This window comes from Vipera ursinii (assembly GCF_947247035.1).
Source record: "Vipera ursinii genome assembly, chromosome: 2".
Taxonomy (NCBI): domain Eukaryota; kingdom Metazoa; phylum Chordata; class Lepidosauria; order Squamata; family Viperidae; genus Vipera; species Vipera ursinii.
In genome coordinates, this window is record NC_139513.1 from 179817844 (window position 1) to 179962022 (window position 144179).

At 42.7% G+C, this 144179-nt stretch overlaps 1 protein-coding gene across 6 annotated transcripts; it reads left to right on the forward strand.

Annotated features, from left to right (window-relative positions):
• Window positions 1–49405: 49405 nt before the first annotated feature.
• On the forward strand, window positions 49406–104531 carry ILVBL (ilvB acetolactate synthase like). Of its 6 annotated transcripts, XM_083354681.1 has the most exons (17): window positions 49406–49493; window positions 49771–49859; window positions 52203–52362; window positions 52635–52836; window positions 52913–53040; window positions 53289–53427; window positions 55260–55371; window positions 66270–66369; window positions 66735–66832; window positions 67048–67184; window positions 67347–67481; window positions 72548–72662; window positions 72786–72955; window positions 73872–73942; window positions 74215–74286; window positions 102963–103068; window positions 103688–104531. In XM_083354681.1, exons 3-17 carry the CDS (start codon window positions 52237–52239, stop codon window positions 103864–103866), a joined length of 1890 nt encoding a protein of 629 aa, XP_083210807.1. In that variant the 5' UTR covers window positions 49406–49493; window positions 49771–49859; window positions 52203–52236; the 3' UTR covers window positions 103867–104531. The 6 variants fall into 6 exon arrangements, 5 of the variants coding, with proteins under 5 accessions (XP_083210807.1, XP_083210808.1, XP_083210810.1 ...); XM_083354682.1 differs by lacking the exon at window positions 49771–49859 and having other exon boundaries at window positions 49408–49493; XR_014491459.1 differs by lacking the exon at window positions 49406–49493 and having other exon boundaries at window positions 49534–49859; window positions 102632–103068; window positions 103688–103770.
• The last annotated feature ends 39648 nt before the right edge of the window (window positions 104532–144179 follow it).

Genomic DNA, 144179 nt, shown 5'->3' on the forward strand with positions numbered 1-144179 from the left:
ATCACCGGGAATAGCTGTCAGCGAAAGTGATCATGGAGATTGTGCTGAGAACTTTGAGATAAGAAAAGGCACAACGTAAGTATGTCCACTATCCCCATTGTTATTCATTTTCACTCTGGAAGTTTTCAATAGAAATATTAGACAACATACAGAAATTAAAGGCGAAACATACAGATTACAAGTATTTGCTGATGATTTAGTATTTATCTTAGAAGAACCTTTGGAGAGGATTCCTAAATTACTGGGAAAGATACAACAGTATGGAGAAATGCCAGGATTAACAATAAATAGAGAAAAAACCAAAGTAATAGTCAAGAATCTCACAGATAAACAAAAAAAAAAACAAATGTCAGGAAAAACAGAATTACAGATAGTGAAAAGGATTAAATATTTTATCAGCAAAATGTTCAACAATAAAAGAAGATAACTACACAAAATTATTGAATCAAATAAAATTGGACTTGGAAAGATGGAAAAATCTGCAATTGTCAATACTAGGAGGAATTGCCACAGTGAAAATGAATATATTGCTGAAAATTCTATTTCTATTCCAAAAAAATCCAATAAAACTTGAGAATTTTTTTTCCAAGATTTAAATTCACTAATTTTGAAATTTGTTTGGCAAGGAAAGAAAGCTAGAATTAAGATGAAAACGTTACAAGATGCTAAGGAAAATGGAGGATTTGGGCTACCGGAGTGGGCTTTGTACTATCAAGCATCTGTTGTTGTTTTTTATTATTATAAGTTTTATTAATTTTATACTATTTACATTCAAATATTTGTGAAGCAATACGGTGGTTGGGTTATCAAAAATTGTTGTTGTTGTTGTTAGTTGCAAAGTCGTGTCCGACCCATTGTGACCCCATGGACAACGTTCCTCCAGGCCTTCCTGTCCTCTACCATCTTCTGGAGTCAGTTTAGGCTCACGCCTACTGCTTCAGTGACTCCATCCAGCGACCTCATTCTCTGTCGTCCCCTTCTTCTATTGCCCTCAACCTTTCCCAGCATTAGGCTCTTCTCCAGTGAGTCCTTCCTTCTCATTAGGTGGCCAAAGTATTTGAGTTTCAACTTCAGGATCTGGGCTTCTAAAGAGCAGTCAGGGTTGATCTCCTCTAGGACTGACCGGTTTGATCACCTTGCAGTCCAAGGGACTCGCAGGAGTCTTCTCCAGCACCATAGTTCAAAGGCTTCAATTCTTTGGCGCTCAGCCTTTTTTATGGTCCAACTTTCACAGCCATACATTGCAACTGGGAAGACCATCGCCTTGACTATACGCACTTTTGTTGACAGGGTGATGTCTCTGCTTTTTAGTGTGCTGTCTAGATTTGCCATGGCTTTCCTCTCCAGGAGCAAGCATCTTTTAATTTCTTGGCTGCAGTCCCCGTCTGCAGTGATCTTGGAGCCCAGGAAAATAAAATCTGTCACTACCTTCATTTCTTCCCCATCTATTTGCCAGGAATTGAGAGGGCCGGATGCCATGATCTTGGTTTTCTTAATGTTTAGTTTCAACCCAACTTTTGCACTCTCCTTCTTCACTCACAACAAGAGGCTTTTTAGTTCCTCTTCACTTTCTGCCATTAGAGTGGTATCATCTGCATATTTTAGGTTGTTGATATTTCTCCCAGATATCTTAATTCCAATTTTTGATTCATCTAGCCCTGCCTTTCTCATGATGTGCTCTGCATATAACTTAAACAGGCAGGGTGACAGTATACAGCCTTGCCGGACTCCTTTCCCAATTTTGAACCAATCAGTGGTTCCGTGTCCAGTTCTCACTGTTGCTTCTTGACCCGCATATAGGTTTCTCAAGAGACAAATAAGATGGTCTGGTACTCCCATCTCTTTAAGAACTTGCCACAGTTTGTTGTGATCCACACAATCAAATGCTTTAGCATAATCGATGAAGCAGAAGTAGATGTTTTTCTGGAACTCCCAGCTTTCTCCATGATCCAACGTATGTTGGCAATTTGATCTCTAGTTCCTCTGCCTCTTTGAAATCCTGCCTGTAATTCTGGTAGTTGTCGATCCACATACTGCTGGAGTCTAGCTTGTAGGATTTTAAGCATAACTTTACTAGCATGTGAAATGAGTGCAATGGTGTGATAGTTTGAACATTCTTTGGCACTGCCTTTCTTTGGAATTGGCATGTAAACTGATCTTTTCCAATCCTGTGGCCACCATTGACTTTTCCAAATTTGCTGGCAAATTGAGTGTAGCACTTTTACTGCATCATCTTTTAAGATTTTGAATAGCTCAGCTGAAATACTGTCACCTCCACTAGCTTTGTTGTTGCTCAAATTTCCTAAGGCCCACTTCACTTCACATTCTAGGATGTCTGGCTCGAGATCAGTGACCACCTCATTGTGGTTATCAGGGACGTTAAGCTCATTCTTGTATAGTTCTTCTGTGTAATTTTGCCACCTCTTCTTAATCTCTTCTGCCTCTGTTAGGTACCTGCCATTTTGGTCCTTTATCATGCCCATTTTTGCATGAAACGTTCCCTTCATCTCTCCAATTTTCTTGAAGAGATCTCTAGTCCTCCCTATTCTATTGTTTTCTTATATTTCTTTGCACTGTTAATTTAAGAAGGTATTCTTATCTCTTCTAGCTATTCTCTGGAATTCTGCATTCATTTGGGTGTATCTTTCTTTTTCTCCGTTGCCTTTCGCTTCCCTCCTGTCCTCAGCTATTTGCAAAGCTTCCTCAGACAGCCATTTTGCTTTCTTGTATTTCGTTTTCTTTGAGATGGTTTTAGTTGCTACTTCTTGTACAATGTTGCGAACCTCCGTCCATAGTTCTTCAGGCACTCTGTCTATCAGATCTAATTCCTTAAATCTATTTGTCACCTCTACTGTATATTCAACAGGGATATGATTTAGTTCATACCTGAGTGGCCTAGTACCTACTTTCTTCAGTTTAAGCCTAAATTTTTCAATGAGAAGCTCATGATCTGAGCCACAGTCAGCTCCTGGTCTTGTTTTTACTGACTGTATAGAGCTTCTCCATCTTTGGCTGCAGAGCACATAGTCAATCTGATTTCTGTGTTGACCGTCTGGTGATGTCCATGTGTAGAGCCGTCTCTTGGGTTGTTGGAAAAGAGTGTTTGCTATGACCATCGTATTCTCTTGACAAAATTCTATCAGCCTGTGCCCTGCTTCATTTTGTACTCCAAGGCCAAACTTGCCTGTTATTCCGGCTATCTTTTAGCTTCCTACTTTAGCATTCCAATCCCCCATGATGATAAGGACATCATTTTTTGGTGTTAGTTCTATAAGGTGCTGTAGGGCTTCATAGAACTGGTCAATTTCATCCTCTTCAGCACCGGTGGTTGGGGCATAGACTTTGACTACTGTGATATTGAATGGTTTGCCTTGGATTCGAACTGAGATCATTCTGTCATTTTGGGGATTGTATCCCAGTATTGCTTTTCCTACTCTTATTGACTATGAAGGCTACTCCATTTCTTCTTAGGGATTCTTGCCCGCAGTAGTATACCTGATGGTCATCTGAATTAAATTCACCCATTCCTGTCCATTTTAGTTCACTGATTCCTAAGATGTCAATGTTCAGCCTTGTCATCTCTTGTTTGACCACGTCCAGCTTTCCTTGATTCATGGATCTTACATTCCAGGTTCCTATGGAGAAAAAAATCTTTACAGCATCAGACTTTCCTTTCACCACCAGATACATCCAAAGCTGAGTGTCCTTTCGGCTTTGGCCCAGTCACTTCATTCTTTCTGGCGCTACTAGTACTAGCCCTCTGCTCTTCCCCAGTAGCATATTGGATGCCTTCCAACCTGAGGGGCTCATCTTCCAGCATCATATCTTTTTTCCTTTTGGTACTGTCCATGGGCTTTTCATGCAAAGATACTGGAGTGGGTTGCCATTTCCTTCTCCAGTGGATCATGTTTTGTCAGAAGTCTCTGCTATGATCTGTCCATCTTGGGTGGCCCTGCATGGCATAGCTCATAGCTTCATTGAATTACACAAGCCCCTTTACCATGACAAGGCAGTAATCCATGAAGGGGAATCAAAAGTAAACAATATCAAATAACAAGTTATTTTTACATAGCTCAGGTTATGTCAATAAAGATTCCCTCTCTGTTTCCCTTAGTTATAACATAGTCAAATTAATCAAATTAATACATTTCTAATTGAGTCCTAATCAATTAAAAGAATTTTCAATATATTTTCACTAATACATAACAATATCCTGCTTTTAGGTTTTACCTAATTACAATGAAATAATCTAAAATAGCCTATACTAAATGGAAGAAACCTTACTTTTTGGGTAACCCACATTTCCCTATTTCAATAAAGAGTAATTATCCTGTCTACAAAACTTACATTATTCATTTCAAAACATTCTTATTTTTTACCAATATCTTCTATTTATTATCTTAACAATTTACCACATAGCAAAATATCTTATACCTTTCCAAATTCTATAATATATATTGATTCTAATAACCAACTTTCTTTTAAATATTAATTACAAGATGAGTTTCTATCTATATCATTACAACTACTATATTCTATATGTCGTCTTAACCGTACATCAATTGTTAAAATACTATCTTTTGTTATATCATTCCGAATTCTATAATATAGTCCAAAATTATATTCTAAAAGCTTAATTTTGTTTTCCCTTACAAATCTAAAACCTAAATGTAAAATCAGTTATGTTTTCAGAGATTCTCCTTAATCCATTAAAGGATATTTTTAAACTCTGTCTTTAGGAATCTCAAAAAATAAACAAATTCATTTTTTTAACTCTAACTCTTGCCTTCCTTTTGTGCCAATCAGGCTTCCCTTTTGGTGTCTTTAAATTTTCAAATGTATCTCCCTTTCTTCCTATAGCCCTTATTTGAATCCAGGGAGTGTCCAAATGTCAGTTTTGCAAAGAAAGTGACCCCTTTGTAACCATTGAAGTTTTGCTTTAATAGTTCAGTTTTTGATGATTGATGTAATATAGTTGTCATTAGCTCAGTCAGGTCTTTCTTCTTCCAATTCCATCTGGATTAGGTAGAAAGTAGTAGCTGGTGTTATGGTTGTCGTTTGATTAGCTGAATTCTCAATATAGTGTATTTGAAGGCCTTTAATGTCTTCACTCTTAATATTGTTTTCTTTAGGTGCTATTGCTTTTTGAGTTGTAAGTTTTGTAGTTGACATTGAAATTTGGACTTTAAGGTTCTCTGTAGGTTGCATTTGTTGTTCTTTGAAGTCTCCTATTTTAGTGTTAGTTTCTACTTCTTCTATTTGCTTTTGGATTGACATTTCCTCATTTAAGGTCAGAGTTTGATTTGGTGGCTTTAAGTTGACAGATTTTTCTTGCAGTTTGGCTTTAATTTGCTCTGTCATTGCCAAAATTGTGTCCAGTATCAGTTTATAATTAAGTGGTAGGATATATTCATCCATTTCGTTGTTGTTTGCAGCTAAATCTTCCACGAAGGCTATTTTAATAAGAGTCAAAGATTATCCACATCCAAAAGAGTTGTTAGCAGTGCCAGGTGTTCTCACACTTATCTTTAAAAGTAATGTCAAGGACAGCTCTGTTATTCAGTCAGCTCTCACAACAGGAAAAAGATTTACTTGCTGTACCAGGTTTCGCCACAAGATGTCATCAATAGCATATAGAATGTGATGTAAAAAATATTTTTCCCAAATTAATATAAAACTTTTGTAGCATTAGTCCAATTTTTTTCTTTAATTCACAGCTTAGAGAGAAAATAGGGTAGTAGATCCCCACCAAAAAAGCTTTTTAGTAAATACAGATAAAATTGCTTAATTTCTTTGCTGAATTAGTTGGTTTTCTTTTAAGGCTTTAAGGCTTTAAGCTTTGTTCCCAAGTGAGTAATCGCCGTTCTTTCAAAAAATGGGGAAGGAAATTTTGAGAAAAGTCCCACAGGAAAATGTTTAGGGGAATAAGAAAGGTAAAATCTCACCCAGATCCTCCAGACTGCTTCTTAGTGCTAGGTAGTGCTTTTGACTTTCGGCAGGGAGCGGCTTAATGATCTTTATGGCCAGTCTCTTCTTCTTCGGGCCAAAGGAGCTGCTCCGGATTCAAGCGGAGGGCTGCCGCCCTTTTGCAATCACAGGGAGGGCCTCCTCGCAGTAGTCACCCCTCCAGGGTGATTTTTGGCCCTTTTCAGGGTCCTCCAAAAAAGAAAGATCAGATGGTAGGGAGCGGACTCTTCCTGCAGGTCTGGAAGCACCCTGCATGCAAACCAGAAGCCCTAGTAAGCATCTGTTTTAACATGGGTAAAAGAATGGATAACTCTTAGAAATAAAAGGTTGTTATATTTGGAGGGGCATGATTTACAATTGGGGTGGCACACTTTTTTATGGTATGGGAAAAACAGAATTCACAATTATTTCCAAAATCACCATATAAGAAATGCATTGTTAATAGTATGGGAAAAAATTAAAAGTAAAATATACTTGAAAATTCCAGGGTGGTTGTCAACCATGGAAGCATTTGTACACCCAAACTTGGTGGACTTTGAAAAAATCTGGACATATAGAGATATTCTAAATGCTGAAGGGAATTTAAAATCTAAACAAGAACTGGAAAATCAGGGTATCAACCTGTCATGGTGGGCACATTTACAAATGCAAACTAGATATGAAAAAGATGTTAAACTGAACAGATTTTATAAAGAACAAATAGCATTTGATAAGACTTTGTTAACTTCAGATGAGAAACTAATTAAGAAAATGTTTAATTTTTTATTAATTCTGGAAATGGAAAACAAACAAGTTAAGGAAACAATGATAAAATGGGCAAAATTTTTTGGATATAATATAGAATTAGAAAAATGGCAAAATCTATGGGAAAGAAATTATAAATTGACAATGTCAACTTCTTATAAAGAAAATTTATATTAAATGTTTGATAGATGGCACTTGCCACCAATAAGATTAGCAAAAATGTTTAAAAATATGTCAGATAGATGTTGGAAATGTAAACATAACTCAGGCACTTATTATCATGTTTGGAACTATTGGAAAAAGACACATACTTAGTTAGAAAAGATGTTGGGAGAATATGTAGCCTTTAAACCTGAACTTTTTTTACTAGGTATAATGCCAGAAAAGATTAACAAACAAAGCCTATATTTGATTTTAAATGTCACTACAGCATGCAAGAAAAATATTTGTGCAAAATTTGAAACATGAAGGAATACCACCAGATGAAATAATTAAAAAAAATACTGAAATGCACAGAGATGGACAGATTGACTATGAGATTGAAATAAAAAGAAGAAACAGAATATTATCAAACTTGGGACTTACTTTACCAATGGTTAGAAGGAAAGAATAAAGGATTAGGAATTAAATATGTATTAGCATTCTTAAATTCAGAGCGTGTTGATTTAAAAATTATTATTGTATGTAAGGAAAAATTAATAAAATCTTATTTTTAAAAAGCACTAATTAGCAGATTGTAAACAGCGTGTTTGGAAGTGGGTGAGAATATTGATCTTTTCTTTACTATTTTACAACTGGATTTCCTGGAAAAGGCTCCCAAGAAGTTAAAAACCTCTGAACCTGAGAAGGAAGGGGATTGTAGTCCCACCCTTCCAGAGAAATGGAAGCAGTGTTTTAAATTTTTTTATGGGGGACAGAAATATTTAACACTCAAGTGGAGTGGGGAAACAGACAGATTATAAAATTAGTTTGGAAACAATATAAAGAAGTAATGCTGAAAAATTTTGGGGAGTTAAAATACTTTGAAAATCCTACTTTGTTTGGAAAATACTGGATTGAACTTTTGAGAAATAAATCCTGGTTGGAAGTTTGAAAGATAGACATTCAATGACATCTAGTGGTAGAAAAAAGGAACAGCACTAAAACTTTGTTTATATTTTGACTGGAAGGAGTGACCTTGTCTTGGAGCCCAGACAGAGATAATAATAATAATAATAATAATAATAATAATAATAATAATAATAATAATAATAATAATAATAATAATAATAATAATAATAATAATAATAATAATAATAATAATAATAATAATTTTATTTATATACCACCCTTCTCCCGAAGGACTCAGGGCGGTGAACAGGGCAAATATAAGCTAGGCTCTTTGATGTTCCTGAATTTCTCAGTCTTGCGGATTACAGCTGGGGAATAAAACCTCTTTGGGCTGTTTTTCTGTGTGATGGATTACAACTATAAACTACTTTGAAGCCAGCTGGCTTTCCTGGATTATAAATATCATTTGATTTTCAGCTTTAAGAACTACTTTAGAGAAGACTTTCGGGTGGCAAGGCGTCGCCGAAGACAGCCATTCCCAGGCTGTCCGCTCCGCGGCTTTGTAGAATTGCCGAAAACAGCGCTGATCAGCTGTTTCGGTGGTTCGGAAGCCCCCTCCTCGGGAGAAGAGGAGGGGGTGAGTACCCAGGTAGGGGTAGAGCTCTCCGGGGCTGCCAGAACTTAAAGTTTTGGTGGCTGAAGGATTGAGCCCCCCCGAAGCCTGAGTTTGCTTCGGGCTGCGTGGCGTTTCTGCTCCGTGCTTTTAGGAGCAGAACAAGGCGTTCACAACCATCCCTGCCAGCAGGAAAGGATTTCGGAGAACGAGGATGCAGGCAGAGCGATACAGGAGATTAAGGTGAAAGTGGACTTTTGATCTTTAGCTCAATGGACTTTGCAGACTTTGAAAGTGAAAGTGCGTAGCAAGCAAAAGTGGGGGAAAATGGCGGCTAAATCTTCCAAAGTTCTTAGAAGCGCGGGGGCTTCCCCGGTGCAGCAGTCTTCGTTGCAAGCTTTATTGCCCCCTGCACCTGCACCTATGCCAGCCCTGACAGTTAAAGATTTGCAAGAAGCTTTGGAAAAGCATTCGCAGCAAATAGCTGACATTATAGATGAAAAGCTGGATGAGAAGCTAACAGAAAAACTAGCTGAAGTTATGGATGAAAAGCTGGATGAGAAGTTAACAGAAATAAGGGCGGACATTTTGCTTGCATTTCAAGGCATGGCTATATGTATCGAGCGCTTGGATGAAAGAGTGGAAGATCTCAGCCAAAATAATATCAAATTAGATGCAAAAATGTTAGAGACTGACAATGTGGTGGATAAAATTGACAGTGACTTGACCTTGGTGCAGTACCACGAGATGGAGTTTGCTGTTAGAATCAGAGGCTTAAAAGAGAATCCTAAAGAAAATCTGAAGGAAATAGTCTCTGAGGCTCTGGAAGGGGTGCTGGGATGGCCAGCAGATGGAATTGTGGGAGACATAGATAAAAAAATTTGTGTCAATTCGTGGATTGCAAGACAAAGGAAATTACCCAGAGATGTGGTTGTTTATTTTACAAAGAGAGCAATCAGGAATGAAGTTATCCAAGCCTCTTACAACACTAAGCTTGTAATTGCTGAGCAAGAAGTCCTGGTTTTAAAAGAGATCCCTCCAAGAATTTTAAGGAGAAGAAAGGAGCTTGCTTTTTTAGTACAAGAGCTCAGGCGACGTGATATCAAGTTTAGATGGGAGATACCAGTGGGTATGGTGGTGATGTATGAAGGCACGAGACATCGTCTTATTACAGTGATGCAGGCACGTGATTTTTATAATAATGTTTTAAAAGCAACCCCCATACCACTTTTGGAATCTACAAAGAAGAATGGCGAGGGAGAGCCTCAAGGTGCTGAAGGAACAACGCAGACAGATGAGAAAGCTACAGGAGTGGATCAAATTTCAGTATCATTGGAAGAAGCTAGAGACCAGAGGATGACGCGTGCTGCTTTGAGACGAATGAGACGAGAGCAAGAACAAGACCAGCAGAAAGTTATGGAACCTCCAAAGTGTACCTATAGCGAAGCTGTGGGAGGGGCGCAACCTAAGAATGTTAAGGGGATTCTGGAAGACGCGATCCAAAAGCTTCGGGTCGCTAAGGATGGTGACTAAGTTTCTAACTTGGAATGTCAATGGCTTAAATTCACCTCATAAGAGAAAGAAAATCTTTCAATATTTAAAACAATTTAAGACTGATGTTATTTGCTTACAAGAAACACATATTAGAGTTATGGACCAAAAGTACTTATTAAATTAAAGACTGGGCACACAATTTATTGCTTCTGCAATGAATAAGAAGAATGGAGTGGTTGTTTATATCAAGAATACTATGACAGTGGAGTTAATTGAAGCAGATAAACAAGGAAGAAATGTTATAATAGATTTGTTAATAGAAGGCAAAAAAACGCTTTTGGTTGGATTATATGCTCCTAATCAACAACAGACTTTTATAGTTTATTACACAGCAAGATCACTCAGTTGGATTACAAATCTTTTATTTTTATGGGAGACTGGAATGGGGTCTTGGATGTACAAATGGACAAGAGTGGTTCTTTTAGAAGTACTCCAAGTCATGCTAAATTGCCTAAATCCTTTTTTGAGATGAAGGATGATTTGGAGCTGCGAGATATTTGGAGAGAAAGAAATTTACAAGAAAAGGATTATACTTTTTTTTCTGATAGACATCAATCTTTTTCTAGGATTGACTTTATATTAATCACTAACGATTTCTTTTCTAGAATTAAGAAGATAAAGATTTGTCCAAGAACTATGTCTGACCATAGTCCAGTCTGGCTAGAGATTGATAAGGATAACAGAGATAGGCGCTCCTGGCGTCTAAATGAGAACCTGTTTAGAAATCAGGAAAATGTGGAAGAATGTAAAAAACAAATGAAGGGGTTTTTTGAAACTAATATGAATAAGGGTACTTCTATGGAAATGGTTTGGGATGCTAGTAAGGCTTATATGAGAGGTGTGTTAATATATATGAATAATAAATACAGATGTAATTTGGAATTTAGGAGGAAAGAATTAGAGAATGAAATTAGGGAAAAAGAAAAGGCTTTAATTTTGAATCCATCGGATGTGAAGATTAAAGAGGTTATTAATTTATTAAGGGGACAGTTTGATAAGTTAATGGCTGATCAGGTGGCAACTAGTTTACGGTTTGCTAGACATACTACTTTTTGTAATGCCAATAAACCAGGTAGATGGTTAGCTTATATGTTAAGGAAGAAGCAAAGGGCTTCTAATATAGACAAAATAGAACGTATGGGTATGGTAGTGTATCAACAGAATCTTATTAAGGAAACTTTTGTTGATTTTTATTCTAAATTATATGCTAGAGATAAGATTAATGAAGCAGATATTGATGTATATTTGAGGAATGCTAGTATTCCGGTTCTTACACAAGAACAAAAGGAAGAGATGAATCAATTGATAACTGAGGAAGAAATTCTTTTAGCAATTAAACAATTGAAAGTGGGCAAAGCGCCAGGCACGGATGGATTGACTGCTGTGTATTATAAAAATTTACAGTCTGAGATGACAAAGCCATTAAGGGAATTGTTTCACACAATTCAAATGGGAGGAGGGGTGCCTCCGTCTTGGAAAACTGCTTTCATTTCTTCGATTCCGAAGGAGGATCAGGATGTCACTCAAGCAATAAACTATAGACCAATATCACTTTTGAATATGGACTACAAGATATTTGCTAAGGTTTTAGCTAACAGATTAATGAGGGTACTGCAACAGGTAATTCATGGTGACCAAACTGGGTTTATAAGTGGTAGACAAATGAAAAATAACGTGAGGCATATAGTTGATTTGTTGGAATTTCTGGAAAGAAACAACCAGATCTCTGCAGCGCTGATTTTTTTGGATGCTGAAAAAGCCTTTGATCAATTCTTTTTTTTATTAAAGAGTTTTACAAAAACAAAATTTTACAATATATCCCCAAATCCCTCCCACCCCAAACCCACCCACTTCCCCCCCCACTTCCCAGAGCTAAGTACAGGATTATAGTTATAATAATCATATTCTAAATAAAAATTATGCATAATATACAATTAACCAAATTCATAATGTGCTTTAACTCCCCTTTAACATAACTACAAACAAAGTACCAATAACAATATCCCACTAAAATCTACTCATAAGCTAAATGGAACTTTTTAGTCCCATATTTGTTCTGAATATGATTTATCCATCTCCTCCAAACTGAAATATATCTTTCCTGTGAATGATCTTTCAAATAAACAGAAATCTTAGACATTTCTGCAAGATTCGAAACTTTAAACACCCATTCTTCTATAGTGGGTAAACTATCCTTCTTCCAATATTGTCCCACCAGTAACCGTGCTGCTGTTATCATGTTCAACATCAAGTTAGATTCTTTAACATCACAATCTACGACAATACCCAATAAAAACAATTGCGGAGAAAACTTTATCTTTCTCTTAAAAATCTTTTGAATGTTCCACCAAATTTTGATCCAAAAAGCTTTTATATTTCTACAAGTCCACCACATGTGAAAATAGCTAGCTTCTAAACTACCACATCTCCAACATTTAGACTGTAAATTAGGATACATGTTGGACAACTTCTTGGGATCCAGATGCCATCTATAAAACATTTTATAAAAATTTTCTCTTAAATTTTGAGCCTGAGTAAATTTAACATTTCTGACCCAAATTATCTCCCAGGTGTCCAACGAAATTGGTTCCTGAATATTTTGTGACCACTTTATCATGCAGTCTTTAACCAGTTCCGTTTCCGAATCCAATTCAATTAAAGCATTATATATCCTCTTTATATGTGCACAATTTAAATCTCTAATTTGTTTTACTAAATTTTGATCTGTAATTGTGATGCCAACCTTTTGATCTGACTTCCACCTAACTTTCAATTGGGTATATTGAAACCAAGAGTAACTTATGTTTTCTTGTCTTAACTCCCCTAATGATTTAAGTTGCCAATCAGTCCCTTGCAATCTAAGTAGTTCCTTATAAGAAACCATGTCCATACTCACTCCCATAGATATGCCCTCTATCGCGTGTCCAGGAATTCCCCAAATTGGTATTTTATAATTTAACTTATAATAATACTTTTTCCAGACACGCAATAAAGCACTTCTAAGAATATGGGATTTAAAAGCCCTGTCCACCTTCCTATCGTAAAGCAAATATGCATGCCATCCATATACCAAATCCCATCCCTCAGGATGAAGTATCCTCTTGTTAGTTAAGAGGCTGCAATATATACTCCTAAATATTTAACCTTCTTCACTATTTCAAAACCTGTTAATTTAGATAACATATCCCTTTCACTCATAGATAAGTTCTTAGATACAAAAGCTGTCCTCCATGATGGAGGAACTACACCTCCAATCTGAATTTCATTAAACAAAATCTTTAAGGGTTCAATCATTTCAGGCAACAACTTTTTATAGTAAATTGCTGTTAATCCATCCGTTCCCAGAGCCTTGCCCAATTTCAACTGTCTAATAGCTAAAGAAATTTCTTCTGATGTAATTGGGCAGTTCATCTCAAGTTGTTGTTCTTGTGAAAGTCTTGGAAAATGAGCTCCCTGTAAATACTTGTCTATATCTAAAGCTTGTATATTTTCTTTAGAATATAATTTTGAGTAAAAATCTAAAAAACTCCTCTTAATCAAATTTTGTTGATAGACTTCTTTGCCTTTGTATTCTATTTTATCTATAGTACGTGATTTCTGTTTTTTCCTTAATTGATAAGCCAACCATCTACCAGGCTTATTGGCGTTGCAAAAAGTATTGTGTTTGGCATAGCGCAAATTAGTTGCTACTTGATCAGCCAGCAGCATATTAAATTGTTCTTTCAATAAATGTATTGAGATCCTTAAGTTATTATCCAATGGATTCAAAATGAGCTTTTTCTCCTTAATTTTAATCTCTTCCTCAATATCTAAACGTTTTTGCATTTGCTTACGCCTATAAGCATTATTCATATAAATCAAAACCCCTCTCATATAGGCTTTACTAGCATCCCAAACCCTTTCCATCGAGGTACCTTTTTGCATATTTGTGACAAAAAATTCTTTCATATGTTCTCTACATTTCTGCAAAAACAAGTCATTTATAAATAAATTCTCATTCAGCCTCCAGGATCTCCTACTAGCGTCTTCAGCGAAGAACTCCAACCAAACAGGACTGTGGTCAGACATTGTCCTAGGAAAAATCTTAACGTTCTTAACCAAAGAGGAAAGATCAGTAGTAATCAAAATAAAGTCAATCCTGGAGAAAGATTTATGTCTATCCGAAAAAAAAGTAAAATCTCTGTCTCTCATATTCCTTTCCCGCCATACATCTGTTAATTCCAGATCTTCCTTCAAATCAAAAAAAGCTTTAGGCAATTTTGAATTAAAAAAGTTTTTAGAAGATCCCTTCTTGTCTTCGGAAGGCACCAAAACCCCATTCCAGTCCCCCATCATAATAACAGATTTGTAATCCAGTTCAATTAGTCTCTGATGTAAAAATTTAAAAATTGTTTGCTATTGTTGATTTGGAGCATATAATCTCCAAATTGGAAATTCTTGATGAAAGTATTAGATAAAATGAATTTTGGGGATAAATTTTTACAACCAATTAGGGCATTATATCAAAAGCAAACAGCCCGTATAATAGTAAATAACAGTCTGACCGAAGTATGTAATATTGAAAAGGGCACAAGGCAGGGATGTCCGTTATCACCTTTATTATTTGTTTTAACATTGGAGATATTATTGATTAAAATACGGGATTCGGAAAAAATCAAGGGAATTCAAATAAGAGATCAGGATTATAGATTGAGGGCGTTTGCAGACGATCTGGTTGTTACGGTGACCCAGCCAGAAAATTCTGTTGTAGAATTGATGGAGATAATAATGCAATATGGGAAAGTTTCTGGATTCAAGGTTAATATACAAAAAACTAAAATGCTGTCTAAGAATATGACAGTACCACAAAAGGCTGTTTTAGAAGGGTTAACTGGATTTGAAATTGTTAAAAGGGTTAAATATTTGGGGGTATATTTGTCACCCTCAAATGCAAAGTTATATAAAATAATTATGAAAAGCTATGGGGAAAAGTTCAAAAAGAATTGGATAGCTGGAAAAAATTACAATTGTCTTTATTGGGAAGAATTGCAGCAGTGAAAATGAATGTCTTGCCGAAATTTCTATTTTTATTTCAAATGATACCTATTCTTAAGAAGGATTCAAACTTGGAGGAATGGCAAAAGGGTATTAATAAATTTGTTTGGGCAGGGAAAAGGCCATGAGTTAAATTTAAGATTATGCAGGACACGCGTGAGAGAGGTGGTCTCAAAATGCCCAACTTTAAATTATACTATGAAGCTGCTGCTTTGTCAGCGATAAGTGATTTGATTAATTTAACACAAGGAAGATTATTAAATCTTGAAGGTCATGATTTGTTATTTGGTTGGCATGCATATTTATTGTATGATAAGAAGGTAGATAATGTGTTTAAGGTGCATATTTTAAGACATGCTCGGTTGTGAGTTTGGAAAAAGTATAGATATAAGTTAAACTATAAGATACCTTTATGGGCAATACCAAAACACGCAATAGAAAACATAAATGTTGGGTTTAAGCATGATGTGACTACATATAAGGAAATTTTAAGTTTGGAGAGGAATGTATGGCATTTGAAGCCGTATAACTTTTTACGAGGAGAAAAGATTGTCCAAACCTGGTTTCAGTATGGGCAACTACAGGCCAGGTGGAAAGAAGATCAGAAAATTGGTTTTTCAATGACTGATGAAAATTTGGTAAAGCAAATTAGAAATCAGGGTCAAGCACATATCAAGCGGATATATCTTGCATTGATAGAAATTGATTCAGAAACAGAACTTGTTAAAGATTGCATGATAAAGTGGGCTCAGAATATTCAAGAAGTTATTACAATGGACACTTGGGAAAAGATTTGGGTGAGAAATGTAAAATTTACACAAGCTCAAAATTTAAGAGAGAATTTTTATAAAATGTTTATAGATGGCATTTAGATCCCAAAAAGTTAGCAAGTATGTATCCAAGCTACCAGCCTAAATGTTGGAGGTGTGGTGGTGAAAACGCAACGTATTTTCATATATGGTGGACCTGTAAAAAGGTTAAAGCTTTTTGGATCAAAATTTGGTGGAATATGCAGAAGGATTTAAGAGAAGGATAAAGTTTTGTCTGCAATTGTTCTTACTGGGTATTATTACTGACACTACTGTTGTGGACACTAAGTTGATGTTGAATTTAATTACGGCAGCAAGACTTTTAGTAGGGCAATATTGGAAGAAGGAAGAACTGCCGACTATAGAAGAATGGACTCTAAAAGTTTCTAACCTGGCAGAAATGGCAAAGATTTCGGCGTATTTGAAGGATCATTCGCAACAGAGATATATTGTGGAGTGGAAAAAATGGATTGATTATATCCAGAATAAACATGGGACTAAAAATTTTCATTTAGCATTTGAATAAGTAATGATGTGATATTTATATTGCTTGTAGTCATTTTATAAGAGCTAAAGTGTGGTAGACCTAATAGTTTATTGTTGTTAGCATATGGTAGTTTATGATTGTTTCTACTTTTATACCTTGTATTTAGCTCTGGGAAGTCAGGGAGGGGGGGAAGGGGAGGGGGGAGGGTTGAGTTGGGTTGGGAACGGGTGGGGTGGGGAGGGGTTGTTTTGTTAAAGATAAAATGTATTGAAAAACTTTTCAATAAAAAAAGAACTACTTTAGAGACAGAGGAAATCTGACTCTTGGTTGTTCCCTTTGGGAGAGGTCCTATGGATTATTAACTTTGAATAGTAGGACCTTCAGAATTACAAATTTTGGCTGACTGTTGACTCTGGATTTCTGGATAATCATTTGGTGTTGAAAGACAAAACTGGCCTTAATAGTCCACACAGAGACATAGAGACCCATCTTTTTTCACTTTGAACACAGGGGCTCCCACAGTAGACTTGGCCCATTCGATGAATCCCCTCACTAGGTTTGTATCCACATATCACTGCATCTCTTCCATTTCAAGGGGGGACATAACATACATTCTTGGTCGGGGGAGTTTGGCCCCTGGTAACAGTTCAACGGAACAATCATTGGGATGGTGAGGAGGCAAGGTATCACATTCTTTCTCACTAAACGCCTCCGCTAAGTCCTGGTACCCACTGGGGATGAGCAGCTCACCAGGTGACCGTAAGGAAGCCATGTGCGCTTGCTCATTGGGTAGGCTAAAATCCTCTGTAACATCTGTTGAATCAATGGGGGGATCGGGCCCTATGGGTAATCTCACAGTTCTCATTCCTTTTTCCCACCAGATAAATGGCTTCCATTTGTCTAGCCAGACTAGTCCTAGGATCACAGTCTCAGACATCTTTGGAGCTACCAGGAAGCGAATAAACTCCCAGTGCTCGCCTATTTCCAGGAGTAAGGGCTCCGTTAATTCCGTGAGTAAAGTCCCTCCCATTAGGGAACCATTGGCTTGCTCGAACCTCACAGGTTTGGAGAGCGGCTTGGCCCATATGCCCAGTCTCAAGGCACATGACAGGCTAATGATACAGCAGCTGGTGTCGAGTAGCACTTTCAGGTCTACTTGTGCCCCTGACTCAGGGATTATGAATTTAGCAGGCAATAAAAAAGGTAGGATGCGTCGACTCACCATTGGGTCGTTCTCCCCTTCATCGTCGCTGTCAAAACAGGGTAAAGTGGGGGTGGGTCTGGTCGGTGGGCCAGCGTCCTCCTGGGTGGGAGACGTAACCTGGGCAATGGGCTCCTGGGTGGCCCAGTTGGACTTTTCTCTAGATGGCAGCTGTGCGGGTTTCTTCCTCATTGTTGGATCTGGTCTACTCTGCTGTTGCAGGTAAGAAACTGGGCAGTTCACTGCTCGATGTCCCTGCTGTCCACATCGAAAGCATTTGATTGGCGGACCTGTAGGTGGTCTAGGTCTTTCGGCAGTAGCAGTCGTTGGGGGTTTTCGGGGGTGGTGGTAGCCATCTGGATTCTGGTTTTGGCACAGCTTCAGGTGGGGGAGGCTTTTTATAGCGGACAAGCTGGACATCTAATTTCACCACTGCCTGGTACCATTCATGCAGCTGGTCGGGTACAGCTCGGTAGATACATGCCTGAGAAAGGTGGTCGTCTAACCCTTCTCTAAAAAAACGAATTATTGATTGCTCAGACCATCTCTCTATCCGACCAGCCATCTTTCGAAACTCCCGCACATACTCTAGGGCAGGCTGGCCAGCTTGCTTTATCTTATGGATTTGTTCTTCCGCTTTGAGGGCAATGGATGGGTCCTCAAATCATTCCCTCAGCCCCAGGAGGAAAAGGTGGGGGTCCTCACATTCAGGGATCTGCTCGTTATATAAATTGTTCAACCATTCAGATGCTTCTCCCTCTAGGTTGAATGCAATCACATCGACCATTGCACCCGGGTCCGGGTAAGAGTGACCCCAGCAATTCAAGTGAGAGCGTACTTGGTTGAGGAAAAAAATTAGTTTCTCTGGGTCCCCATCAAAGGTTGCTCTGAAGGGTGGGCTCATTGTTGCTTGCTGGGGCCCCCATTGCTGCTGGCCCCACCCTAGTTGTTGGTTCAATGGCTCCTGGGGCCCCCATTGCTGCTGTCCCCCCCTTGGTTGTTGGATCACCGGCTGCCAGGGCCCCCACTGCTGTTGTGTATCCAGTTGCTGCTGGCCCCACTCTGGTTGCTGATTTAATGGCTGCCAGGGCCCCCCCTGTTGCTGGCCCCACTGGTGCTACTGTACATTCAGGGGTTGCATGTTTGGGTCCTGCTGCTGCCACTCTTGCTGTTGTCCTCCCACCAGCTCCTGATATCCAGGCTTCTGCACCACCTCCAGCTGTTGCAAGGCTTCTATTAGCTGGGGCAAGCTCAGAGGTTGTTGGCCTTTCACTTGGGGCTTCCCAACCTCCCATTGCTGCAGAGGCCCCAGGGTAGGGTCCTCTGTCTCTATGGTTGGGAGAGCTTGGGAGGGGACTCCTAGGTCTGGCAGGCAGTCTGATCTGCAGACAGGATTTTCCACTCACCTGAGTATTCAATCTCAGCTGGCCTGCCTGGAGTCTCCGCTGGGCTTAATCCACTTTGACGACCAGACCAATTCTCTTGGTTGTTTGGGTCTAGCTCCCAGCTGGGAGGATTGCTGAAACTCTTTCCCTGCCAGTTTCTTCGCTGGCCCTTCCCCCACTGGGGTGGCTGCTGGGGTGGCAATTTTACTCCCTCCATTATGGGATCTTCCCCAACTCTTTGCCAGACTGCCTCCCAAACTTGGAGACAGCGACGGGAGTCAGGACTCCCTAATTAGTTTAAAAAGTAGTGTGGATTCCAGCTTGATGTCAAGTTTCTGACGTATGGGTTATTCAAGTGACTCTGAGGCATTGTTTACCTTAAAAGTCCTTTATTATCCTAATACACCGGCAAATGCTTGTTTGAAGGAAGCTGGAATCTGAAATCTCCACCCCTTGCACAATATATTAAAACACAATTCTCCACCTTTCTAATTTTGTCATTAATCATATTCTCCAATTAATTTAAAGAATCAGTTTCCCTTCCATTAGAAAACACGCAAAGGTCTTATCTTCTTTAGTTAGGTAAAGGTAAAGGTTCCCCCGCACATGCGTGCTAGTCATTTCCAACTCTAGGGGCCGGTGCTCATCTCCGTTTCAAAGCCAAAGAGCCAGCGTTTGTCCGAGGACATCTCCGTGGTCATGTGGCCGGCATGACTAGATGCCAAAGGCGCACGGAATGCTGTTACCTTCCCACCATAGTGGTCCCTATTTTTCTACTTGCATTTTTGCGTGCTTTCGAACTGCTAGGTTGGCAGAAGCTGGGACGAGTAACAGGTGATGGCATTGAAAGTACAATCCTACTCTTCCCCCCTCCCAACCTTAAACTCAAACTTTTAAAGCAATACACAAGTTTAACATATGAAATGGCTACTACTTCATCTCTTGTCAAGCAATAACATTCAATGTTAGCAGCGCTGACATCGAGAATTTAATGGGGAGGAAGGGTAATTAGCTAAAGGAGCCCTAAGAAGAACTGGAAGAATATAGTTGCTCTTCTTCCCCATTGGAAAACAGCAAACCAGCTGCTAATAAAGACCTACTAAATAGAAGTTACAATTAACCACTGAAATGATCCCTTTGTAAAACTTGCATAATTCCACAATCTTGTCAGTTTTCTGCACCCACATCTATCGAAATTGAGAGTACATAGCATCCTAGAAAACAGAATGGAACGACTCAGTGCTGCTAGCTCGAGACAGTCTTCTCGCCATCGCTAAGTTCCCTCTGCCAACTTGCTGCCACCATCTCATTGCAGGACATCTCAAAACTGGAAATTCGCAGTGTAGACAATTTGCTGTGGGCACTGGATGGAGAGTCAGGCAGGCGAGTGAGTGGGATGTCAGAGGGGCACAGTGATGGGCTGCTCTGCAAGGTTTTTTTTTAAAAAGTCACATTGCTTAATGTTTGCTCTGAAAATAAGGCCAGCTTTGGGAAGCAATAGGGTGCGATGTCGGCAGAAGTAGCCTACAACAATATAGTGCACAGTAGCACTGGACTCACCCCATTTAAAATAGTAATGGGTCGAGATTTTGTGCCCATGCCTGAGTATCCACAGGAGCCTCTTATTTCCCAGACTCTGGACCAATGGGTGACATCCTTCCAGGGGATTTGGGTGAATGTTCTAGGGGATTTGGGTGAATGTGAAAAAGGCATTGACCAAAACTACCAAGGTTTACAAAGAGCAATCAGACAAACAACGCTCCCCTCAGGCAGTGGCGTAGCGTGGGGGGTGCAGGGGGGGACGGCCGCACCGGGTGCAACATCTGGGGGGGGCGCTCACACTGAGCTGCTCAGGGAGCCCCAAGGGCTGTACAGAGTCGGCTTGGCTCCGCTCTCGAGCTGCTCTTTCTTGCAAAGCGAAACGAGTCCGGCAGGTGAGATGGGCGGCCACATAAACTGAATAAAATAAATAGAAGCAGCCAACTCTCCGCCCAGGCTCAGGCCAACCGCAAGCGCCCCGCAGGCGCCCCGGCAGGCTTGGCCGAGCGAAGATGGACCCGCCGGCCGGCTGGCCTAGCTTCATGCGCATGCGTGGCTTTATTTAGCGGGGCTCACGTGCGAGCTTGAATGCAGTGGCTCTTGCAGGTCGGAGCCCCGCCCAGCTGCCCTCGAGAGGGACCCGGAAGCATCCCGCATGCGCGCGACTCTTCTTGGAAAGTCTACGCCGCTGCGGGGCGCGTCTTTTCGGCGGTGCCGTGACATCACCGGGTTAGGGGGCGCAAATTACTTGCCTTGCCCCGGGTGCTGACAACCCACGCTACGCCACTGCCCTCAGGAACCTTTTCATGTTAGACAATTAGTTTATCTTTCAACAAAAGGTTAAAATTACTGAGTAGAAAATTGGGCCCAAAATTCCTTGGTTCTTTTCTTATCACTAAAATAATTAACCCTGTTACAGTGGAATTGAACTGTGAGACTGCAGGCTGGGCATTTCATGAAAAGCCCTCCAAGAACATGTATTGGGGAATGTAGTTGCTTGCTTAGCCTTAGGGGTGGGATTTCTTAACTTTGTATTAGGGAAATTTTACATGTGACTTCAGACTTGGTTTCACTTTTGACGTGCCGATACTTTGTAACTAATAAACATGTTCTTTGAGGAATTTCCAAGCCTCGGAGTTCTGCTTTATTTGTCTCTCTGTCAGAACCTTGACATATGGATTAACAAGCTACATTTGGCCTTCCTCTCTGAGGATATGGAGAAAGAAGTCATCTATCATGAGGATCCAGGTGCTCATGAAGGGCTGCTGCCAGTAACTAGGTGGTTAGTATACTATCAGCAACCCCAGCTGTCAAAGTGGCCCAATCCCATACACAGACATTAGTAATTAGTCACTTCCAAGGTAACATTCTCTATCAATGTAAGTATCTTACAAAGGATTATGGCTACTCCTCCCCATTGATTCTGGTGCTACAGCTCTTGAAGACCTTAAAACCAAACCAACCAGATTTCTTGCAGAACTACTGCCATTCCTGCCTAATCAGATCTCCATAACTGGTTATTATATAATGCAGTGGTGAAATCTTAATTTAGAAACACATAAATTAAGATTTAGCTGTTTCTAAATTTACTAGCAGCAGCTGATAGAGGTATCCAACAATTCAACCTCCTGGGCTCAGAACAGGAGGAACTGTCTTAACAGAGGGGATCTACATTAATGCAAGGCACTCCCTTCTGCTTATCAAAGTCCCAATTTGGACCCCTAATATATCATCCAACAAGCCTATTCTTAGTTCTATCATCATTAGCTCTAGGCTACAACATATCCTACCAGCACAGACTGTCAAGGTTGATTTAGAGTTGCCTGCAAATGCCCCTAGCCATCGTTGCATAGCTACACTATGAAGGGCTTGATGGGTAAGCGTGGGTTCACATGGCGGCAGACAGACTGATGCAAATACCTCCCAAATCTCAATTGCGCATTGTGCTAAGGTGCATGTCCTACGTGCTGATTGATTGATCCTATTTCCTCTTCTGTGCTTTGCTGTTTGAGTGCCCCCTAGCCAGAATATTACATTTGCAAATATAATGTATGCAACGATCCCTAAACAACAGACACATACGTTCCCTGACATGGAATACCAGAGAAGTCTGCTCAACCCTTCAATTGCACAACACTTCTGGGGGCCCAACTCCATAGGCTTAATCAGGCATGAGCACATGCACACACAACATAAGATTCATTTATTTTATGTCATTTTCCCAACAAGTATTCACAATTCCAATCTTCATATACTACTATATCTTTTGAAATAAGGCTACCTGTCTCATAAATTTCTCCAACTAACCCCTCTACCCCTTTTCTTTCTCTCGGGGGATGGTAACTATCACTTGCATATAGTAGTTCTTTTTTAATTGAAAAGTTTTACAGTACATTTTATCTTTAACAATCCCCCCCTCCCTCCACCCACCCCTACCTAACCCTCACTATCCCTCCCCCCATTCCCCCCTCCCCCCCGACTTCCCAGAGCTAAGTACAAGGTATAAAAACAAAGAGCAATCATAAATATCCATATGCTAACAACAATAAACTATTAATTCTATCGCACTCTAGCTCATATGAAATGACTACAAGCAATACTAATATTACATATAAAAAGAAAAAGAAAAGAAAAGAAAAGAAAACTTATTCAAATGCTAAATGAAACTTTTTAGTCCCATATTTGTTCTGGATATAATCAATCCACTTTTTCCACTCCATAATATAACGTTCTTGCGAATGATCTTTCAAATAAGTTGAAATCTTTGCCATTTCCGCCAGGTCAGAAACTTTTAGAGTCCATTCTTCTATAGTCGGCAGTTCCTCCTTTTTCCAATATTGACCTATTAAGAGTCTTGCTGCTGTAATTAAGTTCAACATCAACTTAATGTCCACAACAGTAGCATCAGTAATTATGCCCAATAAAAACAATTGCGGACAAAACTTTATCCTTTGCTTAAAGATCTTCTGCATATTCCACCAAATTTTTATCCAAAAAGCCTTAACCTTTTTGCAGGTCCACCATATATGAAAATACGTTGCATCTTCGCCACCACACCTCCAAAATTTAGGTTGGTAATTCAGATACATACTTGCAAGCTTTTTAGGATCTAAATGCCATCTATAAAACATTTTATAAAAGTTCTCTCTTAGGTTTTGGGCTTGCGTAAATTTTACGTTCCTCACCCAGATCTTTTCCCACGTGTCCATTGTAATAACTTCTTGAATATTCTGGGCCCATTTTATCATACAGTCTTTAACAAGTTCTGTTTCTGAGTCAATATCTATCAATGCAAGATAAATCCGTTTGATATGTGCTGGACCCTGGTTTCTAATTTGCTTTATCAAATTTTCATCAGTCATTGAGAAACCAATTTTCTGATCTTCTTTCCACCTGGCCTGTAACTGAGTATATTGAAACCAAGTTTGAACGATCTCCTCATCTCGCAAGAGATTGTACGGCTTCAGACACCAGACGTTCCTTTCCAAGCTTAAGATCTCCTTATACGTAGTCACGTCATGTTTGAAGCCAACATTTATGTTTTCTATTGCATGTTTCGGGATTGCCCACAACGGCATCTTGTAGTCTAACTTATGTCTATACTTCTTCCAAACTCTCAACAATGCCTGTCTTAAAATATGCACTTTAAACACATTATCTACCTTCTTATCATACAACAAATATGCATGCCAGCCAAATAACAAGTCGTGGCCCTCAAGATTTAATAATCTCCCTTGTGTCAAATTAATCCAATCACTTATTCCTGACAACGCAGCAGCTTCATAATATAATTTAAGATTAGGCATTTTAAGACCACCTCTTTCACAAGTATCCTGCATAATCTTAAGTTTAACTCGTGGCCTTTTCCCTGCCCACACAAATTTATTGATACCCCGTTGCCATTCTTCCAAATTAGAGTCTTTTTTAAGGACCGGTATCATTTGGAATAAAAATAAAAATTTAGGCAGGACATTCATTTTCACTGCTGCAATTCTTCCCAGCAAAGACAATTGCAGTTTTTCCCAGCTCTCCAATTCTTTTTGAATTTTTCCCCATAACTTTTCATAATTATTATATAACTTTGCATTGGAGGGTGACAAATACACCCCCAAATATTTAACCCTTTTAACAATCTCAAATCCAGTTAATCCTTCTAGAAGGGCCTTTTGCGATGCTGTCATATTTTTGGCTAAAATTTTTGTTTTTTGTACATTAACCTTAAATCCAGAAACCTTCCCATATTGCATTATTATCTCCATCAGGTCCACAACAGAGTTTTCTGGCTGGGTCACCGTAACAACCAGATCGTCCGCAAACGCCCTCAATCTATAATCCTGATCTCTAATTTGAATACCCTTAATTTTTTCCGAGTTCCGTATTTTTATCAATAATATCTCCAATGTTAAAACAAATAACAAAGGTGATAGCGGACACCCTTGTCTTGTGCCCTTCTCAATATTGTATACTTCAGTCAGGCTATTGTTAACTATTATTCGGGCAGTTTGTTTTTGATATAATGCCCTAATTGGTTGTAAAAATTTATCCCCAAAATTCATTTTATCTAAAACTTTCATCAGAAATTGCCAATTCAATTGATCAAAAGCTTTTTCAGCATCTAAAAAAATTAGCGCCGCAGGGATCTGGTTGTTCCTTTCCAAAAACTCCACCACATCAACTATATGCCTCACATTATTTTTCATTTGTCTACCACTAATAAACCCAGTTTGATCCCCATGAATCATCTGTTGCAAAACCCTCATCAATCTGTTAGCTAACACCTTAGCAAATATCTTGTAATCTGTATTTAAAAGTGACATTGGTCTGTAGTTTCTTACTTGAGTAGCATCCTGATCTTCCTTCGGAATCAAAGAAATAAAAGCAGTTCTCCAAGACGGAGGCACCTTTCCCCCCCTCTGAATTGTCTGGAACAGTTCCCTTAATGGCTTTATCAGCTCCAATTGTAAATTTTTGTAGTAGACCGCAGTCAGTCCATCCGTACCTGGCGCTTTGTCCACCTTCAATTCCTTAATTGCTAAAAAAATTTCTTCTTCTGTTATCAATTGATTAATCTCTTCCTTTTGTTCTTGTGTGAGAACCGGGATGCTAGCATTCTTCAAATATACATCAATATCTGTTTCATTAATCTTCTCCTTAACATATAATTTGGAATAAAAATCCACAAAGGCTTCCTTGATAAGATCCTGTTGAAACAAAACCTTTCCTTTGTATTCAATTTTATCTATATTAGAAGCCCTTTGTTTTTTCCTTAACCTGTAGGCTAACCACCTACCTGGTTTATTGGCATTGCAAAAAGTATTATGCCTAGCAAACCGTAGGTTAGTTGCCACCTGATCAGCCATCAACTTATCAAATTGTCCTCTTAACAGGTTGATGACCTCCTTAATCTTCGCATCCGATGGATTCAAAACTAGGGCCTTTTCTTTTTCCCTAATTTCATTCTCCAGTTCTTTCCTTCTAACTTCCAAATTACGTCTGTATTTATTATTCATATATATTAACACCCCTCTCATATAGGCTTTGCTAGCATCCCAAACCATGTCCATAGAGGTATCCTTGTTCATATTAATTTCAAAAAAATCCTTCATCTGCTTTTTACATTCTTCCACATTTCTCTGATTTCTAAACAAATTCTCATTTACGCGCCAGGAGCGCCTATCTCTATTGTCCTTGTTGATCTCTAACCAGACTGGACTATGGTCAGATATAGTTCATGCACAAATCTTAATCTTCTTAGTCCTAGAAAAAAAATCATTAGTCAGTAATATAAAATCAATCCTAGAAAAAGATTGATGTCTATCATGAAAAAAAGTATAATCCTTTTCATGTAAGTGTGTATCTCGCCAAATGTCTCGCAATTCCAGATCATCCTTCATTTCAAAAAAAGATTTAGGTAATCTAGCATGACTCGGGGCACGCTTAAAGAAACCAGATTTATCCAGCTATACATCTAGGACACCATTCCAATCTCCCATAAAAATAAAAGATTTATAATCCAACTGGGTAATCCTTGTATGTAATAAACTAAAAAAATCAGTTTGTTGTTGATTAGGAGCATACAGTCCAACTAAAAGCGTTTTTTTGCCTTCTAGAAGCAAATCTATCATAACATATCTTCCTTGTTTATCTACTTCAATTAGTTCCGCTGTCAGAGTACTCTTGACATAGATAACCACTCCATTTTTCTTATTAATTGCAGAAGCAATAAATTGCATGCCCAGCCTTGAGTTCAACAAATACTTTTGGTCCATAACCCTAATATGCGTTTCTTGCAAACATATAACATCAGTCTTAAATTGTTTTAAATATTGAAAAACTTTCTTTCTCTTCTGTGGTGAATTTAATCCATTAACATTCCAGGTTAGGAACTTAGTCGCCATTCTTGGCATCCCGAAGCTTCTGGAGCACGTCTGCCAGGACCCCTTTAACTTCCTTAGGCCGCGCTCCTCCCACAGCTTTGCTGTAAGTACGCTTTGGAGGTTCCATAACTTTCTGCTGATCTTGCTCTTGCTCTTGTCTCACTCGTCTTAAGGCGGCACACGTTATCCTCTGCTCTCCAACAGCTGCCGATGAAACTGTAATTTGATCCCCTCCAGCACCATTCTCCTCTATCTGTATTCCTTCAGCATCTTGAGGCTTTCCCTCGCCATTTCCCTTTACAGGTTCCAGAAGTGGTAGAGGGGTTACTTTTAAAACTTTACTGTAAAAATCACGTGCCTGAGTCACTGTAACCAGACGATGTCTTTTACCTTCATGCATCACCACCATGCCCACTGGAATCTCCCATCTAAACTTGATGCCGCATTTCTTAAGTTCCTGTGCTAGAAAGGCAAAATCTTTCCTTCTCCTTAAAATCTTTGGAGGAATCTCTTTTAAGACCAAAACTTCTTGCTTGGCAACCACAAACTTAGTATCATAAGCAACTTGAATAACTTCATCCCTAATTGCTCTCTTTGTAAAGTAAACCACCACATCTCTAGGTAGCTTCCTCTGCCTTGCAATCCATGAGTTCACACGAAAGATTTTATCTACACTTCCCTCAATTTCAGCTGCTGATTGACCCAGTACCATTTCCAAAGCCTCGGAGACCAGCTGCTTTAAATCTTCTTTAGGATTCTCTTTTAAGCCCCTGATTCTGATAGCAAACTCCATCTGATGGTACTGGACGAGGCTCAAGTCACCATCCATTTTATCCCTTATATTTTCATTCTCTAGTACTTTTGCTTCTAATATAGAATTCTTTTGACTAAGATCCTCCACTTTTTCATCCAAGCGTTGCACACATACAACCACAGCTTCAATTGTAGGCAAGATGTCTGCCCACATTGCTCTAAACTTCTCTTCCATCTTCTCCTCCAGTTTCTCCTCCAGCTTTTCCATCATATCTGACATTAATTGTGAATGCTTTTCGAAGGCATCCTGTAAATCCTTAAGCGTCAATGCCGGAGCAGGTGCAGTAGGGAGCAAAGCTTGCAACGAAGTCTGTTGCACCGGGGAAGCCCCCGCATTCCGGAGAACTTTGGAGGCTTTCGTCACCATCTTCCCCCACTTTCACTTGCTGCGCACTTTCACTTTAAAGCCATAAATTCCATTGAGCTAGAGAGTAAAGATAAAAGTCCACTTTGCCTTGACCTCCTGTACCGCTCTGCCTGCGTCTTCATACTCAAGAGTCTTTCCTTCTGGCAGGGGTGGTTGCTAACGCTTGGCTCTGCTCCAAAAATCACGGAGCACAGACGCTGCGCAGCGCGGAGCAAACCCAGGCTTCGGGGGGGTTCGATCCTTCAGCCGCCCAAACTTGAAGCTCAGGCGGCCCCGGAGAGCTCAACCCCTACCTGGGGCCTCACCCCCTCCTCTTCCGGAAGCCCGGGGAGGGGGCTTCCGAATCACCAAAACAGCTGATCGGTGCTGTTTTCAATGATTCAACAAAGCTGCGGAGCGGACAGCCCGGAGATGGCTGTCTTCAGCGTCGCGTCACCACCGGAAAGCCACATATAGTAGACATGAGTAGCCTTTCAGCTTTTGGTTTAAGCACACAAGGAACAATGCAGCATCTCCTGTGTAAAACATAATTGAAGGAGGTATATACCCTCTTCCAATGATCCTCTTCCTCTGATTACCAGTATTAACAAGGCATGCCATTAAGTATCATCTTTTTATTATCCTCTTTTCTCACTACACCAAATCCCTAGGAAATGTTCCTCACATCTTGCTTATTGTTGCCTTGAACAAACTCTTCACTTTTTATAGCTATATTTGGTGTCCAGTGAAAATCTGCATTTTTAAACAGTTGCTCCGGATTCCTGTTAACAGCAATGATTTTGCTGTACTTGCTCAAGCACACCCATATAACAGGCGAAAATCACAGACTGTGCCTGAAAAGGAAAATAGAGGCTATAAACAGAAGACAATTGTTGGACAATCATTATATAATAACAGAAATATCTGCTAACCTCCCAATTCCCCAAAACTGGCCCAATGTTTTTCTGAAAGTCCTCTTCAGCAAAAAACCAATATAAAACTCTCAGTTGAGCTACCTGCAAGAATAACCAGATCTGCCTCCTTGAGAGCCTCACCCAGTTTTGATGAATATGCAATGTACTGTTCTTTCCCAGCATGCCACGGGCCATGCCTTCCAGGAAACGTGGAATCCCCAGTTCTTCTAAAGCTTCTCTGTAAGGAGAAGGAGGAAAAGTTCAGATATCGTTGCTATCTCTTCTCCTCACTTCTGTCATCACATACTTGTCACATCCTGTAGTTCCTCTTTCCCAGTGCTTTTTTTCTAAAAAAAAAAAAGGTGCCGAAACTCTGATCTTGGCGGATGCAGGAGGTGGTGGGGTGGGGGGCAGCGCTGCTGCGGTCACAGGTGCGAGGGGTGTTATCAGCAGGCTCCCCCCCGGGGCCAGAGCCAGCGCGGCTGGTGCTGTGGGAGCAGCAGAGCCCACTCTATATGGTGGGGCTGTGCGGGGTGGGCAGTGGAGGCAGTGCGGGCCAGACGATGCAGGGCAGCCACTTAGGCATGCAGGGCAAGGCGACAGTGGTGCAGGTCCAGCACCAGGTAGGCCACCAGCCTGGCTGATGCGGGTGAGCACAAGGAAGGAGTGCACATAGACTCCACAGAACCTACCTCCCACTCCTTGTCCTCTCTTACTTACCTAGTTGAGATGGTGTAGTTGTTGTGATTCAGGGTCAGCCTGTGGGTTCGGCAGTTGGGTCGGACGACTCAGAGGAGGAGGAGGGGGGTGTTGAAGAGCTTGCTGATGATGGCCTTGAGGCTCCACAGAGCCCTCAGCCAGGCCCCTCCCACCTGGTCACAAAGGAGACCCAGCTGTGTGAGCCTGACAGCGTGGATGAAGATGACCCACAGCTGGCCCTGTTCAAGGACGCCCGACGCAGGAGGCAGTCAATCAGGAGTAAACAGAGGAAGGCAATGGGGCACCTCGGAAGGAGGCAGAGAGAGGCCACGCCCTGAACTGTATATAAGGGGAATGTGTGGGAGGGCTGGTTTGCTGAAGGAAACCGCTTGAATAGTTCCTGTTTCATAGCTCCTGTTTCATGGTTGGTGTCTTGATTTGCTCTGTTTTATGTTAATAAATTTGGCAGGCTTTATTCCAGCCTCTTGCCGTTTGTAAAGGGGTTGTCCCTGCTTTTGCTGCAGGGCCGGTAGCAGGCTGGTACAGAACAGTAGTTGGGCAGCAGGGAGGGATGCAAAGTTCCTGCCTACCCGCTTTCACTGCAGACAACTAGCCGGTGCAACGTTTGCCAGCCAGGTCTTTTGGCATGCTCAGCAGCAATTCCTATTGGATTTCAAAAGCCAATAGGCTTTTGAAAGCCAATAGAAAGAGTAGCATAGCTTGTGCAAAAGTTTTTTTTTATGCAAAAAAAGGTGCTGGAACGCCATTCTGAGTGTTGTATGAGAAAAAAAGCCCTGCTTTTATGTTTTAATCTTATGATTTTAAATATATATTTTTTCTATTGTAAGTTGCCCCAAACCTCGCCATGTGGATTGCATACAAATATTATATAATTAGTAAATAAAGGTTTGAACATATGTTAAATATACATCAAATGATAATATGCTTCCCTACAAAGTCAATTCTTGCTCAATGACAGACCAAGGAGTTAACTTGGAAAGGCAAGAGGAAAATCTAGAAGAGATCTGTGCAACTTGTAGAAGGGAAAAGCCCACACTGATAAATTAAAAATCTTTGTGGTCTTGCAAAGGAATGCTGGTGGGCTAATCAATGATTTGGTGACTAGAGGAGCATCTACAGTGTTGGAGCTCGTGGTCATGGTAAGACATGGAGGCACTAGGCAACATGACTTTCAGGGCAGTGGTGGTGATTTTATTATTTTTTAAAAAAAGTCTATGCTCTGTCCAAGGATGCTTGGTAGGCTGCATGTACAGGCCTGGTCTAGAATTTATTTTGGAGCATTCAACTATCTAGAGCAGGCATGTCAAACTCATTTTGTTTGAGGCAACGTCTTATAAAAGAATTGCCATTAATGTGTTTTAATAAAATAATTTAAATCAATTTTTCACTTGATTTCAAATTAAATGAATTAAATTGGTTGACAATGAGATTTTTTTTTTAGTAAAATTGCCAAATGCAATAAGCTGGTTTTAGGTATATGTTACTGGAAGGAAAAAGCAATTCCTGCTGTGTTACTGATCCCAGAGAAGCATTTGCATGTATGCAGGTATCCTCAGGGTGCCATAGTTATGGATGAGAAATATTGGTTGCAAAGTTGGTATTTCTGGATGTAATACAGATATTTTGGACTTATTTTTGTTTCTTTGCATGTTTGATATTTTTAAAAAAGCATATGCTACTGACTACGCTTATGCACATATGTAACATCTTTTGCTAGGATACACGATCACTGCTTCTCCAAAATTTTAATATACAGATAATACCACCAGAAATTATTTTAGCCTTTTTAATAAATGTTGTTATTGATGTTAAGCTCACCAGGGAAAACATCATATATTGTTATGTATATACTAGGTTAATTATTTAAAGACTGAAGTGCAACATAACTGTTGTTGTTAGTTGCGAAGTCATGTCCGACCCATCACGACCCTATGGACAACGTTCCTCCAGGCTTTCCTGTCCTCTACCATCTTCTGGAGTCCATTTAAGCTCACGCCTACAGCTTCAGTAACTCCATCCAGCCACCTCATTCTCTGTTGTCCCATTCTTCTATTGCCCTCAATCTTTCCCAGCATTAGGCTCTTCTCCAGTGAGTCCTTCCTTCTCATTAGGTGGCCAAAGTATTTGAGTTTTAGCTTCAGGATCTGGCCTTCTAAAGAGCAGTCAGGGTTGATCTCCTCTAGGACTGACCGGTTTGATCACCTTGCAGTCTAAGGGACTCGCAGGAGTCTTCTCCAGCACCGGAGTTCAAAGGCCTCAATTCTTTGGCGCTCAGCCTTTTTTATGGTCCAACTTTCACTGCCATACATTGCAACTGGGAAGACCATAGCCTTGACTACACACACTTTTGTTGACAGGGTGATGTCTCTGCTTTTTAGTGTGCTGCAACATAACTGTCGCCCTCGGGCTGTTTCGGCGGTGGAGAGGGCGATTGTCAGTCATCTTGGTGGCGACGGCGTCTTCAGGCCATTTAGTGGCGGAGAAGACGACCGCGGGTCATCATAATGGTGCAAAGATGACGTGGTTCCTGCACCGCTTCTGGACTGCTTTTGCAGCGACGACGGCGACTTTGGACCATCTTCACTATTCTGGCCTGCCTACCCTTTTTGCCTCGGACATATGGACATATATATTTAACATCTTCCTGCCTACCCTTCCCCCTCTCCCCTTGGATTTTGGACACACCTGGGTATCGGCCACGGTGGGAGAGTGGCTTGACTTTTCCATTTGCAGCCCCATAGAGGTGGGAGCTCTATGGGGTTTGCCTACCCAGAGGATATCTGGTCCACCTCCAGGAACAGAGTTGCAACCCGTCGTGAGAGGGCGGGGGGCGGCCTGTCTCTGGGGGCACCCAACTGAGTGGCAGTGAAGTTGGGTGGGGACCCAGATATCTGTCTTCATGTTTCGATCCTCCCATGGACATAACTAATGGGATGCATATCCTGGACTTGCTAGACTCATGCGACAATACACCAGCACGGACTTGTACGCCCTCAGGGGAGCCCCCCTCTCCTGGGCGCGACCCGCCTCCTTAAACACTCTTAACCTCGATGACAGGCCCGAGTTTTGGGACCCTGAGAGATGGCTGGGCAGGGGCAGGGGCCGTCAACATAAATTTAATAGAAGGCCTCTGATTACTTTTTTATCCAAATTTTTATGGGGTTAGGGAGAGGGGTGGGAGATAGGGGTTGTCTGGCTATGGGGGGTGGCCAATCAACCATGGCTCAGGCCAGACTTGGGTCCGACCGCTCGGGGGGAGAACGGGGTGTGGTTGTCTCCGGGGCTCATGAGCGGGTCGTGGGATTACCAATTCCCACGACGGGGAATGGCAGCAGGTGGATAGACAGAGGGCCGTATCGTTACCGGGAGGGCCGTCTCTGCTATTTGCAAGCGGTGAGGCGCTCCGACCCTCTGCCTCTTCCTCGAGGTTCCGGGAGCGAGGATGTGCAGCCTCCTGAGCTCCAGCTGGTGTACCTGAATGCCAGGTCCGTGGTTAACAAAGCTCCCCTCGTCAGGGATTTAGTTGAGGGTGAGCACGCGGACCTGGCTTGCATCACGGAGACTTGGTTGGGCCCAGAGGGTGGGGTCCCTTTGGTTGACCTCTGCCCACCAGGCTTCCGGGTGCTACATCGGCCACGAGCTCATGGTAGGGGTGGGGGTGTGGCGGTGACTATGAGGGAGACCTTATGTCCGCGGGAGACCACCGTTCCTCAGATAGTCGGGTGTGAGTCTCTCTTTGTGAGATTTGGTTCGGGGGCGCAGTTGGGCTTGCTGCTGGTGTACATTTCGCCTAGTCGCGCAGCAGCAGCCCTGCCCGAGCTGCTCAATATCCTCTCGGGGTTGGTGGTTGAGTTTCCCAAACTTATTGTTTTGGGAGACTTCAATCTACCATCCCTGGGAGGTTCATCTGAGCTAGCTCGGGAGTTCATGGCTTCCATGACGGCCATGGACCTGACGCAAGTAATTTCTGAACCTACTCATGAGGGAGGCCACACCCTTGACCTGATTTTTTTATCTGGACGGTGGTTGGATGATCTTGGTGGGGGCTCTCCATTTATTATGCCCCTGTCATGGACCGATCATCACCTCCTGCGGCTGGTCTTCCGTTTTGCCACCCCCCGCCGTGGGGGTACGGAGCCAATTAGATGGTACCGCCCCAGACGCTTAATGGATCCTGATAGATTCCAAGCGGCACTGGGGTCCCCACCTGCCTCCACTGCTCACAACTCGGCGGATGCCTTAGTGGAAGCCTGGGAAAGAGCAGCCACTGAGGCACTTGACCGGGTTGTACCCTTGCGGCCCCTGACCCGGTGCAGATCCCAGCGAGCTCCATGGTTCTCCGCGGAGCTCCAGGAGATGAAGCGTTGGAAACGGGGCCTAGAGAGCTGTTGGAGGTCTAGCCGATCCGAACCCGACCGGTTGCGGTTAAGAACCCATATTAGGTCTTATCTCGCAGCGATGAGGGTGGCGAGGTGTAATTACTTCTCCACCCTCATCGCGTCCGCAGATAATCGCCCGGCCGCCCTGTTTAGGGTGACTCGCTCACTTCTTAATCAGGAGGTGAGGGAGGATCCCTTGCAGGGTCGTGCTGAGGAATTTAGTCAACATCTGTCGGATAAAATCGCTCGGATTCGGACCGGTTTGGACTCCAGCTGGGCAGAGTCTGGCGATCAGGACACGGGCGGTCTTGTCAATGTTATCTGGGAAGAGTTTGATTCTGTGACCCCTGATGAAGTGGACAGGATTATGGGAAGGCTGAGCTCCACCACGTTTATTGGACCCGTGCCCTTCCTGGCTGGTTTATGCAGCTAGGGAGAGGACGCGAGGCTGGCTCCAGGCGGTTATATCTGCTTCTTTGAGTGAGGGTTATTTCCCCACCGTCTTGAAGGAGGCGGTGGTGAGACCTCTCCTCAAGAAGCCTGCCTTGGACCCAGCTGTATTGAACAACTTTCATCCAGTCTCCAACCTTCGCTTTCTTGCGAAGGTTGTTGAGAGTGTGGTGGCGCATCAGCTCCCTCTGGTCCTGGATGAAGCGGATTATCTAGACCCGTACCAATCGGGTTTCAGGCCCGGGTACAGCACGGAGACGGCATTGGCCGCTCTGGTGAATGATCTCTGGAGGGCTAGGGATAGGGGATATTCCTCTGTCCTAGTCCTATTAGACCTCTCGGCGGCTTTCGATACCATCGACCATGGTATCTTGCTGCGGCGTCTCAGGGGATTGGGAGTGGGAGGCACAGTTCTTCAGTGGTTCTCCTCCTATCTCCTGGGACGCTCGCAGTCGGTGTTGGCAGGGGGGCAGAGATCGGCCCCTAGGTCTCTCGTTTGTGGAGTTCCTCAGGGGTCGGTTCTCTCGCCTCTCCTGTTCAACATCTACATGAAACCGCTGGGTGAGATCATTCGTGGTTTTGGAGTTGGGTATCATCAATATGCCGATGATACCCAACTTTTCTTTTCGACCCCAAACCACCCCAGTGATGCCCTCGCTGTGATGTCCCGTTGCCTGGAGGCGGTTCGGGTCTGGATGGGGAGGAACAGACTTCAACTCAACCCTGACAAGACTGAGTGGCTGTACATTCCGGCATCCTGGGACATTCAAAATGTTCCATCTCTTTCTATGGGGGGTGAGCTTTTACCCCCCGTGGATAGGGCTCGCAACTTGGGAGTCCTCCTAGATTCACGGCTTACTCTGGAAGATCATATAGTGGCAGTGACTAGGGGGGCTTTCGCCCAGGTTCGCCTGGTGCGCCAGTTGCGGCCCTATCTGGACCGGGATGCTCTGTGTACGGTCACTCATGCGCTCATGACCTCTCGCCTTGACTACTGTAATGCTCTCTACATGGGGAAGACCACTCGGAGGCTCCAACTGGTACAGAATGCGGCCGCGAGAGTTGTCTTGGGAGTTTCCCGGTACTCCCATGTTACACCTTTGCTCCGCGAGCTGCATTGGCTACCAGTTGTCTTCCGGGTGAGGTTCAAGGTCCTGGTTATGATCTTTAAGTCCTTACATGGCATGGGTCCAGGTTACCTCGGGGACCACCTGCTGCCGGTGTCAACTTCCCTCCGCCCAGTACGTGCCCACAGAGAGGGCCTCCTCAGGGTGCCTCCGGTCAGGGAATGTCGACTGGTGGCCCCCAGGGGGAGGGCCTTCTCTGTGGGCGCTCCGGCATTATGGAACCAACTGCCGGTTGAGCTCTGGATGGCATCAGACCTCCGATCCTTCCACCGCGGGCTGAAGACCCACTTATTTGAATTAGCTGGTCTGGCCTGATGGGGGAATATGGGTTTTTAAATTGATTTTTAGTACTTTATTATTGTTGTTTTTAACTGGGCACTGGTTTAATTTCCTTTTAACTTTTGTATCGTTATTTATATATGCCCTGTGAACCGCCCTGAGTCCCTAGGGAGAAGGGCGATAAAGAAATCAAATAAAACTAAACTAAAAACTAAAACTAGATTCTAAATAATCTGTTTTTCAAAACACACAACAGTCCAAACAGTAAAAGTAAAGTCCAAATTAAGAATATTTCATTCTTAAGAATTGTTTAGATTCAAAATAGTTTTCAACAGTGTACAAAAGATTTATTTATTTATTTATTTATTTATTTATTTATTTATTTATTTATTTTTGGGACTTATATGCCGCCCTATCTCCCAAAGGACTCAGGGCGGCTTACAACAATAAAAAACAACAGTACAAAAATTAAAAAATGAATTAAATAACAGCCCCAAAATAAATTAACTACAGTTAAAAATTAAAACATATTTAAAAACCCATCATCAATCCAGGTCAGCCTGATGGAAGAGAAAAGTTTTGAGGTCACGGCGAAAGGACCGGAGGTCCGGGGCCATCCGAAGCTCAAGGGGAAGCTGGTTCCAAAGGGCTGGTGCTCCCACAGAGAAGGCCCTCCCCCTGGGGGTCGCCGGCCGACATTGTCTGGCCGACGGCACCCTGAGGAGGCCCTCTCTGTGTGAGCGCACTGGGCGATGGGAAGTCATCCCCGGTAGCCGACGGTCCTGCAAGTATCCTGGGCCAAAGCCATGTAGGGCTTTAAAGGTAAGTACCAGCACCTTAAATCTCGCCCGGAAGACAACTGGTAGCCAATGCAGCTCACGCAGGAGGGGTGTAATATGGGAGTATCGGGATGCTCCCATCACTACCCGCGCGGCTGCATTCTGCACCAGCTGAAGCCTCCGGGTGGTCTTCAAGGGCAGCCCCATGTAGAGAGCATTGCAGTAATCTATCCGAGAGGTAACGAGTACATGAGTGACCGTATGTAGGGCATCTCGGTCAAGATAGGGGCGCAACTGGCGCACCAGGCAAACCTGGGCAAATGCCCCCCTGGCCACGACTCCAATATGATCTTCAAAACTGAGTCGTGAGTCCAGGAGGACGCCTAAATTGCGCGCCCTATCAACGGGAGGCAACACCTCTCCTCCCATAACCAAAGATGGAACCTCTTGGACAAGTCGAGATACTATTTTTTTCTAGAATCAGTTAAATTAGACATAATTTGTGATGATTATGGCTTACAGCTCATGAAAACGCCAAATCCACAATCTCAGTAAATTAGAATATTGTGAAAAGGTGGAAAAATCTAGGCTCAAAGGGGCCCACTCTAATCAGCTAATTAAGCCATAACACCTGCAAAGGGTTCCTGAGCCTTTAAATGGTCTCTCAGTCTGGTTCAGTAGGAATCACAATCATGGGGAAGACTGCTGACCTGACAGTTGTGCAGAAAACCATCATTGACACCCTCCATAAGGAGGGAAAGCCTCAAAAGGTAATTGCAAAAGAAGTTGGATGTTCCCAAAGTGCTGTATCAAAGCACATTAATAGAAAGTTATGTGGAAGGGAAAAGTGTGGAAGAAAAAGGTGCACAAGCAGCAGGGATGACCGCAGCCTGGAGAGGATTGTCAGGAAAAGGCCATTCAAAAGTGTTAGGGACTTTCACAAGGAGTGGACTGAGGCTGGAGTCAGTGCATCAAGAGCCACCATACACAGACAGATCCTGGACATGGGCTTCAAATGTTGTATTCCTCTTGTCAAGCCGCTCCTGAACAACAAATAATGTTAGAAGCATCTTACCTGGGCTAAAGAAAACAGACCTGGTCTGTTGCTCAGTGGTCCAAAGTCCTCTTTTCTGATGAGAGCAACTTTTGCATCTCATTTGGAAACCAAGGACCCAGAGTCTGGAGGAAGAATGGAGAGGCACACACTGCAAGATGCTTGAAGTCCAGTGTGAAGTTTCCACAGTCTGTGTTGATTTGGGGAGCCATGACATCTGCTGGTGTTGGTCCACTGTGCTTCATTAAGTCCAGGGTCAACGCAGCCGTTTACCAGGAGATTTTGGAGCACTTCATGCTTCCTTCCACAGACGAGCTTTATGGGGATGCTGACTTCATTTTCCAGCCGGACGTGGCACCTGCCCACACTGCTAAAAGCACCAAAACCTGGTTCAATGACCGTGGGATTACTGTGCTTGAGTGGCCAGCAAACTCGCCTGACCTGAACCCTATAGAGAATCTTTGGGGTATTGCCAAGAGAAAGATGAGAGACATGAGACCGAACAATGCAGAAGAGCTGAAGGCCACTACTGAAGCATCCTGGTCTTCCATAACACCTCAGCAGTGCCATAGGCTGATAGCTTCCATGCCACGCCGCATTGAGGCAGTAATTGCTGCAAAAGGGGCCCAAACCAAGTACTGAGTACATATGCATGCTTATACTTTTCAGAGGTCCGATATTGTTCTATGTACACTCCTTGTTTTATTCATTGCATGTAATATTCTAATTTTCTGAGAGTGTGGATTTGGGGTTTCCATGAGCTGTACGCCATAATCATCACAATTATGACAAATTACAGCTTGAACTATCTTGCTTTGCATGTAATGAGTCTATCTCATATACTAGTTTCCACTTTTAAGTTGCATTACTGAAATAAATGAACTTTTGCACGATATTCTAATTTTTCGAGTTTCACCTGTACAAGCAAATAACATTTTCATGACAAGCAAAAGATTAACAAATAACGTTTTCAATATCCCCTTTGACTTTTATGAGCTCAATTGGAATTTGAAAATCTTTGCTTAAAAAGGAAGTCTCACCTGTGCTTCTGTGGCTTCTGGCATGTTCACTGGTAGAGGTGAAATGTCTTGTGCTTCCCAAGCTCCAGCAAATAGGTTTCTCAAATAATTGTGCAGAAACCTAGTAGACAACAGAGAATACAAGAAAATTACTGCCACTATTATGGCTGCAAGGTACAAGAGGATGTGGCCAAAACCATAGAAACTGAAGAATCCCATGGGCCTTTCTAACCTGGCAACATTTCCTGGAAAGCAACAAAATCCCCTTCCAGGTATGGACCGAGCACAAGAATCTAGAAGCCCTACAAATGCCCAGGAAACTAACCCCTAAACAAGTGAGGTGGTCACAGCATTTCCACCGATTTAACTTCAAGCTAAAGCACTTACTGGGAGGGAAGAACTTCTTAGCTGATGCATTATCCAGGTTGTCACAATGCAACAGCACTAGAACAGAGATAACAGACCCACTTATGCCATCAAAACAATTGGCGGCGCAAGTTACCACCCGAGCACAAGCCAAAATCCAGAAGCCTCTAGTGAGCCAAGCAAGGATTGAATTCAAAAAAGTGCTAGAAACTGACGAATGGTTCTTAAGCCACAAGAACCTATGCACCATGACCGATGGTTGGCCATGGGTGGGAGGGAAGTTGTACATCCCCAAAAGCGAGAGACTGATATTTATGCAGCTATGTAATGATTCAAAATCAGCTGGTCATTTTGGATTGTAAAAACTATACACCTAGTAAAGCAGCAGTTTTGATGGCCGTCGATAAAAAAGGACACTGAAAGTTACGTGGCTAGTTGCCCAATTTGTGCTGCAGCTAAGAGAAGGCAAGGGAAGACCCCAGGGTTGTTGCAACAAATAGTGACCCCATCAGCACCTTGAAAGGAAATTTCTATGGATTTTATCATCAAATTACCGGAGAGCGGCTTGTGACAATTTGTTCTCTAAACAAGTACATTTTATCCCATGTCAAAAAATCCCCAATGCAAAGACACTTGGAAAGCTGTTCGTACAACATATTTATCAACTTAATGGGGCCCCACAATGAATCATATTGGATAGAGTACAATTCACATCAGTTTTGGAAAGCATTTCTGGGACTTCTGGGGACCACTCAGAGGTTGTCATCTAGTTATCATCCACAAACGAATGGTGGGACTGAACGGTCGATCTTAGTATTGGAACAGCACCTAAGATGTTTCATTAACTACCAGCAGGACAATTGGACCAAACTACTCCTATTTGCAGAAATCGCTTATAACAACGCTGTACATTGCAGCACAGGCTACACTCCTTTCCAGGTGGTAACCGGACAAAGTTTCAACCCAATGCCTGAATTTCCATCAAGCGAACCAACCATCCCTTCCCTGAAGGAATGGATTGCACAATTACAAAATACCTGGCCAGTTGTAAGAAAAGCTCGACGAAGCTAGGGAAGCATATAAATTCCAGGCTCATAAGCGAATTGAACCCAAGCTGTTTCAAGTAGGGGAGAAAGTTTACTATCAACAAAATCCCTAAACTCCCTGCAGCCCTCAAAAAAGTTAGGACCAAAATTTGTGGGACCATTTCCCATTAAAAGAATAACCAATCCAGTCACATTAGAATTGGAGCTCCCTATAACACTCAGACAGGTTCACCCAATTTTTCACTGCAGCCTTCTGAAATGCGAACTGCAATCACCCTTAAGGGCAGCTGCAGCCCCATCCCCTCATCCTATCATGGTAGAAGGTAAACAGCATTTTGAAATAAAAGAAATTCTAGATTCCAGGAAGCACAGTGGTTCCACCCAATATTTAGTAGCATGGAAACACCTACCTCCTTCCCAAAATAAGTGGGTTCAAAAACATCACGTCAGAGCCCACAGATTACTTAGTAAATTTCACACTGCATATCCAGATAAACCAGATTAATCTTTGTTTATATTTTCTGTTTTATTTTCTACAGGTGGATCTCTCTTTTTTCTAAGGGGGCAGGATGTCAGAACCCATTCTTTCTCTGGGGTGGGTTCTCTTTCAATTCTTTCTATTTCTTTCTGTGGGTTCAGCCATTCTCCTGAGGGGGAGGGGGGATGGGTCTGTTGTATGTTTTTTGCTTTGCTATAATGTATCCTTTCTGCTGTTTCTCTTTGAACTGTCTCTCCCTTGCTGTCAACCTGGGTGAGAAAGGAATGTGCCTCTGGCCATCTGGCTTATCTCTTGCTGTGGAAGGGAAGGTGCAAAGATCCAACAACATCTTCACAAGCATGGGAACGGACCCCCTTATCAGCTCCATTCCCACAGTGGACTTAACACCCAGGGACTGGCTCATTTAACTGACCGGATGAACTATTGGGGTGCGGTTTGCTTGGGACTCTTTTAACCTATTGATCTGAGCGGGAAACCCTCAGATCCTGCCTTCTATGCCTGCTATCAGCTTCTCCTAATAAAAGTTCCTTTTGGAATGAAACAGTTCCAAGAGCCTTGCTTAGGATGAGGTTTTGAAGTGGGCCCTGAGAGATAGAAAAGGTTTTTGTCAGAGAAACGATGAGGAGAAACAGAGAGGGGGGGAGGCTTTCTGGGAGAAGTAAGTGTGAGAGAGACAGAAGAAACACTTTCTGGGAGAAGTGTGTGAGAGATACAGAAGAAAGGCTTTCTGGGAGTGTGTGAGAGAGACAGAGGAAACGCTTTCTGGGAGAAGTGTGAGAGACAGAGGAAACATTTTCTGGGAAAAGTGTGTGTGAGAGAGGAAATGCTTTCTAGGAGAAGTGAGTGGGACAGAGGAAAGGCTTTCTGGGAGAAGTGTGTGAGAGAGACAGGAAAGGCTTTCTGGGAGAAGTTTGTGTGACAGAGACAGGCTTTCTGGGAGAATATGTGTGAAAGAGACAGAAGAAAGGCTTTTCTGGGAGAATGTGCGGGAGAGAGAGCAAGGGGCTTTTGCGAGTGAAGGGTGAAAGCAAAAAGGGAAAAAGTGAGGGGGAGAAGTAAAAAAGAAAATGTCTTGATTATTGAGTTCCACCATGAAAAAGAGATGTACAAATTGTGAAAATCTGCAGAGAAGCAAACTTAATTACATTATCACAGGGATGTCAAACTGCTGGCCCGCAGGCTGGATGCGTCATCCCAAAACCACGCCCACCCCATTGCTGGCAATGGAGAAAAAGTTCCGATACGTTGCACGACATCACGTGACATCACGAGTTTGACATATCTGCATTATCTAAACAAATGCTCTCCATTAATTTTTTTCTGATAGAAGCAAACAATAGCTATTTTACATATAAAAAATGTAACAAAATATTTTATACTTTGCTTATCGTAGATCTCAGTAACTGGATTCAAATATTAATGTTTGACTCTTCAGTATTGGTGTTTAAAGTAGCAATGTGCTCACAAAACTGTTTCTTAGTGCCTGTCAATTTCCCTGCCTCACCCAAATTTTATTTTCATATTTTATATTTTTTTAAAAAAATGTATAAAGTACCATTCTGCAAAAGTCTATATTTCTAACCATGCCTTGAGGCCATGCAAATACCTCAGAATTGGGGGGAAAAAGTGTATGGCAGCACCTCAATGCTTTATGTGCCTTTTAGTATTTATAATGAAAACATGTCGTTAGTTTGTAAACCAGACATGTCAAACCCGCAACATCAAGTGATGTTGCGCAACATATCAGAGCTTTTTCTCCATTGCCAGCAAGGGGGTGGGTGCAGTTTTGGGATGATGCGTCCGGCCCATGGGCCGGCAGTTTGACACCCCTGTTGTAAACCACAAGGAATGGTTTTGTGTTATGTGTTAACATAGGTAACTAGACAACCATGTGTTGAGAAATGGTTACCTTCTCAATCTCCTCATGTGATAATCATCTCTCCCAAGAACATTCCAATAATCTCCTTGATTTTTTCCATACTCCTTCCATTGTCTTCTTTTTACCACCTCATTGAAGTGTGATTTTTTCATTATTTATTTATTTATTTATAATGAGACTTGTATGCCGCCCTATCTCCTGATTATCAGACTTATCAGATCACCAAAGTATGTGCATTTCTGCTTGCTGATAATTACTTCAAGGAAGCAGACTGTCTTGATTTATTCTAGGTCTGATTGGTTCTTCTTACATATATGGTACTTTGTTTCCAGATTTCTAACTCAAAAGTATCCAACTTGCTCTTTCTCAGTGTTGAGCTATATATTACCACTGGGAGAGTGGGGGGAGTACTCTTTATTGTCCTAGAAATATCCTTATATCTTATATAGGTTTGTCACTACATTCTTCCCAAGGAGTAATATTTTTACTTCTTTATCTAGCATACTATCTGTTTTAGATATTTTGAGCCCATGAAAACAAAACTATTACTTTATTATCAAGTTCCTTAAAAATAATAGTTAATATTCCCTTTAATACTTCATATTAACTCATTTTTTTATTTTTGTATTCTATTTTTAAAATAAACTCTTCTGAAACTTTACTTTCAACTAAGTGATCTCATCTCCCTCTTCTGGGCCATTAATTTCCCAAAACTCAGTTATTGCAGAGCTGCTTATTTTTTTAACCCCCCGAATACTTAATACAGGGGTCTTCAAACTTGGCCTTTTATGACTTGTGGACTTCAACTCCCAGAATTCCTCAGCCAGGCACGCTAGCTGAGGAATTCTGGGAGTTGAAGTCCACAAGTCATAAAAGGGCCAAGTTTGAAGACCTCTGATTTAATCGGTTTGACAATCTGTTCCACTTTTTTGCATGAGCTGTACAATCAAAAGCGTTGCAGTGGCAGTAAAGATAATGATACCATTATTTATCTGATCTTGTTTCCTATGAAAAATGTTTATTTGTAATCTTTTCTTAATACCTATTTTCGATAAAGCAGCAAATTGTAGTCCACATATTTATTTATTTATTTATTTATTTATTTATTTATTAATTAATTAATTATTGGGACTTATATGCCGCCCTATCTCCCGAAGGACTCAGGACGGCTAACAACAATAACATACAATAAATACAGAAGTTAAGATAAAATTAAAATTAAAGGCCTCTGTACAATAAATTAAAATTAAAATAAATTAAAAATTAGAGTTAAAAAATTAAAACATAATTAAAATCCCTGTCAGTCCAGGTCAGCCAGGTGGAAAAGGAGTGTTTTGAGGCCGCGGCGAAAGGACTGGAGATCTGGGGCCATCCGAAGCTCATGGGGGAGCTGGTTCCACAGGGCTGGCGCTCCCACAGAGAAGGCCCTCCCCCTGGGGGTCGCCAGCCGAAATTGTCTACCCGACGGTACCCTGAGGAGGCCTTCTCTGTGTGAGCGTACTGGGCAATGGGAATTTGTTCCTGGCAGCAGATGGTCCTGCAAGTATCCCAGGCCTAAGCCATGTAGGGCTTTAAAGGTAAGTACCAGCACCTTAAATCTCACCCAGAGGGCAACCGGTAGCCAATGCAGCTCACGCAGGAGGGGTGTAATATGGGAGTATCGGGGTGCTCCCATCACTACCCGTGCAGCTGCACTCTGCACCAGCTGAAGCCTCCGGGTGGTCTTCAAGGGCAGCCCCATGTAGAGAGCATTGCAGTAATCTATACAGGAGGTAACGAGTGCGTGGGTGACTGTGCGTAGGGCATCTCGGTCCAGAAAGGGGCGCAACTGGCATTACCAGGCAAATCTGGGCAAATGCCCCCCTAGCCACGACTCCAATATGATCTTCAAAACTGAGTCGTGAATCCAGGAGGACGCCTAGATTGCGTGCTCTATCAACGGGAGGTAACATCTCTCCTCCTATAACCAAAGATGGAACCTCTTGGACTAAACGAGATGCCGGTACGTAAAGCCACTCAGTCTTGGCCGGGTTGAGCCGGAGCCTGTTCTTTCCCATCCAAATCTGTACTGCTTCCAGGCAACGGGACATCACATCGAGGGCATCACTGGGTTGGTTCGGGGTGGAGATGAAAAGCTGGGTATCATCAGCATATTGATGATACCTCACCCCGAAGCCACGGATGATCTCTCCCAGCGGCTTCATATAGATCAGGGGTGTCAAACTCAATTTCATTGAGGGCCACATCAGCATTATGGTTGCCCTCAGGGGGCCGGGTGGGCGTGGCTGGCTGGGCATGGCCAGGTGGGCGTGGCCAGCTCAATGCTGCTCACTCAGCACAGCTTACTCAAAATGAAAGAAAATTGGCAGCAGTGCCCCTGAGGGGCAGGCAGGGTGGCAAAAACAGTTTTTAGCGCTCAGCTCTACTATACCAGCAAATCAAGCAATCACACCAGGGTTACCCTTGTAGGTAGGTGCACTTGAAGCAGGCAGAGTGCCACTCAACCTGGTTCCCAGAGGGCCAACTTCCCCCTTCGGCCTCGAGGCCCCTGAAAAAGCCTAGTGGGGTAGGGGCGGATATTGGCTCATTGCAGGCACCCCGATGAGCATTGCATAGGCGTAAGATAGGTAGTCCTCGTTTAGCAACAGTACAGTTACAACAGTGGTAACAAAGTAACTTTGCAGCCAATCCTTGCATTTATAACTTTTTCAGGTTTGTGTGGCAAATGGTAGCTTAAGTAAGATCCTAAGTCAGTTGCAGTTTCACTGAGTGACTGCATTGCTTAACAACCGAGTGGCTGGTCCCAATTGTGGTCGGTAAATGAGAACTACCTGTATTTCTATGTCCTGTTTGGTGGGGTAGAGGGCTTCAAATTCAGGAAACCTTCCTAAAAAAGGACCAGAGACTTACTTTCCCCAGGCTGAGTGCCCCTGAAGTACACACACTTGAACAGCAATTCAACACATAATCTCACTTCTGTACCCATGCCAGCTTTTCAAAACCACACCGGCAGCAGGGGATCCCACTTCAGTTTCCATTTTACAGCTTTACCCTGTGCAGCAGAAACCCAGCAGCTGCAAAATTACCCATAACACAGCCTGGAATGAAAGGATTCTGCCCTCGGTAGTGATAGGTAGGCAGTTGAAGCAATCAGTGAAGGTCTTCCATAATTTTATGTTATACCGCTGTTTACCACAAAACTTGAGTGGGGCTTCTAGTTCCAACAAAATGGGCTGGCTCAGGAAGATCTCTCGTGACTTCAGGCATATGCCCAGAATCTCATTTTCTGTGAGCTGAACATTCTTGCCTGGATGTGATTCTTGCACTTCAAGCACCCGGCACAGGAGCCCATGCGTGAAAGAAGCCCGGCAGAGGAGGTAGAGCGGCTCCACTGCTGGGGGCGCGTCTCGGCCGGGCCTTGCAGGATCCAGGCCGAGCGCCTCTGCTCGCCCTCAGCAGTGCCTAGCAAAGTAGCTGGCATGCGAAATAAGCCTGGCAGAGGAGCTAGAGCAGCTCCGCTGCTGGGGGCACGTCTCGAATGGGCTTTGCAGGATCCGGGCCGGGCGCCTCTGCTCGCCCTCAGCAGCGCCCGGCAAAGTAGCTCGCACATGAAACAAGCCCAGCAGAGGAGCCCGTGTGTGAAAGAAGCCCGGTAGAGGAGCTGGAGCGGCTCCGCTGCTGGGGGTGTGTCTCAGCCGGGGCCTTCCAGGATCCAGGCCGGGCGCCTCTGCTCGCTGCTCTGGCTCCTCTGCCGGGCTTGTTTTGTGTGCGAGCTACTTTGCCGGGAGCTGCTGAGGGCGAGCAGAGGCGCCCGGCCCAGACACGGGCTCCTCTGCTTTGCTTGTTTCGCGTGCGAGCTACTTTGCTTGGTGCTGCTGGGGGCGCCTTTCGGCCGGGCCTTGCAGGATCCGGGCCAGGCGCCTCTGCTCGCCCTCAGCAACGCCCAGCAAAGTAGCTCGCACACGAAACAAGCCCGGCAGAGGAGCCCATGTGTGAAAGAAGCCCGGCAGAGAAACCGGAGCGACTCTGGTGCTGGGGGCGCATCTCAGCCGGGCCTTGCAGGATCCGGGTCGGGTGCCTCTGCTCACTCTCAGCAGCGCCCGGCAAAGGAACCTGCGTGCGAAAGAAGCCCGGCAGAGGAGCCATCTATGGCTCTTTCTCTGGCTACCTCAAGTCTGCCTTCTTGCCTGGGCATCTCTCCCCCTCACCGGCTGGGTGTTGCTCGTCCTCCCCCCGGCGTCCCACCTCACTCCCTCCTACCTCCTCCTCCTCTTTTTTTTTGGAGCTGCAGGAGACTAATGAGATGCAAATTGTGCTGGGTTCCACCAGCCCATATGCACTTGCCTCCTACTGAGCAAGTGCTCAGCTGGGCTGGCGCCAAGGTGGTGGGGGCCGGACCTTTGTAATTTCTGAGAGTTGTGCGGGCCGGATTCAATGATATGGTGGGCCGTTTGTGGCCCGCGGGCCTTGTGTTTGACATGTCTGATATAGATGTTGAACAGGAGGGGCGAGAGTACCGACCCCACAACTAAGGGGCCTAGGGGTTGACCTCTGCCCCCCTGCCAACACCATCTGCGAACGGCCGGAGAGGTAGGAGGAGAACCACCACAGAACGGTGCCTCCCACTCCCAACTCCTCAAGTCAATGCAGCAAGATACCGTGGTCGATGGTATCAAAAGCTGCTAAGAGATCTAATAGGACCAGGACAGAGGAATAACCCCTATCTCGGGCCCGCCAGAGATCATTCACCAGTCTCCGTGCTATACCCGGGCCTGAAACCCGATTGGTACGGATCCAGATACTCAGTTTCCTCCAGGACCAAAGGGAGCTGCCGTGCCACCACGCTCTCAACGACCTTCGCAAGAAAGCGAAGGTTGGAGACAGGACGGAAGTTATTTAAAATAGCTGGATCCAATGCAGGTTTCTTAAAGAGGGGCCTTACCACCGCCTCTTTCAAGGCGGCAGGGAAGTACCCTTCACTTAGTGAGGCATTGATAACTGCTAGGATCCAGCCTCGTGTAACCTCCCGAGAGGCATAGACTAGCCAGGAGGGACACAGGTCCAACAAACACATGGCGGCACTTAATTTCCCCATGATCCTGTCCACTTCATGGGAGTCACAGGATCAAACTCTTCCCAAATGTTCTTGGCCAAACTCATCGTTTTCCTCTCGTCAGATACTGCCCAGTCAGAGTCCAGACCAGCCTGAATCTGAGCAATTTTGTCCACCAGATATTTACTAAATTCCTCGGCCCGTCCTCGTAAGGGGTCCTCTCCTGTCCCTTGATTTAAAAGGGAGCGGATCACCCTAAACAGGGCGGCTGGGCAGTTATCTGCGGACACAATGAGGGTGGTGAAGTAAGCGCGCTTTGCCACCTCCATTGCCACAAGATAAGATCTAGAAAAGGATCTTAACTGTGTTCAGTCAGACTCGGACTGACTGGTTCTCCAAATGCTCTCTAGGCCCCTTCTCTGGCGTTTCATCTCCCACAGGTCCTTGGAGAACCAAGGAGCGAGCCGGGACCTGCACCGGGTCAGAGGCCGCAAAGGCACAACGCAGTCGAGAGCCTCCAAAGCAGCCTGTTGCCAGGCATTAACTAAGGACTCAACCGGGCTGTGGGAGAGGGAGGTAGGAATCAATCCAAGCGCCATCTGGAACTTATCTGGGTCCATCAGGTGCCTGGGGCGGAACCATCTGGTCGGTTCCGCCTCCTGACAGTGGGGTATGTGTGACGTGACGGAGGCCCAACTACAGGATAATGGTCTGTCCATGAAAGGGGTTGAGATGTTGGAGTAACCCCCCCGACCATTAAGCCACTGCCCAGAGATAAAAATAAGATCAGGTGTGTTTCCCCTCTCGTGAGTCGGGTCCTGAATAATTTGGGTTAGGTCCATGACCATCATGGAAGCCATGAACTCTCAGGCCACCTCCGATGTACCGTCCAGGGAAGGCAGATTAAAATCTCCCAGAACCATAAGTCTAGGAAATTCAACCACCAATCCCAAGAGGGCGTCAAGTAGCCTGGGCAGAGCCGTTGCTACGCACCTTGGAGAGAGGTATGCAAGTAGCAGGCCCAACTGACCACCAGGACCCCACCTTAAGAGGAGGGACTCACATCCGTCTATCTGAAGGGCAGTGGCCTCCCGTGGACAGAGGGTCTCTCTAATAACGACCACCATGCCACCTCCCCTACCCTGAGCCCGAGGTTGATGTAGCACACGGAAACCTGGAAGGCATAGATCAATCAGAGGGACCCCTCCCTCCGGGCCCAACCAAGTTTCCGTGATGCATGCCAGGATAATAAATATTTTAAGTCTTTGATGAAAGTTTAACACTCTTGGCTGCTTTTATTCCCACCCTAACTTTACCTGTGGAAGATTGCAGGGTGAGGGGAGGTAGGGAGTTTTTAATGTGATCCCGGAAGTCCTTGCTGCGGACTTTATTCCGCGCGCCGACCATCTTAACGGCCCTCACAGCGAGTAGTTACAATACGGTCGGGCCAAGCATACCCTAAAGCCATGGTGAGCTACGCTTTGCTTATGCTGCGAACTGAAAGGCGCGCAAAGCGCGCTGCACGAAGTCGCCTGTTGCAGCCATTTGAAGCGGGAACATTGCTGGGCAGCAGGGCCAGAGTGACGGTCGGGCCTGATTTGAGACTTGCGCTTCCTGCTCGGGGGGGGGAGGGGGCGGATGTGTGATTTTTATTTCTCGAGACCGGAAATATCTGGATTTTCAGCGGCCCATGGCCGCCCTGTTTTCTGAATGAGAGACCCCGGCCGGGCAAGAGACCGCAGCCGACCTTCCAGAGGCGGAGAAATGGCGTTCCAAACCGCCCGGGCTCCGTGATTATGCACCTGAGTCGATGAATGGCAGCAATGGTTCCCAATCAAGTTGCCTCTTCTTTCCACAGGTCTTGGCGCCGGCGGGGCGAAAGGGGCGTGCGCCGGAAGAGGCGGTTCCGCCTCACGCCTTTACCCGTACAGCGAACCGGCCCGCCATCTCCCATTCCTCCGCCAGCAGTCCGCTACCTGCTTTCCCCAGCTTCCGTAGTTCGTGGCTCGGGTAAGTTGAAGGCTCCGAAGGTCACTCACTTTTCCAGAATCAGGTGCCGGAGTGCAGACGGGAGGATGGAGGGAAAGCCACCCTTGGACTTTCGTGGTTGGCGTGGCAGACTTTTAAGAGTCTGAATTCCATAATCAATACCGCAGTGTAGTTTGTACCTCCGCGAATGTCCTCCTGTGCCGGTTTGGAGCCTGCGATCTGGGCGTTTTACCATTCCTTCGGCGGCGAACTTTCCACTGCAGAGACGCATGGTGCCAACTGCTTCCCTGCCTTTCAGTCCTGCAGCTTTTCCACCAGACACGATGTTCCCCGAAAGACTGGTCGGAGAAATATGGAGTCAATCGATGTTATAATTTGAGCTTCTAGGTAGGCAAGCAATTCCGCGGAGAGAGATTAGCAGCGGGGGGGGGTGTAGGGGTTGGTTGGTGAGAAAAAGTAGAAAGAGCTTTCTTCTGGGCAAGTTGACATGTATCTCCCACTTTAAAAAACTATGATCTGAGTGGATTCACATGCTCAATTGCAGTGGCTACTGCCCGTTGACAAATTGAGTTCTTTCATAGATGAATTTATTACTGCTTTATGAATAATTTATGAATGTTTATTTGTTTGAGAATACAAACTTAATTCTAGATTTGCTGTATAGGAAGTGTAGTTTAAGGATACAATATAGTAATTCATATTAAGAAGTTTTAGGCGCAAATTTCACTAGAGGCCAATGGCTGGAATAATCTACTTTCAGCAGGGTGGCTATTTCCTCTTCATATGGGCATTGTTCATACTCCAAATAATTTCCCCACACTTTAAAAATATTTCCAAGAAGCACTTGAAATTAGCATACTATTTTCTTAAGGTTAAGGAGAAATGTTATTAACAGACTGAGAGACCACTGTTAACTCATTTTGTGCCTATTAAGAAAAATTTTGACTTCTGAATAATGTGAGTAGTAATTGAAAAGCATTAAATAATGTTTCAAATTTGGTATACCTAAGTGAACACAATTTTTGGCTTATATGATTATTTTCCTCCATTCCCTACTCTAAGTTCCTATAGTGGTTAATTTTATATTTTTCATAGGTTTGCTACCAAAAATGTAATGAGATCTTAATTGCTTCTAACAAAACAAGACAGATTCATGCAGAAAAAGTTATACATGACTACTGTTTCCAGCATCAGAAGCAGAAAGGCTTTCAAGGCTAATTGTGCTCTTGAGGGTTTCACATATTGGGTTAGCCATTCTAGAAACAAAATCCTGATCAAGCTAAGTCACAAATTGCACCTAAGAAAAAATGAGACCCTTCCACATGCAGCATTTGTACCAATTTTGCATTGACACTCTTCCATCTACTTAACTTCTTGGATTGCCAAATCAATTTTCTTTTGATTCTTTGATGCAACTCAAATTGTACAACTTCCATTTTGCAAGTTATCAACTTGGATCTCTGCAAGGCTTGGGAGTTGGCCACTTTCTCATTATTGCTATCTTAAATTTTTCTCACTGTAGAAAATCTTGATTTCCCTAGTTAAGCAATATGTACCATATATTTCCCTCACCCTGCCTTTCAGCTTCTGGGATCAAGTAAACCAGACATGTCAAACACAAGGCCCGGGGGCTGGATCCGGCCCACGAAGTGGTTTCATGTGGCCCGGGAAGCCATCCTGGAAACAGTGAGGGAACGGCCCCCACTGCCTTGGCCCTGGCCCAGAAACCCCCCCTTCTGCCAGAGACCCTCAGGTCTGTCCCACTCTTGCCCAGGCCCCCATAGGCACCCTTGATGCCAACGATGTAGAGCTGGCCACGCCCACCCAGTAGGCCATATGCACTCTAGCCACGCCCACCTAGTAGGCCACACCCACCCTGGCCACACCCACCCGGCCCCTGAGGGCAACCGCAATGCTGATGCGGCCCTCCCGTGAAATTGAGTTTGACACCCCTGAAGTAAACCATTAGTCTTCCCTCTTTGTGTCAAGACATATACTATATTGCAATTCATAATGATTTCTTAATGATTAAAGAGAATTAAATAGAATGGAAGATCAACTGTCAAATATTGAACAGGTTATTTCAAATTGAGTATGTTAAATTTTGTTGCTGTACAGTGTTATCTAAAGCTTCTGGCAGTATATAGTGTTCTTTAGGGCTTTTTTTCTCATAGAACGCTCAGAAAGGAGTTCCGGCACCTTTTTTGGGTGGAACCTTGTAGCGTAGGCAAGGCGGGTTGTATGACGTGTGAGTTCCGGCACCTTTTTCTTTTACAAAAAAAGCACTGGTGTTCTTCCTCCCAGGTTTCATTTTCAAATACCTAAATGTATCCAAGTGGCTGTTGATCCTTTCTCTTCTTCTCTCCTGCTCTCTGATCAAGAATGCCACCTTTGCTTTACCGCCTTCACAAATGCATGCTGTTTCCTTTCTTAGATCTCTGTTATTTCTACTCTTCCCCACAGTATTCTATTGTGACTTAGAGCAACTCTCAAGTCATGCTAGAAATTACTTGCTGACCATTTTAGTACAATCTAGGCTATCTTAGATAAAGTGTTATTAAATTATATTTTAATAGCATTATTTACAGTTATATTTGTTTATTTTTTGTAAACAATTGGAATAGCATATGAAATAAACTACAATTTTAATGTTAGTATGGTTTAAAAATCTGCTGCATGGATGATATATAGCTAATGGAATCCCACTTTTGTGTCTGTTTCCTTTTTCAGAACTGAAGTGTATCTCTAGCTAATAAATCTCATCATGGTGGCTGAAAACTTAGGCCTAGAAAGTTCCTCAATGTGGGTGCTGGCACTGTTGGGAATGTTTACAGTAACTGTTCTTGGGCTGGTGCACAAACTAGGACTGATTTATCAATTCTGGCATCAGGTAAAGCCATTTTACAACAGAATTGTGAAATAAAACAGCTGGAATCATATGTATCTGTTGCATCCTCAGTGGAGGCAGTATTCTTGGAAAAATATTTAGATAATGAAATATTTTTAGCAGGTAGCTTCTAAGAGAGAGTAAAAATTTAAAACTATCCCTAGCTTTTTTATACCTGCAGTTCGTTCCTCTGACTATGTATTAAAATTGTGGCAACCAGATTTTTTTTTGTATGTCTTCTGTAAAATAGCATCAACAGGTCTTATCCTTTCTAGGTGGACCCTAAAAGTACCCGGCATGGTGGGGAGATAGTGGCAGAGGTGCTGAAAGCTCATGGTGTGCGCTACTTATTCACGCTGGTGGGTGGACACATCTCCCCCATTTTGGTGGCTAGTGAGAAATTGGGCATTCGTGTTGTGGACACAAGGCATGAGGTTACTGCTGTATTTGCAGCAGATGCAGTGGCCAGGCTCTCAGGTATTCCTTTGTACTACTTTACTTTCTGTGGGAGGAATTCACAGACTCAATGACACTTTGAATTTTTCTGTTGCAGGAACAGTGGGAGTTGCTGCAGTGACAGCAGGACCTGGAGTAACAAATACTGTGACAGCTATGAAAAACGCCCAAATGGCAGAATCTCCTGTGTTGCTGATTGGAGGGGCAACAGGCACATTGCAGAAGGTAGGCTGCTCTAGCCACTGGCCCTAAAGTTTGAAAAAGAAGAAAGGTGCAATTTGCTAATATTGCTGATTTGTTTTATTAGATACACAGGCTTTCTCCCAAACCTAAATTAGCTTTTCACAGCATCTGTGTGGTAAACAAGCCACTTTTTTATAAATATTTGTGTACCTGATGGTAAAATCAATTATTTCTATGTGGGATGAGTATAAGAGTTTTCAGTTTTTTCTCTCCATTCTTCCTCTTCTTAGGGCCGAGGAGCTCTCCAAGATATTGACCAATTATCTCTATTCAAGCCACTCTGCAAATTCTGTGCTTCAGTGAACACTGTCAAAGATATTGCTCCTGTGCTGCGAAAAGCAATTGCAGTTGCCCAGTGTAACACTCCAGGTATGTCCTACTGACTTGGAATTAATCTGGCCTGCTTGCCCATAATTACAGTTTCTGAGCAGAGGGGCCGCTTGGTACGAGTGATTGCTGGAATAGGCTATTTCTGTCCCATTTGTTAGGATGTTTGATTTAGATTGCTTTTTGCTTTGCTCTTGAAAATCAGGAAGTCTTTCCCTTGGGCCAGAACCATTGTAAAGTGGAATTTCAAGAACTTATCCAAAGCAACTTGGAAGCAATTAAAAGAGACACTTCTTTTATTTTAGCATAACACTTTATTTCTGAATAGTACCCGCTCTCAGCAGTGTGTTTGCTCAACATTTGAAAAACAACTGGGTCTGGGGATAGTACACCTTTCACACATCTCCTTGGTTCTTAATCTTCCTATCTAATCCTCAGAAGTAGATTCTCAACATGTCTGAAGACATTATTTATGTATTTGGGAGGAGACTACCTTTCTTTGGTACATTGAAGTTTGGTTAAAAGACAATCTTCCCTCCCTTCTGCTGTAAAATGGCTTCAGAAGCTTTATGCCATGCCTTAGAAGATCAGATACAGGGAAACACCACTGCTACCCAGCAGAGAATTCCCACTTTCAGAACTAACATTTCTGAATTTTTTTGGATTTGGAGGTATTAGGCAACTACTGTCTGGTCTCCAGCCTTTGAGCATTTATAATATTGATGAAAATTGTCCAAGGGAAGACAAACCAAATGTTTTAGTAGTTTTGTGATAAGCATAGTCATGATCTTGGCAGGGTAATGTACTTAATTAATGTTTTCTGAAGATAAAAGATGCTCCATCTTTGAAAAGAGTCTTATTAATATGAAAAAACAATGTGGTTATAAATGTCTTGTTTGCTTGGTAACAAAAAAGAAAGATTGGATGTGCAATTGTCTGATCCAATGATCAAAAGGTTTTAAGTACTGAAGAAATTAAAGTATGTTTTACTGTTTGATCAATTTAATAGCTTTATTTTGTCATCTTGCTTCATAGAGAATACTAAAATTGCATTTTCTGTATTAATAATAATCTTGACGTTTCTTAAAGTTAAGAGCAAAAAATCAAATATTCCATCAGTGATAATTTTAGAACAGTATGTGACAGTTGGTAAATTGTTTAAAGAGTAAGAATGAATGGTCATTGAATGGTCTCGTAGAAACCATATTTTTCTAGCATGTTGGAATGGTATAATGGATTGTTTCTTTACGACCCAGCTCATGGTCAGGTCACTATTTTTTTTTGTCTTTTGGGTTTTTTTTCCTTTTTTTCCCTTTTTTATTTTTATTTTATTGAAAAGTTTTATAAAGGTTACAATGTTATCCCATCCCCAACCCCCCCTAAACCCCCCTCCCCCACTTCCCAAAGCTGGTTACAGGGTTACAAATATATAGTAATCATAATCTAACTAACATTGATCAACTATATAAATAACCAAATACATAATACACTTTAACCTGCCTATAACATAATTACAAACACTCTAAAATATCCAACTTATAAAAAAAATTAAATTATAACAATCTAAAATTTACTCATAAGCTAAATGGAACTTTTTAGTCCCATATTTTTTCTGAATATAATCTATCCATCTTCTCCAAACCGAAATGTATCTTTCTTGTGAATGATCCTTCAAGTAAGCAGAAATCTTAGCCATTTCTGCTAAATTTGACACTTTAAGCGTCCACTCCTCTATAGTAGGCAGACAGTCCTTCTTCCAATATTGAGGTCACTATTATAAGACATAATAGTGCCATATAAGATATGGGTATTCATTTAACTACAGATTTTTTTAAACATTTTATCTTCCACTAAAACCTTTGTTATTCTTATAGGCCCTGTGTTTGTGGAGTTTCCTTTGGATATTCTATATCCTTACTATTTGGTTGAAAGAGAGATACTTAGGAATGTATTCCCCAAGAGCCTGAAAGGAAAGGTCGTGAACTGGTGAGTTGTGAGTTGTTCTCCCTTCGCTATCAGGAAAGGTTTTAATGGATCAGTTGGCTCAAAGAAAGCCCAATGATAGATTGTTGTGCTATAGAAAACCAAGGGGAAGTTCATTAATATGTGCATTGGATGCTGCTGTGGAATATTTTTTGTCATACTGCACGCGCACACATACATCTATACACATTAAACACTGATCATTTCTAGATTTTGTTTCTGATTGTTCAGGGAAAGTATGAAAAAAGACTAGGACAATTCCAGGTATCCTAGATTATTTTTCTTAAATTTTTTAAAAATTAGATTTTCCTGAGAATCTCTCTACACCAGGGGTCTAGAGAATTGGGCTGTGTGAGTGGCTGGCCAGAGCGCTCACAGTTCAACTTGCACCAGCCCACTATTTGTGCATGGGCTGTGTGCGGACCAGCCCGCTAGTCACACAGCCCAGTTCCTTCTTTTTCCCCTAGCCAGGACGCCAAGCTGCAAAGGTGGGGGACTGCTGCTCTAAAGTAAAACAAGCATATTTGAAAGATTTCTCTTGTTAACTCTTCCTTTTCATAGGACAATTTCTAAATTTGGCTGAGTATTTCTACAGAACCATCTCGCAGTGCATACTTAAATGCAACATATTTCTCTAAATTGCAGAAATAATAGTTCTGCATGTTTCCTGTTTTTCTTACTTTGGAATTTTTTTCAACTGTTCTGTGTGAGATGCTATTTGTATCCAATTAATTCAAAAGCATATTTTTCTGGGATTAACATGGTGACAGTTTGAGCCCAGGAAAATTTGCAGCTTTAAGGAACCAATACCATCTCTAAAGCAACTTTTGATCTAATCAACCAAGCATCCCTGGTTGACAGTAGTGACAAGGAATGCTGTTTATCAGTTTAGGCTAACATGCCAGCTGAAGTTATTTGAAATAGTTCTAATCAATAAACCATTTTTAATTATTTCTAAACTAGATTTTTGTGGTCTGTTCTAAGGGGACCTGTATAGTAGGCTAGATTCAAAATTCCAAAGGTGCAGAAGCTGAGCTTGCAACAGCTATTTTGTTCCAGTTGTAGATGAATCAAATTAATTTCCAGGTTATTTTCAGGGTGCTGGCTGTTGGTCTATAACTTTAAATCAGAATTTGGTATAAGCACCAAGAGCACTTTTGTAATAAATCTTAGCTCACTATAATTTACATGCTTCCTAATCTTACAAAAAATAATTATTGCTATCTTATTATTACTATCGATTCTCTCCTTTAGGCCAAGTATTTGCTCTATGGCCTTATATGATCCCTGCATTCTGATTTTATGTTTTATAATCTGAATCCTTTTCATATATTTTGTATATTTTATACTGATAATCTTTCCCTGTTATTTAATAATGGATTCTTGACTGTTTCTTCCCAATAGAATATTTAACAGAATAACAAAATAACAAGAGTTGCAAGGGACCTTAGAGGTCTTTTAGTCCAACCCCCTGCTCAAGCAGGACATTCTATACCCGTGGTGTTTAGCCTATGGCACGCGTGCCACAGGCGGCATGTGGAGCCCTCTCTGGGCATGTGCACCATCGTTTCAATCCTAGGCCTTCAGTCCTGTGCATGAGCAACCTGCATTAAAATCTCCCTGGGCAAGAGGCTTTTTAAGCTGGGTTTTATAAAAACTTTTTGCTTTAGGCATCTTTAGGCTCCGACCAGCTGGTTTTGGCATGTAATGGCTTCTGCCAGCTGACTTTCGGAGCCGGTAGAGCTGCGGCTTGGTACGGTGTGTGGAAAACCGGTGTGTAGAGCGACTTGCGGAATGGTGAGGAACAGCAATAATATCTATTGTGACTGGCAAAGAGGGCTTTATAGCTCCTTTGTACTCCATCAGCCCGTGCTGTACCCACCTATCGCCCAATTTCTCTGGATATGGACTAGAACTTTTGCATTCAGGACACCTGCTTATTTTACCATCCAGCAGACTTTTATATCTATGCCAGTAACTGTCTCTTTGACTTCCGTCCCCTTTAAAGACTCAGAAGGAGCCACTGAGTTCCGAGCCACTGTGAGAGAGTGGCTCGGAACTACCATCTGCTATCCCCCTTGAGGTGTGAGCTCTATGGGGGGTAGGCCTTACCCTGGATGTATTCTCCATTCCGCTTCCTGGTCCAGGCCTGTGACTGTCGTGAGAGGATGGTGGCCGGCCTGCTCAGAGGTTATCCAACTCTAGTGGCAGTGGAGTTGGTTTGGCGGTCTGGACATCTATCCTCTTCTGATTCAAGATCCTATTAATCATGGGTCTGCCCTGCTGGACTCTCATAGACAACTATGGCTCGTTTACACTACTCCAGCACGGATTTATTTGCTCTCAGGGGTGCCCCCCCTTCCTGGGAGCAACCCGCCTGTTTTTTTATTTCTCCTCTTGATGACGGGCCCAATTGTTGGGACCCTGAGAGATGGTTGGGTAGGGACAGGAACCTCTTGTAAAAATTTAAGAAGAGGTTCCTGGTTTGTTTTTTATCGAAATATTTTATAGGGTTAGGGAGAGGGGAGGGTTTACGGTTTTGGTTGGATTCTGAGGGGTGTCCACCATCCGCTGGTCAGGCCAGGCCTGGAATAGATCACGGTCGGACGGGGCTTGGGCGGGTTGCCTCCGGGGCCCCGGAGCAGGGTGTGGGACTACCTATTCCCATGACGTTAGGGAATGGCAGCAGGTGTTCGAACAGAGGGCCGTATCAACATTCGGGAGTGTGTCCCCGCTGTCTCCAAGCGGTGATGCGCTCCGACCCTCTGGTTTTGTCCCGTGGTCCCGGGAACGGGGATGTGCAGCCACCTGAGCTCAGGCTGGTGTATTTTAATGCCAGGTCCATAGTCAATAAGGCTCCTCTCATCCGTGATTTGGTTGAGGAGGAGCGTGCGGACCTGGCTTGCATTACGGAGACCTGGTTGGGCCCAGAGGGAGGTGTCCCTCTGGTTGACATTTGCCCTCCGGGTTTCCAGGTGCTTCACCGGCCTCGGGCTCAGGGTAGGGGCGGGGGTGTGGCGGTAGTTGTGAGGGAGACCTTATGTCCGCGGGAGGCCACCGTTGTCCAAATAGTCGGGTGTAAGTCTCTCCTCATGAGATGTGGCCCTAATGCTCAGTTGGGCTTGCTGCTGGTGTACCTTTCGCCTAGTCACGCAGCGGCAGCCCTGCCTGGGCTTCTCGACATCCTCTCGGGGTTGGTGATTGAGTTCCCCAGATTTATAATTTTGGGTGACTTTAATCTACCATCCCTAGGGGGATCATCTGAGTTAGCTCGGGAGTTCATGGCTTCCATGACGGCCATGGACCTGACGCAAGTAATTCAGGACCCGACTCATGGGGGGGGTCACACGCTCAATTTGATTTTTCTATCTGGCCGGTGGTTAGATGATCTGGGTGAGGGTTCTCCAACTGTCACGCCCCTGTCATGGACCGATCATCATCTCCTGCGGCTGGTCTTCCATTTTGCCAATCCCCGTCATGGGGTTGTTGAACCAACTAGATGGTTTCGTCCCAGGCGCTTAATGGACCCTGAGCGGTTCCAGGCTGCGCTTGGGTCCCCACCTGCCGCCCTAGTTCACAGCTCGGCCGAGGCCTTAGTGGAGGCTGCCATGGAGGCACTCGACCAAGTTGTACCCATGCGGCCCCTGACCCGGTGCAGATCCCAGTGGGCTCCGTGGTTTTCTGCGGAGCTCCGGGAAATGAAGCGTCGGAGACGGGGCCTAGAGAGCTGTTGGAGGTCCAGCCGGTCTGAATCCGACCGATTGCGATTAAGATCCTTCACGAGGTTTTATCTCATGGCGATGAGGATGGTGAGGTCTAACTACTTTGCCACCCTCATCGCGTCCGCAGACAATCGTCCAGCCGCCCTGTTCAGGGTGACTCGCTCCCTCCTGAATCGGGAGGTGAGGGAGGAGCCCTTGCAGGGTCGTGCCGAGGAGTTTAGCCAGCATCTGTCAGACAAAATCGCTCGGAACCGGACCGGTTTGGACTCTGACTGGGCAGAGTCTGCCGGTGAGAACATGAGTGGTCTTGTCGATGTCATCTGGGAGGAGTTCGATCTTGTGACTCCAGAAGAGGTGGACAGGATTATAGGGAGGCTGAGCTCCACCACGTGTTTATTGGACCCGCGCCCCTCCTGACTGGTATATTCGGCTCGGGAGGGGACACGAGGCTGGCTCCAGTCAGTGATAACTGCTTCTTTGAGTGAGGGTACTTTTCCCGCCGCCTTGAAGGAGGCGGTGGTGAGACCCCTCCTCAAGAAGCCTGCCCTGGACCCAGCTGTGTTAAACAACTATTGTCTGGTCTCCAACCTTCGCTTTCTTGCGAAGGTTGTCGAGAGTGTGGTGGCGCAGCAGCTTCCTTTGTTCCTGGAGGAAGCTGATTATCTATACCCGTACCAATTGGGCTTCAGGCCCGGGTACAGCACGGAGACAGCATTGGTCGCGCTGGTGAATGATCTCTGGCGGGCTCGGGACAGGGGTTGCTCCTCTGTCCTAGTCCTGTTAGTCCTGTCCTAGTCCTCAGCGGCTTTTGATACCATTGACCATGGTATCTTACTGCGGCGTCTTCGGGGAGTGGGAGGCACCGTCTTACGGTGGTTCTCCTCCTACCTCCTGGGACGTTCGCAGTCGGTGTTGGCAGGAGGGCAGAGGTCGGCCTCGAGGCCTCTCATTTGTGGAGTCCCTCAGGGGTCGGTCCTCTCGCCTCTCCTGTTCAACATCTATATGAAGCCACTGGGTGAGATCATTCGTGGTTTTGGGGTTGGGTATCATCAATATGCGGATGATACCCAGCTTTTTATTTCTACCCCAAACCACCCCAGTGATGCCCTCGATGTGATGTCCCGATGCCTGGAGGCGGTTCGGGTCTGGATGGGGAGGAACAGGCTTCGGCTCAACCCTGACAAGACTGAGTGGCTGTGTGTGCCGGCGTCTCGGGAAATTTAGATTATTCCACCGTTAACTATGGGGGGTGAGATATTATCCCCCGTAGATAGGGCTCGCAACTTGGGTGTCCTCCTAGACTCACAGCTCTCTTTGGAAGATCATATAGGAGCTGTGACTAGGGGGGCCTTCGCCCAGGTTCGCCTGGTGCGCCAGTTGCGGCCCTATCTGGACCGGGATGCCTTGCGCACAGTCACTCATGTACTTGTGACCTCCCGTTTGGACTACTGCAACGCTCTCTACATGGGGCTGCCCTTGAAGACTACTCGGAGGCTCCAACTGGTGCAGAATGCAGCCGCGCGAGTTGTGGGGGGTGTCCCGACACTCCCATGTAACACCTCTACTCCGCGAGCTGCATTGGCTTCCGGTTGTCCTCCGGGTAAGATTCAAGGTGCTGGTTACGACCTATAAAGCCCTAAATGGCATGGGTCCGGGTTACTTACGGGAGCACCTGCGGCCGGCATCAACTTCCCTTCGTCCAGTGCGCTCCCACAGAGAGGGCCTCCTTAGGGTGCCATCAGTCAAAGAGTGTCGACTGGCGGTCCCCAGGGGGAGGGCGTTCTCTGTGGGTGCGCCAGACCTGTGGAACTGTTTACCGGTGGAGCTCCGGATGGCTCCCGACCGTCGCTCCTTCCGACGTGACCTAAAAACATATTTATTTGAACAAGCCGGCCTGGTCTGATGGGTTTAGGGGTATTTTAATGTTATTGTATTAATTGTATTGAATTGGGCTGTAATATTTAATATTTTTTAATTTTTGTATGTTGTATTTTATTGTATTGCCCTGTACACCGCCCTGAGTCCTTCGGGAGAAGGGCGGTATAGAAATTAAATTAAATTATTATTATTATTATTATTATTATTGTTGTTGTTGTTGTTGTTATTATTATTAACCGCTGTGTGCAAAAATAAAAGTTGCTTCCCTCCCCCTGCCAGACACCTGCCGAAACCGTGCAGAATGAGGTTGCCACACCCAGCCCTGCCCAGATTCCCTTACTTCCCCCAAGCATTTTTTTTACTAACCTGCCTTTCAGCTGCATTCCGTTTCTCCGTTCGCTTCTCAGCCTTCGCCGCATGTTTGTGGGACTATCAGTAAAAAAAAAGTTCCATCAGACTTTCTAACTTCTCATGAGATCTCAAGAAGTTAGAAAGTCTGATGGAACTTTTTTTTTAACTGATAGTCCCACAAACAAGTGGGGAAGGCTGAGAAGTGAACGGAGAAATGGAATGCAACTGAAAGGCAGGTTAGTAAAAAAACGCTTGGGGGAGGCGAGGGCATCTGGGCGGGGCTGGGACCAGTAACCTTACCCTGCATGGTGGTGGGAGGGTGGGGCGCATGCCCTTCCCATTCCAGGCCAGCCCCTGCAGCCCTGGGCAGCAGTGGGCAGGGCTTTGAGGTGCGGTCTGGCAGGCCAACCAAAGCAGCAGGTAGAGCACTGGAGGCTCGGGGAGGGAGGATGCTGAAGTGGGCAGTCGGGCCGTTGGCAAGACCAACGCAGTGGAAAGCGGCCTCAAAACAAGTGGGTCAGTTAATGAAAAAGATCCTCACTCAGAAATTGTCTTTCTTTCCTTACCTGACTCCCAGCCCTGTGCCGTTTCTCCTTTTGGATCTGCCACCGCTGCGTGCAAGGAAACAGGAAGGTTTTTTTGGGGAAAAAAGGTCAATTCCAACTTTTCATTAAAGATCACTGCTGCCTGACACCATTGGCACCCCCCGCATGGGGGCTGATGGTGACTGTCAGCAGCCACAGCCTGCCGGCCCCTACTCCATCCCATCTGTTTTTGCTTGTGGTTGGAGAGCAGTCACTGCTGGTTATCTCCTCAGCCCCCTCACAGATCTTGCACTTGGCCCGCCCGTGCATGGAGCCTGTTCCCCTTGCACACCCGATGCATTTTGGCCCCGCCTTGGGATGCTGCCAGCAGCTTGTGCATGTCCGTTAGGCCGCCGCCACCACCCAGAGCGCCTAGCCTGCCTAGCACAAAAGAGGTGAAACGGCCAGCTAGCAAGCTCAAGTAGAGGTCGTAGAGCATGCCCATGCCCAGCAAGCAAAAGGCCACCCTGAGCAGGGAAAGCCGGATCCCCATTGGTGCCATGGCCCCCCAATCCCAGCTAGGATTGTGTGCCTCCCCTATCTCTGCTGGCCTGGGCAGCCAGGATGCCGATGGGTATCCGGCTTTCCCCACTCAGGGTGGTCTTTTGCGTGCTGGCCCTGGGTGTGCTCTACCACCTCTACTCGGGGGTTCCTAGCTGACCACTTCACCTCCTTCGTGCTGGGTGGGCCTCTAGCTCTGGGCAGCAGCCAAATGGACCTGCGCAAGTGGCTGGTGACTGCGGCAGATACCGAGGTGCACAAGGGGAATGCGCTCCAGGCTCGGGCCAAGGGCAAGACCCTCTAGTGGGCTAAGGAGATGACCAGTGGTGACCTGCTCTCCAACCAAAAAGAGATGGGACAGAGTAGGCACGTCCGGTGGACCACATCATGTGCCCTCCCCAACTCTGCGTGCTGCTGGTGCCCCTGCCGTGCTGCTGCTAGAGGACCAGTCCAGTATTCACAGCAGGCTACGCAGCCCCTGCTGCTGCATACCATCGGCCCCCATGCGCTCACCGCCTCCTGTGCACGTGGTTTGGGGTCTGCTGGGCTGGGCAGGGCAGGGGCCAGTCCCTTGCCATCTCTGGGGCATCCCTGGATCCGGCCTGCGGGCCTTGTGTTTGACATGTCTGCATTAAGTTGTGTGTGAATTGTCAGTCAGTTTTGAATCCATCTGTTGGTGATGTTGTCTCCCACATTTTTCTAGCTTACCAAGAAGTAGGTTGTGTTCTACTTTATCAAATTTACTGAAATCCAAGTATACTATGGGCACAATATTTTGCTGGTCCAGTAATTTAGTAACTTTGTCAATGAATGAAATAAGATATGCTTGGCACGATCTGTTTTTGACAAATCCATGTTGGCTTCTAGCTATAGTTTTGTTTGCTTCTAGGTCAGGGGTCAGCAACCTGAAACAGTGAAAGAGCCATTCAGAACTGGTTCCCTCACAAAAGGAAAAACTGGGAGCCGCAAAAAATGTGTGTGCATGTGCGTACATGCGCGCATGCGCAGAACAGGGTTTGACTGAAGAGTGGAGACTGAAGGCGAGATATGCACCTACCCTGCATATTTGAATTGATTGGTTGAACTTTTTAGTCCCACTTTTTTGGGGGGGGACTGCACATGACAGAAGACTGGGAGCCGCAGGAGACGGTCGAAAGAGCCGCATGCAGCTCCGGAGCCACAGGTTGCAGACCTGTGTTCTAGGTGTTCGTAAATCTGTTTCTTGATCGTCTTTTCCAGGATCTTTCCAGGTATTGATGTCAGACTATGCAGATACAGATGTCTGTAGTTTCCTGGATCTGTTTTCTTCCCATTTTTTGAAGATGGGAGCCACAGCTGTTCTCCTACCATTTTCTTGCCTATGAATTTGAATTCTTTGTCTGTCTTTTATAGTTCTGTTTTTGATAGGTTGGGCCGTTTTTTCTTTTTGTATGAAGACCCATGCAAGAGAAGAATTAAGCAGCTCTGCTTTCTCCCTTTTGCCTATCACTTCCTTGCCATCTTCTCCCATTACAGGACCAGTTGTTTCTTTGACTTTTTTTTAATTTTTTTATGTGTTGAAAGAAAGTTTTTAAAATTAGTTTTGAATTTATGGCAACTCTTAGTTCATTCTGAGCCTTAGCTTTCCTGACTTCATCTTTGCAGATTTGGGCTGTATCCTGGTGTATTAGTATTCTGGGATGTGTTCCTCTTATCATTTTTATAATCCTTTTTGTCATTCATTTTATCAGAGTTCTTTGTGCAACCATGCTGGTTTCTTTTTGGATTTCTTTTTGAATTTTTCTTTTCCAGTGGTATTGTGCTGGACTGAGTTTTTATAATCATATTTTTCAGGGTTTCCCAAGCTTCTTGAGTTGTTTTCCCCTTTATGATCTTCATCCATGGAATCCTTCCTAAACTCTAATTTTGTTGAAATCAGCTCTTTTAAAGTTTAAGACACTGGTTTGATTATGTTCTATCTATTGCTTGTGTCTGTATTATGTTGAATTCTAAGATGATATGATCACTCTTCTCCAAAGTTCCTGCAACTTCCACCCCCTCTATCATTTCTTCTCTGTTAAATTAGATCCAATATAGTTGTCCCTGTAATTATTTCCTCTGCCTTTTGGATGACAAAGTTGTCACCTAGATTGGTCAGGAACCTGCTCGATCTCCCACCTGATTGTAGAGATTTTCTCCAAGTTCATGTCAGGGTAGTAAAGTTCCCCATTACTACTGTGGTGTGTTTCCTACATACATTAGCAAAATGTTCAACTATTCTTCTGCTTGGTTGCGTAACTTGTAGTATACACCTATACTACAGTATGTCATTCTTTTTTTCCTTTTATATTAGCCCATATGCAGGCTTAAATAGATTTTTTCTCTGAAAAATTCAGAATCCATCTTTGTGTCATTTTCTCTCTAAGCATTGTCATTTTGCAATGGCAAATATTTTGCAGGTTCCCAGATGGGATGAGGTCACCTAAAATTGGGCATTTTGTGTTATATAAAGTTACATAAGGGCATTGATAAAACAACAGTCAGAACAATAAGTAGTAAATATATCCCCAGTTCCCCGGAATATACCCCTAGTATCTTACTGCACAAATATTCTGAAAATTAGAAATATCTAAAGCAGTACACAGTTTATAGCAGATAATTATATCAATATCATCCAGTGGATAACAATTTGAGGTGTATACTGTATCTGTACCTCAGATAAAAACTTTGTGTTTATGTGCATTCCTCTTTATAGCTGGAGGTGCTGGTCTATACATACAGCGTATACACATTATACATGCAGGCATTCTCTTTTTATGTATATAAGTAAAAAGATAAAGGCGTCCCTGTGGATTTTACTCTGCTAGTCATTGCCAACTATAGGGGGCGGTGCTCATCAAGGCCACTGAGCCAGTGCTATCCAAAGATATTTAGTCATGTGGTTAACATGATGTCATAGAGCACTGTTACTTCCCACCAGTGGTACCTATTTATCTACTTGCATTTGTATGCTTTCAAACTGCTAGGAGCTGGGGTGAGGATGGAAGCTCACCTAGTCATGTGGCACTCGGGTCTTGAACCTGGGCTGCTGGCTTTCCAGCCAATAAGCTCAGTGTATTAACTGCTGAGCCACTGCACCACCCTTTTTATGTATATATGTGTGCATATATGTATGTATAATTTACTGGGCAACTAGTTCTATGCTCCATAGATTCTTGGCATTCCTCATGTTGCTGAAGTTTTCTTTAGCATGATGTGTTTGGTATTTGGTTTGAAATGCCAACTATTTTCCATGAATATTGGCCTTCATTGCCTCTCTTCACACATATGAAAAACCATATCAACTGGTTCTTACAATAAAAATTTATAAAGGAGAAATATTTAAATTAAAATCTTTCTCATTTCAAGCAGTTTAACTTTCTTACCTCTTCCACTTTGTCCTTTCATTCAAATTCTTGTAATATATTCCACTTATGTTCAAAATGTTGCATGTGATAGAATAATTATCAAAAGAAGAGGCAGCCTCACTCCAAAAACAAAAGTAAATCAGTGAAGGACAGGTGAGATATCTATATCATATGACAATCCATTGAGTAGCTTTTAGAAATATTTGATGGGGCCTCTTTCTTTTCCCCTTCCTCCCAGCATCTTTTAAGTCATGATATCCAGCAATTTGTTGACCCGGTCCCATATACCAACCAAGGAGAGCTGTACTACTTTATCTACTATTATTAAGGTCTTGAGCATTTTTGGTAGTTGGTAAACTACAAATTAGGGCAATAAAAAACATAGGATTCTTCAGTTTCTATGGTTTTGGCCACATCCTCTTCTACCTTGCAGCCATAATAGTGGCAGTGATTTTCTTGTATTCTCTGTTGTCTACTAGGTTTCTGCACAATTATTTGAGAAACCTGTTTGCTGGAGCTTGGGAAGCACAAGACATTTCACCTCTACCAGTAAACATGCCAGAAGCCACAGAAGCACAGGTGACACTTCCTTTTTAAGCAAAGATTTTCAAATTCCAGTTGAGCTCATAAAAGTCAAAGGGGATATTGAAAACATTATTTGTTAATCTTTTGCTTGTCATGAAAATGATATTTGCTTGTATGTACTGTTTTTCTATCATTCTAGCGTTTAATGTCTTTCAGATTGCAAAGTAATAAAAGGGAATGAATGTAAGGCAGAAAATAATGGTTTCCATTATTATCAGTAAAGCTCTGGATTATTGTCACTTTCATTGCCCCCATTATGCATCACTGAATCCCCACAAACAATTAATACTGATTAGGTTGCTGCTCTGAAACATTGGCTTTCACTATGAACAACTTTTCCTGGACATACTTCTGTGCAGGTACAACAATGTGTGGAGCTGATCAGCAGGGCTAGGAAGCCAGTCATACTGCTTGGCAGTCAAGTGACCCTCCCTCCAATCCCAGCAATGAAGCTTAGGTAAGACTGAGCCCTAGACTGAGATTCCTTTTATAACATTGATGTACCATTAGGCTACCACTGTCCCTGAGGCACAATATCCTTGCTCAGTAGAATTAATCCATTGTTTGGAAAGAGGAACTACAGGATGTGACAAGTATGTGTTCAAATGAATAGACAGAAGTGAGGAGAAGAGATAGCAAAGATATCTGAACTTTTCCTCCTTCTCCTTACAGAGAAGCTTTAGAAGAACTGGGGATTCCATGTTTCCTGGGAGGCATGGCCCGTGGCATGCTGGGAAAGAACAGTACATTGCATATTCGTCAAAACCGGCGTGAGGCTCTCAAGGAGGCAGACCTGGTTATTCTGGCAGGTAGCTCAACTGAGAGTGTTATATTGGTTTTTTACTGAAGGGGACCTTCAGAAAAACATTGGACCAGTTTTGGGGAATTGGGAGGTTAGCAGATATTTCTGTTATTATATAATGATTGTCCAACAATTGTCTTCTGTTTATAGCCTCTATTTTCTTTTTCAGGCACAGTCTGTGATTTTCGCCTGTTATATGGGCGTGCCTTGAGCAAATACAGCAAAATCATTGCTGTTAACAGGAATCAGGAGCAACTGTTTAAAAATGCAGATTTTAACTGGACACCAAATATAGCCATAAAAGGTGAGTTTGTTCAAGGCAACAATAAGCAAGATGTGAGGAACATTTCCTAGGGATTTGGTATGGTGAGAAAAGAGGATAATAAAAGATGATGCTTAATGGCATGGCTTGTTAATAATAATAAGTTGGAAGGGACCTTTGAGGTCATCTAATCCAACCCCCTGCTCAGGCAGGAAACCCTATATCATTTCAGACAAATGGCTGTCCAGTCTCTTCTTAAAAACTTCCAGTGTTGGAGCATTCACCACTTTTGGAGGCAGGTTGTTCCACTGCTTAATTGTTCTAACTGTCAGGAAGTTTCTCCTTAGTTCTAGGTTGCTTCTCTCCTTGACTAGTTTCCATCCGTTGCTTCTTGTCCTGCTTTCAGGTGCTTTGGAGAATAGCTTGACTCCCTCTTCTTTGTGGCAGCCCCTTAGATATTGGAACACTGCTATCATGTCACCCCTCATTCTTCTCTTCGTTATATACCCTCTTCCAATGATCCTCTTCCTCTGATTACCCTTCACCCTTCTCTTCATTAAACTACACATACCCAATTCCAGCAACCGTTCCTTATATTTTTCAGCCTCCAGTCCCCTAATCATCTTTGTTGCTCTTCTCTGTATTATTTCTAGAGTCTCAACATCTTTTTTACATCATGGTGACCAAAACTGGATGCAGTATTCCAAGTGTGGCCTTACCAAGGCATTGTAAAGTATTAATACTTCACGTGATCTTGATTCTATCCCTCTGTTAATGCAGCCTAGCACTGTGTTGGCTTTTTTGGCAGCTGCAGCACACTGCTGGCTCATATTGAAGTGATTGTCTACTAGGACTCCAAGATCCCTCTCACAGTTACTACTATTGAGCAAGGTACCACCTATACTATACATGTGTATTTGATTTTTCCTGCCTAAATGTAGAACCTTACTTTTTTCACCATTGAATTTCATTTTGTTAGATAGCACCCAGTGTTCGAGTCTGTCCAGATCCTCCTGTATCTTAAGCGTATCTTCTGGAGTACTGTATTGGCTATTCCTGCCAGCTTGATGTCGTCTGCAAATTTGATGAGTTCCCCATCTATCCCCTCATCCAAATCATTAATGAAGATATTGAAGAGCCCTGGGCCCAGAACAGAGCCCTGGGGCACCCCACTACACACTTCCTTTCATGTAGATGCAGTTCCATTGAGGACCACACGCTGAGTACGGCCTGTCAGCCATCTGTTGGTGATGCTATCTAACCCACATTTTTCTATCTTATCAAGTAGTAGGTTGTGATCTACTTTATCAAATGCCTTACTGAAGTCCAAGTAAATTATATCTACAGCATTCCTCTGGTCCACTAATTTTGTCACTTGGTCAAAGAATGTAATAAGATTTGTCTGGCATGATCTGTTTTTGACAAACCCATGTTGACTTTTAGTGATGACTTTGTTTGCATCAAGGTGTTCGCTGATTTGTTGTTTGATTATCTTTTCCAGAATCTTCCCAGGTATTGAGGTCAGGCTGATAGGTCTGTAGTTTCCTGGATCTATTTTTTCCCCTTTTCCAGTCCTCTGGTAGTTCCCCAGTGCTCCAGGATCTATGAAAAATATAGTTCAGTGGTTCTGAGATCACGTCTGCCAGTTCCTTGAGAACTTTGTGGTGTAATCCATCTGGTCCTGGTGATTTGAACTCGTGTAGGCTGGAAAGGTGCTCACTTACCATTTTTTTGCCTATCTTAACTTGCATTTCTATTCTGTTTTTTATGGCACTGGTTTTGTTAGGTTGGACTGTTTTTTCCCTTTGTGTAAAGACAGATGCAAAAAATGAGTTAAAAAACTAGTTTCCATCCATTGCTTCTTGTCCTGCCTTCAGGTGCTTTAGAGAATAGCTTGACTCCCTCTTCTTTGTGGCAGCCCCTGAGATATTGGAACACTGCTATCAAGAGGTTAGGTGTCTTCCAGGGGCTACTGCCAGTAGGGACAAGAAGCATATTTTTAAAATAGCCAAGAATGCCAGCAAGGACTGTGGTGTGGATGCCATTGTACATCTTGGCACTAACGATCTGTCCCAAAACAATGTACTCTCTCTGCAGAATGATTTCTAGAGCTTGGGGCAGGAACTCAGCAGAATCGGATGTTGGCTCACTTTTTCAGAGGTCTTACCAGTGTATAAGGAGCAAAATGGAAAAGGCCAGCGTATAGCAGAATTCAATATGTGGCTTAAGGAGTGGTATAAAAGAGAAGGCTTTGGTTATATTAGTCACGATGTCTGTAGCTGGTCCAATGAAAAAATGTACAAAAGAGATGGTCTGCATCCATCCAAGAAAGGGACTGAGTTACTTGGCAATAAATTCACAGCTTTTCTGGAGGAACATTTAAACTAAACAATGGGGACAGTGAGTTTATTTATTTATTTATAATTGAATTTCTATACCGCCCTTCTCCCGAAGGACTCAGGGCGGTGTACAGGGCAGTAAAAGCTTAAGTTAATTGATACAGAACATCCCTGCCCCTGGTAATCTAAGAAAATAGGGGAACTCAGGCTCCATACAAGTTATGTAGAAAGTAAACACAGGGTCAGTCATAAAGGACTCAAATGTCTATACACCAATGCACAGGGTATGAACAATAAGCAGGGTGAACTAGAAATTCAGGTAAATGAGGGCAGATATGATATTGTTGCCATTACGGAAACCTGGTGGGACGAAACCTACAAATGAAACACACAGTTAGAGGGATTTAAATTATTTAAAAGAAACAGACCAAACAAAAGAGGAGGTCTCTATATAAGAAATAACTATATCTCTACAGAAATAGAGCACAACAATGATGAAAACTGTCTTGAATGCATTTGGGTCAATATAAAAGGGGGGGATGACATTGCCATAGGTGTATACTATAGGCTGCCCAACCAAACAGAGGAAATAGATGAACTTTTTGCTAGTCAGCTAACTAAGGTATGTAGGAAGCACATCATAATAGTAATGGGGGACTTTAATTACCCTGATATCAACTGGGTGACAAACTCTGCACCAAGTGGAAGATCAAACAGATTCCTGACAAACCTAGCAGACAACTTTCTCTCCCAAAAAGTAGAGAAGGGAACTAGGGGATTAGCCATATTGGATTTAATTCTCACAAACAGAGATGAAATGATAGAAAATGTCGAAGCCACAGGAAGCTTGGGGGGAAGTGATCATGCAATATTGGAATTCAACATTCTAGAAGCACAAGCAATAGAACACAGTCAAACTAGAGTCTTGGACTTTAAAAGAGCTAATTTCAATAAACTTAGAGCTTGGGAAGGAGTCCATGGATGAGAATCCTCAAGGGGAAAACAACTCGAAGAAGCTTGGGAAATTTTGAAAAATGAGATAATAAAAGCCCAGTCTAGCACAATACCAACAAAGAAGAAAAATAACAGCTCTCAAAAGAAACCAGCATGGCTGCATAAAGAACTCTCTGATAAAGATAAAAAGGACAAGTATAAAAAGTGGAAAGGGGCACATAACTAAGGCAGAATATCAGCAAATAGTCCATGCCTGCAAAGATGAAGTGAGGAAAGCTAAGGCTCAAAATGAACTAAGGCTTGTGACCAAAGTCAAAAATAACAAAAAAAGCTTCTTTCAACATGTAAAAAACAAGATAAAGTTAAGGAAATGATTGGTCCATTAGTGGGGGAAAGTGGCAAGAAGGTGACAAGCAATAGGGAGAAAGCAGAACTATTTAACTCGTTTTTTGCATCTGTCTTTACACAAAGGGAAAAAACAGTCCAACCTATCGAAAACAGTGCCATAAAAAACAGAATAGAAATGCAAGTTAAGATAGGCAAGAAAATGGTAAGTGAGCACCTGTCCAGCCTAGACGACTTCAAATCACTAGGACCAGATGGATTACACCCCAAGGTTCTCAAGCAACTGGCAGATGTGATTTCAGAACCACTGAACTATATTTTTCAAAGATCATGGAGCACTGGGGAACTACCAGAGGACTGGAAAAGAGCTGATGTAGTTCCCATATTCAAAAAAGTGAAAAAATAGATCCAGGAAACTACAGACCTATCAGCCTGACCTCAATACTTGGGAAGATTCTGGAAAAGATAATCAACTAATCAGCGAACACCTAGATGCAAACAAAGTCATTACTAAAAGCCAACATGGGTTTGTCAAAAACAGATCATGCCAGACAAATCTTATTGCTTTCTTTGACCAAGTGACAAAATTAGTGGATCAGAGCAATGCTGTGGATATAATTTACTTGAACCTCAGTAAGGCATTTGATAATGTAGAGAACAACCTACTACTTGATAAGATAGAAAAATGTGGGTTTGACAGCATCACCACCAGATGGATTCCTAGCTGGCTGACCGGCCATACTCAGCGTGTGGTCCTCAGTGAAACTGCATCTACATGGAAGGAAGTGTGTAGTGGGGTGCCCCAGGGCTCTGTTCTGGGCCCAGTGCTCTTCAACATCTTCATCAATGATTTGGACAAGGGGATAGATGGGGAACTCATCAAATTTGCAGACGACATCAAGCTGGCAGGAAGAAGATAGGCTTAAGATACAGGAGGATCTGGACAGACTTGAACACGGCGCTATCTAACAAAATGAAATTCTGTTGTGAAAAAAGTAAGGCTCTACCTTTATGCAGGAAAAACCAAATGCACAGGTACAGTATAGGTGGTACCTTGCTCAATAGTAGTGACTGTGAGAGGGATTTTGGAGTCCTAGTGGACAATCACTTAAATATGAGCCAGCGGTGTGCTGCAGCTGCCAAAAAGCCAACACAGTGCTAGGCTGCATTAACAGAGGGATAGAATCAAGATCACGTGAAGTATTAATACCACTTTACAATGCCTTGGTAAGGCCACACTTGGAATACTGCATCCAGTTTTGGTCACCATGATGTAAAAAGATGTTGAGACTCTAGAAAGAATACAGAGAAGAGCAACAAAGATGATTAGGGGAGTGGAGGCTGAAAAATATAAGGAACGGTTGCTGGAATTGGGTATGTGTAGTTTAATGAAGAGAAGGGTGAAGGGTAATCAGAGGAAGAGGATCATTGGAAGAGGGTATATACCTCCTTCAATTATGTTTTACACAGGAGATGCTGCATTGTTCCTTGTGTGCTTAAACCAAAAGCTGAAAGGCTACTCATGTCCTCAGGATTGGGTAATGAGGTTGAAGGAGGCTGATCAGAAGAAGGAGAAAACAAACAGGTACTCCATACGTAGTGTAAGGCTTGCAGATACTTCTTATTTGTTCTACCCTTGAATAATACTTTGCTATATAGAAATTATGGCTATCTACTGGTATGTCTCAAATCAGTTTGTGATCTCCAGAGAGAAGGCAGAAGAACGGACAGAGCAGCATCTTAACCCATTGAAGCTCTTGCATCATGTAGATTGCTTGCTTCCCGAAGACAGTGTACTGGTTGCAGACGGAGGTGATTTTGTAGCAAGTGCTGCCTATATTTTAAAGCCAAGGGGACCACTGTCTTGGCTAGATCCAGGTATGAGCTAAAGCAGAAGTCTAGACTTAATTGTTTTTCATGAGTGTAGGATGGGGTGATACTTCACAACACAACCTTCCAGTACTCAGCTGCCTTTGAAATGGAGAATTGCTCCATCCTAGAAAATATCCAGAAATATATTTTTGGTTTACAAATTGGATCCAATTCTCTCAGTAAAACATCCCAACCCACAGCATTGTTTATCCCCCATGTAGTATCAGATGAAGTTTGGGCTCTTTGTCTTCCCTGTATTACTACAGGGATCAAAGAAATAGACCACACAAAAGAGCGGAAACGTTACACTAAATAAATAAATAAATAATCAGTCTGCAAATTATTCTTAGTCTGAATAATGTGAGTAGTATAAAATAAACTTTCTTAAACAATGCTACAATTCTAGCATTTTAATACCTTTCATAATATTTTTACCAATTCAGGAAGTGTATTTTCTTAATTAGTAATTAATTAATTTATGGCTTGATTAAACTATAAGTAAAATAGCTAGGCTTTTAATATAATAAATACACTCCACTTTGCATCTTATCCTACTATAGAGACATGAACTAGTTTGTTGATTTGTTTTAATCTTTATGCATCCTACCTTTCTGTGTCCTGTGTACATACCAATCGTGACAGATATTTTAAAAAAGCTGAAAAACAGATGTAATAAACCATCATAAACAGCAGGCATGTCAAACTGCCAGCCTGCGGGCCGGAGGTGTCATGCCAAAACCGCACCCACCCCATTGCCAGCAATGGGGAAAAAGTCACAATACATCACATTATGTCACAAGTTTGACACGCCTGATAAACAAATTAAATGCACCTTTTTAGAAAACCAGGGAATTACTATTCAGGAATCAGTACAAACCTGTGTAGTTTCTTTAATCATGATGTCTGTTTCATCTCATTGCAGGGGCTTTTGGAACTTTGGGAGTTGGGGGTGGATTTGCCTTAGGAGCCAAGCTCTGCAGGCCTGACTCTGAGGTTAGTATATTGTAGAGCAGGGGTCTCAAACTGCCGGCCCACGGGCCGGATGTGTCATGCCAAAACTGTGCCAACCCTAGCTCCAGCAATGGGGGAAAAGTCATGATAACGTTGCAAAATGTCACGTGACATGGCTAGTTTGACACCCCTGCTGTCGAGGGAAGCTAAGTGTGGAAGCTTAGTCATGGAACAGCAAATAGGAGGCTAGGCTCTGTTTTACAGCATCTTTCTCTAGCTGCTAATCCTTCCATATTTTTTTTAATTGTTAACAGGTGTGGATCTTATATGGAGATGGCTCTCTTGGATTCAGCATCATGGAATTCGATACTTTTGTGCGACACAGGGTAACTATCAGCTTGCCCAGTTTCTAGGGGGTCTAGGATGACTTGACACTGTTAACTTGGTGTGGCCAACTATGGGAGGCCTTCTTGCCACGGCCAAGTCCCCTCTGCCAACATATTGCCACTGTCTTGTTGCTGAATATCTCAACACTGGAAATTAGCTGCGAGGACAACTTGCTGTGGGCTCTGGATGGAGAGCCAGGTGGGTGAGCGAGCAAGTAGACTGTCAAGAGAAAGACGGTGATGGGCAGGGCAACACCGATATGGGAAGCAAGTGGGTTTGTCAGAGGGCTGTGGCAGTGTGTGGTTTCAGCCTGAATACCAAATGAGCAGTTCGGCTGTGTTGCTGGGTGGGGCTTCCCATTTTGTGGAGTGGAGAGTGGAGTGGGAGGCAATGGCGCAGAGGCAACAATGGGGGTGGGGTGTCAAAATGGGAAACTCATGCTACCGTTCATTTTTTTTTATTGCTTAATGTTTGAGAGTACCTTGCTGTGAAAATAAGGCCAGCTTGGGGAAGCGGTGGGGTGGGATGTTACCTTTAAAAAAAAAAACTAGAAAGGAATGTCAGGATCTACTCCAATCCACATCTTAGGAAAGAAGAACTCTTGGAGACAGGATTGTCCAAGCAGGAACTTTTACTAAAACATGGTTGACAGTGGATAATCTAGACAGGATCTGGAAACTGTCTCGCAGATCGATATTTTTAAAGTGTCCCCAAGTAAAACCCCGCCCCTCAGTCCATTTGGTCAGTCCCAGATCAGTTAAGTTTCAGGTGTCAAACTCCTTGTGGGAAAAGAGAGCCCCAGTATCATTTGCAACATTATTACTTCCTCCCCTTCACATTCCCATCAGAGATACAACCCAGAGTTCCGTCCTCTCCCTCTTTCTTTGTTCTTCTTAGTTCAAAGGGTTTCTTTCCTGGTCTTTTGTAATGGCTTCCAGGCAGGCTGAATATACAAACCTTGTACCTAAGAGGTAGAGATGGCTCTTTACAACCCTGCCTTCTCTTCCCCTCCTTGGAAAATGGCAGAATCCAGTATAGGGGTGAGATTTAGATTTGCATAGTTAGAAATGAAATATAAATGGATTCTGACAAAAGGCTTGTTTTGAGTTGCATTCAAATCCTTGCCCATCAAGCAGATTGCAAAGTTTGCAGCAGGATTTAGCTGCGGGTCTGATGAACAACAGAAATGGGACTGCATGGACAGGAAACTTTGGAGTCCAAACTGGAAAAATCCCCTTTTCCGCATTACTCTTTGCACAGCATCGTTGTCGGCTTTGGGGAGAACATTCCTACGATTCTCCATCCAAATGAACTCTGCACTTGACCAGAAACACCAGGAAAGCACTCTGCACTTGACCAGAAACATGAAATCATCCATCCGGCTTTGGGGAGTACATTTCTATGATGCTCTGTACAAACAGAAGTGTTTCTGGTGATGTGCAGAGTGCTTTCTCCCCGAAGCAGGATGGTTGATTTCATGGTGTTTGTCAGCTACCACCTGACGCTTACACTTTGCAACCATTAAATATCAGCTGCCATGAACTCAAGGGTGTTAGATGGGAGGTGGGATGCTTCAAGGGAAATGAAATTTCACTGTATCTCTTCGAGCTTTGAGATGGGCTTCAAGGACAACTGGCTGGAAACAGAATGCAGCTGCATACCATACGTATGCCTGAAGTGACCATTCTGAAAACATGCTGTTTGAATTTGATTGGACGTGGGGCCCCAGTTAATGAGAGGGAGGGAAAAGTTAGACTTGGAGATTTTGGTGCACAATTTTCAGTTTTGGCTATGCATTACTATAATTCACTTGACTTCTAGTAAACTATCTTTGTCAATAAATGTAGTTAAAGATCGTTAGAGTTTGAAGCTTTGACAGGTCTGACAGTGTTTCTGGTCATGTGCAGATTTCGTGGTATTTCTGATCATATGCAGGGTGTTCCCCCCAAAAAATTGGGTGGATGATTTCATGGTGTATGCTGGTCATGTGCAGAGTGCTTTTCCCTCAAAGCTGGTGGGTGATTTCATGGTGTGTCAGCCATCCCAACTTGGTGATTTAGAAAAGAAGGACTCTCGGACTCATGTCTAGTGAAAGTATACTGTACTAAAGCCAAGTGATTACAGTGTAGCAAAGCTGAATCTGATGTTACTTACCCAAAGCACATAGTTGACATTCCCCTTTGGATCCCGTCCCTCCATGGACACTGGTAACAGTCCAATAGTGTTCAAACTAACTATTTTGGTAACGTCCCCAGCTGTGCAGGCTTGAGGGTGTTACAGGGTGACCTTGGAACAGACTGTGGCTCTCACAGGATGGCACAAAGACTTTTATTTTCCTCTATCTTCCTCTCCTTCCTCCCACCCCGCAACTCCCTCCCCCCATTTCTCATGACAGCCTGGTATCTAGCTAAGCAGGGCCAGTGCAGCGGGATGGCAATGCTGACATGGTGCTTCTGATTATGTGCAGAGTGCTTTTCCCCCAAAGCTGGGTAGATGATTTTATGGTGTTTCTGGTCCTGTGTAGAGTGTTTTCATGATCTTTCTGGTCATATGCAGAGCTTGGACAGTGTCGCAGCAATATTTCCCCCAAAGTTGACACAGATGCTGGGCAAAGAGTAATGGTAAGAAGAGGTTTTTTTTTTCCAGTTTGGACTCCAGAGTCCTGTTCATGCAGCCCCATTTCTGTGGTTCATCAGGCTCGCAACTAAATGTGGCTTCAAACTTTGCAATTTGCTTGCTAGGCAAGGGTTTGAATGCAACTCAAAATGAGCCTTTTTAGTTTTTTGAAAAAGGTGACATCCCACCCTATTGCTTCCCAAAGCTGGCCTTATTTTCAGAGCAAGGCACCCTCAAACATTAAGCAATGTGACATTTAAAAATAAATAAATTGCAGAGCAGCCCATCACTGTGCCCCTCTGACATCCCACTCACTCGCCTGCCTGATTCTCCATCCAGTGCCCACAGCAAATTGTCTGCACTGCGAATTTCCAGTTTTGAGATGTCCTGCAATGAGATGGTGGCAGCAAGTTGGCAGAGGGAACTTGGCGATGGCGAGAAGACTGTCTCGAGCTAGCAGCACTGAGTCGTTCCATTCTGTTTTCTAGGATGCTACGTACTCTCAATTTCCATAGATGTGGGTGCAGAAAACTGACAAGATTGTGAAATTATGCAAGTTTTACAAAGGGATCATTTCAGTGGTTAATTGTAACTTCTATTTAGTAGATCTTGATTAGCAGCTGGTTTGCTGTTTTCCAAAGGGGAAGAAGAGCAACTATATTCTTCCAGTTCTTCTTAGGGCTCCTTTAGCTAATTACCCTTCCTCCCCATTAAATTCTCGACTTGTTTCTCAAGCTATATGACAATATATGCTGATATGAATTTGTACATTTTCTTAATCTGCTTGGATGATTGATTACTGGAACAAGAACTACTATATGCAAGTGATAGTTACCATCCCCCGAGAGAAAGAAAAGGGGTAGAGGGGTTAGTTGGAGAAATTTATGAGACAGGTAGCCTTATTTCAAAAGATATAGTAGTATATGAAGATTGGAATTGTGAATACTTGTTGGGAAAATGACATAAAATAAATGAATCTTATGTTGTGTGTGCATGTGCTCATGCCTGATTAAGCCTATGGAGTTGGGCCCCCAGAAGTGTTGTGCAATTGAAGGGTTGAGCAGACTTCTCTGGTATTCCATGTCAGGGAACGTATGTGTCTGTTGTTCAGGGATCGTTGCATACATTATATTTCCAAATGTAATATTCTGGCTAGGGGGCACTCAAACAGCAAAGCACAGAAGAGGAAATAGGATCAATCAATCAGCACGTAGGACATGCACCTTAGCACAATGCGCAATTGAGATTTGGGAGGTATTTGCATCAGTCTGTCTGCCGCCATGTGAACCCACGCTTACCCATCAAGCCCTTCATAGTGTAGCTATGCAACGATGGCTAGGGGCATTTGCAGGCAACTCTAAATCAGCCTTGACAGTCTGTGCTGGTAGGATATGTTGTAGCCTAGAGCTAATGATGATAGAACTAAGAATAGGCTTGTTGGATGATATATTAGGGGTCCAAATTGGGACTTTGATAAGCAGAAGGGAGTGCCTTGCATTAATGTAGATCCCCTCTGTTAAGACAGTTCCTCCTGTTCTGAGCCCAGGAGGTTGAATTGTTGGATACCTCTATCAGCTGCTGCTAGTAAATTTAGAAACAGCTAAATCTTAATTTATGTGTTTCTAAACTAAGATTTCACCACTGCATTATATAATAACCAGTTATGGAGATCTGATTAGGCAGGAATGGCAGTAGTTCTGCAAGAAATCTGGTTGGTTTGGTTTTAAGGTCTTCAAGAGCTGTAGCACCAGAGTCAATGGGGAGGAGTAGCTATAATCCTTTGTAAGATACTTACATTGATAGGGAATGTTACCTTGGAAGTGACTAATTACTAATGTCTGTGTATGGGATTGGGCCACTTTGACAGCTGGGGTTGCTGATAGTATACTAACCACCTAGTTACTGGCAGTAGCCCTTCATGAGCACCTGGATCCTCATGATAGATGACTTCTTTCTCCATATCCTCAGAGAGGAAGGCCAAATGTAGCTTGTTAATCCATATGTCAAGGTTCTGACAGAGAGACAAATAAAGCAGAACTCCGAGGCTTGGAAATTCCTCAAAGAACATGTTTATTAGTTACAAAGTATCGGCACGTCAAAAGTGAAACCAAGTCTGAAGTCACATGTAAAATTTCCCTAATACAAAGTTAAGAAATCCCACCCCTAAGGCTAAGCAAGCAACTACATTCCCCAATACATGTTCTTGGAGGGCTTTTCATGAAATGCCCAGCCTGCAGACTCACAGTTCAATTCCACTGTAACAGGGTTAATTATTTTAGTGATAAGAAAAGAACCAAGGAATTTTGGGCCCAATTTTCTACTCAGTAATTTTAACTTTTTGTTGAAAGATAAACTAATTGTCTAACATGAAAAGGTTCCTGAGGGGAGCGTTGTTTGTCTGATTGCTCTTTGTAAACCTTGGTAGTTTTGGTCAATGCCTTTTTCACATTCACCCAAATCCCCTAGAACATTCACCCAAATCCCCTGGAAGGATGTCACCCATTGGTCCAGAGTCTGGGAAATAAGAGGCTCCTGTGGATACTCAGGCATGGGCACAAAATCTCGACCCATTACTATTTTAAATGGAGTGAGTCCAGTGCTACTGTGCACTATATTGTTGTAGGCTACTTCTGCAAAAAGCAGGAGGTCAACTCAATTAGTCTGCTGGTAATTTACATAGCATCTGAGGTACTGTTCTACCATTGTATTAGCTATCTCAGAAACTCCATTAGTATTCGGATGAAAAGCTGATGATAGCACCTTGGATGACTCAATCATTTTAACGAACTCCCTCCAAAATCTTGCAGTAAACTGGACCCCTCTGTCAAAAATAATCTGCTTTGGGGCACCATGGAGTCAGTATATGTGCTTCAAAAATAGTTTGGTTAGCTTCTGGGCAGAGGGAAGTCCTGAACAAGCGATGAAATGCGCCTGTTTGGAAAATAGATCAATTATAGTCCATATTACAGTGTTTCCCTTGCTCTCAGGTAATTCCACTATAAAATCCATGGCTATCTCCTCCAAAGGTTGAGAGGGATCGACCACCTGCTGCAATAAACCTGGTGGTTTTCCACAACGCCTCTTCATGGCAGCACAAGTGGCACACCTCTTAACATATCTCTCAATGTCCTTTTTCATTCCTGGCCACCAGAATTGCCTCCGCACCAGGTGCAATGTTTTTAAAAATCCAAAGTGACCCATTTGTTAGCATAATGACTCCGTTCCAATGCCTGGAGCCTGGAGCCATCCTGGAGGTAAAACTTAGAACCTTTCCAAGCTAGCCCTCCCCTTAAGGTTAATATAGATTTGTTATATTTAAACCAGGCATCGGTCTGTAACTTCTCCTTTAATTCCTTTAGCAAGCGTTTGTCAGGACCAGCAGGGGGTCTCTGTGGGTGGGATCTGGTTGTTATTTGAGAAGCGGATTGTGAAGGAGGAATAATGGAGTTAATTAACTTCCTCTCAGTTGCTCTTGAACTGGGGCATTCTAGACAAGGCATCAGCCAAAAAGTTCTTACCCCCAGGAAAATATTTTAAAGTGGAATTAAAACACTTGAAGTACTGAGCCTACTGAATTTGCTTGGGGGATAATTTTCTTCAGAGCCTCCAAATTTTTGTGATCAGTCCATACCTCAGAAGGTATTCCCCCCCCCTTCCAAGAAATGAGGCCATGTCAGCAAAGCCCAACGAACTACAAAAGCCTCTTTCTCCTGAGCAACCCACCTCCTCTTGATGTCAATTAGTTTCCGGGAAGTGTAAGTGCAAGGTTATAACTGACCTGATTTTTTTGTAGGAGAACAATCTCCCCGCTCCCCTGGCCACGTCGCTTGCATCAGCTTGAATGATGAATTGTTCGGGGTCAGGGTATTTGACTGGTTCAGCTGCAAAGAGTCTCTTTAGTTTTTCGAATGCTGCCTGGCACTCATGATGACCATTGCAATGGCTGACAAGGTTGGGTTCTTCACCTCCTTTGGCTGTTTCAAGTAAATCAGTGATTGGCATGGCTATCTTTGCAAAAGAGGGAATAAATTGATGATAAAAGTTGGTAAACCCCCAAAAAACTTTGAAGCTGCTTGCAGATGCGTCGGGGTGACATTCCAGTACTGCTATAACTTTGGCAGTGTCCATCTCTACCCCCTCATTTGAAATTCGATAACCTAGATAACACCTCATGGACAATTTTGATCTGTTCATACATGGTTTCAGAATAAATAAGGATGTCATCAAGATAAACCAAAAACCCCTTATATAAATGATCATGGAGTACTTGATTTATCAATTGCATAAACACAGCGGGTGCTCCCTGCAGTCCAAAAGGCATCACTTTAAATTGGAAATTCCCCAGTGGGCAATTGAACACTGTTTTCCACTCGTCCCCTCCTTGATCCGGATCCGGTAATAAGTCTCTCTTAAATCCAGTTTGGTAAAAGATTTTTCCTTTAGCCAGGTGGGCTAATATGTCCATCAGGGGGAGGGGGTACGTATTTTCCATGCTGACAGTGTTGAGGGATTTAAAAACCACGTATAATCTAAGAGAGCCATCTTTCTTTTCCTTGAAAAGCATGGGAGCAGCCACAGGTGATTTGGCTGGCTGAATGAAACCCCTAGCTAGGTTTTATCGATGTACTCTCTCAGTTCTTTCATCTCTTTGGATGTCATAGAGTACATCCTTGGTTTAGGGAGCTGAATTTCAATAGCACAGTCCGTAGCCAGTGTGGGGGGGAGGATGTCACATTCCTTCTCACTAAGTGCTTCTGCCAGATCACAGTAGTCAGTGGGGACACATTGAATCCCTGGCAGCTTTTTGGCTACAATCTTTAGGGTTTTATGAGGCTCCCCTTGCATCTCACAGATGGCCAGTGTCTTTGTTTATTGTCAGTGTCAGGTGGGAGTGGTCCTGTCCCCAGTTTCAATTTCTGCATTCCATCCTACCAGATGTTAGGATGCCATTTATCCAACCATGCTAGCCCCAAAATTACTGCTTTGGTCATCTTCAGAACCACCACAAAACGGATTTCCCAATGCCAACCCATTTCCAAACACACAGGTTCAGTTAGGTGTGTGGCAGGGGCACCTCCGATCAGGGACTCGTCGGCCTGCTCAAACCTCATGGGCAACTTGTCCCGGATTCCCAGTTTGAGCACAGTGTGTACATTAATTAAGCACCAAGTGCACCCCAAGTCTATTAGAATGTTCAAATTCATGTGAGCCCGTTTGGGGCACTAGCAGCCTGGCAAGAATGGCAAGACAGGAAATGGGCTGACGTACCATGGGGTCCTCCTCGCCTTCCTAGTCACTGTCATATGGTGCCGGCTCAGATTGTGGCTCAGATTGGGGTTTGGTATCGAGCTCAGCAGTAGGGAAGGCTTTGACACCCAGGCCTTGTTGTGCCCAGTTGGTTTTCTCTCTTCCCTGTTTGGGAGCTCTTTGCGGCTGCGACTGGCATGCTTCTAGGTTGAGCGTGAGGAGCTGGGCACTCCACAGCACGGTGACCCATCTGACCACACCGGTAGCACTTTATTGAAACCCTGGTTGGTGCTTGGGAGATGTTGGCGGCTGCAGAGGCTTGGGGACATTGGCCATAGAGGCGTTTTTCTTGGTCATGTGGCAGCTTGGGTTCAGTGGTGCTTGACTTTCAGGGTGGTCCAGCTCAATGTCTAGCATCACTGCCATACGGTACCACTCACATAACAGGTTAGGAAGACCTTGAATGATGCAGTCTTGAAGCATGTCGCAATCTAACCTCTGAAGTAGTTGATCAGTGACTGCCACTGCCCTAGCCAGTTAGCAACTCTCCTGAATTCGCGGATGTACTCCTTTGTGGGGCAACCTCTTTGCTTCAAGCGGTGGATTTCTTTCTCAGCCAGCAAGACTTGGGATTCGTCTTCAAACTGACCCCTCAGTTGCTCTATGAATAGATTGTCATGAAATTCTGGAGCCCCTTCATCGTAGAAGTTGGTCACCCAGTCGGCCGCTTCTCCCTCTAAATTTGCCACCACAGCATTCACCATCATAGCCCCATCCAGGTAGGCATAAGCATAGCGATCTAAATGAGCCCACACCTCATTTAAAAAGGTGGTAAGCTCCGCAAGATCCCCATGAAAGGTGGGCTTGATGGGAGGTGGCTCAAACCTCGGCAGAGCCTCCTGTACCTGATGTTGGGCTTGGGTGGCTTGCTGGGCTTTGGGATGTGGCTGAACCACACTCGGGACTTTTCTTAGCTGGACTCCAGGACTGGCATCCTGAGGTCATGGCAACAAACTTGGCTGGGACACAAGGCTTGATATCACAGCTGGTTGGGGGATGGGTGAAGCAGCATGGACTCCGGCAGTTGGGCTGGAGCTCCGGCGAGGCGGGGGAAGAGATGGGTACTTCTTGGCATGGCACCTACCTCCTGGGCAATCCCTCACCTCCAGCCGGCCGAACTCCTCCTTCAGCTGTTCAAGTGAGGGGCTGTGGACTGCGGACTGGAATCTCCACTTGCCAGAGTTGTCCCATCCCATCAACCCCTTTCCTTTCTTACCATCGGCAAATGAAGAACCCTTGGATGGCAGCAATGGGAGCTCCTCTCCAGGGATTACAGGAGTTCTCTTGCACTGAGGGGCAGCCTCAGCTTGGAAGAAGTCTGCTAGGGCTGTAGCTCCTTTCCCAGGTTGGATTAACCTGGCTTTCGGCCAAGCCCCTGCCAGTGACGTCTTCTCAGTGGCCGGAGTGCCAAGCTGCACTCCGACAGCCTGAGTCCTGTTGTGAGTTCTGTTGTGAGTAGCAGCAGTTTCAATTTTCTCCATCTTGAGTCTTTGCCAAGTCTTCACTGCTCTCACAAAAGTGAGTGGGTAGGCAGTCAGAGCCCAGCACTCCAAGAGACTTGGTTTAATGTCAAGGTTCTGACAGACAGAGACAAAGCTGAACTCTGAGGCTTGGAATTTCCTCAAAGAACATGTTTATTAGTTACAAAGTATCCGCATGTTGAAAGTGAAACAGTCTGAAGACACGTAAGAATTCCCCAATGCAAAGTTAAGAAATCCCACCCCTAAGACTATGCAAGCAACTACGTTTCCCTATACATCACCTTGGCGGGCTTTTCATGAAACACCTAACCTTCAGTCCCAAGAGTAGCCTTGGTTTCCATGGGGCAAAAGTTCATTTAGACTAGCAAAGCACCTGGCAATCCCCCCTCCCTCCTTTCAGTGTGTCAACTGAAAATGAATAAGAAAGATGGCCGCAGCCATGCTGATTTTTAAAGTTGACACCATAGCTTCTACAATAATCATGTCTCAATTGCATGCGCAGTTAAATGACAGGACAGATGATGGTTCTGGTCTTTGGACAGATATTGTCTGGATTTGGAGAATGTTAGTATCAGTTAAGATGCCTAGAATTGAAAAATTATCCAGAATGCTGGAAACAAGAAATTTTACCATGTTGTGAATTGAAGGCATCGTTTTACGAGAGGCTGGTTCTGGTCATTTGATGCATGATATCTCCCATGTAGGAAATAACAGGACTCAAGGCTCCCATGTTGTTTCACATATATGTTTCAGCTGAGGAAGTAATTGATCAATTCAGGATGAAGTATGGTTTGCATATAATCATCTTGGAGATGCCATGGAATTCTGGAACCATGTCTGAAAACTGAAATTATGGATGGAATGAAAAAAACTTCAACTAAATCCTAGCAAGATGGAACAGATAAAGGAGAATATTTGTAGCTCAGGGTTGAAATGAGGAGTTCTTGGTGCTCTTTGAGCTTGGTTGTTTTCTTGCAAACGTCAGTGCTAGTAGGAAGTGGGGGTTTGCTTTCAACTTATATTGTAAAGTGGCTTGCCCTGTCACTGTTGGAGGGAGTGATCTTGGTTCTTTGATTGAGCTTTTACTGTTAGCTTATTTGGCAGTTTCTTGATTGGTGTATTGTTTACCTCTTGATTGTTCATCTGATGTTAACCTTGGTGTTAATCTATGCTCTGATTGTTGATTGCTGGTGGTGTTTTGGTCTTTTTGTTCCTTTTTGGCTGTTGATTGTCTCTTTCGCACATTCTGTAGATGTTTATGTCTATGTGTCTATTGATGGCTGATTTGTCAGAGTGACAGGTTCCAGAAATTCTTCAGCATTTTTGGACTTTTCTAATCTTTTCTAATCAGCTTATGTTTCAATTGTACTTATAGAAGTCATCTTATTAAGTCATTATATGTCCTGTTTTCAAGATTTTTATTTAAGCTTAATTTCCTCTCAGTATTCAAACCACTCTTATCAGTCATGATTTTCTCAAAGTTCATTACCTTTGAATATCCAAACTTTTCATTCAAATACACCGTCTCAATATTTTTATATTTCATATATTATAAAAGTATTATACTACTGCTATATCTTATCCCTGTTACTATAGGGCCCCTTTATGTCCAAGCTTTGTCTGTTCTTTTGGCCATGTTCAAACAAGCATTTAATCATATAGTACACCATCTAGTAATCTTACTGTAGGGCGTCTTTATATCCAAACTTTTTTAAGCTGTATTCAAACATGTTTAGTCATATAGTATTCCATTTGGTAAGTTGAATCACATCTCTTAACTCTAACTCTAATCTTCTTCTTTTGCCAGGTTGCTTTCCAAATCAGTAGGTTTAATTTACCAGGTTATATTTTTGTAGACGATGTTGGGGATAAAAAAGACAAGTTGAGTAGAATATTTGTTTTTTGTCTCCCACGCTTTGATGGTTCTCTTGACAGCTCTTTAGTCCATTTTATTAAATCTTTTTTGTCCACCAGTTTGCTTTGAGGTCCTGGAAAATAAAACATCTTTTTTATTTCCTTTGTTGTAGCAAAATTTTGCAGATTTTCTTTTGTTTGTATTAAGTTATAGTTCTCTTCATTTGTAGCTTCCATATTTGAGTCACTTGTTTCTGGTTTGTATTCTGATTTGTTTGTTCATTCTTTGTCGTCATTTTTTGAGCATTATTTAATTGTAAGTTTAAGTTAGAGATATGTTCATTTATGTTATCAAAGGTGTTTTAATCTCATCATGATTTAATAAATTGTCATTTAAATCTGTCGCAGCATTGCATATATTTTCTCCCTGTGTGTCATGGTTCTGACTAACAAAACACTTCAAAGAACCTTCGGGCATTGTTTATCCCAAAGAGTCTTTAATGGTGAAAACAAAGTGTCGGCATAGCATGGTGGATGCCAAGATCTGAATTCCCCTTCCTTCAGCACCTAATATCTGACACAATTCCCTCCTCCAATTAGCAGTCATAAATCATGTTCTCCAATCAGTTTGATCCTTACGATGGGGAAAGGCCCCAAGAATTTCGGTCCTAATTTTATGCTGGGTAATTTGAGGCGTGACATTGCCCACGGCGGGGAGTGGCAAAACGGAAGACCAGCCGCAAGAGATGATGATCGGTCCATGACAGGGGCATAACAATTGGGGAGCCCCCACCAAGATCGTCTAACCACCGTCCGGATAGAAAAACCAAATCAAGGGTGTGGCCTCCCACATGAGTCGGTCCATGAATTAGTTGCGTCAGGTCCATGGCTGTCATGGAAGCCATGAACTCCCGAGCTAACTCAGATGATCCTCCCAGGGATGGTAGATTCAAGTCACCCAAAACTATAAGTTTGGGGAACTCAATCACCAACCCCGAGAGGATGTCGAGAAGCCCAGGCAGGGCTGCCGCTGCGTGACTAGGCGAAAGGTACACCAGCAGCAAGCCCAACTGCGCCCCAGGACCACATCTCAAAAAGACTCACACCCGACTATCTGGGGAACAGTGGGCTCCCGCGGACACAAGGTCTCCCTCATAACTACCGCCACTCCCCCGCTCCTTCCCTGAGCCTGAGGTCGGTGTAGCACCCGGAAACCTGGTGGGCAAAGATCAACCAGAGGAATACCACCCTCTGGGCCCAACCAAGTCTCCGTGATGCAAGCCAGGTCCGCATGCTCACCCTCGACCAGATCCCGGACAAGAGGAGCCTTATTAACAACAGACCTGGTGTTCAAGTACACCAACCGGAGCTCAGGTGGCTGCACATCCTCGCTCCTGGGACCTTGGGGCAGAAACAGAGGGTCGGAGCACCTCACCGCTTGTAAATAGCGGAGAGGCCCTCCCGGATGTCGATACGGCCCTCTGTTCGTACACCTGCTGCCATTCCCTAACGCCGTGGGAATAGGTAATCCCACGACCCGCTCCAGAGCTCCGGAGGCAACTGACCCCCGCTCCCCCCACACGCGATCAATCCCAGACCTGGCCTGAACAACGGTTGATGAACTACCCCCCATTTCCAGATGATAGCATTTCTTCTACTTTCAGGTAGGTCTATTAAAAAGTCCATAGCTATTTCTTCCCAGAAGGGTCTGCCACCGTCTGCAGTAACCCAGAGGTTTTCCCTGGAATTCTTTTCATGGTGGCATATAAGGTACAACTCCTGACATAGTTTTCCACATCTTGTTTTAGCCCCAGCCACCAAAATTGCCAGTGGATGAGGTGTAGAGTTTTTAAATATCCAAAGTGTCCAGCCTGTATTACGTCATGGCTGTGTTTGAGAGCATTGAGACGGAGGGCTTCAGGCAGATATAGTTTCCCCCCCTTGTATGCCAAACCATCCCTGCATATTAAGGAGGTTTGATTATCTTTGAACCATTGATTGGTGAGGAGCTCTTATTTTATCTTCTTTGCTCCTGGGTCATCAGGATTAGGGGTTCTGCGAGGTGTGAGTTGTGCCGCAGGTTGTGAACTGGGGATAATTGCCTCATTGACCTCTTCACGTTCGCTTTTGTACTTGGGCAATCGGGATAGCACATCAGGGATAGCTAAGAATTTTTTTCCTCCCGCTATGTACTTTAGAGTGAAGTTGAAATGATTAAAGTACTCTGCCCACCGCTGTTACTTTGGGGACAGTTTGCGGGGAGTCTTCAGTGACTCTAGGTTTTTGTGATCTGTCCATACTTCAAATGGCACCTTGCTCCCCTCTAGATAGTGTCGCCAGTTTAACAGGCTCCACCTAATGGTGAAGGCCTCCTTCTCCCAGATTCCCCATCTCCTCTTGCCTTCAGTGAATTTTTTGGAGGTGTAGGCGCAGGGTTGTAGGACTCCACTTTTGTTCTTTTGCAGTAATACAGCTCCAACTGCAACATCACTGATGTCAGCTTGGATTACGAAGGGTTCTCCTGGGCATGGATGCTTTAGGACTGGTTCAGTAGCAAATAGCCTTTTTAAAATTTTCAAAAGCTGTTTGACAGTTTATCATCCAAGCTAGTGGTTGGCCCGGTCGCGGCTTTCCTCCCACTTTGCCTGTTTTGAGTAGTTCTGTAAGGGGTAGGGCAATCTCACAAAGGAGGGGATGAATTGGCGATAAAAGTTGGCAAAACCTAAAAAGCTCTGAAGCTGTTTGTGAGTCTTTGGGGGCTGCCATTCAATTATAGTTCTCACTTTAGCTGTGCAGGTTTCTTTCTTTCTTCTGGTCCCAGTCTTTTCTGCTGTTGGGGTTAGGGGACTGGGCAGTTCGCTGCTCGATGTCCCTGCTGTCCACATCGGAAGCACTTGATTGGCAGGCCTGCGGATGGCCTGGGTCCTTTAGCAACTGTAGCAGATGGAGATTCTCGGTGTCATGGTTGCTGTTTCGGTTGTTCTGGCCTCAGCTTGCCTTCATGTGGGTGAGGCTTCTTATAACGGGTGAGCTGAATGTCTAGTTTTACCACTGTCTGGTACCATTCTTGCAGCTGATCAGGTATTACTCAATAGAGTTAGGCCTGAGAGAGGTGATCGGCTAATCCCTCAATGAAGTGATGGATTAGGGATTACTCAGGTCACCCCTCTATCCAACCTGCTATCTTGCAAAACTCTTGTACGTACTCCAGGGCAGGCCTGCCAGCTTGTTTTATTTTGTGGATTAGTTCTGCTTTGAGGCCAATAGATGGGTCCTCAAATCTTTCTCTCAGCCCTAGGAGGAAGAGGTGGGGGTCCTCTAATTCAGGGGCTTGCTCATTATATAAATTGTTCAGCCATTCAGATGCTTCTCCCTCTAGGATGGACGCAATCACATCGACCATAGCGCCTGGGTCCAGGTAGAGATAAGCCCAGCGGTTCAAGTGAGAGTGCACGTGGTTGAGGAAGAAAATCAGCTTTTCTGGGTCCCCATCGAAGGTTGCTCTGAAGGGTGGAGTCATCATTGGTTGATGGGGCCCCTACCCGGTCTGCTGCCATATTCCCTGCTGTTGACCAGTTTGGGGTTGTGACGCCCTCTGCTACTGCAGGCCCCTCAATGGTTACTGGATGAGTGGTAGTCGTCCTCCACCAGCTGCTGATCTCCTGGCTTCTGCACCATCCTAAACTGTTGCAGGGCCTCCATCAGCTCAATCAACACTCAGAGGTTGATTTCTGCTTCTCATCTCCAGCCCCCCAAATCTCTCCACTGGCTGACTACGAACTGCAGACAGGCGAATCCTCAGTGGCAAATGTCCCGGTGGCTCTCCCCCAGTCTGCTTTTGGAGCCTTTGAGGGTGATAAGGCATTCTCAAGGCTTCTAGAGTCTCCGCTGGGCTGGTCCCAGGCTGACGGCCAGATCAGCTCTCCTAGCTGCTTGGGTTCTGCCTCTATCTGGAAGTCCTGCCAAAACTCATCTTCCCACAGATTTCTATAGCACATTCAGTTGGTCTGGGGGGGAGGAGTTCATCCAAGCACCTTTCGCTAAACACCTCTCAGAGATCTCAATACTCCTTGTGGATGACAGGAAGGTCCTTCCCCTGCATGATCACCCCTATTTCATGCTTTGGGGTAGTCACCTTTCTAGTTTTTTCTTAGGTTTGGGAGGAGTGGTTTATCATAAACTAGCAGTCCTTTCCTCCAGTTCACGTAAGGGTTCCACTTTTTTGGCTAGGCTAGCCCTAGGACTAGTGGTTTTTCCATTCCGGGTGCTACTGTGAAGCTCATGACTTCTGAATGTACAGCCATCTGCATTCCTATGGGTTCGTTGGTAAAAGTTGCTGGGATGTCCCTCCGTGACAGAACCATCCAGCTGTCAAAATGCCATTGCAACTTTTAACTGCCTCAGTCAGATTCCCAGTTTCTCAACCGGTGCTGGATTTACTAAGCATCTGGTGCAGCCCGAGTCTGATAGAGCTCTGAGACTAGCTTTCAACCCGGACCCAAGGAAACAGTTCTATAGGAACACTCACTGGCATGACCGGATCACTTATCTGGGGATCAGACTCAGTATCCTTTAACTTTTGGTCGTCATCTGGTGGGGTCGAAGTTTCCTCAGCTCTTTTTGGTGATGGGGTGAACTCCTTTCAGTGCCATCTCTTTGGCTCATTTATTTATTGTATTTATTTAATTGATTTTATATATCGCCCTATTCCCAAAGGACTTAGGGCGGTTTACAGGGCGAATTAAAACAATACAAATAAATACAATTAAAATAGAATTAAATTAAGACTAGCCCACAATTAAAACAAATTAAAATTTAAAATTTAAAGTTAAATTAAAACCCCCTCAGTCCAGGCCATGGTTGCACTTTAGTGGGCTTCCCCACAGGGTTTGGGCTGGTCTTGGCTGGATGGCTGGTTTTGCATTCTGCCACTCAATGCCCCTCCTTGGCTACATTTGAAGCAGATGGTAGATCTGGCTTGTGAAGTTTGAGGTTTAGCCATTCTTTGGATGGGATTTCTTCCACGATCTCGCTGTGCTGTACTTTTTTTGGGCTTGGTCAATTTCTATTTCCTCAGCAAGCCCGCACCAGTTGTGCAAAGTCACAGAGGCCCGTCTTAACACACAAACATTCAGCCCATCTTTAAAACAGCTGACAAAGATGTCTTCTAGCCAGTCGAGTTGGCATGCCAGGACTTCGGTGTACTCTGTTACAGCTCTGTGCCCTTGCTTTATAGGTTTAATGCGGTCTCTGCCTTTTTGCTTTTAGTATGTTTTATTATTTTTTTAACATAATCACCTTAATATTTGGTAGACAGTGTGTTGTGTGGGTTTACATTTAACGAACATTCACTAACAAATTCTATGATCTATAATTCACATGATAACTTTACTTGATTTCCTCTTTTCCCCATAGTGTTCTCCTTTACCAACCTTGTTAATACGATTATTATTGTTTTAATTAATAATTAAATATAGGTTTTCTAATATTTCTACAAATAATAATCACATCCATGTAATATTCCTTTTCTATCTAGTCATTCTGGTTGTCTCATCATATATCCTGTTTACAGTTCTTGTTTACATTTGTTTTTCCCACAATGTTCTAAATATTTTTACTGGTTAAGATTTTCTCAGTTAATTACATTTAAATATTTAAATCTATTTTTTCTCATATAAACCAACACAATACTTTTACCTTTCTTAAGGAATAAATAAGACTAAAAAGCGAAAGAAGAAGAAAAAGGATAAAACAAAAAGATAGTATGCTACTTAAAATCCCTATTTCCTCTAAGCTAACACATATTTATTTCCAAAATTTATTTGTTCTTTTTTGCCATAATTGAAAATGTATTTAATCTTGAAATATTCCATTTAATGAATCTAATGATCTAGTCTGTTAGCTCTTAGTCAAAACATTTTTAATCCCTTTATAATTTTCTTAAAGTCAATCACCTTTAGATATCTAAAACATTTCCTTTATATAGGCCATTCCAACTCTTTTATATTACTCATATCCAAAAATAAAATAAAAAGACAGAAAAAGAAAGTACTATGTTACTTGAGGGGCTCCTCCCTCTTAAAGTCAAATTCACATCCAAAATTTTTCTATTTCTTTTAACCATTCTCAAACAGGTGTTTCTTTTTAAAATATTCTCTCTGATGGGCCCCATCATGTATTTTCTTAATTTTCACTTTAGTCTTTTTCTTTTGCCCAATGTCTTTCTTAATATGTTCTTCTGGGTCAAAGAATCTTTCCATATTCTTATAGGTGTTACTGTAGATGTAAAAAGTAAGTCAAATACAGTATCTTTGTTAAGAGGCATTTGCCCACTCATTCTTGTTGAAAATCTTTTTCCTTCTTTTTCTCTCTGCTTCTCTTGTCATTTTTTGTCTCTCCAGTTCTAGTGCTTTTCCTGACATCTCTGCAGTCCATTTTATCCAGTCTTTTTTCTTATCCTCAAGTTTATTTTGTGGTGTTGAAATATAGGTTGTGAACCAAGAACCACAAAAAAAGAATGTCAGACAATCAATGGATTTAATTAAACATAAACTTAATATTCTAGATAAAGAGAAACTAGCACAACAGATGAGAGGCATAAAACAGAACTTTTTTGAAAATGCAAACAAACCGGGCCGATGGCTTGCATACAAATTGAAAAAACAAAAGGAGAAAAGTTGGATTAGTAAACTATGTGATGACAAAGGGAGAATACACTATCAGGAAGAGGAGAAAAAAACTATAGCCCAGGAATTTTATCAGCAATTATACAAAGATGATAGTCAGGTAAACGTGGAGAAAGTAGAGGATTGTTTCCAAAAAGCCAAATTACCTAAGGTTACAGAATAGTTTCCTTGCTAAGAGGCAAACCAAACATAATATTAGAGTAATACTGGATACATTAAAATATTACGAACTACACAGCGGACAACAGATGGCGTTACTATTTCTAGATGCCCAGAAGGCTTTTGATAATGTAAAATGGTCATTTTATATCAACAACTTAATTTTATGGCAATGGGTGAAAAATTTATAAACATAATTAGGGCAATCTATACTAACCAGGAAGCAAAAGTAATTATTAATGTGGAAACATCTAGGAAATTTCAAATACAAAAGGGAACACGGCAAGGTTGCCCCTTGTCTCCACTGCTGTTCATATTGACACTAGAAGTCCTAACGAGAATAATTCGAAATGAACCACAGATAAAAGGATTAATTATTAAAAAGGAAACTTTCAAACTTCAAGCATTTGCGGATGATCTGGTCTTTATTATGGAGGACCCATATCACACGGGACCAAAATTACTAGAAGAATTAATTAAATATGGTGAAGTTGCTGGATTGAGAATAAATAGACATAAGATTAAGATGATTGTTAAAAATATGACTAACAAACAAAAAGAAAAATTGGCTGGAATTATGGACATAGAAATAGTCAAAAAAATAAAATACTTAGGAATCAATATTACGGCTAGATGCACTTCACTTAAAGAAGATAACTATGATAAAACAGTGAAACAAATAAAAGGAGATTTGGAAAGATGGGGAAACCTGAACCTTTCATTATTGGGGAGAATTGCAGTTATCAAGATGAATGTCCTGCCCAAAATCTTGTTCTTGTTCCAAAATATTCCACTACAACTTGACTCAAAATTTTTCCGAAATCTGAAAAAACTCATTAAATTTTATTTGGCAAGGGAAAAAACCAAGAATTAAAATGAAATACTTGCAGGATATAAAGGAAAACGGGGTTTTTGGATTGCCAGTCTGGGAGTTATATTACAATGCCGCGGCGTTAAATTGGATTAGAGAATGGATAATTCTGAAAAATAGAAGATTACTGACTTTAGAAGGTCATGATTTACAATTTGGTTGGCACGCCTTTTTATGGACTGAGAAACAAGGATTATTTTCTCACTTTCAAAAACATTGTATTAGGCAAGCATTATTTAACATTTGGAACAAAATTAGAACTCACAACTATACTAAAGTACCAGTCTGGCTATCCACTCTCGAAGCGATTGGGCAACATAACATAAGGATATCATGAATGATGAGGGGGAATTGAAGTCTAGAAATGAATTAGATTTACAAGGAATAAAATTAGACTGGTGGGCCTATTTACAGATTCAATCAAGATTCGGGAAAGATAAAAAAGAATGGGGGATAAACACCCAGGAAACGGCCTTGGACAAAATATTATTTGCTTCTGGGATATAAGTTGTTCGAGGAACAAGTGAAGGACCCTATGTTGACTTGGGCTAAAAATTTGGGACATGGCATTGACCTTGATACATGGCAAACACTCTGGGACAGAAATAAAAGAATAACACTGGCTTCATCTTACAAAGAAAACCTATTCAAAATGTTCTACCGATGGCATCTTCCCCCAGCACGTATAGCCAAAATGTATAAGACAGTATCTCCCAAATGTTGGAAATGCTCTGAAGAATTAGGTACATATTTTCATACGTGGTGGTCCTGTAGCAAGTCACAAAGATTTTGGCAAATGATTTGGACCTGGCTAAAAGAAATATTAAGACAAGAAGTTGAGTTTAGTCCAGGATTTTTCCTATTGGGCATAACAAAAGAGAAATACCCTAAAGAAGAGTTGTATCTGATGATTCATATTATTACAGCACCAAAATGTCATTTGCCCAGAATTGGAAAAGGAGTGAAATTCCAGTAGAAAACGAGATAATAAGGAAAATTTGGGAATGCGCAGAAATGGATAAATTAACTTTGGAAATTAAAAATAAAGATCAATCAGGTTACTACAAAATTTGGAATAAATTTTATTTTTGGCGGGAACAAAAGGAATTGTTGAATCTTAGAATTTATAGATTGGTTGATTGCTTTAAGTATTGTATTATATATAATCGATATGTATCTTAAGTGTATTTTATGTGTATATATACATATATGAATATTGTAGACAAGAAGGTATGTCAGTCCGTTTGTACCGTGTCCAATGTTTTATATAATAAATTTAATAAAAATAAAGTTAAAAGAAAAAAAAGAAATATAGGTTGTGAAAGAGGAAAAGAGAATGGAGCAGTAGCTATCTCAACATAGTTGCTGCGCCTGGCGGCTTCTTTGAAGCCTCCTTGAAGTTGCCGCCAAGTGGGAAAGCTCGGCAGAAAGGAGGGGAGCTTTCCAGCTCCGTGCCTAAAGTGCAGTGTGCATGAAGACGCTGAAGTACCTCCCCAGTGCCGGTGTGGTGAATGGATGCCTGCTATGGCCTCCCGAGGCTGCTACTATACTGCGTGAGGAAGCCTTATTCATCCCAGCTTAAACATAAAATTGTGCTGAGATTTGGTGTCCTGACTCAAGCCAAATTGACACGGTAGTGGAGTTTATAACTACCTTCCAACCCCGAAGCCCGCACAGAGTGAAATGGCAGAGAGACTGTGGGGCAGTTTAAGAATAATACCATCTTTGGACTAAGGGTTTTTTGCGATCGGATTTCAATCCTACCTTAAGATTGGTGACTTTGATGATCTGGAAGTACTGTTGTTTGGGAAAGTGATTCTCCACGGACTTTGTGTGCCTCCCTTCCTTTTTGATTTGACTTTAATGTTTCCTGTCCCGTAGGACGCCATTGCATGAGCTGTCATCCTTGAGTTCGCTTTGTGTGTAAAAGGAATTGTAGGAGCTGGTGTCTGTTGCCATCTAGCGACCAGAGTTTAGAACTTCGCCTAGTATATTATAGTTACAATTTTTTTTCTCCTTTCTTTTTATTTCAACCTTTCTTTCTCACTGTGTTTATTACTTTTCATTATACTCTTCTCCTTTTTGGGTTTTTATACCCCTTTCAATTATTGTTTATATTACTATTTAGAATTAAATTAAATCCTACCTGAATTGCTAAATACTTGATTCTTCGGATTAATTTGTTTAAGGCAAATGAAATGATTACTTGCTTGATTATTTATTATTGTTTAGCGATTAAGGTTACGAGTTAATTGATGAGTGGATACTTAATTGTGAATTAATCAATCAATTAATTAGCCAAACATTTATTCGGATTCAGATACTCAATAGGAGTTAATGAGTAGTAATAACTTCTAAATTAGATACTTTGTAGAGAGTGATTTTTGCTAGAAGGTGGTAAGACTGTTTAAAATTGTTTGGTGTTGTATGATTGCCTGGAAGGACTTTTTAGGAATATCCAAAATGGCTACTACGACCACTACTTTGAAGAAGAAGGCACTCACGACTTCCTTAGTTCCACCTCCAGCTACTACTTCCACGGCACTACAACGATTGTCAGAGGATATGACTACTCCCAGTAAACCTGTGATTTTGTCACAGAATACGCAAAATATGCTCCAAGCTATACAAGAGACGCTGATCAAGAATCAAGACTCAACATCAAAGTTTCTGGAAGAGCTAAATAAAAAGGTTGAAACGCTAACTAATGAAACACGGCAGTTTCATGCAAAATTTGAGGAAGTTCAAAATACCCTATCTAATCATGAGGAATGGATCCAAGCTACTGAGACGAAGACCGAGAAGGTGACCTGCAAAATGGAGCGACTTGAACTTCGATATTCCTTGGCCAATAAAAAAATTGAGGAAGAGATTATTTTCCTTAAAATGGACCGTTCCGGTTATTTTGTACGGTTTCAGAATGTCCCTGAGGAGAAAGACGAGTGTTTGGATGTTTGGATGTATTGATTGTGGCAGCAATTACTGGAAGGGATCGTGGAGACGTCTCAAGAGACATTGATGATGTCTTTTGAGTATATACTAGCTACGCTCGACGTAATAAGCTCCCAAGAGAGATTCATGTTCGATTTACCAGGATGACACTGAGGGACGAAGTACTTCGGAAAACGAGAGACCAAGCTTTTATCTATAAAGGCAATCGATTGACAGTTCTGCCTCAACTTCCGAAACGGGTACGAGATACTCGGAGGAAATATGATTTTCTCACAACACGGCTGAGGAAATATGGGATACGCTATCGTTGGCTCCTACCCAAAGGTCTGACCTTTACTTGGCAAGAGCAGAGGTTACGACTGGAAACTATACAAGAAGCACAAGACTTTTTAGAGACCTATATTAATCCTAGTGACCAGGAGAGTGAGGGTGATAACGAAAATAAAAGCCAAGAGGAAGTAACCCAGGAAATAACAGCTAAAGAGTATACCGGACAAGATAAGGAAACAGCCCATTCTAGAGAAGATAGAGGAACGAACTCCCAAATTGAGACCAGATCCCGGAAATTTAAGAACACAAATAAGTAGAGGTATGGATGAGGGGCTCCATCTGTTTTCTGCCAACATTAATGGTCTGAATACCTCTATTAAGAGGAAAAGGGTTTGGGCTAACCTCCAGAAAGATAACTACGACATTATATGTCTACAAGAGGTTCATATAAGGAAGGGTCAACTTAAGACCCTAATCCATCCTAAACTGGGGAAGTTGTATGTATCCTTGGCTGATCAAAAAAAGGGGGAGTGGTTCTTTACGACCGGAAAGGTCTGGTGAAACGTCAAATATATGCTGATATAGAAGGTAGGATATTGATGTTAGAGATTTTTATTGGTCAAAAGATAGTACTGTTGGTTAATATATATGCCCCCAATGTCAATCAATTAGGTTTCTTTAGAGACCTTTATAAGAAAATAAATGAATTAGACTATGAGCATATATGTATTGTAGGGGACTTTAATGCGATCGTAGACACAGCAATTGACTATGATCCAGGGGCGGGATGTCCAAAATACAAAAAAGGACACAGAAAGGTACTCCCTAAAACATGGGAAAACTTAAGAATAGAAATCGGGCTAAGACTTGTGGCGAGATTTCCATCCCATGCAAAAGCATTATACATATTTCTCTCCCAGGCACAGGTCGTGGTCTAGGATTGATATGTTCTGGTCAACATCGGATTTGAAAGAAGAGATAAAATTTGCTGAAATAGGTACGAACGTATGGGCAGACCATTACCCTTTGATAGTAGAATGGAAGGGGTCCACCAGAAGAACGAGATGGTCTATGAGGGCTGAGATAATGAAAGATGAGGGATTTATAAACATGATTTAAAAAGAATTAGGCTATTTTTTTCGAAAATAAGAAGATACATCTCTTCAAAATATTTGGGATATGGCCAAAGCTGTTGTTAGGGGACTGGTAATAAAATATACAGCTGCTAAATGGAAAAAAGAGAAAGCAGAACAGATAAAGTTACTGGCCGAGCTGGAGACAGTTGAGGAGGAGTTACATTTAGATCCATCTAATAATTTGATTAAAGAGAAAATAGATTTGATTAGATATGACATCTATTTTAGATCAAAAAGATTTGATGAACAAAATTCGGAAGTGTAGACAAACGCAATTTGAGTACGCCAATAAACCTGGCCGGTGGTTATCTTACAGATTAAGAAAAGAAACAGAATCTAGGAAGATCGCAATGCTTCGAGATTCCACAGGCAACTTGGTCGGTACAACAGAACAAGAAGCAAAGGTGGCGCAAGAGTTTTACTCCTCCCTCTATAGCCAGGAAACTTACCAGGGAGAAAAGGTCAGGAGCTATCTCCAGAATTTGCAGATTGAAGCAATCCCTGATTCTTATAAAGAAATTCTAAATGCAGAAATTACTATCTGGAAAATTGCAGTAGCTGTTAAGAAACAGGCAGGTGGTAAGACCCCAGGACCGGATGGAATCCCTAGTGAATTTTATAAAGAGATTTTTGACTCAATTAATTTACAAATGAAGAACCTATTTAATGAGGTCCTAATGGAATCAAAGATACCCCGGTCCTGGACAGAGGCCTATATTTCCCTAATCCCAAAACCTGATACCGATAGAACTTTGATCCAGAACTATAGACCAATCTCGCTCCTGAAGGTGGACTATAGGATTTTTGCGACAATCTTAGCTGAGAGGCTTTGGGTGTTTCTGTCCCGTTTTAACCAAGACCAGAATGGGTTTTTACCCCATAGGAACCTGAGGGATAACTTAAGAGTAGTATTGAATGCCTTAGAATACTATGAGACCCATCCAGACAAATCTATGGTAACGATTTTTTTGGACGCCCCAAAGGCTTTCGATAGAGTCAACTGGAACTTTATAATACAACAATTGGAAGTGATGGGCTTCGGTTCTCAATTTACAAAGGCAGTTCAAGCTATTTATGCTAAGCAGTCGGCAAGGTTGCTGCTCAACGGATTAATATCAGAGGAGATACAGATTTGTAAGGGTACCAGACAAGGATGCCCTCTTTCACCGCTGCTTTTTATTTTAACTCTGGAACCATTTCTTCAGACGATTAGACAGGATTCAGAAATTAAGGGCTTAAAAGTAAAAGGGGAGGAATATAAACTTCAAGCATTCGCTGACAATTTGGTTTTTATATTAGAATTTTGGCCCTCTAACTACAGGGCCAAAATTACTTATAAAATTGGATAACTATGGAGAGGTAGCGGGATTAAAAATTAATAAGGATAAAACTAAAATGCTAACAAAAAATTGTATATTCAAAGGGAACAGATCCAAAATATGGGGATTAATTGTGTTAAAAAATTTAAATATTTGGGTGTTTAGTTGACAAACAAGTGCTCCACCATCAAAGAGCTTAATTATTCAGAACTGTTTGTAGATACAGCGAATGACTTGGATAGATGGCGGCATATACAGATTTCGCTCTTGGGTAGAATTGCCGCGATAAAAGCTCATATCCTACCGAAATGGATCTTTTTATTCCAAATGGCTCCTGCAAGATTGGGGAAATATTTTTTTTAGGAAATTAGATCAAATTTTGGGTAAATTTATTTGGCAAGGGAAAAAACCTTGTATAAAAAGGAAAATGTTGCAGGAGCATAAATCATAAGGTGGCTTGGGGCTTCCTATGTGGGAGCTTTATTACCAAGCCTCTTCCTTGGTTTGGATAAAAGATTGGGTGACCCTTTCAAGGAAATGTATTTTGATACTTGAAGGGTATGATTTGCAGCGAGGTTGGCATTCCTTTTTATGGCCACAGAAGGATAAGCAATCTAAGTATTTTACCACTCATTACATTAGAGGAAATTTGCAAAGGGTTTGGGAGGCGGTTAAAAAACAAGTGTATACCCAGATCCCCAAATGGGTATCTCCGTTAGAAGCGGTGACCCTCCTGACTGTACACAGCATAGAGAGAAATTGGACTTACGGTGCCTTGTTGGATGAAGGTGGGAGACTTAGATCCAGAGCTGATCTTCAAATTAGAGGATGCAATATAGATTGGTGGTCCTATGCCCAAATACAAACTAGAACTGCCAGAGACAAACAAGAGTATGGTATTGCTCTTCAACTACAAACAATCAATAAACTCCTTTTGGGTAGTCAAAGGAAATTTATCTCTAACGCATACAGTCTTCTGTCCAGTTTTATGGCGGAAGAGATTGTAAAAGACACGATGATTGCCTGGGGGAGAAATATAGGGAGGACAATACAGTTTGATATGTGGCAGAACTTACGGAATAAGACCATGAAACTGACTCTATCCTCCTCCTTTAAGGAAAATTTCTATAAAATGATCTACCATTGGTATCTCCCCCGTTAGAATCGCTAAAATGTTTCCAGGATCTTCTGATAGATGCTGGAAATGTTGCTTGGCGAAGGGTACCTTCTTTCACCAATGGTGGAACTGTTTATATGCCAGACGATATTGGAGAAAAATTCAACAGTGGCTATTGGAAATAACAGGCGTGAGTTTCCCTGTGCAGCCAGACCTCTACTTATTGGGTATAAGACCAGACAATATCGACAAAAGAGATTGGTATATATTTGTTCATGTCTCAACAGCGGTGAGGATGGCCTTTGCCCAATTGTGGAAGGACCCAGATATACCCCCTGACCATTTGATAATAAACAAGATTCTTCGTTGTGCTGAGATGGGCAGGTTAACGTACATTTTAAAAGATAAACGTGAATCACTATATAATATAAGTTGGAACAAATGTTTTGTATGGCTTAAAAGAAGGTTCAATTCAGGAGACGAGTGATGAGATCGCCCACTTAATTGATCTGTGTAATTTATTAGCCTTACAAGGTTGACAAGTTTTGATTTTCTTTTAATGATAAGGATATTTTATGTATTGGAAAGTTTAGCTGGGATGGTATATTTTATGTTAATAGGAGAGTAGATAAAACTCTCGGTCTGTTTTGTTTGTTTTCCACGGTTTGTGTTACGTGATTATATGGTTAGTGTCTTTAAACCCCTTTGTCCCTCTCCCTATGTATTATTCTGTTGTCATTCTTACTGTAAATAATTAATAAAGATTATATATTAAATATATATATATATATATATATATATATAGGTTCTTTTCCAAATCCAGTATTTCTTGTAGGTTTTTTTCTACTTGGATTAAATCATACTTCTTTGTTTTGTAGGATTCCTTCTTTAAGTCTCTATCCTCGGATTTGTATTCAGTTATGTTTTATCTGTTCCTTCTCTGTTGTATTTTCCTGAAATTTTTGTTGTTGTAAAGTTGAACTGGAGATGAGTTGGTTTATATTTTCAAAGTTATTTTGGATTTCTTTGTGATTTGAAATCATTGTTATTTGAATTAGTTGCAACATATATGTCTGCTCTTGAAAAGTATTTTTTCTTGATAAGTTCTTTCTATAAATCTCTGATTTTCCATGATGACCAAGAATCCAATTGTTTTCCCCCTCTGGAAATAGCTTTGAACTCAGAGTTAATTAGATACTTATAATCCAAGGAGTTTTAAAAAGTTCTCTTTTTTCCCCTAAAGTTTATAAGTCTCACTTTATCTATAGCCCAGATTATTTTCTTTTTTGTCACAGCTCTTCTCTATTTGTTAAAGCTTTGAAGGTCACAAGCAGAGATTAGGGAACCTGACAGTTTCCCACTTGAAACTATGGTTAAGTCTGACCGTGTATTTTGAAATTAAAGAGCTTTCATTATGTCTTCTGATTGTTATATGATTTCATGGATGTGGTTTTCTTTAAATCCGATTTATATCCCACCCTTCTCCGAAGACTCAGGGCAGCTTACAATCTAAGCACAATCAATGTACTTAGCAAAAGCCTTCATTCTATGTATATGCCTGCTTATTAGGGCTTTCGCCCTCCCCAAGCGGCATTATTACAAAGTCAGCTTATTGCCCCCAACAGTCTGGGTCCTCATTTTACCTACCTCGGAAGGATGGAAGGCTGAGTCAACCTTGAGCCTGGTGGGATGCGAACCTGCACCAATTGCAGGCAGCTGGTGTTACTTAAGGAGGCATTAGCCCACAGCTCCACCAAGGCTTTTACTAGTCTTCTGGCTGTTTGTTCTATGTAGTGGCTGTTGCAGTCTTTTTTACTGTATGCTGCAGAATAGATGACCCCTGTTTTTTTCTTCTGGCCTGCTGAGTCAACAGACTATTATAACCACATGTCATCAGCATAGCACACAAACCAACTAAAGTCCGCCAAAACATCCTGAGTGTCAGAATCCATTTATATTCCATTCCTAAACCCCTATCTGTGCAACCCTAAATCTCACCCCTTACTGGATTCTGCCATTCCCAAGGAGGAGGAGAGAAGATGTTAATTGGCCATCCGTATCCATTAGATGCAAGGTTGTTTATTCAGCCTGCCTGGAGGCCATCATCAAACACCAGGGAAAGAACATTTGAACTGAGAAGAACAAAGAAAGAAAGGGGGGGGAGATTCTGGTTTGTATGTCTGATTGGAATTTGAATGGCAGGAAGCAAATGTTGTAAATGCATGGAAGTTCTGTTTTCCCATGGAAGGTTTTGAGACATAACACTTAATTGATCCGGGACTGACCAAATGGACTGAGGGAAGGGGTTTTTACTCAGGGACACTTTAAAAGTGCGACACAGTTTCCCGATCCTGTCTAGATTATCCACTGTCAATCATGTTTTAGTAAAAGTTCCTGCTTGGACAATCCTATCTCCAAGAGCTCTTCTTTCCTAAGATGTGGATTGGGGTGGGTCCTGACAATGAGTAAACCAAAAGACCCAACAACCCCAGAAGAATACACAGGAGTCATTATCTTTAAAACCATATATGGTTTTAAAGAGAATGACTGGGATACATTATGAAATGCTTTTCCAGAATTGAATCTTCCTGTCTGGTCTGGTCATCTAGAGAGGACCTGCTGAAACAGTCTCCCCTTCTCAAGAAGTACAGGGATGTGAATAAAACAATAGACATTTCTCCACTTTGTAGAACCCTCTCCTTCCAAAAGTATGTGAGGCTCCCATCTTGGGTTTTAAGTTTAATTTTATTATTTTTCTTGGCATTTTGTTGTATGAAACCATTCCCCACTACCCACTGTTGCTGTGGCTGGTCTACAGAGTGACAAAGGTTGGGGACCATTGGAATAGAGAATAGCTCCCTCCCTTAATCACTTTTTCAGTTTAACATAGTTATTCCACTCTTTCAGATACCTGTTATTGCCCTTGTGGGGAATGATGCCTGCTGGACTCAAATTTCCAGGGAACAAGTGCCCTTATTGGGTAGCAATGTAGCCTGCGCTCTGGATTATTTAGGTGAGTTAATAGCCTGCATAATCTCATATGCCTTATATTACCTAGAAATACAGGTGGTATGAAGGCAATAGAGCCTGGGCTCTCAGGGAGGACCAGCAAAAGAGCATTTAATTCAGCCTCTTGGCTTGCAACAAATTCTGCTTCTATCACAAATTTCTGTTCTGATTTCAAATGGAAGTGATCCCTACTAAGTACATCTGTTGGATTAAAACTAGAATGAATACCAGGATCTCAGATTCCCAGGCTGGCTTTATTTATACCATATATTTTGTTCAAGTTGATAAAAGTCTCTAAGCACCTACAAAAATAAGCTTCTGTTTCCATCCTATAATATAGAGAGTATGTGTATCCTTCCTCAACCTCCCGTGTATCATGTATTTTGTCTTTTTTAAACAAAGCATTCCTTTCTCCATCCTTTTCTTAAACCCTCTAATAGAAAGTTAGAAGTTAAGACAGTATTGTGGATAGATACTTAAAGCTGACCTTGCAGTAGCAAAGCTTGTCGGGGAGAGGGGTGCTGCCAACTTGTTTCCCAATCTAAATTCTTAGAAGGTTCCCTGTGGGATTTGCATAAAGCATGCTTTTTCCCATGTTGATGAGTGATGATTTTTCTTTGCAGATTACCATGTGGTGGCGGAAGGTTTAGGAGGGAAAGGATTGCTGCTCACATGCAAAAATGAGGACCAAATAGATGACATCATCCGGATAGCACAATCCAAATGCAGGAGTGGACAGCCCATCCTTCTCAATGCATTGATTGGGAAAACAGCCTTCCGTGAAGGCTCCATTGCTATGTAGACTGTGGGTGTGGCTGCACTACCTGAGTTACATTGTAACAGGCTCTGGCTCTATTGAATTGTCATTAAGCTAGGGGTTGGGTCACCCTGAGAGCCAGAATCACTAGCCATTGTTAATTCTTGCTAAGCTTTGAGGCATTCTGCCAGTACCTATTATTTCTGTTGTCTCGCTTTGCTTCTGTTTTTGTTGGTAAATGTCACTTTAATTTTGTGGCTCTTTTTTGTTTTTTTGTTGTTGTTTTTTTGTTAACATGGTACGTTTAGCTTGGTAACCCTCATTGATTGATCCTAACCTGACTATATCTAATGAAAAAAGCATGGGTCGGTAAAGAGGAAATTTAATTCTTTCCTTTTACATTGTAGCAAAAAACTTATTTCTCAGAGAATATGAAAAACTAGAAAGTATATTAATAACAATAGAATGATTGTGCAAATATAAACCAGTGAATACTCAAAATACCTTGTGATAAAAAATGATACAGATGTGTGACTATATTATACTATATTAAACTATACTATTAAGTTGTAATTTAAAATATGTCAGATTACTGTTTGAAGTTTACCTGGAAAAAATTAAAATGTAATTGTCAGAGCAACTTGAATGAACAAAATCAGTGTTTTATTTTCTCCTTTGGATCATTTATTAAATCTGTGTGAGTAAATATATTTATGATCTTTGAATGTTTTTTAAAATGTGTAACAATTATAGTTTGACAAAAGTTGGAAGTGATTTTATTAGATGTTTTCATTTATATATGTTTTGCATATTTTGAACTTTTGTAGCTATTAATTTCCAAAGTATTTTGACAACTTGGTCAATTGATATAATTAAATATATCACTTGATAGATATTCATAGTTTATCCAGATTTTATTAATGATTTATATATTTTATAATGTGCTTTAAGGAATTTATTCAATACAAATTGAACATCAAATTAAATCCAATATGATTTCTTCACTTATTTTTCTATAGAAGTATACTATTTCAGTACAGATAATTTGTTCTGAAATGGACATTGAAATAAATCTACACAGAACCACATCTTCCAGATTTAGTGGAACTTAATTCCAAGTGGGGATTGAATTGAATTGCAGTAAATGTTTGTCAAGCTTTTGAATATAATTAAGATATAAAATTAATGTTTTTACTTTTGTGTGTTGTGTTTCTATTGCTGTCACATAGAGGCTCCTAGAGACATTCCAGGTTACAATTCTGATTTCTAATTCTAGTCTGCCATAAACGGATGAGCTCTTGATGGAAATATATGTATGATAATGTTTCAGAGGACTACTATTCACTGCAGTTTTTGTTATGTATGAACATTATTTTATTTCTCACCAAAATATGAATATTGCTGTTATGAACGTCAGTAAGTTGATCATTCTGTGACAAAATATTAGGAAAAAAATATTGTGCCTGGAGTGTACAAGTCCCATCCCAATACATATTTTATTGTGATTTCCTTGATTTTGGTGATTGGGGCTCCATGGACAATCACATAGCACAGACCTGTTCTCATGTATGTTCAGGCTATGCTGTGAGGACAGTGCAGTTTAAACTTACGTTATTTCCTTATCAACTGAGAAAAAAAGCTGCTTAGCAAAGCAGCTTTCTGGATGAGCTTCATATCTCTTGCCCCACTTTTTTGGAGGGGAGTCTGCATTAGTTTCAAATATAATTCTTTGAAGTTATATGAGTGAATGTGCTGAACATGCCAATTCTCATCACTCAGTATTTTTGGTCAGAATTGCTGATTGTGGGAATCTTCATGTAACTTCTACCATCATGATGAAAATTGCTTTTCCAGTGCAGTGATTCTTCCCATTGTCCAGGGAATAGGAAGAGATTAGTGGATCACATAAGATGGCCAAGGACCATAGGCTGTTCACATGTCTTAAGGCTGATTTTTCTTTTAGCAAATATGGAGTTGAATTCATAAAGTGAAGGCTTTTTTATTTCGCTTCCCTTGATTGGGATAACACCTGGTTTAGCTAAGTTTATGGATATCTCACTAAGTTATCCCACAAATTGCCTAAGTTCAGGCCTTGTGCTAGAGCAAAAATGTGTTTTACTTGGTTTTGGCTTAGTGTGTTTCATACCACAAATCATTGGCACCAGGGATCGGTTTCTAAAAGACAATTTTTCCATGGATTGGGGGGCAGGAGGGAAGTTTTCAGGATGATGTAAGTGCATTATATTTATTCTAAATTTTCTAAATAAATAAATAATGCACTTTATTTCTATTAGTACATTGTATTAGATTAGACCAGTGACTTTCTGCTTCTAAGAAAGTGGGAAGGAAAAGAGACAATCCTAAATTCGGCCTTCCAACAAAACAAAGACCCAGCACAGAGAGAGAGAGAGAGAGAGCGCACCCTCACAAACACCTACCTTGGGGAATCCCACTACAACGAGGTATTGGGGAAGCCCCTGGTTGCAAACTGGGTGTCAAAGTTCCGACAGAGAAAATAAAGCAGAACTCTTGAGGCTTGCAATTCCTCAAAGAACATGTTTATTGATACAAAGTATTGGCATTTCAAAAGTGAAACCAACTCTGAAGAGATGCATAACAATCCCCCAATACAAAGTTTTAAAATCCCACTCCTAAGGCTATGCAACCAACTACCTTTCCCCATACAGCTTGTTGAGTTTTTCATGAAACACACAGTCCACAGTTTTTGGATCAGCCAATGACCTTGGTTCCCATGAGAGAAAGTCTGTTTTGTCTAGTGCAACACCTGGCAACCCTGCTCCCTCCATGCTATGTGTCAACTAGAAATGAGAAGGAAAAAAATGGCTGCAACCATGCTCATTCTAAAGTTGACACTGAGCTGGCGCGCACTTGTCTTGCAAACTTGGAGACTTGTGTGAAGGGAGCAGGAATCCAACGGGTGCTGGGAGGGGGAGAGGAGGAAAGTGAGGAAGAAAAAGCAGGAGGAAGAGGAAGCGGGAACAGGAGGAGGCAGAACAAGAGATAGCACAAGAAGCAGGAGGAGGGACGTGGAGCTCAGATGTTGCAAGCCATTTGTGAGTGCAGCCACTGAAGAACCTTTGCACTGAGCAAGATGGCTTCTGCCCTGCCTCTCCCACCCCTGCCTCTCCAGACCCCTGCAGACTCACAGTATACCTCCAGCTGCACGGCCTGATTCCTAACTGACCAAGGCCCAGTACCAGTCCGCGGACCAGGGGTTGGGGACCCCTGCCATAAATAGCCATTTTTCTTTGTGGGAGAATCCTTGGAATGTTTCCTGTTTTTTAGATGGTAGGATACCTTCTTGCTAATAAAACATTTTGCAATTTTCCTGTTATTTCAGTCATAGTCTGATATAAGGAGGCAGGGCCGTTCTTTTTAATGTGTCCATGGGAATAACAAGTTCTGAAGCTAGAGTAAAATATAATTAGGGTTGTTGGCTTATCTCATTTTATGCTATTAATCCTGTTTAGAACATGCCTGAACATTCAACCATAAGATGAATCTCAAATCCTCTTAGGCAATATCTCTACAGAACCTTTAGAGACAGACCAATGGCAACATGTCACTCATAGAAGAAAACAACAACCAAGAGCAACATCCCTGTTATCTAGTGCAACCCAGTCTGATGCAACCCCACTGGAGCTGAGCAATCAATTTCATATCCTCCCTCTGGAAGAAAGCTTACAGGCACCTGGAGAAGGGAAATCATCAAGTGTTCCTGTCACAAGAAGAAAAGTAACCCAGACTTCCGGTGGCAACGCCGCGCCGAATGGTGGCTTTTCTCTGGCCGCCCGTCCTGAGGCTTCGTTAGATCCACGGAGACAGCAACAATCAGCTGTTCCGTGGCTCGTAAACTTCCCCCTTGGGAGAAGAGGGGGAGGTGAGCTTTCCTCGGATAGTGGTAGAGCTCCCCAAGACCTCCAAGAATTATCGGGGTCAGAGGGTGAGAGCTCCCACAGAGTCCGAGGCTTTCTCCAAGTCCAGGACGCCTTTGCTCCGTGCAGGGGCGAAGCCAGACGCTGCATCCACATCTGCGGATTACAGTGATTTATGATTGCTTTCAAAGCAGACAGAGCTGACCTTCTTGAATTTAAAAATAGAGAGATGAGAGAAGACATTTTGTTTGCATTTCAAGGGCTGGCTGCACATATTGAACGTTTAGATGATCACGTGGATGAAGTTGTGGAAAATAGTGAAAAACTTGAAAATAGGATTGCTATAGCAGAAAACAAAATTGATAAAACTGAGGATGAGGTGATTATTTCACAGTATAAATAAATGGAATTTGCTTTAAGAATAAGAGGGTTGAGAGAAAACCCTCGTGAGGATTTATTGGAAGAGGTGATTAAAGTCATTGCTCTCATCCTGGGATGGGATCCTAAGGAGTTATCAAGGGAGGTGGAAAATTTTTTTAGGTTCAATTCTTGGATTGCGAGGCAGAAAAATTTACCTAGAGACGTGGTGATTTATTTTTCTAAGAGGTCACTTCGAAATGCGATCATCCAGGCCTTCTATCAACAGAGATTTCAAATTGCAGGTCAAGAAGTTATAATTCTGAAAGAAATACCTCCCAAGATGTTGAGAAAAAGGAAGGATTTTGGTTTTCTGTCTGATGAGCTCAAAAATCGACAAATTCAGTTCAGATGGGAGATACCTATTGGAATACCGGTGAATCATTCAGGGACATGATACAGGCTTAATACGATTGCAAAGGCAAAAGATTTTTATACTTATGTCCTGAAAGCAGGTTCACCACCATCTCCATTACCTAAGAGAGTGGAAGAAGATAAACAACAAGTTGAAGGCGCATCAGCACAGCTTGTCGGAGAGGCACAATTGGCTGAATCCACTGAACAGAGTTTGCTGTTAAAGGGTGATCCAAAAGAGCAGAGAATGACACGTGCTGCGCACAAACGGAGAGAAAAGGAACAACTGAAACAGAAGATGGACTCTGGGTCTATGATACAAGGCCCTGTTACTACGGAGCCGGTGGGAGGGGCGTGACTGAAGAGACAAACTGTGGATCTCCAGGTGGCATTCCAGAGGTTCCAGGTCGCTGAGGATGGCGATAAAGCTTTTGACATGGAATGTTAATGGTTTAAATTCACCACAAAAAAGAAAGTGTTTCACTACCTGAAGCAACACAAAAATGATATTGTTTGCCTACAAGAAACTCATATTACTGCAAAAGATCAAAAGTATTTGATTAACTCCCAGTTGGGACTACATTTTATAGCATCTGCTCCAGACAAAAAGAGTGGAGTGGTTTATTTATTTAAGAAGAGACTTATCTGCTACATTAATTGAATCTGATCCACAGGGAAGATATGTTATTATTGAACTATTGCTACAAGGCAAGAAAAATCTTATTATTGGATTATACGCTCCTAACCAACAGCAAAGAAAATTTTATAAGTCTTTACATGATAAACTAACTCAATTGGATTATAAATCTGTTATTTTGATGGGTGATTGGAATGGTGTTTTGGATTCAAATAAGGCCAAGAAGGGGTCTTTTAAAAATTCTCCTAACTATTCTAGATTGCCTAAGGGTTTTTTTGACTTGAAAGAGGACTTGGAATTTAGAGATATATGGCAGGAACAGAATTTGAAGGACAGATATTTTACTTTTTTCTCGGACAGGCATCAAGGATTGATTTTTTTAAAATTACTGGTGATCTTATTCCCAGAGTCAAGGATGTTAAGATTTTTCCTAGAACGTTGTCGGATCATAGTCCTGTATGTATGGAACTATTTAGAGAAGATGGGATAAGAAGATCTTGGAGATTGAATGAAAATTTATTTAGATATGATGTACTTTCAGAGAAATGTAAAGATTATTTGAAAGAGTTTTTTGTTTTGAATATGCATAAAGGAACATCGATTGAAATGGTTTGGGATGCCAGTAAAGCTTACATGAGGGGGATTTTGATTCATATGAACAATGGTCATAGGCGTAAGCAGATGCAAAAACGTAAAGAAATAGAAGAAGAGATTAAATTGAAGGAGAAAGCTTTTATTTTGAATCCATCAGATAAGAGATTAAGGATTGCAATAAATTTGTTGAAAGAGCAATTTAATATGTTAATAGTGGATCAGGTTGCAACTAATTTGCGATATGTGAAACATAATACTTTTTGTAACGCAAATAAGCCTGGTAGGTGGCTAGCTTATCAATTAAGGAAAAAGCAGAAGTTACATACTATAGAGAAAATAGAATATAAGGGTAAAGAAATATATCAACAAAATTTGATTAAAAAGGGTTTTTTATTTTTATGAAAAGTTATATGCTAGTGAGAATATACAAACCTTAGATATAGATAAATATTTACAGGAAGCGCATATTCCTATGCTTTCATATGAACAATGGGAAGGGTTGAATTGTTTAATCACTTCTGAAGAAATATCAGCAATTAAACAGTTAAAAGTGGGTAAGGCTCCTGGTACAGATGGTTTAACAGCAATTTATTATAAAACTTTACTTGCAGAGATGGTAGAACCTTTAAAGGAACTATTTAATAATATCTAGGCTGGAGGGGAGGTGCCTCCATCCTGGAGAAGGGCTTTTATATCGTTGATCCCAAAGGAGGATCAAGATCTTACTCAGCCTAAGAATTATAGACCTATATCGCTCTTAAATACAGATTATAAGATTTTTGCAAAAATATTGGCAAATAGATTAATGCTAGTCTTGAAACAGACGGTTCATACCGATCAGTCTGGATTCATAACTGGAAGATATATGAAATATAATGTAAGACAAATAGTTAACTTAATTGAGTATTTGGATAAGAATAACCAAGTGCCTGCGGCATTGATATTTTTGGATGCTGAAAAAGCTTTTGATCAGTTGAATTGACAATTTTTATTGAAAGTTTTGGATAAGATGAATTTTGGGCATAAATTTTTGCAATCTATTAAGGCCATATATCAACAACAATCGGCGTAAATTATAATTAATGGCGGTTTAACAGATGCATTTAAAATTGAAAAAGGTACAAGACAGGGGTGTCCCCTGTCACCATTATTGTTTGTTTTAACTTTGGAGATCTTATTGATTAAAATTCGGGAATCAACTAAAATAAAGGGAATAAAAATAAAGCAGAATGATTATAGGTTAAGAGCATTTGCGGATGACGGTTGTTACATTATCTCAACCGATTCAATCGGTTATAGATTTGATGGAAAGTTTCGGGTTTTAAGGTAAATAATAATAAGACTAAAATATTATCTAAAAATATGACTATGAATGAAAAGGATATGTTAGTAAAACTGACAGGTTATGAAAATGTGAAAAAGGTTAAATATTTGGGGGTGTATATTACAGCTTCTAATGTGAAATTATATAAGAACAAATATGAAATGTTATGGTTAAAAGTACAAAAGGATTTAAATAATTGGAAAAAATTACAATTATCTTTGTTGGGAAAAATTGCAGCTGTTAAAATGAATGTTTTACCAAACTTTATCTTTTTGTTTCAAATGATACCTATTTTGAAAAAAGATGCTAATTTGGATGAATGACAGAAGGGTATTAATAAATTTATTTGGGCGGGGGAAAAACCGAGAGTTAAACTTAAGATTTTACAAGAGGAGGACTTAAGGTGCCTAATTTGAAATTATATTATGATGCAGTGGTTTTAACACTGGTTAGTGATTGGCCTAATTTAACCAATAAATCTTGAGGGATGGGATTTATTATTTGGGTGGCATGCATATTTGATTTATGATAAAAAAAAGTTGATAAGGCTTTTAAATTTCATATTTTAAGAAGTGCTTTATTGTGTGTTTGGAGAAAGTATTATTATAAGCTGAATTATAAAATACCAATTTGGGGGATTCCTGGACACGCAATAGAGGGGGTATCTATGGGTGTGAATTTGGACATGGTTTCTTATCAGCAACTACTTAGATTGGTAGGGAACGATTGGCAACTAAGGTCAGTAGCCGAGTTAAAGCAAGAAAATATTGTACAGTCTTGGTTTCAGCATACTCAATTGCAAGCTAGGTGGAAGTTAGATCAGAAGGTTGGTTTGACACTGATGGATGAAAATTTGGTAAAACAGATTAAAGATCAAACTCGAGCGCATATAAAGAGAATTTATAATGCTTTAACAGAATTGGACTCAGAAACGGAATTGGTAAAAGATTGCATGGTAAAGTGGGCTCAAAATATTCAAAAACCGATTCCATTGGATATGTGGGAGGTAATTTGGGTTAGAAATGTAAAATTTACTCAAGCCCAAAATTTAAGAGAAAATTTTTATAAAATGTTTTATAGATGGCATTTGGATCCTAAAAAGCTGTCTTGTATGTATTCCAATTTGCAGCCCAAATGTTGGAGATGTGGTAGTTTGGATGCTACTTATTTTCATATTTGGTGGACTTGTAGAAATATAAAAGCTTTTTGGATTAAAATTTGGTGGAACATTCAAAAGATTTTTAAGAGAAAGATAAAGTTTACTCCACAATTATTTTTATTGGGTGTTATTACAGATTGTGATACTAAAGAAGTTAACTTGATGTTGAATTTGAAAACAGCTGCGAGGTTATTGGTAGGGCAATATTGGAAGAAGGACTGTGTCTACTATAGAGGAGTGGATGCTTAAAGTGTCAAATTTAGCAGAAATGGCTAAGATTTCTGCTTACTTGAAGGATCATTCACAAGAAAGATACATTTCGGTTTGGAGAAGATGGATAGATTATATTCATAAAAAATATGGGACTAAAAAGTTCCATTTAGCTTATTAGTAAATTTTACATTGTTATAATCTTTTTTATAAGTTGGATATTTTAGAGTGTTTGTAATTATGTTATAACGGACGCGGTGGCTCAGTGGGTTAGGACGCTGAGCTTGTCGATCAGAAGGTCGGCAGTTTGGCGGGTCAAATCCCGAGTGCTGCGTAACAGAGTGAGCGCCTGTTACTCATCCCAGCTTCTGCCAACCTAGCAGTTTGAAAGCACGTAAAAAATGCAAGTAGAAAAATAGGGACCACTACGGTGGGAAGGTAACAGCGTTCTGTGCGCCTTTGGCATCTAGTCATGCCAGCCACATGACCATGGAGACGTCCTCGGACAAGTGCTGGCTCTTCGGCTTTGAAATGGAGATGAGCACCAGCCCCTAGAGTTGGAAACGACTAGCACGCATGTGCGGGGGAACCTTTACCTTTTAATTATGTTATAGGCAGGTTAAAGTGTATTATGTATTTGGTTATTTACCGTATATAGTCGATCAATGTTAGCTAGATTATATTTGTAACCCTGTAACCAGCTTTGTGAAGTGGGGGAGGGGGAGGGGGTTTGGGGGGGTTGGAGATGGGATAACATTGTAACCTTTATAAAACTTTTCGATAAAAAAAAGTAACCCAGACTTTCCCAAGAAAAAAAAAAGGCAAGCGTTGGCAATAAGAGACTCACACATGGAAAAGCCTCCCCTGGCCTCCATTCCGGGCCTTGGAGGCCTGCAAGAGGCCTCCAAGGCCTAGAGCAGACCTCCAGAAGCATGTGGAAGCATCCCCTGGCTTCCTTTCCTGGTGACAGTAGCCCAGAAAAGGCCTTCAATAACCAGATTGGGGCTTTGAAGGTCCACGGAAGTGTCTCCTGGCCTCTTTTCCAGGTGACAGTGGCCTAGAAAAGGCTTCTGACACACGGATCAGGCCTCCAGAGGCAAACGGAATGCTCCCACGGCTTCCTTTCCAGGCAACAGCATCCCAGAAAAGGCCTCCAACAGCCAGATAGGGCCTTCGGAGGTCCATAGAAGCATCCCCTGGACTTTCCTGGTGGCAGCAGCCCAGAAAAGGCCTGATGCACAGATCAGGCCTCTGGAGGCACACGGAAGCTTCCCACAGCTTCAGTTCCATTCTCTGTTGCATAGAACAGAGGCCTAAAGTACCATGAGATCACAGGAGATCAGTAGTGTGAGGTCTCGCCTCACAGATCTCACATGATCTTGCATTACTTTAGGGCTCCATTCTCTGCGAATGCATCGAAGACCTGGAGCAGTCAAGAAAGCAAAGGAGCTCGAGCTTTCCAAGGTGAGTATCCAAGGCCTAGTGCCTAGGGAGACCCGGGGCAGGGAGGGAAGGATTGGGTGAACGACTACCACGGTGTGACAACATTTGTAATTTCAGGACTTTTTCATAAACACTAGAAGGCACTTAATGCATAACTTCAAACATTATGCATTAATGAGGACCCAGATTGTTGGGGGCAATTAAGCTGACTTTGTAATAATGCCGCTTGTGGGGGGCAAAAGCCCTAATAAGCAGGCATATACATAGAATGAAGGCTACTGCTAAGCTTGTAAGCCGCCCTGAGTCTTCGGAGAAGGGCGGGATATAAATGGAATTAAAATAAATAAATAAATAAAAATTGCTAAGGGAACACTTGTATCCCAGTAATTGTCATTCCTGAAACTTGGTGGGATGAAACTCATAATTGGAATATGCTGCTGGAAGAATATACATGGTGGAAGCTTTCAAGGACCTAAAATCCAAATCCCTGAGCTGCCCAGAAAAAGAGGAAGAAATGACCGAGGAGGATGGAACTGGAGAAGGAGAGGCAGTGATAGCAGAGATGGCAGCTGGGATTGCAGGTGCGACAGAGATGGTGGCAGCTACTCCGGCAGTGTGGCAGTGAGCAAACCCCCAGAGACCTTGGACCCATGACCGCCCAGAGAGAGAACTCCCCCGGAACTGGTTCTGTTGGGAGTCAAATTTGATGGGGATCCTCAACAGTTGGCCTTCTTCCTGGCTCATGTTCTTACCTACATGCAAGTGTATGGGAGGTCTCTGCCCAATGATGCAGCCAAGATATGGGTCATCACCGTAGCCCTGGAAGGAACCACCGCCAGATGGATGGTGACCCTATATAACTGCAATGCTCCCAAGCTTTGGAACTTTAATCACTTCATGACCACACTGAGACACCGTTTTGAAGACCATCTGACAGACCTGAAAGCTAGGGATGACATAAAAACCGTAAAACAGGGGCTTCGTCTGGTGGCTGAATATATGGAGGAGTTTCGAGACCTGAACTGGCCCAAAGACATCCTGATAAGCTGTTTCCAGGATGGGCTAAACAACAACCTGTACAATGCCTGTTTGGCTTGGGGAGCACCCGCTCATCTCTACAAATGATGTCTTCTAGCTGAAGAGGTGGAAATTGACCAGACCCAGAACTTCTACCATCCCATGAAGTTGGGAAGATGAAGCCAGTCTGAGAGAAGGGGAGAGCCCAGCAAAACCTCCACAACACAACCATGTTCAAGTGCAGCAAGGAAGGGCATTGCAGAGTGCCGTAGCAAGACCCGTTAGGAGGGATTGCTCCTCTGGGGGGAAGCCAAGCAAATCCACCCAGCACTCAAAAGACACAGCCCTGAAGTCCACAGAGGTTGTGGAGCTCCCACAAGCCCCAAAGGTGGGGAGTAGACCTCTGACCTCACTGATGATGAGTTAGAGATGTCAGAGAGCGATTATGATGACAATCCATTGGTAAGTGGGCCGATTGACCTCATAACCATGCCCATAGAACTTACAATCCTGGGCACAGGCAGGAAAATGGCCCTAACCACTCAGGCTGCACATGGTGCTTGATAAGTCCCAACTTAGTTGGGAAACTGGGGCCTCCCCTAAGAAAACTTAAGGACCCCATCACTTTTTGCCAGCTTGATGGGTCCGTAGCAGGGGACATCCTGGCAAGCTTTGTCACCAAACCCCTGGGGCCTGAGTGGGAAGTCACTCAGAGACTTCAGCATTCATTGTGGCTCCCAGCATGGAATGGCCCCTGGTCCTTGGGTTAACTTGGTTAAAGAAATGGAACCCCCTAATTGATGAGAGAGGGGCAGCTATGGTTCCCAAGAAAGAGAGTGCCTCCCTCACAGTTGCCTGGAAATGGAATGAAGGATCTGAAGCAGGAACTAGCCTCCATGCTGAATGAGTAAGAGCTTCAGAGCGTTCCAATAGAGTACCGAGATCTAGCAGAGGTTTTCAGTGAGAAGAGGTTGGATGAGTTTCTTCTCACTGATCTATGGACTGTGCCATTGAGATTGTCCCAGGAGTTAAGTTGCCTAAGCTGAAGCTATATTTGATATCCCCTAAAGAATTAGATGAGTTCCACAGGTTCATCGAGAAGAACTTAGCCCAGGGGTTCGTTCGGCCCGCCAGACCTTGGGTTCTATTCAGAGAGAAGAAGGATGGGTCTTTTCAGCTCTGTGTGGATTATAGGTGCTTAAATGCTGTATTCATGGAAAATGTGTACCCCCGACCCCTCACAAGGGACATGTTAGCCTACCTGGCAAAAGGATAAAAAATTCTAAGCTAGACTTGCAAGAGGCATATTATTTTATCCCCTTTGCAGATGACACCAAGTTCACAGGAATAGCCAACACCACAAAGGATAGGCTCAATGTATAGAAGGATCTAGACAGATTTGAACGCTGGGCCCAATCTAACAAAAAGAAATTCAGTGGTGAAAAAAGTAAGGTTTTACATTTATTCAAGAAAAACCAAATGTACAGATATAGAATAGATGGGACTTGATTTAACAGCAGTAACTGTGAGAGGGATCTAGGAGTCCTAATGGACAATTACTTAAATATGAGCCATCCAGTTTTGGTCATTATATTGTAAAAAAGATGTTGAGATTCTGGAAAGAGTGCAGAGAAGAGCAACAAAGATTATTAGGGGACTGGAAATAATAATAATAATAATAATAATAATAATAATAATAATAATAATAATAATAATAATAATAATAATACCCCAGTGAGGCACTACCTTGACGTGGTTGTGGGGCTTGTGTACTGTGAGGAAGATGAGACCTATGCCAGAGGTTCAACGATACTGGACAGGTGTCATCAGAGGAGTCAGACAACGAATGTCTCTCCCATAAAAAATATGGTGAGATGTAAATTTCAGAATGCCATACCGGTTTGGATGTCGCCCAGGTTAACAAGGTCCACACTAGATGTTGGAGTTCCTGGATACCTGGTGAAAAATGGGTTACAGGACTCAGGACTGTTGGCTGAGCAACCAGGACCAGCAGTTGCAGAACTACTGGAAGAAAAGGTGTTTACCTGTCGCAAATACACAGTGATTGAAAACAAAAAAATAATGATCTGTTATTACAGTTCAAGTCCAACAAGAAGAGGATATCTAAAATGAATGCACCAGTTCTGGAAAGAACAACATCCAGAATCAGAAATAACAGAACAGAGATGAGCAGATCAATGCTGATTTATAATACAAAATAAAGTATTCACAGAAACAGAATAGGATGAACTGCAAGGTTTACCCAGGGCAAAGAAATCAAAGCCTTGCCAGAAGTAATTCAGAATGTAGAGGCAAGCCGGGGGGAGTTGGCAGTGAAGGAATCCAGCAGAGATATACAACTGTTTGCATTTGGAAACCAGGCACCTCTTCCCCAGGAAGAACAAAGCCCTCTAACTAAAGAAATAAAAGAATTGAAACAAAGAATAACTGAGCACCTAGAACAGCACAAAAACAACAGAATAAGGCTGCCTGCATTGAAGCTTGTTCCAAAGAAACAGCTAGCACAAGCATTAAAAGATGCAAATACTGCAATATCAAGTATAAGCACCAATTCACTGCAAGAAACAAACCAACTAATGTACAGCACAGCTGCAGTTATAACTGAATACCTGGGATGCAAAATCAACAAAGAAGAAAAACAAACAAACATTGCACCACAAAAATGGAAGGTTAGACTAGAAAATAAGATCAGAAAGTTAAGATCACATGCAAGCAAGCTAGAACAGATGAAAACAGAAGAAGCTGAAGAACAAGAAGACCAAAGAATACCTAATCAAGAAATACCACTTAGAAACAAGGAAGATCAAGGAAGCACTGGAAATAATAAAGCAGCACAGAACAGCTATAGCCAGGAAAATCAGTAGATATGAAGCTTGAATTGCAAATTATAGGCAGAACCTCCAATTTCAATCCAATCAGAAACGTTTCTACCAATCCATAAATGGAGAAACTGCAATGAATCAGTCAGTACCTGACAAGGAAGAAATAGTGCAGTTCTGGAAGCAGATATCGGATAACCCAAAGAAACACAACAAGTATGCCGCTTGGTTAAAAGAGGTGGATGCAAATAAAACAGAGGTTGAAATGAAAGAACTAGTAATAACAACAAAAATGGTAGAAAAAAGAGCAAGGAAAATCAAAAATTGGTCAGCACCAGGTGAAGATGAACTGCATGGGTTTTGGTTGAAACATCTAACCAGTGCTTTTTTTCTTTAAAAAAAGGTGCCAAAACTCTCATCTTGATAGGCACAGGAGGCGGGGGGCAGTAGGGGGTGCTGCTGTGGTCACGGGTGCAAGGGGTGTTGGTGGTGGGCTGTCCCCCAGGGCCGGAGCCGGCGCAGCTGGTGCTGTGGGAGCAGTGGGGCCCACTCTATACAGCGGGGCTGCGTGGGGTGGGCGGTGGAGGTGGTGCGGGCCAGGCAATGCAGGGCGGCCACTTAGCAGGGCTAGGCGACGGTGGTGCAGGTCCAGCACCGGGTAGGCCACCAGCCTGGCTGACATGGGTGAGCACAAGGAAGGAATGCACATGGACTCCGCAGAACCCACCTCCCACTCTTTGTCCTCTCTTATTTACCTAGTTGAGATGGTGTAGTTGGGAAGCAGGGAGTTATGCAAAGTTCCTGCCAACTCGCCTTTGCTGCAGACAACTTGCCGGTGCAACGTTTGCCGGCCAGGTCTTTTGGCACACTCAGCAGCAATTCCTATTGGTTTTCAAAAGCCAATAGACTTTTGAAAGCCAATAGAGGGAGTAGCATAGCTTGTGCAAAAGCTTTTTTTGTGTGTGCAAAAAATATATGCTGGAACGCCATTCTAAGCGTTCTATGAGAAAAAAAGCCCTGCATCTAACTGTTATATAACCACTCATTGCCAGGCAGTTCAATAATATACTACATGGAAGAAAAATTGAAAAGTGGCTAACAACTGGGAAAACATACCTGATAATGAAAGATCCAGCAAAAGGGGCAACACCAGGCAACTACAGGCCAATTGCCTGCTTACCAACAACTTTCAAATTGCTAACTGGTGTGGTAGCTGATGCAGTACAACAGCATCTAGTTGAAAACAATCTCTTTCCACCCAAGCAGAAAGGAAACCGCCCCAATAGCAGAGGAACAAAAGATCAATTCCTAATAGACAATGTGATCTTGGAAAACTGCAAGAAAAGGAAGACCAACCTGAATGTGGCATGGATTGACTACAAAAAGGCATTTGACTCTGCCAAATGACTGGATAATCAAGTGCCTAGAAATAACAGGAGTCAGTAGAAATATCAGAAAATTTGTGCATAGATCGATGACACAGTGGAAGACACAGTTGTAGGTCAATGGTGAAAGACTGGGAGAGGTTAATATCAAGAGAAAACTATTTCAAGGAGATTCATTATCACCACTACTATTTGTTATTGCACTATTTCCTCTATCAACAATACTGAATAACTCAGGACATGGCTATCAAACATCAAAAACATCTGCCAGACTATCCCACCTCCTTTACATGGATGATCTGAAGCTGTATAGAAAAATATCATCTGAAATAGAATCACTGCTGAACACTGTCCGTATATATAGCCAAGATATTGCAATGGAGTTTGGCTTGGACAAATGTGCCACACTTACTCTCAAACAAGGAAAAATAGTGAAAACTGAAGGAATCAAGATGCCCCACGAAAATAACATTAAAAGTCTGGATAAGGAAGATTACTACAAATACTGGGTATCCTTCAAGCTGACAACATCAAGCACACTAAAGTAAAAAAAAAAGATTAGAGGTGAATACATCAAGAGAGTGAAGAAGATCTTAAAGTCCAAACTCAATGGAGGAAATACCATGAAGGCAATCAACACCTGGGCACAAACAGTCATTAGATACACAGCTGGAATAGTGGACTGGATTCAAGCAGAACTAAAAGCAATGGATAGGAAGACCAGAAAAATAATGACATGAATCATGCCCTTCATCCACGCAGTGACATTGACAGACTCTATCTACCAAGGCAAATAGGTGGACGTGGAATGCTGCAAGTACATCAGATGGTTGAAGAAGAAAAAATGGCTTTGGAAGAATATCTGAAGGGACTTCCAGATGGCAAGGCATCGCCGGAGGCAGCCATTCTTAGGCTGTCAGCCCCGCGCCTCCGTAGAGCCGCCGAAAACAGCGCCAATCAGCTGTTTTGGCAGCTCGGAAGCCCCCTCCTCGGGAGAAGAGGAGGGGGTGAGCACCCAGGTAGGGGTAGAGCTCTCCGGGGCTGCCAGAACTTAAAGTTTTGGCAGCTGAAGGATCGAGCCCCCCCCCGAAGCCTGGGCTTGCTCCGGACTGCGAGGCGCTTCTGCTCCGGGTTTTTTGGAGCAGAACAGGGTGTCTGCAACCATCCCTGCTAGCAAGAGAGAACTTTGGAGAACCTGGACGCAGGCAGAGCGATGCAGGAGATTCAGGTGAAAGTGGATTTTTGATCTTTAACTCAATGGACTTTGCGGAGTTTGAAGTGAAAGTGCGTAGCAGGCAATAGTGGGTGAAAATGGCGGCTAAATCTTCTAAGGTTCTTAGAAGCGCGGGGGCTTCTCCGGTGCAGCAGTCTTCGTTGCAAGCTTTATTGGCCCCTGCACCTGCACCAGCCTTTACAGTTAAAGATTTGCAGAATGTGATGCAAGAGGCTTTGGAAAAGCAATTGCAACAATTAGCTGAGATTATGGATGAAAAGCTGGATGAGAAGTTAACAGAAAAACTAGCTGAGGTTATGGATGAAAAGCTGGATGAGAAGTTAACAGAAATAAGGGCAGACATCTTACTTGCATTTCAAGGCATGGCTATATGTATTGAGCGTTTGGATGAAAGAGTGGAAGATCTCAGCCAAAATAACATCAGATTAGAAGCAAAAATGTCAGAGACTGAGAATGTGATGGAGAAAATTGATAGTGATTTGATCCTGGTACAGTATCACGAGATGGAGTTTGCTGTCAGAATCAGAGGCTTAAAAGAGGATCCTAAAGAAAATTTGAAGGAAATAGTTTCTGAGGCTCTGGAAGGGGTGCTGGGGCGACCAGCAGATGTAATTATGGAAGATATAGATAAAATTTTCCGTGTTAATTCGTGGATTGCAAGACAAAGAAAATTACCCAGAGATGTGGTGGTTTATTTTACAAAGAGAGCAATTAGAAATGAGGTCATTCAAGCCTCTTACAATACTAAATTTGTAATTGCTGAGCAAGAAGTCTTGGTTTTAAAAGAGATCCCTCCAAGAATCTTAAGGAGAAGGAAGGAGTTTGCTTTCTTAACACAAGAATTAAGGCAACGTGATATTAAGTTCAGATGGGAGATACCAGCGGGTATGGTGGTGATGCATGATGGTACGAGATACCGTCTTACTACAGTGATGCAGGCACGTGATTTTTACAGTAATGTTTTAAAAGCAACCCCCATACCACTTTTGGAATCTACAAAGAAGAATGGCGAGGGAGAGCCTCAATTACGTAGTGAGAATTTACGAGGTGCTGAAGGAACAACGCAGATAGAGGAGAAAGCTACAGGAGTGGATCAAATTTCAGTATCATCGGAAGAGGCTAGAGACCAGAGGATGACGCGTGCTGCTTCGAGACGAATGAGACGAGAGCAAGAACAAGACCAGCAGAAAGTCATGGGACCTCCAAAATGTACCTATAGCGAAGCTGTGGGAAGGGCGCGACCTAAGAATGCAAAGGGGATCTTGGAAGAAGCGCTCCAAAAGCTTTGGGTTGCGAAGGATGGCGACAAAGTTTCTAACTTGGAATGTTAATGGTCTAAATTCACCGTAGAAGAGAAAGAAAGTTTTTCAATATTTAAAACAATTTAAGAATGATGTTATTTGTTTACAAGAAACACATATTAGAGTCATGGACCAAAAGTACTTATTAAATTCAAGACTGGGTGCAAAATTTATTGCCTCTGCAACAGACAAGAAAAATGGAGTGGTTGTTTATGTTAAGAATACCTTGATAGCGGAGTTAATTGAAGCAGATAAATAAGGAAGATATGTTATAATAGAACTGTTAATAGAAGGCAAAAAAATACTTTTGGTTGGATTATATGCTCCTAATCAACAACAAGCAGACTTTTATAGTTTACTACACAGCAAGATTACTCAGTTGGATTATAAATCTTTTATTTTTATGGGAGATTGGAATGGTGTTTTGGACGTACAAATGGATAGGAGTGGTTCTTTTGAAAGTATTCCAAGTCATGCTAAACTGCTTAAATTCTTTTTTGAGATGAAGGATGACCTGGAATTGCGAGATATTTGGAAAGAAAGAAATTTGCAAGAAAAGGACTATTTAGTTTAGTTTAGTTTATTAATATTTCTATACCGCCCTTCTCCCGAAGGACTCAGGGCGGTGCACAGGGCAAGAATAAAATACAAAATTACAAATATTAAAAGAAGATTAAATAAATGCCCATTAAAACAATTAATACACTGCATTTATAAAAACCCCAAAAATACAACAATAAAAATACAAAAATAAAAACCCCACCAATCCCCCATCAGGCCAGGCCGGCTTGTTCGAACAAAAACGTCTTCAGAACGCGGCGAAAGGAGCGAAGATCGGGCGCCATCCGGAGCTCTACCAGTAACTGATTCCATAGTTCCGGAGCACCCACAGAGAAGGATCTCCCCCTGGGGGCCACCAATCGACATTCTCTGATCGGTGGCACCCTGAGGAGACCCTCTCTATGGGAACACACAGGGCGCAGGGAGGTTGATGCCGGCAGCAGGTGTTCCCTGAGGTACTCCGGAACCCTGCCATGTAGGGCTTTAAACACCATTACTAGTACCTTGAATCTCACCCGGAAGACAACTGGTAACCAATGCAGCTCACGGAGCAGAGGTGTAACATGGGAGTATCGGGAGACTCCCAACACAACTCTCGCGGCTGTATTCTGTACCAGTTGGAGCCTCCGGGTGGTCCTCAAGGGCAGCCCCATGTAGAGAGCGTTGCAGTAGTCTACACGAGAGGTCACGAGCGCATGAGTGACCGTGCATAAATCATCCCGGCTTAGATAGGGCCGCAACTGGCACACCAGGCGAACCTGGGCGAAAGCCCCCCTGGTCACAGCCACTATGTGGTCTTCCAAGGTGAGCCGTGAATCTAGGAGGACTCCCAAGTTGCGAGCCCTATCTACAGGGGGTAATAATTCACCCCCATAGAGAGAGATGGAATATCCGAATAGACCCGGGATGAAGGTATGCAAAGCCACTCAGTCTTGTCGGGGTTGAGTTGAAGTCTGTTCCTCCCCATCCAGACCCGAACCGCCTCCAGGCAACGGGACATCACGTTGAGGGCATCACTGGGGTGGTTTGGGGTCGAAAGAAAAAGCTGGATATCATCAGCATACTGATGATACCCAACTCCAAAACCACGAATGATCTCACCCAGCGGTTTCATATAGATGTTGAACAGGAGAGGCGGGAGGACCGAACCCTGAGGAACTCCACAAACGAGAGACCTCGCGGTCGACCTCTGCCCTCCCGTCAACACCGACTGTGAACGTCCCTGGAGATAGGAGGAGAACCACTGTAAAACCGTGCCTCCCACTCCCAGTCCCCTGAGACGCCGCAGCAAGATACCATGGTCGATGGTATCGAAAGCCGCTGAGAGGTCTAATAGGACTAGAACAGAGGAATGTCCCTTGTCCCGAGCCCTCCAGAGATCATTCACCAGCGCGACCAATGCCATCTCCATGCTGTACCCGGGCCTGAAACCCGATTGGTACGGGTCTAGATAATCCGCTTCATCCAGGACCAGAGGGAGCTGATGCGCCACCACACTCTCAACAACCTTCGCAAGGAAGCGAAGGTTGGAGACCGGACAAAAGTTGTTCAATACAGCTGGGTCCAAGGCAGGCTTCTTGAGGAGAGGCCTCACCACCGCCTCTTTCAAGACGGCAGGGAAGCTACCCTCACTCAAAGAAGCCGATATAACTGCCTGGAACCAGCTGCGCGTCCTCTCCCGGGCTGCATAAACCAGCCAGGAAGGGCACGGGTCCAATAAACATGTGGTGGAGCTCAGCCTCCCCATAATCCTGTCCACTTCCTCCGGAGTCACAGAATCAAACTCCTCCCAGGTAATATCGACAAGACCGCCCGTGTCCTGATCGTCAGACTCTGCCCAGTCAGAGTCCAGACCGGTCCGAATCCGAGCGATTTTGTCCGACAGATGTTGGTTAAACTCCTTGGCACGACCCTGCAAGGGTTCTTCCCTCACCTCTTGATTCAGGAGGGAGCGAGTCACCCTAAACAGGGCGGCTGGGCGATTATCTGCGGACGCGATAAGGGTAGCGAAGTGGTTAGACCTCGCCTCCCTTATCGCTGCGAGATGAGACCTAATATAGGCTCTTAGTCGCAATCGGTCGGATTCGGATCGGCTGGATCTCCAACCGCTCTCTAGGCCCCGTCTCCGACGCTTCATCTCCCGGAGCTCCGCGGAAAACCATGGAGCTCGACGGGATCTGCACCGGGTCAGGGGCCGCAAGGGTACAACTCGGTCAAGAGCCTCAGTGGCTGCCCTTTCCCAGGCTTCCACTAAGGCATCTGCCGAGCTGTGAGCAAAGGAGGCAGGTGGGGACCCCAGCGTCGCCTGGAACATCTCAGGATCCATTAAGCATCTGGGGCGGTACCATTTAATTGGTTCCACACACCCACAGCGGGGGGTGGCAAAACGGAAGACCAGCCGCAGGAGATGATGATCGGTCCATGACAGAGGCATAACAATTGGGGAGCCCCCACCAAGATCATCTAACCACCGTCCAGATAAGAAAACTAAGTCAAGGGTGTGGCCTCCCTCATGAGTCGGTTCCGAAATTACTTGCATCAGGTCCATGGCCATCATGGAAGCCATGAACTCCCGAGCCAACTCAGATGATCCTCCCAGCGATGGTAGATTGAAGTCCCCCAAAACTATAAGTTTCGGGAACTTAATCACCAACCCAGAGAGGACATCGAGAAGCTCAGGCAGGGCTGCTGCTGCGTGACTAGGCGAAAGGTACACCAGCAGCAAGCCCAACTGCGCACCAGGGCCGCATCTCAAAAAGAGAGACTCACACCCGACTATCTGGGGGATGGTGGCCTCCCGCGGACACAAGGTCTCCCTCATAACAACAGCCACACCCCCACCCCTACCCTGAACCCGAGGCCGGTGTAGCACCCGGAAACCTGGTGGGCAAAGATCAACCAGAGGAATCCCGCCCTCTGGGCCCAACCAAGTCTCCGTGATGCAAGCCAGGTCCGCCAGCTCACCCTCGACCAAGTCGCGGACGAGAGGAGCTTTATTAGCGACAGACCTGGCATTCAAGTACACCAGCCGGAGCTCAGGAGGCTGCACATCCTCACTCCCGGGACCTCGGGGCGGAGCCAGAGGGTCGGAGTGCCTGACTGCTTGCAAGCAGCGGAGAGGCCTTCCCTGAGGTCAATACGGCCCTCTGCTCCTACACCTGCTGCCATTCCCTGACGTCGTGGGAATAGGTAATCCCACGACCAGCCCTGGGGCCCCAGAGGCAACCCCCACTCCTCCCCCCGCGATCTGCCTCGGCACTGGCCTGAACAGAGGTTGTTGGACTGCCCCCCTTGTCCAAACAACCAAAAGGAGTACCCTCCCCCTCCCTAACCCCCTAAATAATTTAGACAAAAAACTAATCAGGGGCCTCTTGTTGGGTTTACGTCGACGGCCCCTACCCGTGCCCAGCCATCTCTCAGGGTCCCAATAAATAGGCCCTTCCTCGAGATTATAAGCGGCTAGAAAGGCGGGTCGCACCCAGGAAGTGGGAGCACCCCTGAGGGCGAACACGTCCGTGAAAGAATATTTAAGAGAAGGCATAAGGAGCAGTCCAGATAGAAGGCAGTCCATAGTTGATAGTCAGTAAGGAGGATCTAGACAGAGGATAAATAGGTGTCCCAGACCTCCGACCAGCCGCTGCCACTCAGCTGGGTGAACCCCCCGGGCAGGCCGACCACCGTCCTCTCACGACGGCTGCAGAGCCAATTTCCGGGGTGGTGGTGGTCTGAAACAACCACTCTGGATATAGCATGCCCCATAGAGCTCTCACCTCTAGGGGCAGCAGATGTAAGTTCAAGCCACCCTCTCACGGTGGCTAATACCCAGGGTCCTCCGAATCCTTTGGGGATGCTGTGTAAAGGACAATGCACGATAGTTTGTAAAGGCAGGAGTAAAGTAACGTAACAAGCCATCATAATCTGGTCTGGTAACGGCCAAGTCCCCCGCTTCTCCGCCATTCCAGGAGGTTGTACCTGACCACAACTCCATGGGCCCTCAATTCTATAGTCATTGGGGCCTTCCAGAGTGTGATCAACAAAGTCTGACTCCCCCAAGTCTACTGATTTCCCCAGAGCCCCCTCAAAATCCAGTGGCACTGACCAGATCACAACAGGTGCAATGGAGAGTGTAGGTCTTCCAGGATCCTCCGGAATAATCAGGGTCCACAGGGCTCCACTGGACTCCACCGGGGTTAACCGGCTAACCCAGGAACCTTCGGGGCCACCAGGAACAGTGGGGGTGCCAGACCATCTGGAGCATGCAGAACAAGCCGAGGAGAAGGCAGGTCGGCTATAACACCACCGCCGAGCCATCGGGGCTGCTGTCACTGCCGGAGTGCCACTACGGATGCTGCCGCCATCACCGTTGCCACTGGAACACCGCCGAAACCGCAAACAATCCAGGGGAGGCCATCGCCACCGCCGATGGAAAGCGGGCCGAAAAGGCCCAGGCGGCAGCGGGACAAACGGTCCGAAAGAAGCAGGCCAGACCGCAGCGGTCGATAACAAAGTGGCCCAGAACGGCCCGGGAGCAACGTTGCCGCCGCCACCATCGCCGTCGCCATTGAAATGGGCCGAAAGCACCGTCGCCAACATAGTCAAAAGCAGAGCCAGGCTGACCAAAGAAACGGCCCAAAGCGGCCCGCAATTGTCTCCGCCGAAGCCGCCAACCGTTGGGAGCCATCCAAAGACGCCGGCTCCGTCGCCGCCGAAAGCACCGCCGCCGGCCGCCGAAAATGCCAGACGCCGCTGAAGGAAGCTCGGAGGCCGCCCGACGCAGTGGAAAAGCGCCGCGAACATCCAGCCCGGCCAGCAGCAGACCAACAGCCCAGCGGAACGCCGACCAGGTTAGCAGGCAGCAAAAAGCTTTGACCAGCTTCCTAAATCATTGCCGCTACACTTCACCCCAACCCAGAGGGTATAAAACACCCCTGAGGGGCTCCTAGGACGCCTCTTTTCTAGGACTTGCAGAGCTCAGCCTAACATGACCGCCTGCACGTCCGCCATCTTGAATGTAATGTACCTTTTTCCCCCCGATAGATATTAATCTTCTTCTAGGATTGATTTTATATTAATTACCAATGATTTCTTTTCCAGGACTAAGAAGATTAAGATTTGTCCAAGAACCATGTTTGATCATAGCCCAGTCTGGCTAGAGATAGATAAGGATAATAGAGATAGGCGCTCCTGGCGTCTAAATGAGATTTTGTTTAGAAATCAGGAAAATGTGGATGAATGTAAAAAATAGATGAAGGATTTTTTTGAAATTAATATGTATAAGGGTACTTCTATTGAAATGGTCTGGGATGCTAGTAAAGCTTATATGAGAGGTGTGTTAATATATTTGAATAATAAACATAGACGTAGTTTGGAATTTAGTTCTTACACAAGAACAAAAGGAAGAGATGAATTAATTGATAACTGAGGAAGAAATTTTTCAGCAATTAAACAATTGAAAGTGGGCAAGGCGCCAGGGACGGATGGGTTGACTGCTGGGTATTATAAAAATTTACAGTTAGAGATGGTAAAGCCATTAAGGGAATTGTTTCAGACAATTCAAATGGGAGGAGGGGTGCCTCCGTCTTGGAAAACTGCTTTTATTTCCTTGATACTGAAGGAAGATCAGGATGTCACTCAAGCAAACAATTATAGACCAATATCACTTTTGAATACGTTTTAGTTAACAGATTAATATGGGACTGAAAAGTTTCATTTAGCATTTGAATAAGTACTGATGTGATATTTATATTCCTTGTAGTCATTTTATAAGAGTTAAAGTGCGATAGATTTAATAGTTTATTGTTGTTTGCATATGGTAGATTATGATTGTTTCTACTTTTATACCTTGTATTTAGCTCTGGGAAGTCGGGGAGGGGGGAGGGGGAGGAAGGGAGGTGTTGGGGAAGGTTGGGAAGAGGGGAGAGGGTTGGGAGGGGTTTTGTTTTGTTTTCTTATAAATAAAATGTACTATAAAACTTTTCAATAAAAAAAATATCTGAAGGACAATGATGAAGATGCACTGAAATTAGTATATCAGGAAGGTTTACTGACTACTGGAGAGACCAAACTGGCCTACAAGAAAGATCAAATGAAGAACAGAATAGAGGCATGGGAAGACAAAGCACTACATGGCCAGTACATTAAAAAAATAGCTGGGAAAGCAGATAATAACAAGACCTGGCAATGGCTAAGAGCAGGAAAGTTGAAGAAAGAGACCGAGGGACTAATCCTGGCTGCACAAGACCAAGCCTTAAGGACAAATGCATACAAACTCAAAATTGAGAAGACAGCAACAGACAGTAAGTGCCATCTATGCAAAGAAACTGAAGAAACAGTGGACCACCTTGTAAGCTGCTGCAAGATCGCACAGACTGACTACAAGCAGTGGCATGACAAAATAACAACAATGGTGCATTGGAAGATCTGCAAGAAATATCATTTGCCTGTAAGCAAGAACTGGTGGGATCATAAAATAGAGAAAGTCGTAGAAAATGATAAAAGTTAAACTGCTCTGGGACTTCAGAATTCAAACAGACAAGCACCTGCAGCATAACACCCCGGACTTACTGTAACAACTGTCAATAAGAAAGACAAAAAAGCCTGGATAATGGATGTGGCAGTGCCCGGAGACAGCAGAATAGACGAGAAAGAACTGGAGAAGATAACAAAATACAAAGACCTACAAATAGAAATAGGAAGACTGTGGCAAAGGCAAGCAAGGGTAGTAGCAATAGTAATAGGCGCCTTGGGTGCAATCCCGAAACAACTGGAGCACTACTTGAACACCATTGGCATTGACAAATTTGCCATTAGTCAATTGCAAAAGGCGGCCTTACTAGGAATTGCTTCCATCCTGTGACGATATCTGTAATACCATCACACATCCACATCTGCCTATCCCAGGTCCTTGGTAAGGACTCAATAGGTAGACAAAAATGCCAAATCCAGACTGAACATCTAGCTGACTGTGCGATGATCAATAATAATAATAATAATAATAATAATAATAATAATAATAATAATAATAATAGATGTGGAAGGGACCTTGGAGATGTCATGGTTCCAACTAATAAAACACTTCAAAGAACTTTCAGGCATTGTTTATCCTAAAAAGTATTTAATCCTGAAAAACAAACCGTCAGGACAGCATGGTGGAATGTCAAGATCTGAATTCCCCTCCCTTCAGCAGCTAATATCTGGCACAATTCCCTCCTCCAATTAGCAGTCATAAATCACGTTCTCCAATCAGTTTGAAGGGCAAAATTTCCCTTCCGTTCTGTAACGCACCATTTCTTATCTTATTAAAAACAACCAGGGGAAACATTCTCCCTCCTCTGCCCAGCATCATCTAATTCTAAGAGCAAAACAATTTAAAGGAAAAGGCTGCCTCTTATATTGTCAAAGCAAAAACATCCACTGTTTGCAGCACTGACATCCAGGCCCCCTTACAAAAAAGATAGATCCTGTAATGTAAACAAAAGCATATGTCAAGGATTATCTCTCAGTTTGTCGGGGGTTTCATGAAATTTTTTGATGAGTCAGTCAGTCTTCATATTGCTAGATTTCACCCAAGTAGTTTCAGACAGTGAGTACTCCTTCCATTGTAGTAGGTAGTGCAATTTCCCTGTAAAAATTCTAGAGTCAAAAATACATTTCACTGCATAGTGTGTCTGACCCGCTACTACGAGGCGCCCGGATGCCTTCTTAGGGGGAGGTCTTAAGGTGGAGTCCCGAAAAGGTTTCAGCAGTCTGCAATGGAAGACAGGGTGAACTCTCCCTAAAAGTCTGGGGAGTTTCAATTCTACTGTGACCGGGTTGATGATCCTCACAATAGGGAAAGGCCCCAAGAATTTTGGTCCTAATTTCTTGTTGGGTAGTTTAAGGCGTAAGTATTTGGTCGACAAATAAACCTTTTCCCCAACTTGGAATGTCCAATGGGGAGCTCTCTTTTTATCAGCCTGCTTTTTGTAGTCTCAAAAGTCTTTTTTAAGGCCATGTTTGTGTTTTTCCAAACTTCTTCCCACCCCCTCATCCATTGATCAAGTGTCTGGAAAGCAGAGGGCAACTGAGGGTATTCAGGTATGGGGTTGAATTCTTTCCCTGTGGCTACCCGAAAAGGAGTGTAGCCGGTGCTGCTGTGTAAGCCACCTCTGTGAAAGGGAGGAGGTTGGTCCAGTTTGTTTGCTAGTAGGAAACGTAGCATCTGAGATAGTTCCACCATTTTGTTAGCGGATTCTGCGGCTGGGTGAAAAACAGTTGATAGGCCTTGAGATGATCCAATTAATTTAAGAAAATTCCTTTAAAATTTTGCTGAGAACTGCACCCCTCTGTCTGAAATTATTCACTTAGGGGCACCATGTAGCTGGTAGATATCTTTTAGGAACAATTTAGTCAGGCGTTGGGCTGCTGAGAGTCCTTTGCAGGCAATAAAATGAGTCTGTTTTTTTAATATAAATTTTTATTAAACAAATTTTAAATAAAAAAAACAAGAACATTATTACAAAGTACTGAAAAGTGCATCAAATAGAAAAACACCAATACATCCTAGACACCAAAAAAACAAAAACAACAACATTAGACAGAACCGGGGAGTGTAATACTACCCCTAATTTCTTTTTCTCGTGCATCCCAGGCTAAGTAACCTTTAATTACCAAATATTAGAAATCTATAATTGTATATATCTCCAGATTCTATACCTCAAATAAAAATACACAATCATCTGGTATTTCCCCCGTTGAGATTAAATATTCTATTTTGTAACCATGAATAACAGGAGTCCCAACTTTTATTGAAAAGTGATTCACTTTTCCCTTTGAGAATATATGTCATTCGATATGACTCTGCGCATAGTAATACTTTCTCTATTACTTGATAGTCCGTTGGGATTTCCATCGTCTTCCAATATTGCGCATAAATCATACACGCTGCTGTTGTAATATGTATTACTAGATACCAAACATTTTTTGGTACTTCTTGTGGCTTCATCCCCAAGAGGAAAATAGCTGGGTCCAATTGAAGATCATATCCTGTTATTTGAAATAACCAATTTTTAATATTGGTCCAGTAACGCCTAACCTTTGGACAAGTCCACCATTGATGGTAGAAAGTGCCCCTGGCAGAATCACATTTCCAACATTTGTCATTTGCATTGGGAAACATTTTTGAAATTCGTGCGGGAGCTAAGTACCATCTATACAACATTTTGTACATATTTTCTTTAAATGCCGTTGCTAACGTTAATTTTATATTTTTCTTCCAAATTTGTTCCCACTCTTCTAATTCTATAGTGCAACCAATATTTCTCCCCCAGAAAATCATTATGTCATTTATTGTTCCCCCTTCCATCCCATGGAACAAAAGTAGATTATAGGTCTTAGATAAAAATTTAGCATCACTTCCCCATAAAATCTTGTCTAATTCTTGTGGGATTATATTGATTCCAAATTCCTGCTTATCCCTATTAAACCTTGAGCTCATTTGAGAATACGACCACCAATCCAACTCTCTACCCCCAGAATGTAACTCCTCCCTGGATTTAAGATTGCCTCTCAGATCTATGAGATCTTTATACCTATAGTTTCTGTCTGGATTGTGTAACGTTGAATAAGTTACAGCTTCCAAAGGAGTAAACCAGCCAGGTATCTTTGTATAGATCCACCCTCTCACCATACGCCAAGAGTTTATCAATACATCCCTAATATAATGATTAGAGAAAACTTTATATTGACTATCCTTCCTTGGCCAGAGATAGGCATGCCATCCCTGTGTTAAATTATATCCTTCAATAGTTAACACCCTCCTTCTAGATTACACAACCCAGTCCCTAATCCAAGCCAAGGCAGACGCATGGTAATACAGCTCCCAATGTGGGAGCCCCAGTCCTCCCCTTGTTTTGTGCTCCTGCAGCGTTCTTCTTTTAATATGCGGCTTTCGATTATTCCATATGAATCTACCAACTATCTGTTCTAGTTTTTTAAAAAATTTCTTATCTAGTTTTGCAGGAGCAGTTTGGAATAGGTATAACCACTTTGGCAAAATATGGGTCTTAATCACTGCAATTCATCCTAGGATTGAGAGTTGAATGTTTTTCCAGCTGTCTAAATTCTTCTCCATCTCAGTCATCAATTTTTGATAATTTAATTCCTTTATAGATGGACACCTTGAAGATAGCCAAATACCTAAATATTTAACTTTTTTAACTATTTGGATCCCCATCACCTCTTGTAATTGTACCTTGGATTCAGTTCCAATATTCTTTACCAAAAATTTAGTTTTATCTCGATTAATCTTTAAACCTGCTACTTCTCCAAAGGCACTAATTTCCTCCAATAATTTAGGGCCTGATTCCAATGGGTCTTCCAAAATAAAAACTAAGTCATCAGCAAAAGCTTGAAGCTTATATTGCTGATCATTTATTTTTAATCCTTTAATATTATTATTTTGCCTAATTATGATCAATAGTGGTTCTAAAGTCAAAATAAACAGTAGAGGTGAAAGGGGGCATCCCTGTCTTGTACCTTTTTGTATATCAATTTTCCCAGTCATTTCACCATTGAATAATACTTGGGCAGATTGCATAGTGTAAATTGTTTGTATAGCTCTTACAAAATTTGGTCCAAATCCCATTTTAATCATCTGACATATTAAAAATTCCCAACTAACCATGTCAAATGCTTTCTGAGTGTCAAGAAACATCATTGCCAACTGTTTGCTAGGGTGCATCTCATAATATTCCAATGTATTCATTACTATTCTCAAATTATCTCTTATTTGCCGATTTGGAAGAAAACCATTCTGATCTGGATGTATAAATTCTCTTAAGAAAACTTTAAGCCTGCCCGCCAGAATTGAAGAAATTTTTTTATAATCTGCATTCAATAACGAAATGGGTCTATAATTTTTAACCAAGGTACGATCTGAATCTTCCTTTGGGATCAAAGATATATAAGCCTCTGTCCATGATGGTATTTTCCCTTCACTCAAAACCTCATTAAATAAATCTTTTAAATGGCCACTAAACATTTCCAACATCTCTTTATATAATTCCGCCGGGAGTCCATCCATTCCCGGGGTTTTCCCATTCGATTGTTTCCTAATTGCCTCCTTTATTTCCCCTTCTGAGATCTCTGAATTCAAAATTTGTTTTACATTTTCAGGAACCTCCTGTAAATCCACCCTTTCTAAGTAACTTCCAATCCTTTCTTCTAAAATTGGGTCTTTCTTATACAATGCAGTAAAAAATTCCTGAATCACCTTTTTCTTTTGATCATTTGATCCCACCATGTTTCCCATCCCATCCTGTAACCATTCTATTTTTCTTGCGATTGCTCGCTTCCTAAGCCTATAGGACAACCATTTTCCAGCCTTGTTGGCATGTTCAAAAAAAAATGTTTATTCCTTTGAATTTTCTCTGCTAATTCATGTTGATCCAGGAGGGATATCTCGTGTCGCGTAATATCTTTTCTTTCCCTCGCTATTACTGAGGATGGGTCTTTCTGAAGAGCCTCCTCGGCCTCTGTCAACATTCCCATCAACTTCAATCTCTTAACCCTCTCTTTCTTCCACTTATATGCTGAATACTTAATTGCTATCCCTCGAATCACTGCTTTCGCAGTGTCCCATATAATTTGAATTGGTGTATCTTCCCTTCTGTTCTCCTCAAAAAAGTATTCCATTTCCTGGTTCAACAAGTTTTTGAATTGTTCTTCTTTTAAAAGAGCTGCTCTCATTGTCCATCTATACCTCTTCTTTTCTCCTTTCCAAACCAAAACTAACGGGCTGTGATCTGCCCAGTCATTAGTCATAATCTCTATTTCCCTAACCATCTCTTTCAATTCATGGGATGCCCATATCATATCAATTCGGGTCCATGTATGATGCCTGGGAGAGAAATAAATATATTGCCTCTCTTCCCTGTGAAAATCTCGCCATATAACACATATACCTAATTCCTCCCTCACTTGATCCCACACCTTAGGCAATGTTCTTTTTACCCCTTTAAGTAAACGTTGCCCCGGGGTATAGTCTTTATCAACGTCTACTATTGCATTGAAGTCTCCTACGATGCATATATGCTCGTATTCTAACCCTGCTATTACTTTATATAAACCTTGAAAAAAGGCACACTGATTACAATTTGGTGCATACACATTTATCAATGAGATCTTCTTCTGAGCCAATCGAAGTTCTACCATCACTACTCTACCTTCTGTATCTGAATACACCCAGTGGGCCTCAATATTTCGCCGGACGTAAATCACTACTCCCCTTTTCTTTTGTTCTGCCAGGGACACAAAAACTTCCCCCAATTTTGGACACGGTAGTACATTCTGTTGACTTTTAGTGATATGGACTTCCTGGATACAAATTATATCCTATTTTAATTTACAAAGTTTGGACCAAGTTTTTTTCCTCTTAGTAGGAGCATTAAGACCGTTAATATTGACAGAAAAAAGGCGAACCTCTTCCTGAATGTCACTGCTTCGCTGTATTCTTTATTTTTTTTTGCTAACCGTGTCTCCATTTGAGGGCCCAAGCCTCCCAATTCCCCAGCATCTTCCTTATCTATACTCTTCTTTTAATCCTCCACTTCTCCCCTTGGAAAATAATTGAACTTCTTCCTGGCTTTTGACTTCTAACTCCTCCTCACTCTCCTGATTGAACTGAGATTCAAAAAATACATGGGCATCCTGTAAGTTATCAATACGATATCTCTTGTCCTGCCACATAAAAGCCAATCCTTCTGGAATCAGCCATCGGTAGCGAATGTCAAATTTCCTAAACTGACTTGTTAGGAAATCATATTTTTTCCTCTGATCTCTCACTCTTCTTGGTAGCTGCTAAAGAATAATTACTGATCTTCCTTTAAAGGATATAGTCTTCTCTCTTGCTTTCCTTAGGACCTGCTCCCGCACTGATGTTTTATTCAGTCGGACATGTATCTCTCTCGGGAGTTTGTTACGACGTGCATAACTAGTGTAAACCCGAAATACGTCATCTATATCCCTCAACATCTCTTGTGGGTTCACCTCAAGCACTCCAGCCAAAATCTCTGTCACAATAGTTTCCAACTGCTCCTCTCGGTCCTCTTCAATGTTTTGTAAGCGTAGGAAGAAGGCAGATTTATCTAATTCAAGGGCAATTATTTCATCCTCCAGGCGTTTATTAGCTATCACCAGCCGGTGTTCCATACTTTCCACTTTTACATCTGTCTTATCCATTCTCGTTTCTACCACCTGGATCCGTTCCTCTTGACTCACTACCATTGTCTGCATTTCCTGGAGCTTTGTATGTATACTCCTTATTTCTCCCTTTAAACCTACCATCTGGTTACCCATCTCAGCCTTCATTTCCCTCTTTAACTCCTCAAATCCTATAGCTGTAGTCTCCTGATTTTTCAACATTAAGTCTTGAAGTGACTTAAACATATTCTGAACTCCCTGTATAGATAAAGTGTCTTTATTCCCTGTCACTGTCTCATCCGGAAATTTGCGAGCTGTCAGGGGTGTAGTTGATGGGGACTGTGTGGGCACAGGCACTATGGTCTACTTCTTGGAAAAAGTTGTTATGGTCGCCATTTCTATTATTCTTTGGTGCTCTTCCAAAATAGCGTACACTTACTCAATCTCCAAGACTCCTCCCCAAGCACCTCGTACTCTCAATATTATCCTAATCACCCAATTTCTTCTCTAAGTTTATTAAAGTAGGGGTTAAATATGTTGTTATTATATAAGGCATAAAAAGAAAAATATAGAGAGAATATAGTAAATAGGCCCTATCAATGGCAAAAAAGAAAGGAAATAAGTAATAATATGAATAAGCCAATATTCAAAAAAAGGGGAATGTAACCCAGTTCAGTATATTTAAATTCCTTATTCTTCAAGGGAGCCTGGCAGTCCAATTCAGTTCAGTTCAGTTCCTCTTCTCTTCTCTGCTGACAAATGTTACGATGTTAAACCTCCAAGAAAGAAGCAGAAAGAAAAAAACCCCGATGCCAGATCAAATAGAAAAGGGGGTCTCCAGGCTGTTATGCATTAACGAATTAACAAGTCACCATCCAGATCCCAGATATTTCAAAAGGAGAAAAAAAAAACACTTATCAAAATTTAAAGAAAGAGTCTGTCCATCGAAGAAGAACACCAAAGAAGTAACTGGAATCCTCAAATCAGCCTGTGAGTCTCTCTAAGACGGCTATTGTTAAAAGCCTGTATTGTTGTCTGCCGCTTTAATCAATTAAGGCTGGATAATACTTCACGCTGCTCACCTCTCAAATGATCAACAAACGAAGGGGGGGATTCTCATTCTCTTTTGATATTCACTCTTAACTCTGCCTGGAACATCAGTAGCTTCCTTCTAAATTGCTGAGTCACAGCTCCAGGGCAGCCATTCTTCAGTGCCTTCTCTCAATACCGGCACCACGGGAGGATTTCTCACTGCTAAGCAGGGATTTTGCAAGTTCCCTGCAATTGCCGAGCATCCTCTGATCTTTGCCTGCTGATCCCCAGCTGGCGATGGCTATGTAGAGCCTCACAGTATCGGGAAAACAAGCTGCGATCCGAAGAGATATTCCAGGACCCGCTTGTCTGCTGTGACCTCAGCCCCGGAAGTCCAAAGCTGGAGTCTGTTTTGAAAACACAGTCCAGATGACAGTATTTCTTCTACTGTCAGGTAGGTCTACTATAAAGTCCATAGCTATTTCTTCCCATGGTTGAGAAGGGTCTGCCATCGTCTGCAGTAACCCAGGGGTTTTCCCTGGGATTCTTTTCATGGTGGTACATACAATACAACTCCTGACATAGTTTTCCACGTCTTTTTTTTTAATTGAAAAGTTTTAAAATACATTTTATCTTTAACAATCCCCCCTCCCCCTCCCCTACCTATCCCTCCCTCCCCCTCCCCCCTCTCCCCCCCGACTTCCCAGAGCTAAGTACAAGGTATAAAAACAGAAAACAAGCATAAACATCCATATGCTAACAACAATAAACTCTTAAATCTATCGCTCTCTAGCTCATATAAGATAGCTACAAACAATATTAATATTACATATAAAAATAAAGAAAAAGAAAAAAAAAGAAAGGAAGATTTATTCAAATGCTAAATGAAACTTTTTAGTCCCATATTTCTTCTGGATATATTCAATCCATTTTTTCCACTCCATAATATAGCGTTCTTGCGAGTGATCTTTCAGATAAGCCGAGATCTTTGCCATTTCTGCCAGGTCAGAAACCTTTAAAGTCCATTCCTCTATAGTCGGCAATTCCTCCTTCTTCCAATACTGACCTATTACAAGTCTTGCTGCTGTAATTAAATTCAAGATCAACTTAGTGTCCACAATAGTAGCTTCTGTAATTATACCCAGCAAAAAGAATTGCGGACAAAACTTTATCTTTTGCTTGAAGATCTTCTGCATGTTCCACCAAATTTTTATCCAAAAGGCCTTAACCTTTTTACAAGTCCACCATATATGAAAATATGTTGCATCTTCATCACCGCACCTCCAACATTTGGGCTGATAATTCGGATACATACTTGCCATCTATAAAACATTTTATAAAAGTTCTCTCTTAAATTTTGAGCTTGTGTAAATTTTACGTTCCTCACCCAAATCTTTTCCCACGTGTCCATTGTAATAACTTCTTGGATATTTTGAGCCCATTTTATCATACAATCTTTAACAAGTTCTGTTTCTGAGTCAATTTCTATCAATGCAAGATATATCCGTTTGATATGTGCTGGACCCTGATTTCTAATTTGCTTTATCAGATTTTCATCAGTCATTGTAAAACCAGTTTTCTGATCTTCTTTCCACCTGGCCCGTAGCTGGATATATTGAAACCAAGTTTGAATAATCTTCTCATCTCTTGTTTTATTTTCTTCACTCCCGGGTCATCAGGATTAGGGGTCCTGCGAGGCATGAGTTGGGCAGCAATTTGTGGACTGGAGATAATTGCCTTGTTAACTTCTTCGCATTCAGTTTTGTACTGGGGCAATCTCGAGAGTGCATCAGCTAGGAAGATTTTTCCTCCTGGTATCGCACTTGCTTTCGGGACAATTTGCGGGGAGTTTTTAGTGCCTCTAAATTTTTGTGATCTGTCCATACTTCAAAAGTCACCTTGCTCTCTTCTAGATATTGTCGCCAGTTTAATAGCCCTCACCTAATTGCAAAGGCCTCCTTCTCCCAGACTGCCCACCTTCTCTCACTTTCAGTGAACCTCTTAGAGGTGTAGGCACAAGGTTGCAGGACTCCACTTTTATTCTTTTGCAGTAATACAGCTCTGACTGCCACATCGCTGGTGTCAGCTCTTTACATGGGGCTGCCCTTGAAGTGCACCCGGAGGCTTCAACTGGTGCAAAATGTGGCCGCATGGGTGCTTATGGGAGTATCTTGATACTCCCATGTTACACCACTCCTCCGTGAGCTGCATTGGCTTCCGGTTACCCTCTGGGTGCGATTCAAGGTGCTGGTAATAACCTTTAAAGCCCTACATGGCTTATGCCTGGGGTACTTGCGAGACCACCTGCTGCCATTATCAACCTCCCATCTAATTGCAAAGGCCTCCTTCTCCCAGACTGCCCACCTTCTCTCACTTTCAGTGAATTTCTTAGAGGTGTAGGCACAAGGTTGCAGGACTCCACTTTTATTCTTTTGCAATAATACAGCTCTGACCGCCACATCACTGGCGTCAGCTTGAATTACGAAGGGCTCCCCTGGGCAGGGATGGTTTAGAACTGGCTCAGCAGCAAATAGTCTTTTTAAATTCTCAAAAGCTGTTTGACAACTCATAGTCCATGCTAGTGGTTGGCCAGGTCATGGTTTCCCCCCCCTCCCTTACCCATTTTGAGTAGTTCTGTAAGGGGTAGAGCAATCTTGGTAAAAGAGGGAATAAATTGATGGTAGAAGTTGGCAAACCTTAGCAAGCTCTGGAGCTGTTTGCGAGTCTTTGGGGGTTGCCATTCAATTATAGCTTTCACTTTGGCTGGGTCCATTTCAATGCCCTCATTGGAAATTCTATAGCCAAGATAATCTAACCAGGTTTGGTGAAATTCACATTTTGACAATTTGACATAAAGTTTGGTATTCAATAGTTTCTTAACACTTCTCTGACCAGTCTTATGTGATCAGTCATATTTGTACTGTATATCAGAATGTCATCAAGATACACCAGAACCCCTTTGTATAAATGTTCATGTAGGACCTCATTAATCAACTGCATAACTATGGCTGGGGCCCCCTGCCCTCTACATGGCATGACTTTGAACTGGTACCTTCCCAAGGGGCAGTTGAAGGCAGTTTTCCATTCATCCCCCTCCTTTATTCTCACACGGTAATATGCTTCTCTCAGGTCTAATTTAGTGAAGACACTCCCCTTCACCAGGTGGGTTAGTAAGTCCTTCAGGAGGGGGAGGGGGTATTTATTTTCCTCACTGCATTCAGACCTTTATAGTCCACACAGAGACAAAGAGACCCATCTTTTTTTTTCTTTGAACAGCACAGGGGCTCCCACAGTAGACTTGGCCTGTTCAATGAATCCCCTTGCTAGATTTGTATCCACATATCACTGCATCTCCTCCATTTCAAGGGTGGACATAACATACAATCTTAGTCGTGGAAGTTTGGCCCCCAGCAACAGTTCAATGGAACAATCATTGGGCTGGTGAGGAGGCAAGGTATTGCATTCTTTCTCACTAAATGCCTCTGCTAGGTCCTGAGGATGAGTGGCTCCCCTGGTGGTCGTGAGGCAGCCATGTGCACTCACTCATTGGGTGGGCTAAAATCCTCTGTAACATCTGTTGAATCAATGGGGGGATCAGGCCCTATAGGTAGTTTCACAGTTCTCATTCCTTTCTCCCACTAGATAAATGGCTTCTATTTTTCTAACTAGGCTAGCCCTAGGATCACAGCCTGAGTCATTTTTGGACTCACTAGGAAGTGAATAAACTCCCAGTGCTCGCCTATTTCTAGGCGTAAGGGCTCTGTTAATTGCATGACTAAAGTCCATCCCATTAGGGAGCCATTGGCTTACTCAAACCTCACAGGTTTGGAGAGTGGTTTAGCTTGTATGCCCAGTCTCAGAGCAAATTTATTTATTTATTTATGGCCCCCAGGGGGAGGGCCTTCTCTGTGGGCGCTCCGGCTTTGTGGAACCAGCTGCCGGTTGAGCTCCGGATGGCACCGGATCTCCGCTCCTTCCGTCGCGGGTTAAAGACCCATTTATTTGAACAAGCTGGCCTGGCCTGATGGGGAATCACTTAGGGTTTTAATATTTATATATATTTTTATTGTTTTTATTGTGGGCAATAATTTAATTCTTTTTTAATTTTTGTATTTTTGTAGTTTTAAGATATGCCCTGTTCACCGCCCTGAGTCCTTCGGGAGAAGGGCGGTATAAAAATTTAATAAATAATAATAATAAATAATAATAATTTAGATTTATATACCGCCCTTTCCCGAAGGACTCAGGGCGGTTTACAGGGCATTTAAAAAACAGTCAATACAAACGTTAAAACAAAATTAAAAGAGATTAAATAGAACCCTGAGAAAATTAAAACCCAGTTAAAATTAAAATTAAAAATATTCTCAGCCTGGGCCAGAGAGGTCGAAGAGCCAGGTCTTCAGGTCCCGGTGGAATGAACGGAGGTTGGGAGCAGTCCTAAGCTCCGCAGGCAGCTGGTTCCAGAGGGCAGGTGCACCCACTGAGAAGGCCCTACCCCTGGGTGTTACCCGCCGGCAGTCTTTAACCGGCGGCACCCTGAGGAGACTCTCCCTGTGGGAGCGCACTGGATGAAGGGAACTTGATGCTGGCAGCAGGTGTTCCCTCAAATATCCCGGACCCTCGCCATTTAGGGCTTTATAGGTCATCACCAGCACCTTGAATCTCACCCGAAGGGCAACTGGAAGCCAATGCAGCTCGCGGAGTAGAGGTGTTACATGGGAGTATCGGGAGACCCCCATCACAACTTGCGCAGCCGCATTCTGCACCAGTTGAAGCCTCCGGGTGGTCCTCAAGGGCAGCCCCATGTAGAGAGCATTGCAGTAGTCTAAACGGGAGGTCATGAGCGCATGAGTGACTGTGCGTAGGGCATCTCGGTCCAGATAGGGTCGCAACTGGTGCACCAGGCGAACCTGGGCAAAAGCCCCCCTGGTCACGGCTCCTATATGGTCTTCAAAATTGAGTCGTGAATCCAGGAGGACGCCCAAGTTGCGAGCCCTATCAACGGGGGGTAACACCTCACCCCCCATCGTTAGAGGTGGAATAGTCTGGTTAGCTCGAGATGCCGATATGCACAGCCAGTCAGTCTTGGCAGGATTGAGACAAAGCCTGTTTCTCCCCATCCAGACCTGGACCGCCTCCAGGCAACAGGACATCACGGCGAGGGCATCGCTGGGTTGGTTCGGGGTGGAAAGAAAAATTTGGGTATCATCAGCGTACTGATGATACCCCACCCCAAAACCACGAATGATCTCACCCAGCGGCTTCATATAGATGTTGAACAGGAGGGGCGACATGGCCTCACGAGACCGATGGTTCGTTAAGGTGCTTCCAAGTAAAAAGGCAGCATGCAGGGATGCAATCAGATAAAGCTTTATTTAATGATAGAGTAAAGAGAAAGAGTTCCCTGGCATGGAGGCATCCATGCCTGGATTGAGCTCATGGATCATTCCTACAAGAGAGCAAGCAAGCAGAGAACAAGAGAGAGCAGCCCCTGAGCAGAGGTTTTTATGGGGGTCCTCAGCCCCTCCCTTACTAATTAACTCTCTCCAATGGGGCTGCAGGGGCTGGGGACCCCTGACCCACCAGTGGGAGCAAAGATGCCTCTTTGCTCCCATCTGATGACCTTTTTGGGGAACTGCCATGGCTGGCACAAAAAACATCTAACAATTCATCACTGGAGATATTTAAGAAGAGGCTAGACTGATATGGTATAGGTTCTCCTGCTTCAGCGGAGGGGGGGGGAGGTGGATTAGAAGACCGCCAAGGTCCCGTCCAGCTCTATTCTATTCTATTTCTGTAATTTATTACTTACCATATTTTTTATGGGAAAGACACTCTTTCACTGATTCCTCTGATGAGACCTGCTCTAGTATTGTTAAACCTCTGGCATAGTTCCCATCTTCCTCAGAGCACATAAGCCCCACATTCATATCAAGGTAGTATCTCACTGGGGGATTATTATTATAATAGGTAAGGTAAAGTTTCCCCTGCACATGCGTGCTAGTCGTTTCTGACTCTAGGGGCCTGTGCTCATCTCCGTTTCAAAGCCGAAGAGCCAGCGCTTGTCCGAGGACATCTCCGTGGTCATGTGGCTGGCATATCACAGCTTCTACTTCTTTAGGTGTTGGCCTTCTTATGCATAAAATTCTTCCCAAGAATCTAGGAGGTCTGATGTATCAGTATAGTACATGTGCAAATCCATATATGACAGATGAAATTTTGTCAATACACAGATATTCTAAGTGCTGTCCAAGAATTTTTTGTTATGCCACACTATGTGCCAATAACCACTGAAACCACACCTGGTTTATGCCATCATCTTTCAAATTCAATTTTTATATCTTGTATCTTGTGACCTTTTTAAAGGAAAATAAATAAAGGTTATTCTTTTATAAATGGTACCAAATGTAACACCAATGAATTGTATAAAATGTAACACTAAGATGTGGGGCTATCTAAGATGTGGGTATTTCCTGCTTAGACAGAGAATTCACACTTGGTAATCAACAAAGTTCTTTTGAAATGTTAAAAAGGATACTCACCTCAAGAAGGTGAGTAAAACAAGATAGTGTAGTGACGGATGTAAGGAAGTTGTTACAATAAGTCTTTTGGATGTAAAAGTTCAAAGAGGATCTTTTAGAAATGTAAATGACTTCAAAGACTAACTTAAGTTTCTTAGGGGGGCATGTATCGGGAAAAGAAAGTATAAATGCCTAGTTTGAAACTTGCTCAGGGTGCTCTTTGAACCCAATCCAACTTGGGGAAGGGTCTAAGAGGCCACGTTTGCAAACGCTTTCTTTCTTCTTAATTTTTTTTTATTATTTTCAATTTTCTTTTCAATAAATCTTTGTTTTTGTTAACCAGACTTGTCTTTGAGTTGTGAGTATCAAATTTTGGGTTTTTAAATCTCACAATCTTGGCGCCCAACATGGGGCTTGAAAGAGCCTCTTGGGGCGAGCTGTTCTCAGTAAAGTCCAGGGGCGCGCCTGTTGATTTCAACTGCCTGGAGTTGTCTCAGATCTAGCTTCCCATTGCAGGCTCCGAGCCAAACTAAATTAACAATTCTGGTCTACCAAATCAAAGAATAGGAAAAAGGAAGAGAGTCAACAACTGAGGCCCAGGACCAGGTAACCCAGTGCACTGGCCCAGGTAAGAAACTTTTGCCCTGAAGGAGGGAAACACGCAATTGTACCTGGGTGGTCAGGAGAGCGATTGTGGGAGGTTTCTGTGATAATGGCTGTGTGAGTGTGATGGGCTGTGTTCTGGGAACACTGGTAAGTCCAAAGCGATTGCGGACCTGAAAGGTTGCATTTCCTTAACCCGCGAGGGGAAAGGACAGCCTGAAGGGAAGCGAACTGGTGTTGAAAATTTTGAGTGGCCATAAAATTGAGAACCTCAGGGAACCATAATCAGGGAAACTCTCAAAGAAGATGGGCAATTGTTGTAGTTGTTGTTGTAAACCTAAAGAAAAGAAAATTCAAAGAAATAAAAGCAAGTTTTTCTTCTATCTTTTTCTTTTAATCTAGCTCTTTGGACTATTCAATTCCCTTTGTCAAAGGTGAGGTGAGGAGGGTGCTACTTTTCCCCTCCCCCTTTACACTTGCAAAAGACCCCAGGTTCAAAATTCCTTTTAGTCTTTCCCCACTGTCTTTTGAAGTTGGTGGGATAAATTGGAGGTAACCATAAATGTTTTTCCCCCTTTTCAATTAAAAAGGGGAGACCTGTTTTGGCCTAAAACCCCAAATTGATATGTGTGTTTTGTTTTGTTATATATA

What these genes read in the sequence shown, in the direction of transcription:
- ILVBL (XM_083354681.1), top strand. Translation starts at nt 52,237, where the DNA reads ATGGTGGCTGAAAACTTAGGCCTAGAAAGTTCCTCAATGTGGGTGCTG. An exon ending in ATCCCAGCAATGAAGCTTAG is followed by an intron (nt 66,833 to 67,047) that starts GTAAGACTGAGC and finishes TTCTCCTTACAG; the next exon opens with AGAAGCTTTAGAAGAACTGG. An exon ending in CTGCGCTCTGGATTATTTAG is followed by an intron (nt 103,069 to 103,687) that starts GTGAGTTAATAG and finishes TTTTCTTTGCAG; the next exon opens with ATTACCATGTGGTGGCGGAA.